The following is a 102500-nucleotide window of genomic DNA, read 5'->3' on the forward strand; positions in this document are numbered from 1 at the left end:
TAAAAAGAAACATCAGAAATACAGAATTTACATAAGTATTCAGACCCTTTGCTATGAGACTCGAAATTGAGCTCAGATGCATCCTGTTTCCATTGATCATCCTTGAGCTGTTCTACAACTTGATTGGAGTCCACCTGTGGTAAATTCAGTTGATTGGACATGATTTGGAAAGGCACACACCTGTCTATATAAGGTCCCACAGTTGACAGTACATGTCAGAGTAGAAACCAAGCAATGAGGTCGAAGGAATTGTCCGTAGGGTATTCGAGAGGACTGTGTCGAGGCACAGATTTAGGGAAGGGTAGCAAAAATTGTATGCAGCATTGAAGGTCTCCAAGAACACAGTGGCCTCCATCATTCTTACATGGAAGAAGTTTGGAACCACCAAGACTCTTCCTAGAGCTGGCCGCCGGGCCAAACTGAGCAATCGGTGGAGAACAGCCTTGGTCAAGAAGGTGACCAAGAACCCGATGGTCACTCTGACAGAACTCTAGAGTTCCTCTGTGGAGATGGGAGAACCTTCTAGAAGGACAACCATCTCTGTAGGACTCCACCAATCAGGCCTTTACGGTAGAATGGCCAGACGGAAGCCACTCCTCAGTAAAAGGCACATGAAAGCCCGCTTGGAGTTTACAAAAAGGCAACTAAAGGACTCTCAGACCATGAGAAACAAGATTATCTGGGTTGATGAAACCAAGACTGAACTCTTTGGCTCGAATGCCAAGCATCACATCTGGAGGAAATAGGCACTGCTCATCACCTGGCCAATACCATCCCTACGGTGAAGCATGGTGATGGCAACATTATGCTTTGGGGATGTTTTTTAGCGGCAGGGACTGGGAGACTAGTCAGGTTTGAAGGAAAGATGAACAGAGATTAGTACAGAGAGCTCCTTGATGAAAACCTGCTCCAGAGCGCTCAGGACCTCAGACTGGAGTGAAGGTTGACCTTCCAACAGGACATCGACACTAAGCACACAGCCAAGACAACGCAGGAGTGGCTTCGGGACAAGTCTCTGAATGTCCATGAATGGCCTACCCAGAGCCCGGACTTGAACCCGATTGAACATCTCTGGAGAGATCTGAAAATAGCTGTGCAGCAACACTCCCCATCCAACCTGACAGAGCTTGAGAGGATCTGCAGAGAAGAATGGGAAAAACTCCCCAAATACAGGTGTGCCAAGCTTCAAAAAAGTACTGAGTAAAGAGTCTGAATAGTTATGTAAATGTGACATTTCAGTTTTGGGGTTTTAATACATTTGCAAACATTAAAAAAATAAAAAAATAAAAAGTTTTTGCTTTGTCATTATGGGGTATTGTGATGTCATTATGGGGTATTGTGATGTCATTATGGGGTATTGTGTGTACATTGGTGAGGGGGGAAAAAATATTTAACACATTTTAGAATAAGGCTGTAACGTGACAAAATGTGGAAAAAGTAAAGGGGTCTGAATATTTCCCAAATACACTGTCCGTATCCATCCACTACAATGGCTGTCAAAGATTCCCCTCAACAACGTAAACTGGGTTTTAGAGTGTCAAAGATTTCCTCAGGACATGAACTATAGACTCATGTCTCACTCATGTCGATTTTAGTAGTTGTTGGGGATTTGTACCTTAGTGATGTATTCAGATGCTACTACAGGGTAACCTGATATACAGTGTGTGTGTGTGTGTGTGTGTGTGTGTGTGTGTGTGTGTGTGTGTGTGTGTGTGTGTGTGTGTGTGTGTGTGTGTGTGTGTGTGTGTGTGTGTGTGTGTGTGTGTGTGTGTGTGTGGGTGCGGGTGTGTGTGTGTGTGTGTGTGTGTGTGTGTGTGTGTGTGTGTGTGTGTGTGTGTGTGTGTGTGTGTGTGTGTGTGTGTGTAACCAACAATAGTCGGTGTCTCATTGTCTTCCTCTCTGAACATCATCACAATCATCATCATCATATTTATCAAACATAACATTACATTATTTTAATTTTATCCCCTGGGACATTTGTCTATATTCAACAAGCTCACACAGTTTAAAGTCAGAATTAATGTTATTCCCTGGGGTAATAGTCCATATTCAACAAGTTCACACAGTTTCAAGTCAGAATTAATTTTATTCCCTGGGTAATAGTCCATATTCAACAAGCTCACACAGTTTAAAGTCAGAATTAATGTTATTCCCTGGGGTAATAGTCCATATTCAACAAGTTCACACAGTTTCAAGTCAGAATTAATTTTATTCCCTGGGTAATAGTCCATATTCAACAAGTTCACACAGTTTCAAGTCAGAATTCATTTTATTCCCTGGGGAATAGTCTATATTCAACAAGCTCACACAGTTTCAAGTCAGAATTCATTTTATTCCCTGGGGAATAGTCTATATTCAACAAGCTCACACAGTTTCAAGTCAGAATTCATTTTATTCCCTGGGGAATAGTCTATATTCAACAAGCTCACACAGTTTCAAGTCAGAATTCATTTTATTCCCTGGGGAATAGTCTATATTCAACAAGTTCATACAGTTTCAAGTCAGAATTCATTTTATTCCCTGGGGAATAGTCTATATTCAACAAGCTCACACAGTTTCAAGTTAGAATGAATGTTATTCCCTGGGGTAATAGTCTATATTCAACAAGCTCACACAGTTTCAAGTCAGAATTAGACATTAATCTGGTTCACAAACATCAAATGTATATGTTGTTCCAAATGTCAAATTTCAAAGTGTTTAAGTTTAGACATTAACTCCGAAATCTTAAGGTTAGACATTAACTCTGAATGGTTAAAATAAGGGTTAAGTTTTGGGATATAGCTTAAAACAAAATCTCAAAAACAACTTTTTATTACCGTTGTGACAACACTGTTCTATAATTTCACCACCCTTTATTTTTAGACAGAGCAGCTGTTAGTGTTCGTGTAAGTCAATTCCACAGTCACAGAATTACGCTATGATTATTTTTAACTTTAAAATGGATGCCAAACCAAAACCACTGATTTCAAAGTTAAACAAGCCATACAACTCTATGCACAAGGACTACTTTGAACAATTTACACAGACATTTTCGGGCTCCTGAGTGGCGCAGCAGTCTAAGGCACTGCATCTCAATGCTAGGGGTGTCACTACAGACCCTAGTTTGATTCCAGGCTGTATCACAACCAGCCGTGACTGGGAGTCCCATAGGGCGGCGCACAATTGGCCCAGTGTCGTCTGGGTTAGAGTTTGGCCTGGGTAGGCCGTCATTGTAAATAAGAATTTGTTCTTAACTGACTTGCCTAGTTAAATAAAAGTTAAATAAAATAACATTAAACTAAAAAAAATCCTCAACACTTCACACATTAACTGAAAGAACTGTGCAAGTGCAAAGCTTGGTAACAGAATTACGGTAAAATCTCTTGTCAGTTTTTTATTTTCCATCAAGTTTTCTAAAAACTATGTTGAATATCTGCTCTGAATTAAAACCCAAAGATGTCTACAGGGAATTGCACATCCAGGTGCAGGACAGAAGAACGTATCGAAGAAGAAAAAAATAATGTCCGCAACTCTGGTCTGCTCCCATGGTGATTTAATCAGACACACAATGAAGACAACGTTTTTCGATGACCTGACGAAGATCCATTGTCTTTATTGTGATTTAAATCACCTAGAGCTGTGGACATTTCTTTTAGCTATAACATGACACCTTGAGTCTGATCTATTTTTATATTTTTATTTGCTTATTGAACTACAGTAGGTGAAGGAATTACGGTAACGGAATTACGGTAACAGAATCACATTATGGGTCCCTGATCTGTACTATAGAGAAATACATAATTATGGATATAAATATAATTCTCTTAATGGTGATGTATGTTAAATAGGTGGTAGATACATACAACGGTAGAAATATGCCCCCCCCCCACCCCCTTGCACACATGTGTCCACACCACGTCTATTTTAACCCTAACCCTAAAGCTAATATTCTTGCAATTCTATACATTTTGCCACGTCTAACGTGCATTCATGTGATATTTGAGTGACTAAAAAAATAACAACAATATCTATGGGCTAAAAAACAGTTGACATGGTCTAGTTGACCTTTCTGACAAGTTATAAATATCTCTCTAAGGTCGACAATGACTGACATGACAAGAGGAACTGATGAAGCACTACTCTAAAAATGGCACCTTGTGCGTTCTACTATTAGATCTTTAACGAGTAAGGTTAAAACCGGACAGAGTTTTAAAAAATTTAAAAAAATAGAAATAATAATAAAATAATTTGAAACTAATCTGATCAGTTAGTTAGATTTATTGCAGCCGTTACGGAGATGGTTGTTCCAGTTTAAATGTTTTAGGTCGTCTCCTTTGTCAGTGTTCCTGACCCTGACAGTCATTCTGAATGTTGCAGGTGAATACAATTTCCAACTGTTGGATCTGTCTGCATAACGTGACTTGCAGGCCTGATGTGGCCTGTAAACCAGGAGATTCCTAACACCACTATGGTAAGAAACTCACTTGGTGAAGTCCACAAGACTGAAAATGAATAAATTCAACAACCATGTCTATGTCACTAACAAATACAGTCATGGGTAGTAACTCTACAATTCACTCAAAAAAAACAAGGCACAATGGGAAATTATATTGGAGGTGAGGCTTGTTGGAGGCGTGACTTTCAATTAGTTATTTTTGGCTCCCCGTGAGTGGAAGTGTTGTACCAGTTTAAGTGGTTATGTTAATTAAAGATTGAGAGTGTCTGCTGCCAGTTCTGATGTTTTTGTAAATGTTCACATAAGAGTATGTGACAATAAAGACTTAAATATAAATATTAGTGTAATGTCTTAACTCAGCACTGAGTGACCTTGTCAAGATATACGGACCTCTTGATGTAGCGATTAAAAATACTATAGGAGGTGTTATTGCATAACACTGACAAAGCGTAACAGCGTCAGCACTAAGCACAGTGTTGAATTAACACTGGAGAATTTGCTGTGCAGAGACAGTAGCTGCCAGCTGACTGAGTCTATCTGTCCCTAGTCATCAGAGACAGTAGCTGCCAGCTGACTGAGTCTATCTGTCCCTAGTCATCAGAGACAGTAGTTCCCAGCTGACTGAGTCTATCTGTCCCTAGTCATCAGAGACAGTAGCTGCCAGCTGACTGAGTCTATCTGTCCCTAGTCATCAGAGACAGTAGTTCCCAGCTGACTGAGTCTATCTGTCCCTAGTCATCAGAGACAGTAGTTCCCAGCTGACTGAGTCTATCTGTCCCTAGTCATCAGAGACAGTAGCTGCCAGCTGACTGAGTCTATCTGTCCCTAGTCATCAGAGACAGTAGTTCCCAGCTGACTGAGTCTATCTGTCCCTAGTCATCAGAGACAGTAGTTCCCAGCTGACTGAGTCTATCTGTCCCTAGTCATCAGAGACAGTAGTTCCCAGCTGACTGAGTCTATCTGTCCCTAGTCATCAGAGACAGTAGTTCCCAGCTGACTGAGTCTATCTGTCCCTAGTCATCAGAGACAGTAGTTCCCAGCTGACTGAGTCTATCTGTCCCTAGTCATCAGAGACAGTAGTTCCCAGCTGACTGAGTCTATCTGTCCCTAGTCATCAGAGACAGTAGTTCCCAGCTGACTGAGTCTATCTGTCCCTAGTCATCAGAGACAGTAGTTCCCAGCTGACTGAGTCTATCTGTCCCTAGTCATCAGAGACAGTAGTTCCCAGCTGACTGAGTCTATCTGTCCCTAGTCATCAGAGACAGTAGTTCCCAGCTGACTGAGTCTATCTGTCCCTAGTCATCAGAGACAGTAGTTCCCAGCTGACTGAGTCTATCTGTCCCTAGTCATCAGAGACAGTAGTTCCCAGCTGACTGAGTCTATCTGTCCCTAGTCATCAGAGACAGTAGTTCCCAGCTGACTGAGTCTATCTGTCCCTAGTCATCAGAGACAGTAGTTCCCAGCTGACTGAGTCTATCTGTCCCTAGTCATCAGAGACAGTAGTTCCCAGCTGACTGAGTCTATCTGTCCCTAGTCATCAGAGACAGTAGTTCCCAGCTGACTGAGTCTATCTGTCCCTAGTCATCAGAGACAGTAGTTCCCAGCTGACTGAGTCTATCTGTCCCTAGTCATCAGAGACAGTAGTTCCCAGCTGACTGAGTCTATCTGTCCCTAGTCATCAGAGACAGTAGTTCCCAGCTGACTGAGTCTATCTGTCCCTAGTCATCAGAGACAGTAGTTCCCAACTGCCTTCTGTCACGTGTGGTGAAATCAACCTATCCTCACACTTTCTTTACAGCACATCACATCGCCGTGCCGACAAACGGTTAAAAACAGCCGTTGGCCACCTGCTTAGTTAGTTACAAACCCATTTTCAGACACAGGGAGGTAATCACCTTACTAAACTATAGTAGTGATGCTGCTCTTCTAAAAAATATATAAAAAATACAGCAAATATTCAAATCATACACATAGGTTGGTCAACCGAGCTGTAATTAAAGAGATCTTAATTAGAAAGTAGGGTAATTGTATTCATTTGGAGTTTTAGCTTACAGCCTTGAACGTAAATCCTTTTGAAGATAATATGTGCACACATACAGAAATTCTACCCCATTTCCTTGGCTGGGTCTTTTTCCGTCTGACTCTTTTTAATCCACGGTAGAATGATAACTATGTCTCCCCCAACCAACGCTGGTATTAACATCAATTTCAGCATTCCTCAGTGAGGGAGGAAACCCAAGCCTGGAATAAAATGCTTACAGAGTCCCGTGTTGTTCAGACAGAGGCTGAAACTTACGTTTCGGTTATTTACCTTTTTTTTTAAAAAGGGGGGAAAACCCTGCTCGTAAATAATACTGTTAATTGTAGATTTTTTTGTTGTATGTGGGGTGCGTAGACCAGGCGTTAATCTGTTATGAACGCCTATCAACGGTTATTTCTTTGTGAATAATACACTGTGTCTGTGGTGCCACAGGTTCTTCTCTAGACAGTTGTGTGTTATCTCAGCAATGATGCTTTTCTTCTGATCTTTCCCTCTCCCTTCCTCAAGATCTTTCTCTCTACGTGCCTCAATATCTTTTTCTCTCCCTTCCTCAAGATCTTTCTCTCTACGTGCCTCAATATCTTTTTCTCTCCCTTCCTCAAGATCTTTCTCTCTCTGTTCCTCAAGATATTTTTCTCTCCCTTCCTCAAGATCTTTCTCTCTCTCTCTTCCTCAAGATCTTTTTCTCTCCCTTCCTCAAGATCTTTCTCTCTCTGTTCCTCAAGATCTTTCTCTCTCTCTTCCTCAAGTTCTTTTTCTCTCTCTGTTCCTCAAGATCTTTCTCTCTCCGTTCCAACCCGTCCCCTTAAGAAAAAAAAGGAAATGAGAACATGCTTCCAAATAAGGAGAGCGGGTGAATATCGCCAGAGTGTCTGTTACGTTCTTAAGAAAGCCTTAGGAGGAGTGAGTGGGGAGGTTCAGACCAGAGAGGGAGGGGTAGAGGGAGGGGGTACTGTGGCTGCTGAGGTTAGCTAGCTAACCAGGCACGGGGGTGGGGGGGTGAAAGGGGGTAGTGGTCTATGTCACTGGGGACTGCATGGGGCTGTCTCTTCAAAACCAGTCAGGTTTAAATCACTTATATCAGCCCTGGTTTCCAGTCTGCATCCTCTGCTCTCTGCTCTCTCTCCTCTCTCTCTCAGCTGGCGTATTGGCTCTGGTGGACTTGGAAACTTAGAAAGGACTAGTCTCTCTCTCTCTCTGTGAGAGGGTTTGCCTTTAAGTGTCTAACTAGACCTCCCTGTCCCAAACTTGAAAAGTTTCCCCAGTTTCTGTAGCCACTGACCCCTAACAACCGTCAACCATGGAGGCCATCAAGAAGAAAATGCAGATGCTGAAGCTGGACAAAGAGAACGCCATCGACCGGGCGGAGCAGGCAGAGACCGACAAGAAATCAGCTGAGGACAAATGCAAACAGGTGAGGGAAGGATATTGAGCGGGGGGAGGAAAGATAAGGTGAGGGAAGGATTGTAAAGAGGGGGGAGGAAAGATAAGGTGAGGGAAGGATTGTAAAGAGGGTAGGGTTGCAAAATTCCTGTAACTTTCCCAAATTCCAAGGTAATCTAGAAATCTCGGATGTAGGATTCCCAGATTTCCTGCTTATTCTCTCCTGATTGCAGGAATATTACAACCAGGATTTCTGGGAAACCTGGGAATTTTGAAAAGCTACTGGAATTTTGCAACTCCAAAAAGGGTAGAGAGGGAAGAGTTGAGGAGGGGGAAAGGGAGAGAGGGAAGTGTTGAGGAGGGGGAAAGGGAGAGAGGGAAGAGCTGAGGAGGGGGAAGAGCTGAGAGGGAAGAGTTGAGGAGGGGGAAGAGCTGAGAGGGAAGAACTGAGGAGGGGGAAAGGGAGATAGGGAAGAGTTGAGGAGGGGGAAAGGGAGAGAGGGAAGAGCTGAGGAGGGGGAAGAGCTGAGAGGGAAGAGCTGAGGAGGGGGAAAGGGAGAGAGGGAAGTGTTGAGGAGGGGGAAAGGGAGAGAGGGAAGAGTTGAGGAGGGGGAAAGGGAGAGATAGAAGAGCTGAGGAGGGGGAAAGGGAGAGATAGAAGAGCTGAGGAGGGGGAAAAGAGAGGGAAGAGCTGAGGGAGGGGGAAAGGGAGAGATAGAAGAGCTGAGGAGGGGGAAAGGGAGAGAGGGAAGTGTTGAGGAGGGGGAAAGGGAGAGATAGAAGAGCTGAGGAGGGGGAGACAGAAAGCAGCTAATGGATACAAGTGATGAATTGTACAGAGTGGTAAAATATACATGGGTACTTTTTAAAAATGTATTGTAATATAGGCTAATGTTGAAGTACTTGATAATGAACGTGATGCTGTTCCTCTTGGGCTGTGTGCTTGAATGTCATATTTATTTTTATTTTATCTTTATTTAACTAGTCAGTTAAGAACAAATTCTTATTTTCAATGACGGCCTAGGAACAGTGGGTTAACTGCCTGTTCAGGGGCAGAACGACAGATTTGTACCTTGTCAGCTCAGGGATTTGAACTTGCAACCTTCCGGTCACTAGTCCAACGCTCTAACCACTAGGCTACCCTGCCGCCCCATATCTCGGATCCAATGTATTAGACCCATGGGTGGAAATGATCATTAGTAAATAGATGTTGTACATATATCATAAATGGCATTTCTGAGGTATAAATAAATGCAGTACTTCTCATGGAAGAAATTTAAGAAACTAGCCCAAGGCAGAGTGTGATGGAATACATTTGTGGATGACCTATACTCCTCACAGAGTTTAAAGTAGTTTATGCAGAGTAAAATTAGTCCGGGGAAAAAGAGCTACTTGAAATTGATTGATTAAAATAAGCTCTGAGACATAGAACAGCTAGCTGATTGTACTGAGGATGGTTCTCCTTTCTTCTGATGGAGAGAGAAGAAGGCCTCAGGGAGAGAGGGATGGAGAGAGAGATGAAGGCCTCAGGGAGAGAGGGATGGAGAGAGAGATGAAGCCCTCAGGGAGAGAGGGATGGAGAGAGAGATGAAGGCCTCAGGGAGAGAGGGATGGAGAGAGAGATGAAGCCCTCAGGGAGAGAGGGATGGAGAGAGAGATGAAGGCCTCAGGGAGAGAGGGATGGAGAGAGAGATGAAGGCCTCAGGGAGAGAGGGATGGAGAGAGAGATGAAGCCCTCAGGGGAGAGGGATGGAGAGAGAGATGAAGGCCTCAGGGAGAGAGGGATGGAGAGAGAGAGACATCAGGGAGAGAGGGATGGAGAGAGGATGAAGGCCTCAGGGAGAGAGGGATGAGACATCAGGGAGAGAGGGATGGAGAGAGAGATGAAGGCCTCAGGGAGAGAGGGATGGAGAGAGAGATGAAGCCCTCAGGGAGAGAGGGATGGAGAGAGGGATGAGTCATCAGGGAGAGAGGGATGGAGAGAGAGATGAAGCCCTCAGGGAGAGAGGGATGAGACATCAGCGAGAGAGGGATGGAGAGAGGGATGAGTAATCAGGGAGAGAGGGATGAGTCATCAGCGAGAGAGGGATGGAGAGAGGGATGAAGTCCTCAGGGAGAGAGGGATGGAGAGAGGGATGATCCATCTGGGAGAGAGGGATGGAGAGAGGGATGAGCCCTCAGGGAGAGAGGGATGGAGAGAGGGATGAGCCCTCAGGGAGAGAGGGATGGAGATAGGGATGAGCCGTCAGGGAGAGAGAAAAGAGCAGTGAATGAGTTCTTCTGCATCCCAAACCCACCCCTTCCCCGTAAACTCCCGGACACTCGTAGACGTGAAAGGAAGAAATATGGCCCAAATTCCACCCAGCTTATCTGTTAATATGGTTGAAAATTCCAATGTGATAACAAATTCCATGCAGCACATCAGAAGGTTTGGTGAATCAATCTATGAATCATTAAAGCTACCAGATGTAATCATTTTGTATCTCCAGGCTAAGGGGATAGGGGTTCCCCTGTCCATTTGGTATCCAGCAGCAGGCTGCATCACGACTGATCATAGATAGATCATAAGAGAGCCATAGAGCTCCAGAAGGATTAGCCCAGCCAATCCCCCCGCGTTGTACAGGAACAACAAGGGGTATCAGGAATAAAAAGCGAGCTATGCCAGCTGTCGCTCTGCTCCTCACTTTGGTGTGTCTTTACATGGCTCTGGGGTGCAGATCCACTCACCAACATTCCTTTGTCTGATCTGTCTAAAGTTTAAGAACATACCAGAGGAGATACTAAGGATATGTCCCAAATGGCAGCCTATTCCCTTTATAGTGCACTACTTTTGACCACAGCCCTGTAGTTATTGATCGAAAGTAGTGCATTATATAGGGAGTAGACTTCCATTTTGGATGTAGTCGAACTAACAGCACAACATTCTTAGAACCGTGTGCGTAAGTGTGTGCACCGTAGTGGCAGGCAGTCGTCAGTAGCACTATCCACAATACCCTCAGCCATTTCAGATATGGAGGGTTCCCGTTTGCCTGAATCATGGTGGATTACACAGACCTCTTTAGACAATTAGGTGGATAGAGTTAAACAGTGATGAGTGTTGATGCTTTCCTCTGGTATTCTATGAATCTCTGGGGCTTTGTCCCAAAGGGTACCATATTACCTGTATAGTGCAGCCTGCGAGGCAAAGGCCAGCGGGGTAATGAACACTTGTACCCTTCTGCCATCTACTGGGATCACACTTCATGGCTATAAAGCACTGCAGGACAAAGTACGGTTGAATCCAACAACAACAACATTCTAGTCTTTGGAACAAGCACCTAAACATTAGCAATATACATGCAATGTTGGAGTCAATTCAATTCTACATTTCTAGCTACAAAATACTGAGTGGTTGGTTATTCTCTCCCTTTGCAGGCCTTTTCTCCTGAGTTCCCCACTGGAGGCACAATGTTGTAGATATACATCTGTTTTATATAGAGCTGACGTGACTCTGTTTTATATAGAGCTGATGTGACTGTTTTATATAGAGCTGACATGACTCTGTTTTATATAGAGCTGACGTGACTCTGTTTTATATAGAGCTGACATGATTCTGTCTTATATAGAGCTGACGTGATTCTGTCTTATATAGAGCTGACATGATTCTGTCTTATATAGAGCTGACGTGATTCTGTCTTATATAGAGCTGACATGATTCTGTCTTATATAGAGCTGACGTGATTCTGTTTTATATAGAGCTGACGTGATTCTGTCTTATATAGAGCTGACGTGATTCTGTCTTATATAGAGCTGACATGATTCTGTCTTATATAGAGCTGACGTGATTCTGTCTTATATAGAGCTGACATGATTCTGTCTTATATAGAGCTGACGTGATTCTGTCTTATATAGAGCTGACATGATTCTGTCTTATATAGAGCTGACGTGATTCTGTTTTATATAGAGCTGACGTGATTCTGTCTTATATAGAGCTGACGTGATTCTGTTTTATATAGAGCTGACGTGATTCTGTCTTATATAGAGCTGACATGATTCTGTCTTATATAGAGCTGACGTGATTCTGTCTTATATAGAGCTGACGTGATTCTGTGTGACAGAACGCATATCTGAACATTTCCTGACTCTGTCACCTAGTCTGTCCTTTCTGTGACAGAAGTACAGGTATGTCTGTTGTATAAAATATTGATATCTGAACATTTCCTGACTCTGTCACCTAGTCTGTCCTTTCTGTGACAGAAGTACAGGTATGTCTGTTGTATAAAATATTGATATCTGAACATTTCCTGACTCTGTCACCTAGTCTGTCCTTTCTGTGACAGAAGCTGAAGGGGACAGAAGATGTCTGTTGTATAAAATATTGATATCTGAAACGCGCAGGAGAAACTGGAGCTGTCAGAGAAGTCTGTCCTTTCTGAGACAGTACAGTACAGGTATGTCTGTCACTGTAACATCAAAAATATTTGATATCTGTTTTAAAACACATCACTTCCCTGATTCTAAAACACCTTCCTTTGACTCTGCATTGCCCCCATGGTTTGGAAGATGAGCTGTTCTGGGTTGCAGACATCTTAACCGTTGGACAACAGACTCTGAAGGGGACAAAAGATGAGTTAAAATTCCTCTTTCCTGAGGCTCTGAAAGACAGGTCAGAAAAGAAACTGGAGCTGTCAGAGAAGAAGGCTACTGACGTGAGTACAGTACAGTACTAGAGATACTGCCAGGGTTGTCACTGTAACACTTTCATCAACAGCACAGCCAACTGCTTTCCCTAGTCAGGGTCTCAACAGCACACAGCCTATTTCAGACACACAGGTCTTTTAAATCAACATCACATCACATCCAGACCACAGCAGGGTTCTTTCAAAACACAGCCTTCCTTTATACTCAAGCATTGCACCAGTACCCTCAGACCACACAGGGTTTATCAACAGCAGAACCTTCAGACCACAGCAGGGTCTCTTTCATCAACAGCACAGCAACTGGTTGTTCAGACCACACATCTCTTTCATCAACAGCACAACAGACTGCTTTCCCTCAGTCAGGGTCTCTTTCATCAAAAGCACAGCCAACTGCTTTTCAGAACAGCAGGGTCTCTTTCATCAACAGCACAGCCAACTGCTTTCCTGATCCACAGCAGGTCTCTTTCATCAAAAATAACTCAGACCACAGCAGGGATAACATCCACTTCCCTCAGACCACAGCAGGGTCTCTTTCATCAACAGCACAGCCAAACTGCTTTCCCTCAGACCACAGCAGGGTCTCTTTCATCAACAGCACAGCCAACTGCTTTCCCTCAGACCACAGCAGGGTCTCTTTCATCAACAGCACAGCCAACTGCTTTCCCTCAGACCACAGCAGGGTCTCTTTCATCAACAGCACAGCCAACTGCTTTCCCTCAGACCACAGCAGGGTCTCTTTCATCAACAGCACAGCCAACTGCTTACCCTCAGACCACAGCAGGGTCTCTTTCATCAACAGCACAGCCAACTGCTTTCTCTCAGACCACAGCAGGGTCTCTTTCATCAACAGCACAGCCAACTGCTTACCCTCAGACCACAGCAGGATCTCTTTCATCAACAGCACAGCCAACTGCTTTCCCTCAGACCACAGCAGGGTCTCTTTCATCAACAGCACAGCCAACTGCTTACCCTCAGACCACAGCAGGGTCTCTTTCATCAACAGCACAGCCAACTGCTTTCTCTCAGACCACAGCAGGGTCTCTTTCATCAACAGCACAGCCAACTGCTTTCCCTCAGACCACAGCAGGGTCTCTTTCATCAACAGCACAACCAACTGCTTACCCTCAGACCACAGCAGGATCTCTTTCATCAACAGCACAGCCAACTGCTTTCCCTCAGACCACAGCAGGGTCTCTTTCATCAACAGCAAACACCCAATAAATCAACGAAGTACAGTCAATGTGACTTTCCAACCTTCACTCCCATCATGTATGAACAAAGTCAACAGTCTCCTCTCTCTCTCTATGAGGTTTTCTCAAAGATAGCATCTACTGAACTGCGTTACGGTCTTCTCCCAGGTCTGAAACAAAGGTTCAGGGGCTGCTATTTCATATATATAGTGCATTACTTTTCACCTAGACCCATAAGGCTCTGGTCAAAAGTAGTGCACTGTATAGGGACTAGGATGCCATTTGGGACACATGCAGAGTCTCAGCTCTCTGCTCCACTACTCCACATATGTAGCAACACAGAAATGTGAGGAATGCAGCTAAAACAAACAGAGAACCTCACACTGCTGTGGCTATTGAAGACTATACTGGAAATGCTTCTGGTAAGGAGACCACAGACACAGTTACAGACACGGCTACAGTTACATGCATAGCTACAGACACAGTTACAGACACGGCTACAGTTACAGGCACAGCCACGGACACAGTTACATGCATAGCTACAGACACAATGGCAGGGACAGCAACAGACACAGACACGGTTACAGACACAGTTACAGAGTCACAGACACGGCTACAGACACAGTTACAGACACAGATACCGACACAGTTACATGCATAGCTACAGACACAATGGCAGGCACAGCAACAGACACAGGCACGGTTACAGACACAGTTACAGAGTCACAGACACGGCTACAGACACAGTTACAGACACAGATACCGACACAATAACAGAGACACAGCTACAGACACAGACACAGTTACAGACACAGATGCAGACACGGTCACAGACACAGTTACAGAGTCACAGACACGGCAACAGACACAGTTACAGACACAGATACCGACACAATAACAGAGACACAGTTACAGACACGGTCACAGACACAACAGAGTCACACAGCTACAGACACAGTTACAGACACAGATACCGACACAATAACAGAGACACAGCTACAGACACAGACACAGTTACAGACATAGATACAGACACAGTCACAGACACAGTTACAGACATAGATACAGACACAGTCGCAGAGACACAGCTACAGACACAGACATGGCTACAGACATAGATACAGACACAGACACAGATACAGACACAGTCACAGACACAGTTACAGAGTCACAGACACAGTTACAGGCACAGTTACAGACACAGATACAGTCACAGGCACAGTTACAGACACAGTTACAGACACAGTTACAGACAGATACAGACACAGACACAGTTACAGACACAGTTACGGACACAGATACAGACACAGTTACAGACACAGTTACAGACACAGATACAGTTACAGACACAGATACAGACACAGTTACAGACACAGTCACAGTTACAGACACAAATACAGATACAGACACAGTCACAGACACCGTCAACATGTTGTGATTCTGGATGGCCAGATTGCTAGAAACTGCCATATGGGAAATAGTAAGTGGCTTGTTTCAGCTCGTTTCACCTTGTTTTTGAGGTGTTTTGACTGAAAATGTCAATGTTAATATTGCCCCTCAGGGGTGCATGCTTAGTCCCCTCCTGTACTCCCTGTTCACCCATGACTGCATGGCCAAGAACGACTCCAACACCATCATTAAGTTTGCCGACGACGCCACAGTGGTAGGCCTGATCACCGACAACGATGAGCCTATAGGGAGGAGGTCAGAGACTTGGCAGTGTCGTGCTAGGATGACAACCTCTCTGTCAACGTGATCAAGACAAAGGAACTGATTGTGGAATACAGGAAAAGGAGGGCCAAGCACACCCCCATTCTCATCGTGGAGCAGGTTGAGAGCTTCAAGTGCCTTGGTGTCCACATCACAATAAACTATCATGGTCCAAACACACCAAGACAGTCGTGAAGAGGGCACAACAATGCCTTATCCCCCTCAGGAGACTGAAAAGATTTGTCATGTTGTAATTCAGCATTTCACGGTAAGGTCTACACCTGTTGTATTCAGCGCATTGATTTGATTTGAATGATTAGAATGATTGATCTTCTTCCTGTGTTCATATTCAACCTTAAATCAGCGTCATCCAACCCCAGAGAAAAGGAGAAAGAAAGACAGCAAACACTAGCCTGTAAAATGTGTTGCTGTCCAGCGGCTGCAGGTTATTTCAGCCAATAAATCAGTTAACATTCCAAACCATTTCTTGGTCCAGTAAACATGTTATAAAGATTGTTTTTACAGATATGAAACCATATTTAGAGGCAAGTTCACCTACTTTATTAAGCACTGATATGAATCTCTCTCTCACACACACACACAGGGCCTCAGGGTTCTATTTTTATAGAAATGAGTGGCTACACTGACAATTAAGCAACACACAGATTGTACAATATTATGAGGCAATATAGATACAGTATATATATATCATGAACTATAGTAGGCTACTAAATAATGTTTTCAGTGGCACACTGACTCACCTAATGATAAAGATGAAGACATAGGCTAATCCCAGTGATGACCGATGAGCTCGTTTCAAGATGAGCTACTTTGAAAAACGGCGCTGCTGTTAGCTACAAATTGGGAGTGAAAATTGTATTTTGAAACCTGCAAAAATGCAAACCAACAGCCTTAACCAACCATAGAAATATAATCCATAGATGGCAGTTCCCATTCAAGTCAGGACTGGCATTCATTACTAGTGTACCGATGAGTTTTAACATTCATATTGCCAGGGTAAGAGGTTACAAGACCCATCTATGGATTATATATCTATGGCCACAATGCAACAAGCTGTAGCCTATACGGTATTTGGTGCAGATGCTGCCCAAACTGCAGCCTTCCAAACAGTAGGAATACCAGTAATTGCCAAAATAAAGGAAACACTGGAGTAAACAAGAAATACAATGTATATGTCATGATGTGGGGTGCGTTTTCCTGGCATGGTTTAGGTCCACTTGTAGAATCTATGCCAAGGAGCATTGAAGCTGTTCTACCAGCTCGTGGTGGCCCAGCACCCAGTTAAGACATTTTATGTTGGTGTTTCCTTTATTTTGGTAGATACTTGTATGTGCTTGTGATAAAACGTAATCCAAAGTCACAATCCATTCACATTTATTTATTATGTATTTATTTTTATTTTTTTATTAATCAGTTACCCAATATTTATTTATTATGTGTTTTTGTATTTTATTTTATTAATCAGTTACTCAATATATTATTTATTATACAGTTGTTTATTATTTAATTTTTTTAATCAGTTATTTAATATATTTCCTTCATCATTTTTGTTTTCTTCTTCTCTTTTTTTTGCTGCCTCTTGGGCCCCCCAAGGGCCTGGGGCCCAGGGGCTTCAGCCCGGTAAGCCCCTGCATTAACCCAGCCCTGCACACACACACACTCTCCCTCTCCCTCTAGCATACTCCATTCAATTCAAGGGCTTTATTGGCATGGGAAACGTGTTAACATTGCCAAAGCAAGTGAAGTAGATAATATACATAAGTGAAATAAACAATAAAAATGAACAGTAAACATTACACTCACAGAAGTTCTAAAGAAGTTCATAGTCTCTCTCTCTGGTACTCGCTCTCTCTCTCTAATCAGTTCAGGGTGTACATAACTGCAGACATAAACCTACACACACCTTGCACTGAAACTGAAGTGAAAGCTAAAAACCATAGACATTAAAACCAGCTATAAATCCACACCCTCTCATGGGAACAAAGATCAAGACCTTCATGCACGAAAACCTCCCTCCCTCTGGTTAATCTAATCATGATGTCATCTGAGACTGCTCAGGATTGGAGGATTTCAGCCATAACTTTCCTCAAACCTCCAGCCCTTTCCCGGTCCTCGACTTCTTAAACGTATTTTACATTTGATATCCAATTTACAGTAGGCTAGATCGATCACTTAGTTCGATAATGACAGGTGGATCATTGGACGCGGTGAAAAGGAAAATCCAGGCGCTTCAACAGCAAGCGGACGATGCAGAAGATCACACGATACTTTTACAGAAACAGTTGGACGATGAACGGGAATTGCGCGAAAACGTGAGAATGTTGTGGCTACAGTTTTATCATTACCTGTTCGCCACGTTTATTTTACTTTTGGTTTTCCTCCGTTCTTCTTTTGCAGAAAACCCATTTAAAGTAGTCTAAAATTATATCGACTAAAAAGTCAGTGCTACTATGCACTACCTTGAAGTTAGGCATGTAATTGAGATCATTCATATTCTGGTTGTAATGTCGACTGGTCATTGGACGTGGAGGTACCTTTTCTATTGAGATGTGAAGAGAAGAGGACAGTCGGGAAACCAAATATTCCCATAGTCAAGTCAAGTGCCATCAAATTTAATTCCCACAAAATCATTCACTTTTGATTACGTTTAATTGTATTGTAGCGACCTTAAAACCCAACACCTAGCAACGGTAAAGGTGTTGGCATGACATTCGATGGACCCGGGTTCGCTACACTGGTGTCAGAGGTGGGATGGCACCCGTGTGGCCATCGGAGAGTTGTGTACACGTGAGGGGGCTTGGTGTAGAGAAGTGTGGGGATCACTCTCCTGAAGGAAGGGTAATGTACCAACCTTAACCCAACACCTAGAGACCTCATCAAGGGGTTCGGCCCTCTTGGCTTGACAGTTGCTGGACCCGGATTTGAGTCCCAGTCGTGGCTAACCCCCTAATTTGCTATAGCATTATATTGAAAAGCTAACAATGATAGGCTTGTCAAATGCCTTGTCTTGAACAAGCAGAGGTTAGTTTTTCCTATTGAATGAAGGGACCAGACAGGAGAGAAGCAGACAAACAGACAGTCAGGGTTATCTTTTACAATGGGCGTCTCACAGGAAGCAGATTGATAAGCAGCCATCCCAGACTGCCAACTATTCACACTGACTGACTGTTTACAGTACATTGTTGAGGAGGGGATGTTGCACTAGCGTGTACAATTTATCAACATTCAACCATTCTCATCACGAGTCCCCCTACTCTTCTGAATGAGTCCTTAATTCTTGGGTAATACACAATGTGGGTTGAGGACTGACTTGAACAGTGACGATACGCTATCTGCAGGCTCCCTGTTTCACCTCATCACCTGTTGTTCTGTACCATTGGGAATATATATTTTTGTCTTGTTTCCTCTGACCTTTATCATGACCTATGACCTGTGCCCCCCTGCAGGCGGAGGGCGACGTGGCGGCTCTGAACCGTAGGATTCAGCTGGTGGAGGAGGAGTTGGACAGGGCTCAGGAGAGGCTGGCCACTGCCCTGCAGAAACTAGAGGAGGCGGAGAAAGCTGCCGACGAGAGTGAGAGGTCAGATCAGGACTACAACAAGTCACCATTTGCTCTGTCATTATATAGATAGGACAGCGCTACAGGGCTTTTCTATGGGTCCATGTTTATCAATGGGTATGGACTGCTATAAGGAGGGATTGTGTTTATTTTTGGACAAAGGGGAAAGTGGCCTCCACACTTTGCAGACTTCCTTTGTATGGAGGTGAGGGGGGGGGGGTTGTAGTTATACACAGTTATTCTTGATATAATGGTAATCAGAGTTAGCTTACAGGTAGATAGTTTACAGAGCTATGTAGCATTTTTCTTAAGTCTTCACATACGGTAGGTTATACTGTAGCTAACCCTGTGTTGCTGTTGCTCCAGAGGCATGAAGGTGATCGAGAACCGAGCCTCCAAGGACGAGGAGAAGATGGAGATCCAGGAGATGCAGCTGAAGGAGGCCAAGCACATCGCTGAGGAGGCCGACAGGAAGTACGAGGAGGTAAGAAGCACAGAATAGTAGGGTGAAGGTGCCCCTAGATGCTGATCTTGGGTCTGTTTTGCATTTTCCCCACTAAATGGAAGCTGATCCTAGACCCAGTGAAAACTTCACCCTGGAGTCACAGCATAGTTTGGGGGATACCTAGTCCGTTGTACAACTGAATGCATTCAACTGAAATGTGTCGTCATTTAACCCATTCCCCTCTGAGTCAGAGAGGTGCAGGGGGCTGCCTTAATCAACAGCCACATCTTGAGCACCTGGGGAATACTGGGTTACCTACCTTGCTCAGGGGCAGAACGACAGCTTTTTACCTTGTCAGCTCAGGGATTTGATCCAGCAACCTTTTGGTTATTGGCCCAACACTCTAACCACGAAGCCAAGAGTTTCCCCTGACCAGGAAAACCTCTGGGTCTATTCCGTAAGGCCCTAGTATAGCTGGTCATAACCAGTATAACCCAGAGTTTTTCTTGGTTAGTTGTTGTGGTCATGAAGACCTCAGGTGCCGTTCATGACATCATACATTTTCAGATGAGTCAATGTAATGAGGCACGATTATTGATTTCATGTTGAATTTAGTCTCCAAGAGATCCCTTCTGACCCATGGTTTGTGTTGTTCTGTTTCAGGTTGCTCGTAAGCTGGTCATCCTAGAAGGGGAACTGGAGAGGGCCGAAGAGCGAGCAGAGATCTCCGAGCTGTAAGTACCAATACTCATCACACTAGATGTGTGTCAACTATGTTAGTCAGACTACAGGGTGGTGTTAGGGGCGGGCCTTAGGGGGCCTGGCCGATCCTAACGTACATCGTTGCGTGTGCAAATCAAATATTAAAATATTGATCATTTATTTGACCGAGATGCGAGCCAACAGAAAGACGCATCAATCTCAAATAAAGCATCGGAGCAAGCAAAACAGCGCCCCCTCTGTCTCGGGAAGGATAGCCCATGTGTCTCATGCTGTCTGGCCATAAATGGTATGGCATGTAAAATGACATGTCTTTACGATAAAACCCATTAAAAAAAATGTGTAGGAGGTCCCGTTGAAAGAAAAAAAACTTGCCCCTTATGGAAATCAAATGCCAACTGATTTGTTCTGGTGCTGGCCCTGGTCAGACTTCTTGTGTTAGAATGCTTTTACTTGCTACTCGCAGGGGTTTGCAACTCCAGTCCTCTGGGGCCTGATTGGTGTCATACTTTTTCCTCCATCCTATCAAACACAGCTGATTAAACAAATTGTGTTCTAAACTGAAGATCATAATTAGTTGATTATTGGAGTCTGGTGTGATAGCTGGGGCAAAACTGTGACACCAATCAGCCCCCCAAATCAACCTTGGGCCAATGTAACGGATGTGAAACGGCTAGCTTAGTTAGCGGTGGTGCGCTCTAAATAGCATTTCAATCTGTGACGTCACTTGCTCTGAGACCTTGAAGTAGTTGTTCCCTTTGCTCTGCAAGGTCCGCAGCCTTTTGTGGAGCGATGGGTAACAATGCTTCGTGGGTGACTGTTGTTGATGTGTGCAGAGCGTCCCTGGTTCGCGCCCAGGTATGGGGCGAGGGGACGGTCCAAAGTTATACTGTTACAACAAGATTGCCTTGTTGATGTAAGTTGATTCCCTCTGTCCTCCTCTACAGTAAATGTGGTGACCTGGAGGAAGAGCTGAAGAATGTAACCAACAACCTCAAGTCCCTAGAGGCTCAGTCTGTTAAGGTGAGTGTCCTCTGCCCCCTATTTTGTTCTGTTTCTCTGTGCCCTTGTCTGAACGATACTTTTGCAAAATATCAGCTCTGAAATCTGCTACTGAATAATAATTAATGACATGTAACATGAGTTCCATTTTAATAAATATGTTTTGTCTCTGCAGTATTCAGAAAAAGAAGACAAGTATGAGGACGAAATCAAAGTGCTGACTGACAAACTGAAAGAGGTGAGGACAGCTGTCTGTCTGTGGTGGCATGTTGCCCTTAAGGCTTCAGCCGAACTCGGCTAAGTGAACCGAACAAGTGTGCTCACATACTCTCTTAAAAGACCATTGTTTGAAAAACGAGAAAAAACTAGTACTGTTTGTCCATCTTGAGACACCGTAGCCAGTATGCACTTCCTTTTAAAATATTCTGAATTAATCGAAGGTAACTCAATAAATCTCTCTTTAATTTTGACGTCTTAGTTGTGCAAATTTACATCGAACTAAGATGTTTGGTACAGTATTTCACAGTGGAAAAAATGTAAATGAAAACAAGTCGTCTGTCGTTGAACGACAACACACACACACTTCATTGAAGAATCCCTACTGTTGACCAATGACCCGACGAATAGGGATAGACTTCGGCTCCCAAACTTTTATTTACATTTTTATTTAACCTTTATTTAACCAGGCAAGTCAGTTAAGAACAAATTCTAATTTACAATGACTGCCTACCCCGGCCAAACCCTCCGCTAACCCAGACGACGCTTTGCCAATTGTGTGGCGCTTGAGATGCAACTCATACAGTAGGAAGGTGTTCCTAATGTTTGTTATACTCCGTGTATATTGGTCCTATTTCACACATATAATGTGTAAGGGGATATCTGTCGTTACTGGCTATAACCGGTCCTCTGTCCCGTCTCTCTAGGCTGAGACTCGTGCTGAGTTTGCAGAGAGATCCGTGGCTAAACTGGAAAAGACGATTGATGACTTAGAAGGTACAGTTCACACACAGTGCATTTCATTACTGTTTATGTCTGTGCACACTGTGGTTCCTCAGAGTCAAACCATCTGGATTCAACACTGATCTCTAGACTGTTTCTCTCTCTACTGCTGTATTATTCTTTGACCCTAATCTCTCAATTTCCCTCTTTCTTTCTCTCTCTCTCCCTCCACCCTCTTTCTCTCTCTCTCTCTCCCTCCACCCTCTCTTTCTCTCTCCCTCCACCCTCTCTTTCTCTCTCTCTCTCCCTCCACCCTCTTTCTCTCTCCCTCCACCCTCTCTTTCTCTCTCTCTCTCTCCCTCCACCCTCTCTTTCTCTCTCTCTCTCTCCCTCCACCCTCTCTTCTCTCTCTCTCTCTCCCTCCACCCTCTCTCTCTCTCCCTCCACCCTCTTTCTCTCTCCCTCCACCCTCTTTCTCTCTCTCTCTCCCTCCACCCCTCCTCTCTCTCTCTCTCCCTCCACCCTCTCTTTCTCTCTCCCTCCACCCTCTCTTTCTTTCTCTCTCCCTCCACCCTCTCTTTCTCTCTCTCTCTCCCTCCACCCTCTCTTTCTCTCTCTCCTCCCTCCTCTCTTTCTCTTTCTCTCTCCCTCCACCCTCTCTTTCTCTCTCTCCCTCCACCCTCTCTTTTCTCTCTCTCTCCCTCCACCCTCTCTTTCTCTCTCTCCCTCCACCCTCTCTTTCTCTCTCTCTCTCCCTCCACCCTCTCTTTCTCTCTCTCTCTCCCTCCACCCTCTCTTTCTCTCTCTCCCTCCACCCTCTCTTTTCTCTCCCTCCACCCTCTCTTTCTCTCTCCCTCCACCCTCTCTTTTCTCTCTCTCTCTCCCTCCACCCTCTCTTTTCTCTCTCTCTCTCTCCCTCCCTCTCTTTCTCTCTTTCTCTCTCCCTCCACCCTCTCTTTCTCTCTCCCTCCACCCTCTTTCTTTCTTTCTCTCTCCCTCCACCCTCTTTCTTTCTCTCTCTCTCTCTCCCTCCACCCTCTTTCTTTCTCTCTCTCTCTCTCTCTCCCTCCCCCTTTCCTCTATGGTCTCTGTGCTGTTCTCTCTGCTCTTCTGACCCTGCTGCATCCTGCCACGCCTGCTCATTTCCCCTGATCTGATGACCTTTGGCTGACCTCTAGATGAACTGTACTCTCAAAAGCTGAAGTACAAGGCCATCAGTGAGGAGCTGGACCATGCCCTCACCGACATGACCGCCATATAGATTACCTTTAACCTTTCACACTTCACTTATAGAAATGGGTCCCATTTCACCAATCGAAATGGGACGCTTTCACCTTTTCTCGTCTCGTCTTTTCTCGTCTTCTCCTCCGTTCCTTTTTCTTCTCTCTTCGCCTCTCTTATCTTCTCCTCTCTTCTATTGCATTCTCTTATTTTATCTTCTCTTCGTGCCTTTTCTGTCTTGTTGTGAGACCTTTTCTGTAAAATCAACATTTCAATAAAATTTGACCTGTTCTATGCACTTCCTCTCCTTGAATCCTTACTTTGTAAATCTGCTACCTCAACTTTACTGCTTTTATCCTCTCCTTTTTCTGCTAATAAATATTTATTTTTTGATTTTTAACATTAGTATAACTATCAACTAAAGAATAACAAAACAGTTTACAGGTGCAGTCATTACACATTTTGTCTTCACAATGTCTGTGTCCCAGCAAATCTCAAAGAGAGATATCAAAGGGGACCGAAATTCTAAAGTTTGAATATTACAACCTTTTATTACAGAACATTTATCCAATGCAAAAGAAGAGAACTTGGATATGCATCAAGTCCTGGACCAAACACTGATAGAGCTGAATAGTTTGTAAAGAAATTCAACATAATTAGAAGCCGAAGAAGAAGAATCAAAGTTCCATGATTTTTTTTATTTTTTATAACGCCACAATTCTAATGACATGTCCAGTTTTCACGTCTCAACCATGAAAAGACGTTGTACTTTCCGACCACTATTTGTAATTCTTGTTTTTCCATTCTCTATTTTAGTATACTACCGGTAGCTTTTATGTTTTGACGTCCTTTCCTACTGTCATGAGTACAGTTTATAAGTACAATGAGCATATACTGACAGCTGTAGCTGGATACCAAAACACTATCAAAGATTCCTCTCTGACTCTATATAGGAATGCTTGTATCAGTTGTATAGCTACCATGGACCAGTTTTTTTTCACAGACATATTCTGCAAACAAACAAACATTTTGGGGGTTGAAATGTCTATGGTTAGCTATAATAATAAAAATGTATAACACAACTTTTAATTTGTGTGTGTGTATGTTTTCCTGTACTGAGTACCAGAAGTCCTCACAAGAATAGTAAGCCAACATAAATTCAGAGAAGTGAGGACATTTTGCTGGGTCTCACTTGTAAAAAGGCTATTTTAGCGTTGGGGTTAGGGAAAATGGGATTTTGAATGGGAATCAATTGTTGGTCCCCAAAGTCCTCACAAGTATAGTAAGACATAGCTGCATGGGTGCTCATGCACATGTTTGTATGCGGACATTTTGTGTAATAAATCCGCAATCGGAAATAATGAACACATATTCAACGTTTTTCATATTTATGTTACATCACAATGTTATGTTTGCTAGTAGGTGTGATAAACGTTGAATTAGTCATTCAATCATAATGATTTATTTAGATGTGTATTTGGATACTGACCTCATAACGTGACAGAAGGGGGCGTCGCCGTCCTGTAACGACGCGGCAGCGCGCAGCTTTTCGCCGGGCGGGATTTCCGCAATATCAAGTATGGCGAAGACGTACGATTATTTGTTTAAGTTACTGCTAATCGGAGACTCCGGTGTCGGGAAGACCTGCGTGCTGTTCAGGTTTTCAGAGGATGCTTTTAACTCGACATTCATCTCCACCATAGGTAGGTGTGACTTTGGTTAGCCACAATGCAATGTTTACAAAACGACAGTCATCCCGACCAGAAAGCAGCGAGCTAACGTTACTAGTATATGCTGTTAACTGTAGCTTATTAGGCGAAATTGATTCAAGTAACTGACTAACTCAAGTTAACTTGCTGATTAGGTGACAAGTAACACTAGGTGACAAGTAACACTAGGTGACAAGTAACAGTGGCATTGGCTGTGTAATAGCTGCATTATAGCAAGCTATATAGGTAATGCTAGCTAACGGTCGGTATATAGAATGCTAGCCTGTTGGCTAACTTCCTGTAGCTTACTAGTAACGTTACTAGCTAACAATTAGCCCCACTAGCTAACAATTAGCCCCACTAGCTAACAATTAGCCCCACTAGCTAACAGTTAGCCCCACTAGCTAACAGTTAGCCCCACTAGCTAACAGTTAGCCCCACTAGCTAACAATTAGCCCTACTAGCTAACAGTTAGCCCCACTAGCTAACAGTTAGCCCCACTAGCTAACAGTTAGCCCCACTAGCTAACAGTTAGCCCCACTAGCTAACAGTTAGCCCCACTAGCTAACAGTTAGCCCCACTAGCTAACAGTTAGCGCCACTAGCTAACAGTTAGCCCCACTAGCTAACAGTTAGCCCCACTAGCTAACAGTTAGCCCTACTAGCTAACGTTGCTTAACTCTAACTCGCAGCTGGAAATCCAAACGATAAAGTGCTACAGTACGTTAACTATGTAACGTTAGCTACCTGCTCTGGTTAACCGTTATGAACGTTAACTAGCCACTAAAGGTTCATAACTGTGTACAACTAACTTAACTAACCTTTTATTTAACGAACTCGCTAGTTAGCTTTAGAGCTTGTTCTCCTTTTACATTTTGTATTGCATTGATTGGAGTATAACTAGAGCTACAGTCATAGCCATAGTGTGTAATGGCTAGGTTGTTTAATTTCATGATTCTTCTCTTCTGTTTCTCCTGTAGGCATTGACTTTAAGATTAGAACGATAGAGCTAGACAACAAGAAGATAAAGTTACAGATATGGTAAGCCCTCCATGTCACCTCGAGCACCACGACTGCTTTTTATACAGGAAAGGAAACGGGTAGGCTTACACCCAACGCGTTTTGCCTTGCAGTTATAGCTGGGTAACTATTCGAAAAGGAAATGTATGACTGTCTATGTACCTAACTAACTGTTGTCCTTGTGTTTTTGCAGGGACACAGCAGGGCAGGAGCGATTTCGAACAATCACAACAGCATACTACAGAGGCGCGATGGTGGGTTAACAACATGCTTGTTACGTTTTCATATTTTGTTATGTGTGTTTTCTTCTTCTTCACAACGTTGAGGTGTTGACTTTCTGGTTGTATTCTTTCATTTTGACGTTTCTCATCACAGGGTATCATGCTAGTTTATGACATCACCAACGAGAAGTCCTTCGAAAACATAAAGAACTGGATACGGAATATAGAGGAGGTATGTTTGCCTAAAGTTCTATTCTGTTCTAAACACGAATACCATACTGACTCGTAAATATTCGGTGTACTCTTGTCAAAGTCGACCGTATGTACAGTGAGGGGAAAAAGTATTTGATCCTCTGCTGATTTTGTATGTTTGCCCACTGACAGAAATGATCCGTCTATAATTTTAATGGTAGGTTTATTTGAACAGTGAGAGAGAATAACAACAACAAAAAAACACATGTCAATAATGTTATAAATTGATTTGCAATTTAATGAGGGAAATAAGTATTTGACCCCTCTGCAAAACATGACTTGGTACTTGGTTGCAAAACCCTTGTTGGCATTCAGAGGTCAGATGTTTCTTGTAGTTGGCCACCAGGTTTACACATCTCAGGAGGGATTTTGTCCCACTCCTCTTTGCAGATCTTCTCCAGTTCAATTAAGGTTTCGAGGCTGACGTTTGGCAACTCAAACCTTCAGCTCCCTCCAGATTGATTTGGATTTGGATTTGGATTTGATTTGATTTTCTATGGGATTAAGGTCTGGAGACTTGCTAGGCCACTCCAGGACCTAAATGTGCTTCTTCTTGAGCCACTCCTTTGTTGCCTTGGCCATGTGTTTTGGGTCATTGTCATGCTGGAATACCCATCCACCACCCATTTTCAATGCCCTGGCTGAGGGAAGGAGGTTCTCACCCAAGATTTGATGATACATGGCCCCGTCCATCGTCCCTTTGATGCGGTGAAGTTGTCCTGTCCCCTTAGCAGAAAAACACCCCGAAAGCATAATGTTTCCACCTCCATGTTTGACGGTGGGGATGGTGTTCATCTGACCACAACACTTTCACCCAGTTGTCCTCTGAATCATTCAGATGTTCATTGGCAAACTTCAGACGGGCATGTATATGTGCTTTCTTGAGCAGGGGGATCTTGCGGGCGCTGCAGGATTTCAGTCCTTCACGGTGTAGTGTGTTACCAATTGTTTTCTTGGTGATTATGGTCCCAGCTGCCTTGGTCATTGACAAGATCCTTCTGGGCTGATTCCTCACCGTTCTCATGATCATTGCAACTCCCCGAGGTGAGATCTTGCACGGAGCCCCAGGCCAAGGGAGATTGAGAGTTCTTTTGTGTTTCTTCCATTTGCGAATAATCGCACCAACTGTTGTCACCTTCTCACCAAGCTGCTTGGCGATGGTCTTGTAGCCCATTCCAGCCTTGTGTAGGTCTACAATCTTGTCCCTGACATCCTTGGGGAGCTCTTTGGTCTTGGCCATGGTGGAGAGTTAGGAATCTGATTGATTGCTTCTGTGGACAGGTGTCTTTTATGCAGGTAACAAACTGAAATTAGGAGCACTCCCTTTAAGAGTGTGCTCCTAATCTCAGCTCGTTACCTGTATAAAAGACACCTGTGAGCCAGAAATCTTTCTGATTGAGAGGGGGTCAAATACTTACTTATTTCCCTCATTAAAATGCAAATCAATTTATAACATTTTTGACAAGGGTTTTTCTGTTTTTTTGTTGTTGTTATTCTGCCTCTCACTGTTCGAATAAACCTACTATTCTAATTATAGACTGATCATTTCTTTGTCAGTGGGCAAACATACAAAATCAGCAGGAGATCAAATATTTTTTCCCCCCACTGTAGTATACTCTACGTATTGTGGTGTTCAACTACTCTTATCTCCTTAGCATGCATCGGCTGATGTTGAAAAGATGGTCCTCGGTAACAAATGTGACATCAATGACAAACGGCAGGTGTCCAAAGACCGGGGAGAGAAAGTGAGTTCTGTGATGAATCACAAGCTCCGTTCTGGTTGTGTACTGTACAACATTAAAGGGCTTGGGATGATATAGAGCACTTTTCAAACTTAAGCCCTGTCATGTTGTCTAGGTCAACAACAACAACAAAGACCTGCTTGAATTACCAAAACCAGATAGAAACTGTGTAGAAATGATGATGATCGTAACAACAGTCAAAGCATTTACTCCCCATTTCTCAGCTGGCGCTGGAGTACGGTATTAAGTTCATGGAGACTAGTGCAAAGGCCAACATCAACGTGGAAAACTCGTTTTTGACACTTGCCAGAGACATCAAATCAAAGATGGACACAAAATTGGTAAATTCAAACTCATTTAGGTTTTAGAAGGAACTTTTTTTTTTTTTAAAGGTCAAAAAATGCTGGACATTTGATTTGAAAAACTGAACTGTCTGTCTTTGTTGCAGGAGGGCAGTAGTCCTCAGGGGAGCAGCCACAAGGTGAAGATCTCTCAGCCCCAGAAGAAGAGCAGCTTCTTCCGCTGTGCCCTACTGTGAGGACCAGACCATGGGTGTATACCAAATGGCCCACTATTCCATATATAGTGTGCTATGTTTGACCAGGGCCTATAGAACTCTAGTCAACAGTAGTGCACTATGTAGGGAATAGGGTGCCATTTGGGATGCATACCAAAGGCCTTACCTACCCTCCGCCTGCCCTGCCTGGGATATGCTGGGGTGCTGGCTGGACACAACTGGACTGTGCTTGCTCCCAGCACCCCCCTCTCCTTCTACCCTATTCCCTTCAGCCAGTCCCAATTCACTCCCCGCCTCTTCCCCTCAGCCCTAACCCTTAGATGTTTGTGTATCTGAAGTGTTTGAATAGATATATGCAGTTGTTTACACCTTGCATATACAGTGAGCTCCAGAAGTATTGGGACAGTGACACATGTTTGGTTGTTTTGGCTCTGTACTCCAGCACTTTGGATATTTGTGCATCTGTCATTTCTTTTCACTCGTCATTATTCACGATACATTCAGGATTATCCGTAACCATGGTAGCATGGTAGCATTTAATGTAGATGTGTTAAGAAACAATTCTATTATTATTTACAATAAAAGTGACTGAAAAATAGCACAATAACAAACAGCAAATGCATCCAACAAATTTGTAGAATCACAAGCTTGACGTAGTCATTGTGTGCTATGACGAAATACTTCACTTTTAATTACGTTAATACATAAGTGAATTTGTCCCAATACTTTAGTTCCCCTAACATGGGGTGGGACTATGTACAAAAAGTGCTGTAATTACCTAAACGGTTCACCCGACATTGAAAATACCCTCAAATTAAAGCTGACAGTCTGCACTGGAGTACCGAACCTAAACAACCAAAAATGTGTCACTGTCCCAATACTTTTGGAGCTCGCTGTTTGTGAACATCGAAGACTTGGGGTAATTGGTAAAGAGATAATTAGGACAAGTTGCCTCTCTTGCGCTCTCTCCCTCACTGTCCACCTCTCCCAACGTCACGCCCTGGGGTAGCTGGAGTACGTACGGTAACCGCGACTCCATCCACAATGGCCCCGTGAGACCTGGTAATGCTGCTGTCCTTCGTGCGGCACACCAACATCCTGTTTTCTCTCACCACGGGTCGGACAGACACACCAACATCCTGTTTTCTCTCACCACGGGTCGGACAGACACACCAACATCCTGTTTTCTTTCGGACAGACACACCAACATCCTGTTTTCTCTCACCACGGGTCGGACAGACACACCAACATCCTGTTTTCTCTCACCACGGGTCAGACAGACACACCAACATCCTGTTTTTCTCGGGTCAGACAGACACACCAACATCCTGTTTTCTCTCACCACGGGTCGGACAGACACACCAACATCCTGTTTTCTCTCACCACGGGTCGGACAGACACACCAACCGGTGGAAACACCACTTGTTTTTTTATTTTTAAAAGAAGGTTCAAATGACATGTCACACAGAAAAGATGGGCTCTTCTTCCCGTTTCACACTAGTCTCTATGTACATACATTCTTCACACGCAGCCACCTGGCTCCACACCTGCCAAAGTTGGAGCCCTGTTTACTTTTCAGTTTGAATCGCTTGAATGACCCAAAGGTTTGGGAACATGATGCGTGGATGTTTAGATACTATTTGTAGGCCTCTCTTCCCCCTAGCCACATTGTTAACATGAGCCAGAGACTGATAAGCTTATTTTTTGATGAAACAAGAGTTTTTAAATGAATATAATATGACTTGAAGATTCACAATCCTTCAGGAAAGATTGATCGCTAATTAATTTAATTACGCAGACTAAAAGAAAATTCAATTTGAACGATAATCCGTTTTGTTTACATTCCAAGATAATAATTTGATGCTATTCTATACATGAGAGGCTTGCAACAGGCCTCTCTTCCTGGACAAAGTTATTGTACTGAAGTGTTTGACCTGTTTACTGCCAGTCCCAGATGTTGTCTTGAGAACAAGCACACAGCCTCTTAACCATAGTGCTGCAGCACCACCTGAAAATATTTAGACTTTTTATATATACATACAGTACCAGTCAAAATTTTGGACACCTACTTATTCAAGGGTTTTTCATTATTTGTGCTATTTCTTTCTACATTGTAGAATAATAGTGAAGACATCAAAATTCCATGTGTTATTTCATAGTTATGTAGTAACCAACAAAATTGTTAAACAGATCAACATATATTTTAGATTCTTCAAAGTAGCAACCCTTTGCCTTGATGACAGCTTTGCACACTGTTGGGATTCTTGAAGGAAAAGTACTAAGCACATGTTGGCTGCTTTCTTTCACTTTGTGGTCCAACTCATCCCAAACCATCTCAATTGGGTTGAGGTCGGGTGATTGTGGAGGCTAGGTCAACTGATGCAGCACTCCATCACTCTCCGTCTTGGTCAAATAGCCCTTACACAGCCTGGAGGGGTGTTGGGTCATTGTCCTGTTGAAAAACAAATTAAAGTCCCACTAAGCCCAATCCAGATGGGATGGTGTATCTCTACAGAATGCTGTGGTAGCCATGCTGGATAAGAGTGCCTTGAATTGTAAATAAATCGCTGACGGTGTCACCAGCAAATCACCATCACACCTCCTCCTCCATGCTTCACGGTGGGAACCACACATGCAGAGATCATCCGTTCACCTACTCTGCATCTCACAAAGACACGTGCAGTTGGAATTAAAAAATCTCACATTTGGACTCATCAGACCAAAGGACAGATTTCCACCAGTCTGATGTCAATTGGTCGTGTTTCTTGGCCCAAGCAAGTCTCTTCTTCTTATTGGTGTCCTTTAGTAGTGGTTTCTTTGCAGAAATTTGACCATGAAGGCCTGATTCTCGCAGTCTACTCTGAACAGTTGATGTTGAGATGTCTTTTAATTGAACTCTGAAGCATTTATTTGGGCTGCAGTCTGGGGTGCAGTTATTCTAATGAACGTATCCTCTGCAGCAGAGGGGAACTCATTTCATTTCCTGTAGCGGTCCTCATGAGAGCCAGTTTCATCGTAGCGCTTGATGGTTTTTACGACTGCACTTGAAGAAACTTTTCTGACTTGACTGACCTTCATGTCTTCAAGTAATGATAGACTGTCGTTTCTCTTTACTTATTTGAGCTGTTCTTGCCATAATAATGACTTTGCCCTATTTGGTAAAAGACCATCTTCTGTATACCACCCCTACCTTGTCATAGGCACAACTGATTGGCGCAAATGCATGAAGAAGGAAATTATTTCCACAGATTAACTTTTAGCAAGGCACACCTGTTAATTGAAGCTGGTTGAGAGAATGCCAAGAGTGTGCAAAGCTGTCATCAAGGCAAAGGGTGGCTACTTTGAAGAATCTCAAATACATTCTGATTTAAGACTTTTTTTGGTTACTACATGATTCCATATGTGCTATTTCATAGTTTTGATGACTTCACTATTATTCTACGATGTAAAAAAAACTAATAATAAGATGAAAAACCCTGGAATAAGTAGGTGTGTCCAAACGTTTGACTGGTTCTGTATGTATGTGTGTATTCACAAGCGTACAGCACTGGGCCTTAAATAGTCTTGTATTAGCTTCCCACGACTATGCTCTTAACACAAGGCCTGAGGCTACTTTTTCTACTCTAGAACATTCTTGTGTGAAATCTGTTGAAATGTGGCCCAATGGAGCAGGGCTATTTAATTCTTACCCTACGAGGTCCGGAGCCCGCTGGTTTTCCGTTCTACCTGATGGTTAATTGCACACACCTGGTGTCCCAGTGACAATGAGAAAATGCAGTGGTACTGGCTTCGAGATCCAGAGTTGAGTTTGAAGCCAATAGAGCGTTGACACGTAGCCAACCTGAGCATTGGTTCCTGGTAGTGGAGAGACGGACTGATTAGTGTCTGAAATGGGACTCCATTCTCTAGTGCACTACTTTTGACCAGAGCCCTATGGGACCTGGTCAAAACGAGTGCACTGTATAGAAATTAGGGTGCCATTTCGAAAGCAGCGATAGTTTTTTTTTTTTTTTTTTCTCTTCGGTCAAGTTACAGCAACAACATCCATTTATAAGCTCATGTTTATTCCCAGCTATATGACGTCTCTGGTAGTTAGCTAGTGAAACACTCAGCTTTTTCACTCTAAACTGGAGTGGCTGTCTGCTAGTACAAACATCCATGTTACAATGTGGACGGACAAACAGATCCAATGCAATCTATCCCTTTGCACTTTACCAGTAAACCTGTGTGTTGTGTGTAGTCTGTGCCAAGTGATAGTTTTGCAATATAGAACAAGCATATTTTTGTCCATTTTAATTGAATGACATGATCTGTTGGGTTTATGGTAATGGTTGGTAGATACTTTGGGCACATTTTAGATTAGTGTTGTTTATTACGCCTGTATTACGCCTTTATAAATGGCTTCCTCTCCTTTGCTACTTCTGATATGACTTGTGTTCTATGGTTCAGGGCCTTTGGTCACAAATGTCTCTGAATATTAATGCTGACCTAGGATAAGGTTGTCTTGTTCGTTATGATTTAAAGACAAAACTGATCCTAGATCAGTATCCTGCTCTGAGACGCTTTAAGAATACAGGCCCTGGTATCAGTTTTTAGTAAAAAGGGGGTTTTAGTTGTATGCTACTGCCCTGACAAATTTGAGTATAATCTAAATGTGACGTTCTCTTGGCTTATGGAGTCAAGCTAAAACTTCATCAAGGTCTTGTGAGTCTTGGTTTCATGTGGTTGTGTCTGTCTTTTTTTGGTCAGTACCTTGTTTGACAGCTAGGTGGCAGCACATCACCACCACCAGCTGTTTATAACATTGGAATAATGTGTTGAAAGAAATGTCCAGAATTATGAATTGAAAAATCCATTGAAAATCAGTGTGATATTCAAAAATATGTTTTGGAATTTCTGGGATAAAATGGTGTGTATATGTGATAGACACACCTAGCATCACTTGTGTCCTACGTTGATACAGTGTTTAACCATTGAGTCCTCTTACTCCCAACACTTCCCAGTTTGTCCCTTCCTGTTCTATTAAATGTTTGTGTTTTGAAGAGTAAAAAAATAGCCTGAGTTCCAGTCTGTTTGTGTTATAATACAAACTCCTTGTCACTCATCGTCATGTTTAGCGTGACAATGAAGTTGGCAGTGGCACAAACAGATCTGGGACCAGGCTAAAACAATGAAAATACATGCACAACATTGACAGGAGGGCTCCTTTAAACTAGCCTTCCCCTTTTTCGATATCTACTGTACTGGGACCTATTGCTGCACCTGCCTCTCAACCACGTCTTAATAATAACTAATACTCTTCCCGGTTTGGACCTAGCCTGGTCCCAGATCTGTTTGTGCTAGTTTTCCATCCAATTGGGGACAGATTTCCATGTGAATATTGTAAAAAAAATCTGCATAAAAACAATACACGCATTTTCCCACCAGAGATGTTTCCGTCAAAAAGTTCCTGATAAAAGACGTAAGTGATGACGTAGTGCACCTAAAAACAATTCAATGTGCCGAATAGGAAAATAAACTCAGCCAAAAAATAAACGTCCTCTCGCAGTCAACTGCGTTTATTTTCAGCAAACTTAACGTGTGTAAATATTTGTATGGACATAACAAGATTCAACAACTGAGACATAAACTGAACAAGTTCCACAGACATGTGACTAACAGAAATTTAATAATGTGTCCCTGAACAAAGCGAGGGTCAAAAGTAACAGTCCGTATCTGGAGTGGCCACCAGCTGCATTAAGTACTGCAGTGCATCTCCTCATGGACTGCACCAGATTTGCCAGTTCTTGCTGTGAGATGTTACCCAATTCTTCCAACAAGGCACCTGCAAGTTCCTGGACATTTCTGGGAGGAATGGCCCTATCCCTCACCCTCCAATACAACAGGTCCCAGACGTGCTCAATGGGATTGAGATCTGGGCTCTTCGCTGGCCGTGGCAGGACATTGACATTCCTGCTTTGCCAGTCCTGTCTGGTCCAGCAACAGTGGGTTTGTGCCCATAGGTGACGTTGTTACCGGTGATGTGTGGTGAGGACCTGCCTTACAACAGGCCTACCAGCCCTCAGTCCAGCCTCTCTCAGCCTATTGCGGACAGTTTGAGCACTGATGGAGGGATTGTGCGTTCCTGGTGTAACTCGGGCAGTTGTTGTTGCCATCCTGTAACTGTCCCGCAGGTGTGATGTTCGGATGTACCGATCCTGTGCAGGTGTTGTTACACTTGGTCTGCCACTGCGAGGATGATCAGCTGTCCGTCCTGTCTCCCTGTAGCGCTGTCTTAGGCGTCTCACAGTACGGACATTGCAATTTATTGCCCTGGGCACATCTGCAGTCCTCATGCCTCCTTGCAGCATGCCTAAGGCACATTCACGCAGATGAGCAGGGACCCTGGACATCTTTCTTTTGGTGTTTTTCAGAGTCAGTAGAAAGGCCTCTTTAGTGTCCTACATTTTCAGAACTGTGACCTTAATTGCCTATCATCTGTAAGCTGTTAGTGCCTTAATGACCTTTCCACAGGTGCATGTTCATTAATTGTTTATGGTTCATTGAACAAGTATGGGAAAACAGTGTTTAAACCCTTTAGAATGAATAGCTGTGAAGTTACTTGGATTTTTACGAATTGTCTTTGAAAGACAGGGTCCTGAAAAGCGGCCATTTCTTTTTTTACAAGTGAAATGTGTTTCCCTTTTCTACTCTGCTGATGGTTTTCTCACCAAAAATGTTGTGTTGTATAGCAAATGCCCACTGGTATTATAACCTGCACTCTAGCCAACAGCTCGCAGATACAGTGCGAGTATAGCCTACAGCATGAGATAATTCTGGACAAAAGACCGAGATTCATTTTGTTTGTCAAATGGCAGCCAAGCATCAGTGGCCGTGTCACCAGAATAAAGCCCTCAGCATTTATTGGAAAGCTCATCACTATACACTATTACCACCCTGTTAAAATCATAATGTATTTCATCTGTAGCCTTATAAACTGCTTGCTTTCTCAAAGACGAGTCATAGTAGGAGGACAAATAGCATGTAATCGCGTGACTCCAAAATGTATATTGATATGATAGTTATTTTATCCATATTTCCTCATAAAAGCTTTTCCACCAACATTTCTCTCATTGCAAAAGGATAGATTTGGAGTTAGATAAACTTGGATTTTAGGCAGGTATGTACAGTTGAAGTCGGAAGTTTACATGCACTTAAGTTGGAGTCATTATCTTGTTTTTCAACCACTCAATACATTTCTTGTTAACAAACTATAGTTTTGGGAAGTCGGTTAGGACATATACTTTGTGCATGACACAAGTTATTTTTCCAACAATTGTTTACAGACAGATTATTTCACTTATAATTCACTGTATCACAATTCCAGTGGGTCAGAAATGTACATACACTAAGTTGACTGTGCCTTTAAACAGCTTGGAAAATTCCAGACAATGATGTCATGGCTTTATAAGCTTCTGATAGGCTAATTGACATCATTTGAGTCAGTTGGAGGTGTACTTGTGGATGTATTTCAAGGCCTACCTTCAAACTCAGTGCCTCTGCTTGACATCATGGCAAAATCAAAAGAAATCAGCCAAGACCTCAGAAAACAATTGTAGACCTCCACAAGTCTGGTTCAACCTTGGGAGCTATTTCCTAACGCCTGAAGGTACCACATTCATCTGTACGAACAACAGTACGCAAGTATAAACACCATGGGACCACGCAGCTGTCATACCGCTCAGGTAGGAGACGCGCTCTGTCTCCTAGAGATGAACGTACTTTGGTGCAAATCAATCCCAGAACAACAGCAAAGGACCTTGTGATGATGCTGGAGGAAACCGGTACAAAACTATCTATATCCACAGTAAAACGAGTCCTATATCGACATAACTTGAAAGGCCGTTCAGCAAGGAAGAAGCCACTGCTCCAAAACTACCATAAAAAAGCCAGACTACCGTTTGCAACTGCACATGGGGACAAAGATTGTACTTTTTGGAGAAATGTCCTCTCATCTGATAAAACAAAAATAGAACTGTTTGGCCATAATGACCATCTTTATGTTTGGAGGAAAAAGGGGGAGGCTTACAAGCTGAAAAACAACATCCCAACTGTGAAGCACGGGGGTGGCAGTATCATGTTGTGGGGGTGCTTTGCTGCAGGAGGGACTGGTGCACTTCACAAAATAGAAGACATCATGAGGAAGAAAAATTATGTGGCTACATTGAAGACATCAGTCAGGAAGTTAAATCTTGGTCACAAGTGGATAATGACCCCAAGCATACTTCCAAAGTTGTGGCAAAATGGCTTAAGGACAACAAAGTCAAGGTATTGGAGTGGTCATCACAAAGCCCTGACCTCATTCCTATAGAAAATGTGTGAGCAGAACTGAAAAAGTGTGTGCGAGCAAAGAGGCCTACAAACCTGACTCAGTTACACCAGCTTTGTCAGGAGGAATGGGCCAAAATGTTAACTTCTGATCCACTGGGAATGTGATGAAAGAAATAAAATCTGAAATAAATCATTCTCTCTACTATTATTCTGACATTTCACATTCTTAAAATAAAGTGGTGATCCTAAATGATCTAAAACAGGGGACTTTTTACTAGGATTAAATGACAGGAATTGTGAAAAACTGAGTTTAAATGTATTTGGCTAAGGTGTATGTAAACTTCCAACTTCAACTGTATGTAGGATGCTACACTCCACAGCATGGCCTTCGCCCCAGATCAAAACTCCAAACCTACAACCTAATTTTGACCAAGATTAACCAAAGAGATTACTGCTGCCAAGGTTTTATTTTTACGGAGGTTGCTCTAGCCAACAAACAGCAGAGTCCCGAGGACGCCATTCCAACCTGGAATTGAGCCAGATACCAATTCAATTAGCACTAAGGTGTGAAGTAAAAGGCCTTTGGGCCCAACAAGTGTCAGGAGTCTTTGAAGCATCCTCAGAAGTCCCCTCCTGCTGTTCAAAGACCAGTCACTGGCATTTTCTACAGGAAATTTGCCTACAGAAATAAAAGCTTCTCCCAAGTGGGTGTGACACCTACTCCCATTGTCTGCTGCACTGCTGCTTGGATTCCACCTGGTGATCTGTTCACCATCTGCCCTGGTCTGTCTCCCCCTGTCTGGTACAGATACCCCCACCACACTCACCCCTCTCTCCCTGGTCTGTCTCCCCTGTCTGGTACAGATACCCCCACCACACTCACCCCTCTCTCCCTGGTCTGTCTCCCCCTGTCTGGTACAGATACCCCCACCACACTCACCCCTCTCTCCCTGGTCTGTCTCCCCCTGTCTGGTACAGATACCCCCACCACACTCACCCCTCTCTCCCTGGTCTGTCTCCCCCTGTCTGGTACAGGTACCCCCACCACACTCACCCCTCTCTCCCTGGTCTGTCTCCCCTGTCTGGTACAGATACCCCCACCACACTCACCCCTCTCTCCCTGGTCTGTCTCCCCTGTCTGGTACAGATACCCCCACCACACTCAGGTACAGATACCCCCACCACACTCACCCCTCTCTCCCTGGTCTGTCTCCCCTGTCTGGTACAGATACCCCCACCACACTCACCCCCCTCCCTGGTCTCCCCCTGTCTGGTACAGGTCCACCACACTCACCCCTCTCTCCCTGGTCTGTCTCCCCCTGTCTGGTACAGATACCCCCACCACACTCACCCCTCTCTCCCTGGTCTGTCTCCCCTGTCTGGTACAGATACCCCCACCACACTCACCCCTCTCTCCCTGGTCTGTCTCCCCCTGTCTGGTACAGATACCCCCACCACACTCACCCCTCTCTCCCTGGTCTGTCTCCCCCTGTCTGGTACAGGTACCCCCAACACACTCACCCCTCTCTCCCTGGTCTGTCTCCCCCTGTCTGGTACAGATACCCCCACCACACTCACCCCTCTCTCCCTGGTCTGTCTCCCCCTGTCTGGTACAGATACCCCCACCACACTCACCCCTCTCTCCCTGGTCTGTCTCCCCCTGTCTGGTACAGATACCCCCACCACACTCACCCCTCTCTCCCTGGTCTGTCTCCCCTGTCTGGTACAGGTACCCCCACCACACTCACCCCTCTCTGTTCACCGTCTGCCCTGGCCTGTCTCCCCCTGTCTGGTACAGGTACCTCCACCACACTCACCCCTCTCTGTTCTCCGTCTGCTCTGGCCTGTCTCCCCCTGTCTGGTACAGGTACCCCCACCACACTCACCCCTCTCTCCCTGGTCTGTCTTCCCCTGTCTGGTACAGGTACCCCCACCACACTCACCCCTCTCTGTTCACCGTCTGCCCTGGCCTGTCTCCCCCTGTCTGGTACAGGTATCTCCACCATACTCCCCTCTCTCCCTGGCCTGTCTCCCCCATCTGGTACAGTTACCTCCACCATACTCACCCCTCTCTGTTCACCGTCTGCCCTGGCCTGTCTCCCCCCATCTGGTACAGTTACCTCCACCATACTCACCCCTCTCTGTTCACCGTCTGCCCTGGCCTGTCTCCCCCTGTCTGGTACAGTTACCTCCACCATACTCCCCCCTCTCTCCCGAGCTTACTCTCGCCTCCAGCACACACGCGTTGTTTGGGTGAGTGACTCTGAACTTACAATGGGTAGCCCCAAGTCGTTATATATATTTTTTTATTATTGTGCATTTTGCTTTTTTGCTATTTACTTCATGACTCCTGAATACTTTGTTGACTACAAACTTTCTTTACCCAACATTGGGACAGACTATGTTTGTTCCCACACTTGGGACTCTGACTCTCTATTGGTTTTGGCCTCCCATCCTATTCTAATCACCTCTCTCCAGCTTTGTATTCATGTTACTTGATGAAATTGCTGTACAATATGATCTTGTTACCATCTGATGTACATTAAGATGTCATAAATCAGCACTGCAGAGCTCTCCCTGCCCTCTGCCGTGCCCTGATTGTATTACTGCTGATGATATCTGGAAATGTGCATGTACACCCTGACCCATCTATTGTTGCTAGCCCCAATTCTTACTTGCGCTCTGAAATCTGCTTCACTGATTTTTGCTCTCGTAAAAGCCTGGTTTTTCTGCACGTTAACAATTGAAGCTTATTACATAAAATGGATCAATTGAAAGTGTGGGTTCATAGCTCCTATCCAGATGTGTTGGTCATTACTGAGACGTGGTTAAGCGTGTTTTGAATACTGATGTTAACCTTTCTGGTTATAACCTTTTTCGGCAAGACAGATCTTCCAAAGGTGGAGGAGTGGCAATCTTTACCAAGGATCACCTTCAGTGCTCAGTTGTCTCCATCAAGTCTGTTCCCAAACAATTTGATTTACTTTTAAGCATTAAACTTTCAAATAGCTCTTTGTTGACTCTTGCTGGGTGCTATCGTCCTCCATTAGCACTGGCCTGTACCCTACATACCCTAAGCTCTCTCCTGGCCCCTTACACTAAGTCGGAATTTGTCCTGCTAGGTGACCTAAACTGGGACATGCTTAAACCACCTAACCAAGTCCTAAAGCAATGGGACTCCCTAAATCTTTCTCAGATTATCACCAATCCCACAAGGTATGACTTCAAACACCCAGAAAAGGCTGCTCTCCTCGATGTTATCCTCACAAATAATCCTGATAGGTATCAGTCTGGTGTTTTCTGTAATGACCTTAGTGATCACTGTTTTACAGCCTGTGTTCGTAATGGCTGCTCAGTGAAACGACCTGTCCTGATTTGTCATAGACGATTAAAAAAATTCATGAGCAAGCCTTCCTTCATGAACTGGCTTGTGTAAATTGGTATAGAATCAGATTGATCCCCTCTGTAGAAGACGCTTGGACTTTCTTTTGGTATATTTTCAGTGGTATTGTTAACAAACACGCCCCCATAAAGAACATGAGAATTAAAAACAGGTTCAGTCCCTGGTTCGACCATGATCTTGCAGAGTTACTCCACCTCAAGAATTGCATTTAGCGAAAGGCTCGGCACACGCATACACAAGCTGACTGGCTATCATTCAAGCAAATGAGAAATAAGAGCACTCAGTCTTTCCGGAAGGCCAAAATTAGTTACTTTAAGGAACAGTTCTCTCTCTGTGGGTCTAACCCCAAGAAGTTCTGGAAAATGGTTAAAGACCTGGAGAATAAACCCTTCTCACAGCTGCCCATGTCCGTTAATGTTGATGATGTGGTTGCTACTGACAAGAAGCACATGGCTGAGCTCTTTAATCACACCTTCATTAAGTCAGGATTCCTATTTGACTCAGCCATGCCTCCTTGCCCGTCCAACATTTCCTCATCTCCCAACCCTTCTAATGTGGCTATCCCCGATGCTTCTCCCTCTTTTTCCCCTGCCCCGCTACAAAGTTTCTCCCTGCAGGCAGTCACTGAGTCCGAGGTGCTAAAGGATCTCCTTAAACTTGACCCCCCCCGAAAAATCTGGGTCAGATGGTTTAAACCCTTTCTTCTTTAGGCTTGGCGATGACGGGTGCAGCAAGCTTATCTCCAACCTTTTTAACCTGTCTCTCCTTTCTGGGAAGGTTCCCATTGCTTGGAAGGCAGCCACAGTTCAACCTTTATTTAAAGGGGGAGATCAAGCTGATCCTAACTGTTAATGGCCTATTTCTATTTTGCCTTGTTTATCAAAAGTGTTGGAAAAACTTGTCAATAATCATCTGACTGGCTTTCTTGATGCCTATAGTATTCTCTATGGTATGCAATCTGGTTTCCCCTCAGGTTATGGATGTGTCACTACAACCTAAAAGGTCCTCAATGATGTCACCATTGCCCTTGATTCTAAGCAAGTGCTGCTTGTGCTGCTATTTTTGTTGACTTGGCCAAAGCTTTTGATACAGTAGACCATTCCATTCTTGTTGGCTGGCTAAAGAGTATTGGTGTCTCTGAGGGGTGTTTGGCCTGGTTTGCTAACTACCTCTCTGAGTGCAGTGTATAAAGTCAGAAAATCTACTGTCTCAGCCACTGCCTGTCACCAAGGGAGTACCCCAAAGCTCAATCCTAGGCCCGACGTTGTTCTCAATTTACATCATTAACGTAGCTCAGGCAGTAGGAACTCTCTCATCAAATTTCTATGCAGATGATACAGTCTTATACTCAGCTGGCCCCTCCCCGGATTTTGCGCTAAATTCTCTACAACAAAGCTGTCCAACAAGCTTTCTCTACCCTTAACCTTGTTCTGAACACCTCCAAAACAAAGGTCATGTGGTTTGGTAAGAAGAATGCCCCTCTTCCCACAGGTGTTATTACTACCTCTGAGGGTTTAGAGCTTGAGGTAGTCACCTCATACAAGTACTTGGGAGTATGGCTAGACGGTGCACTGTCCTTCTCTCAGCACATATCAAAGCTGCAGGCTAAAGTTGAATCTAGACTTGGTTTCCTCTATCGTAATCGCTCCTCTTTCACCCCAGCTGCCAAACTAACCCTGATTCAGATGACCATCCTACCCATGCTAGATTACGGAGACATAATTTATAGATCGACAGGTAAGGGTGCTCTCAAGCGGCTAGATGTTCTTTACTATTCGGCCATGAGATTTGCCACCAATGCTCCTTATAGGACACATCACAGCACTCTATACTCCTTTGTAAACTGGTCATCTCTGTATACCCGTCACAAGACCCACTGGTTGATGCTTATTTATAAAACCCTCTTAGGCCTCACTCCCCCTTATCTGAGATATCTACTGCAGCCCTCATCCTCCACATACAACACCCGTTCTGCCAGTCTGCCATTCTATTAAAGGTCCCCAAAGCACACAGATCCCTGGGTCGCTCCTCTTTTCAGTTCGCTGCAGCTAGCGACTGGAACGAGCTACAACAAACACTCAAACTGGAAAGTTTTATCTCAAGAGCTTCATTTGAAGACTCAATCATGGACACTCTTTCTGACAGTGGTGGTTGCTTCTTGACCTTTGTGCTGTTGACTGTGCCCAATAATGTTTGTACCATGTTTGGTGCTGCTACCATGTTGTTCTTATGTTGTGTTGCTACCATGCTGTGGTATGTGTTGCTGCCTTGCTATGTTGTTGTCTTAGATCTGTCTTTATGTAGTGTTGTCTCTCTTGTTATGATGTGTGTTTTGTCCTATATTTATATTGTATTTTTTTATCCCAAGCCCCCGTCCCCACAGGAGGCCTTTTGCCTTTTGGTAGGCCGTCATTGTAAATAAGAATTTGTTCTTAACTGACTTGCCTAGTTAAATAAAGGTTAAATAAATAATTAAAACATTTTACAGACACACCAAGATCCCACCTTCTCTCTAGCATATTTTTGTTTTGTTGACATTCGGAAAGTTTACTTCAAAATGTTATGTTTCCATTAGGCCTGTCATTACAGTTTTTATCTGACGTTTTCTCGCATAAATATGTGCGATGGAAACATGGTTCTTGTCAAGCTTTTGCAAACTTTTGTCATGACAATTCCAAAAGCAGTTGGTAGGAGAGTAAAAACATAAGTTTGGAGCCATTGCATTATGACATTTGTACCTCCTGCATTTTTATGTATTTGTTTGCTCTCATGTGATATTTTGAGATTAATTTGACGGCACTCTTAAAGAAAGAATATGGGATTTGTTTGTCTTGCATTGAGACAAGAACATTAGTAATTTATAATTATTTTTCAAATGTTGATACTTTCAATGCAATGATATGCCAAGTGTTTGATCCTGAAGATTGGTAGACAGTAGTGTAACCACGCAAAGTACCCCCTGAAAAATAATTTCAATGCAATGATATGCCAAGTGTTTGATCCTGAAGATTGGTAGACAGTAGTGTAACCACGCAAAGTACCCCCTGAAAAATAATTTCAATGCAATGATATGCCAAGTGTTTGATCCTGAAGATTGGTAGACAGTAGTGTAACCACACAAAGTACCCCCTGAAAAATAATTTAAAAAATATATTTCTCTATATTTTTATCTCACAAAATTAGTGCATTGGGCATTTATTAGTGTTAGTGGACGCATATGTGTTGTATGTGTCGAACTGCTTTGCTTTATTCTTGGCCAGGTCGCAGTTGTAAATGAGAACTTGTTCTCAATTAGCCTACCTGGTTAAATAAAGGTGATTTTTTTTTTTTTTATATATTTTATATATATATATATATATATATATATATATATATATATATATATATAGACCACGTGTAACAACAACTGCACAGGATCGGTACATCCGAATATCACACCTGCGGGACAGGTACAGGATGGCAACAACAACTGCCCGAGTTACACCAGGAACGCACAATCCCTCCATCAGTGCTCAGATTGTCCACAACAGGCTGAGAGAGTCTGGACTGAGGGCTTGTAGGCCTGTTGTAAGGCAGGCAACAACGTTGCTTATGGGGACAAACCCACCGTCGCTGGACCAGACAGGACTGGCAAAAAGTGCTCTTCGCTGACGAGTCGCGGTTTTGTCTCATGATGGTCAGACAGTCCTGTACTCTGGAGCGGGATTGATTTGGCGGTGGAGGGTCCGTCATGGTCTGGGGCGGTGTGTCACACCATCATCGGACTGAGCTTGTTGTCATTGCAGGTAATCTCAACGCTGTGCATTACAGGGAAGACATCCTCCTCCCTCATGTGGTACCCTTCCTGCAGGCTCATCCTGACATGACCCTCCAGCATGACAATGCCACCAGCCATACTGCTTGTTCTGTGCGTGATTTCTTGCAAGACAGGAATGTCAGTGTTCTGCCAAGTCCAGCGACGAGCCCGGATCTCAATCCAATTGAGCACGTCTGGTATCTGTTGAATCGGAGGATGAGGGCTAGGGACATTCCCTGCAGAAATTTCCGGGAACTTACAGGTGCCTTGATGGAAGAGTGGGGTAACATCTCACAGCAAGAACTGGCAAATCTGGTGCAGGCCATGAGGAGCAGATGCGCTCCAGTACTTATTGCAGCTGGTGGCCACACCACATAACTGTTACTTTTGATTCTGACCCCCGCTTTGTTCAGGGACACATTATTCTATTTCTGTTTGTCACATGTCTGTGGAACTTATTTAGTTTATGTCTCAGTTTATTGAATCTTATGTTCATTCAAATATTTACATATTAATTTTGCTGAAAATAAACACAGTCGAGAGTGGGGACGTTTCTTTTTTTGCTGAGTGTCGATGTCTGTAGGGCGAGCAAAAGTTATTTTTTGTATCTCATCTTTGGCACAAACAAAAGGTATAAATAAGAACAGTAAGAGCAGTGTCTTTCTGCCCTGTCTCTTTCTCTGTGATGTCATTCTAATGGAATCCAGAAAGAACACAACCCTGTCTCTTTCTCTGTGATGTCATTCTAATGGAATCCAGAAAGAACACAACCCTGTCTCTTTCTCTGTGATGTCATTCTAATGGAATCCAGAAAGAACACAACCCTGTCTCTTTCTCTGTGATGTCATTCTAATGGAATCCAGAAAGAACACAACCCTGTCTCTTTCTCTGTGATGTCATTCTAATGGAATCCAGAAAGAACACAACCCTGTCTCTTTCTCTGTGATGTCATTCTAATGGAATCCAGAAAGAACACAACCCTGTCTCTTTCTCTGTGATGTCATTCTACGGAATCCAGAAAGAACACAACCCTGTCTCTTTCTCTGTGATGTCATTCTAATGGAATCCAGAAAGAACACAACCCTGCCTCTTTCTCTGTGATGTCATTCTAATGGAATCCAGAAAGAACACAACCCTGTCTCTTTCTCTGTGATGTCATTCTAATGGAATCCAGAAAGAACACAACCCTGTCTCTTTCTCTGTGATGTCATTCTAATGGAATCCAGACAGAACACAACCCTGTCTCTTTCTCTGTGATGTCATTCTAATGGAATCCAGAAAGAACACAACCCTGTCTCGTTCTCTGTGATGTCATTCTAATGGAATCCAGAAAGAACAAAACCCTGTCTCTTTCTCTGTGATGTCATTCTAATGGAATCCAGAAAGAACACAACCCTGTCTCTTTCTCTGTGATGTCATTCTCATGGAATCCAGAAAGAACACAACCCTGTCTCTTTCTCTGTGATGTCATTCTAACGGAATCCAGAAAGAACACAACCCTGTCTCTTTCTCTGTGATGTCATTCTAATGGAATCCAGAAATAAATAAACCTGTCCTCAAACATTCACATCAAAAGGTGCAAAGTTATGGACAAAGATAAAAACATAGATTTTTCTTGATCAAATAACATGGAAATCAACCCATTTTTGTGCAGTATTAATTTCCCATCCTTACAAACCACAATGTAAATGTACATTACTGTATTGTACATACAGTAGGCTGATAATCTAGGTTTGTACCTGTAGACTTTCTATCACCATGAAGAAAAACAATGACCACTACAGTAATGTGATGTGATAATGTGGCTCAGTTAGTAGAGCATGTATGGTACTTGTAATGCTAGGGTTGTGGGTTCGATTCCCACAGGGGACCAGTATGAAAATATATACACCCACTACTGTAAATTGCTCTGTTTCAGAGTGTCTACTAAAATAGAAGAGGAATGAATAGACCATTTCAGTTTACACATAGAAATAAGTTTCATTTGCAAAGCATTTGAAGAAACTGGAAAACATATATCAGGCGAGTACTTTTATATTCCACAACTATTATCAGATTAACTGTTTTGTAAAGATAATTATCAGACTGAAGTTACAAATGCTGGTAAACACTCAAATACATTTAGTTTAAAAAAAATTCACAAAGGTAGTGCTCTGGGTCTTTACTAGTCCTGTATTAGTGGACAGATATAGATGTCTTCAATCCCGGCAAAAACTGCAGCACAGCCACCCCCAAACCACTTCCAGTGGCTACGGACAGTAGAGGTGAGCACAAAGGAGACTACTTTTATCTTTTTTATTTTGATAGCTTGACATCTTTACAACAGTGTAGAAAAAGACAGGTGTGTGTCATTTTAGTCAAAACATTTTCTGCCAAAACGACCTCTAAAATGTGTTATCCATCCCTCCTTGTTCTTTCTGTCAGTACGTGGCGAACTTCCACTTGACACCAATGCATGGCTGAGTGGAAATGTAGGTTTAGGAAAAGTCAGAGTTCACCCCCCTAAATGCATGTCACTTACATTGCTTTTTTTTTGACCACATTTTTATTCCATTGTTGATTGTGAGGTACACCATGAGAAAGAAATGACATTTTAAGAAAATATAAAATGCTGTTTTTAATATATCACATTCAAAAGAGAGAAGAGATCTACTGTAATTGTACTGTACTTAATACAATCATATTGAAATTGATCTACAGTTTTGTAGATATTTGCACTTTGATTGAATAAAATATAATAATTTTAAAGAGCTGTGAGTCATCATTTTTTTTCTTCAAAGGGGCAGTCTGGAATTGGTACATACATTTTTGGACTTTAATCTTAATATATAGTCACTGATTCTTGAAGAATAAACATATACATTCCTCATGAGCTTAGTTTGACTGTCTTACCCCATCAGAACCCCAAATACAAGCTTGTTTTACAAAAAAAAAATGTAAACAATATAATTGTAAACAAACACGGTATAGCTTGAAACTATAATTTTGATCTCATGGATGGTCGGTCCTTGCATCCATAGCTTCATCCATGAATTTGAGAGTAGTTACATTTCTACAGCCCCGTCCCTCAGCTGTTTACCAAAGAGGAGTTGGGGTGCACGACCGCTTTGTTGTTGTTTCAACCTCAGATTGCCTCTTTAATTGACATTGTATGAATGTATCCAGAATGATTTAGCACAATTGACTGTTAGCTGAACCCATGATTTTATAATGGAGCGTTAATTCATACATGACACAGATGCCTCACCCTCCACTGCCCCTCCATGGTTCAGTGGAATATGGGGGAAGATGTTTATTTTAAAGCCTGGTGTAACTGAGCCTTCATAGAAGAGAATACAAATCAACTGTTGGCCGTCATAGCTAATGAGCCCTGTCCTGATAGCTACAATAGCTCTATAATAATAGACTATTCAGCTGTCAACAGGTCAGTGGTCTGTCTCCGGCCTACATCAAAGTAAAAAACAACTAGCCTAAGCCTGCATAGTGCACACTTTAAAGGTCCCTATAACATCTTTGGTAGAGAAAATGTTTGGATCCATGGTGGTAGTGTCCATGGCATCTCTTTAGTCTTCATATCCTTATATGGAAGGTGCTGTGGAAGAAAAGTCAACATGTTAGAATTTGTTCTAAATAAGTTATGCTGCATTCAAGAACACTCAGAACTGGGAAACCTCCTACTTCAGTGCGTTCAAGACAGCTCAGAATTGGGAAACCTCCTACTTCAGTGCGTTGACGACAACTCAGAAGTGGGAAAACTCCTACTTCAGTGCGTTCAAGACAACTCAGAACTGCAAAAAATTGTTTTGAAAAGTCATCCAACTCAGAATTACAAGTCGGAAACTCTGACATCATCCTAGAGCTCTGACTTCTCCGACCTAAAGATCACTGATGTCATGATTTTCCCAGTCCAAGATTATTTTTTTCCTGAGTTCCCAGTTGTTTGGCTAAATTAAAGTTAAGAACTGCCCAGGAAAAAAAACACTTGGCCATTGGTTAGGTGACAACTACTGCAGACCTGAGGAAGTCTGGAGCACGGACGATCATGTGCTGGAAGTCCTCCAGTGAGAGACGTCCATCGTTGTCCAGGTCGGCCTCGTCGATCACCTTCTCACATACCATCCTGACCTCGTCCTCAGTTAGCTCATTCCGCGTCAGCTTGTTCAGCGTCTTCTCCAGGTCAGACTTACACAGGAAGTCATCATTGTTGAAGTCTGAGAGGATTGGAGGAGGAACAGAAACAGTAGTAGGATGTCATTATTCAAATGATCAGTTAAAGATTAAAGTTCACATTCCCCTCTTTTAGTTTACAGCTTACTTTGGTCCCTGGTAGTAGCAGTGTACTAAAGGGAAAGAGGGATACCTAGTCAGTTGTACAACTGAAATGTGTCTTCTGCATTTAACCCAACCCCTCTGAATCAGAGAGGTACAGGGGGCTGCCTTAAATCAACATCCATGTCTTCAGCGCCTGTGGAACAGTGGGTTAACTGCCTTGCTCAGGAGCAGAATAACAGATTTTTACCTTGTCAGCTCAGGGATTTGATTCAGCAACCTTTGGTTACTGACCCAACGCTCTGAACACTAGGCTAGGGTGCTTTTCGGGAAGCATAGACTTCCCTTTTTGTCTTGTAACTAAACAATTCCAAACAGAGCCTTCCTTTGCGTTTTATTGACCCATGACCGCGGTCATGTCACTGCATAGCCGCCTGCGGTGAAACGTCATCTGTCATCGCCAGTTAATTAGGGTGACTCTAGCAACACAGACCGTGCAAGGCCTTTTTTTTGTACAGGCCTGCCTTGTCCATAGAGCGTGTTTGGGCCCCTCTATAATGCTCTTATCAATCATTCACAGAGATGGGGCAAAATGAGTGGCTAATAAGTCTGGCTGCACTGCATCTGACTGGCTGACTTACTGCAAATCTTTCATCGAATCAGATGGCATATTTATCACAAAACTATTTGATGTTGCCAATTATTTGAATGATTACTTCATTGGCGAACTTCACAGGAAATGTCAACAACGAACAGTGAGCCATCGTATTCACGCATAAAAAAACTAATAATGAAGGAAAAGCATTGCAAGTTAGAATTTTGTATAGTTAGTGTGGGAGAGGTGGAACAATTATTGTTATCAATCAATAATGACAAACCTCCTGGCATTGAGAACTTAGATGGAAAGCTACTGAGGAGGGTAGCTGACTCTATAGCCACTCCTACTGACTCTATAGCCACTCCTACTGACTCTATAGCCACTCCTACTGACTCTATAGCCACTCCTACTGACTCTATAGCCACTCCTACTGAGGAGGGTAGCTGACTCTATAGCCACTCCTACTGACTCTATAGCCACTCCTACTGAGGAGGGTAGCTGACTCTATAGCCACTCCTACTGACTCTATAGCCACTCCTACTGAGGATGGTAGCTGACTCTATAACCACTCCTACTGAGGAGGGTAGCTGACTCTATAGCCACTCCTACTGAGGAGGGGGCTGACTCTATAGCCAGTCCTCTGACTCTATAGCCACTCCTACTGACTCTATAGCCACTCCTACTGACTCTATAGCCACTCCTACTGAGGAGGGTAGCTGACTCTATAGCCACTCCTACTGAGGAGGGTAGCTGACTCTATAGCCACTCCTACTGACTCTATAGCCACTCCTACTGACTCTATAGCCACTCCTACTGACTCTATAGCCACTCCTACTGACTCTATAGCCACTCCGACTGACTCTATAGCCACTCCTACTGACTCTATAGCCACTCCTACTGACTCTACAGCCACTCCTACTGACTCTATAGCCACTCCTACTGAGGAGGGTAGCTGACTCTATAGTCACTCCTACTGAGGAGGGTAGCTGCTCTATAGCCACTCCTACTGACTCTATAGCCACTCCTACTGACTCTATAGCCACTCCTACTGAGGAGGGTAGCTGACTCTATAGCCACTCCTACTGAGGATGGTAGCTGACTCTATAGCCACTCCTACTGAGGATGGTAGCTGACTCTATAGCCACTTCTACTGAGGATGGTAGCTGACTCTATAGCCACTCCTACTGAGGATGGTAGCTGACTCTATAGCCACTCCTACTGAGGAGGGTAGCTGACTCTATAGCCACTCCTACTGACTCTATAGCCACTCCTACTGACTCTATAGCCACTCCTACTGACTCTATAGCCACTCCTACTGACTCTATAGCCACTCCTACTGACTCTACAGCCACTCCTACTGACTCTATAGCCACTCCTACTGAGGAGGGTAGCTGACTCTATAGTCACTCCTACTGAGGAGGGTAGCTGACTCTATAGCCACTCCTACTGACTCTATAGCCACTCCTACTGAGGAGGGTAGCTGACTCTATAGCCACTCCTACTGAGGAGGGTAGCTGACTCTATAGCCACTCCTACTGAGGATGGTAGCTGACTCTATAGCCACTCCTACTGAGGATGGTAGCTGACTCTATAGCCACTCCTACTGAGGATGGTAGCTGACTCTATAGCCACTCCTACTCAGGAGGGTAGCTGACTCTATAGCCACTCCTACTGAGGATGGTAGCTGACTCTATAGCCACTCCTACTGAGGAGGGTAGCTGACTCTATAGCCACTCCTACTGAGGATGGTAGCTGACTCTATAGCCACTCCTACTGAGGATGGTAGCTGACTCTATAGCCACTCCTACTGAGGAGGGTAGCTGACTCTATAGCCACTCCTACTGAGGATGGTAGCTGACTCTATAGCCACTCCTACTGAGGATGGTAGCTGACTCTATAGCCACTCCTACTGAGGAGGGTAGCTGACTCTATAGCCACTCCTATCTGTCATATCTTTAATCTGAGTCTAGAGGAAAGTCTTTGTCCTCAGGCCTGGAGGGAAGCCAAAGTCATTCCGCTACCCAAGAATGGTAAAGCAACCTTTACTGGTTCTAACATCAGACCTATCAGCTTGCTGCCAGCTCTTAGCAAACTGTTGGAAAAAATTGTGTTTCACCAAATACAATGCTATTTCTCTGTAAACAAATTAACAACAGACTTTAAGCATGCTTATAGAGAAGTGCACTCAACATGTACTGCGCTGACACAAATGACTGATGATTGGTTGAAATAAATTGATAATAAAAGGATTGTGGGAACTGTGCTGTTAGATTTCAGTGCAGCCTTTGATATTATTGACCATAACCTGTTGTTGAAAAAATGTATGTGTTTTGGCTTTTCAGCCTCTGCCATATCATGGATTCAGAGCTATCTATCTAATAGAACTCAAGGGGTTATCTTTAAATGGATGCTTCCCTAATGTCAAACATGTAAAGTGTGGTGTACCGCAGGGCAGCTCTCTAGGCCCTCTACTCTTTTCTATGTTTACCAATGACCTGCCACTGGCATTAAACAAAGCATGTGTGTCCATGTATGCTTATGATTCAACCATATACACATCAGCAACCATAGCTAATGAAATCCCTGAAACCCTTAACAAAGAGTTACAGTCTGTTTTTGGAATGGGTGGCCAGTAATAAACTGATCCTGAACATCTCTAAAACTAAAAGCATTGTATTTGGTACAAATCATTCCCTAAGTTCTAGATCTCAGCAGAATCTGGTAATGAATGGTGTGGCTGTTGAACAAGTTGAGGAGACTAAATGACTTGGCGTTACCTTAGATTGTAAACTGTCATGGTCAAAACATATAGATTCAATGGTTGTAAAGATGGGGAGAGGTCTGTCCGTAATACAGAGATGCTCCGCTTTTTTGACACCACACTCCAGAAATTCTGCAGGCTCTAGTTTTGTCTGATCTTGATTATTGTCCAGTCGTGTGGTCCAGTGCTGCAAGGGAAGACCTAGTGAAGCTGCAGCTGGCCCAGAACAGAGCGGGGCATCTTGCTCTTCATTGTAATCAGAGGGCTGATATAAATACTATGCTGCCAGTCTCTCTTGGCTAAGAGTTGAGGAGAGACTGACTGCATCACTTCTTCTTTCTATTTAGAAACATTGTGTTGAAAATCCCAAATTGTTTGCATAGTCAACTTAGACACAGCTCTGACCAGTGGTGTGCCGTGGGCCTGGGCCTTCAGTGAGGTCCTACACAGTCCCACCCGAATTAATCCACCTCTTATTACCATCATTATGATGCCATGGCTCACCACTGGCTCTGACACACAGGCTTATCCCACCAGACATGCCAACAGGGATCTTTTCACAGTCCCTAAATCCAGAACAAATTCAAGATAGCGTACAGTATTTCATAGAGCCATTTTGTATCAAACTCCGTTCCATCTCATATTGCTCAAATAAACAGCAAACCTGGTTTTTAAAAAACAGATGAAGAAACACCTCACGACACAACGCCTCTCCCCTATTGGACCTAGATATTCTGTGTGTATTAATATGTAGCTATTTATGTAGTTCTGTCCTTGAGCTGTTCTTGTCTATTTAATGTTCTGTATTATATCATGTGTCCTGTTCTGTGTTGGACCCCAGGAAGTGTAGCTGCTGCTTTTGCAACAGCCAATGGGGATCCTAATAAAATACCAACAGCCAATGGGGATCCTAATAAAATACCAAAACTCCAAATACCAAACATCAAGTTTCTGATTATGTTAAAATGATATTATTTCTTGCTGGGCAGATTGTTTCACATAACCAAAACTGTTTTGAGAGCAAACCAGAAGTATTTCTGACCTGCTGAAGGTAGATGTTATTAAAGGCATACACATCTCACACACTAACCGTAGATTTTAAATGCATAGTAGGCTTTCAGATCTCGTGGAGCCATCTCACTCAGCACGGAGAACATATCCAGGAAGTCATCCAGGGTCATGTTTCCCTCTCCGTCCTCCGAGAAAACCTCAGCGATCCTCTGGCGGAACGGGTTGTCCTGAGGAGAGACACATTGACTGCGTTAGCACGCTGAGCTAAAGCTTTGACGTTCCCTTTGGGGGAGCTAACACAATCACAGGGAATAAGCCAGAAGGGACAGGATAGGAAATACAAGAGTACTGCGTCGATATCAGTTGTTTCTGCTGTTGTCGTTGTGAGGAAGTGTGTGTATATGTAAAGAAGCTCATAGTGGACCCAGTCGTACTCAGTGCTCTGTAGGTCGCCCTGGCCTTCTTGTGGTTTATTAGAGTCAGATAACATATAGCCAACCGTTCAGAGTCCTTGGACACGGTGCTATCTAACCTCCAAACGAGCTTCATAGCCATACAACACTCCTTCCGTGGCCTCCAACTGCTCTTAAACGCTAGTAAAACCAAATGCATGCTTTTCAACCGTTCGCTGCCTGCACCCGCACGCCTGACCAGCATCACCACCCTGGATGGTTCCGACCTTGAATATGTGGACATCTATAAGTACCTAGGTGTCTGGCTAGACTGTAAACTCTCCTTCCAGACTCATATCAAACATCTCCAATCGAAAATCAAATCAAGAGTCGGCTTTCTATTCCGCAACAAAGCCTCCTTCACTCACGCCGCCAAACTTACCCTAGTAAAACTGACTATCCTACCGATCCTCGACTTTGGCGATGTCATCTACAAAATTGCTTCCAACACTCTACTCAGCAAACTGGATGCAGTTTATCACAGTGCCATCCGTTTTGTCACTAAAGCACCTTATACCACCCACCACTGCGACTTGTATGCTCTAGTCGGCTGGCCCTCGCTACATATTCGTCGCCAGACCCACTGGCTCCAGGTCATCTACAAGTCCATGCTAGGTAAAGCTCCGCCTTATCTCAGTTCACTGGTCACGATGGCAACACCCATCCGTAGCACGCGCTCCAGCAGGTGCATCTCACTGATCATCCCTAAAGCCAACACCTCATTTGGCCGCCTTTCGTTCCAGTAATCTGCTGCCTGTGACTGGAACGAATTGCAAAAATCGCTGAAGTTGGAGACTTTTATCTCCCTCACCAACTTCAAACATCTGCTATCTGAGCAGCTAACCGATCGCTGCAGCTGTACATAGTCTATTGGTAAACAGCCCACCCATTTTCACCTACCTCATCCCCATACTGTTTTTATTTATTTACTTTTCTGCTCTTTTGCACACCAATATCTCTACCTGTACATGTCCATCTGATCATTTATCACTCCAGTGTTAATCTGCAAAATTGTAATTATTAGCCTACCTCCTCATGTCTTTTGCACACAATGTATATAGACTCCCCTTTTTTTTCTACTGTGTTATTGACTTGTTAATTGTTTACTCCATGTGTAACTCTGTGTTGTCTGTTCACACTGCTATGCTTTATCTTGGCCAGGTCGCAGTTGCAAATGAGAACTTGTTCTCAACTAGCCTACCTGGTTAAATAAAGGTGAAATAAAAAATAAAAAAATAAAAAAGACTACTGTCAATTAGTTGTGTATTAATAATGGATGGACACATTCTAAATTGTACCCTATGCCCTAGATAGCGTTTAGGGTCAAAACAGGTGCAGTAGAAAGGGAACAAGTTGTCATTTGGGACTTATCCACTAATATGTGTGTGCAAACACGGGACAGAGGGTATACCTTCAGTTCTGGCATGCTGCCAATGAGCTCGTATGGTAGCCTCACATCTGGCTGGTCTGTGTAGTCGAGAGGAACGAGCTGTGGTGCCAAGTCTCGATAACGGTCGAATAGTCTAGGAGGGGGGAAAGAAAGTTGAACCTGAAGTATATCAGATGTGCAGACTGGATAATATCCACTTTCTATATCAAATCAAATAATAAGAGATTTCAAAGAATAGCAGGTCAATTTGTGAAGTGAACAAATATAAATGTACTGTTAAATTCTAGTAAACAACTTTGTTGAAACTGCAGTAGATACAGTATATTCAACCTAAGCAATGTGTAAAGCAGAAGCGTTGGTCTCAGGCTTTTGTTTTGACATGTGAGCTCAGATAACAATACAGTATGTATGTCCCAGTATCTTTGGTCTACTGTTACATGTGTGTGTGTGTGTGTGTGTACAGAATAACTTTCATCCTAGTGAAAGGTTTCACGATGCAGAACTGAACAAAATCCAAGCAGCTACATTTGAAAGTGGTTAAGAACTTATCAGTGGTTAAGTGTCATATTCTGCCTAGGCTTAGTTAGTTATACTGAATAGTTAACTAGTTCAAATCATCATGTAGGAGCTTCCTCTCACCTTAGAATTTCCTTCCTTGTGAAGAATGTGCAGTCCTGCAAATGCAACATTTTTTTAAATGTATGTTATTTCATCGTTATTGTAGTAGGCAAGCCAGTTAAGAGGACATTGTTATTAACAATGATGGCCTATCCCGGCCGAACCCTACACCGGCCGAACCCTACCCCGGCCAAACCCTACCCTGGAATCGAACCAGTGTCTGTAGTGATGCCTCTAGCACTGAGATGTAGTGCCTTAGACCGCTGCGCCACTCAGGAGTCCCAAAACACTATTTTTTTAAAATTATGATTCACAGCTGCAACAATTCAAGAGGTTCCTTTTTCATTTTAAGAAAGTGACTTGTGGCTCAGATTAAACATTGAGCTGTGGTTGTCTCACTAGCTTTGGTTTGTCAGACCTGAATAAGACCACACAGCTGTGGTCCATAACATCACATTAGGCACTTGACCATTTCTCTGTGTCTGTTGCTGTGTCTGTTTTCTCAGCTCACAGCTGCAAAGGAAGTGTGCCAAGACCTGTGTTTTGTATCAATGCACTCCATTCACTAATTACAGTACCCCATCCACTAATTACAGTACCCCATCCACTAATTACAGTACCCCCATCCACTAATTACAGTACACCCATCCACTAATTACAGTACCCCCATCCACTAATTCCACTAATTACAGTACCCCCATTCACTAATTACAGTACCCCATCCACTAATTACAGTACCCCCATCCACTAATTACAGTACCCCCCCATCCACTAATTACAGTACCCCCATCCACTAATTACAGTACCCCATCCCCATTCACTAATTACAGTACCCCATCCACTAATTACAGTACCCCCATCCACTAATTACAGTACCCCCATCCACTAATTACAGTACCCCCATCCACTAATTACAGTATCCACTAATTACCCCCATCCACTAATTACAGTACTCCCATTCACTAATTACAGTACCCCATCCACTAATTACAGTACCCCCATCCACTAATTACAGTACCCCCCCCCATTCACTAATTACAGTACCCCCATCCACTAATTACAGTACCCCATCCACTAATTACAGTACCCCATCCACTAATTACAGTACCCCCATCCCTAATCACTAATTACAGTACCCCCATCCACTAATTACAGTACCCAATCCACTAATTACAGTACCCCCCAATCACAAATAACAATACAGTACCCCTTCCACTTATTACAGTACCCCCCAATTCACTAATTACAGTACCCCAATCACAAATAACAATACCCCCATTCACTAATTACAGTACCCCCTTCCACTAATTACAGTATCCCAATCACAAATTACAATACCCCCTTCACTAATTACAGTACCCCAATCACAAATTACAATACCCCCATTCACTAATTACAGTACCCACATGAAAGCAACACCAAGCTAGACGGGTGAAGCAATTTGTCTCAATCAACAAGCTATCTGAAGAAAGTTAGTCATCACCACACTGAGGGGGTTAAATAAATACACACACACACACACACACACACACTCAAACACAAACACACACACACCGACCTGATACGCATCAAGCTGCTGCGCCGTGAAGATTGTCTGCTTATTCCCCATTTCTCAGCCCACCACCCTGGTGCCTCTGTGCCATGGCACGTATCAGTATGAAGGCAGGCCTGTGGTGTGGTGGACTGTGGATATGTCAGATATGAAATGGCGGCATGGGGGGACAAAGGGAGGCCAGGTTGCCAGGTTAGATCGGGTGTCTCCTGCCACCGAGCCCTTTGGTTCTCTTTATAATGGCAGCATTTCATCATTCCCCCCCCCACCACCACCACCGCCACCACCGCCACCACCACCACCACCACCACCACCACCACCATCTGAATGGCAGCCGCTTTGACAGCAGAGAATAAGGGCTGTCTTCCAGCATGCCTTCAGTGTTGTATCAGCCTTTAGTGCTGCTCTGTGGCTGACTGATGCCTCACACTGCTCTCAGGTTACACTGCATGTGTCCCAAAATGGAACCCTATTCCCTATATATTGGACTACACTTGACCGGAGCCCCTGGTTAAAAGTAGGGGCTGTGGTCAAAAGTAGTACACCATACAGGGAAATAGGGTGCCATTGTCTTTTACAACTGGGGCTTGGGAGTGGGCATGCAAGACTTTTTTGAGGGATTATGAGGAATGTATGTTTTATTTATGTATAACTCTGAGAATTGTATATCTACACGTTTACTGGCTATATTGACATAGTTTTTTTCCCAATGTTAATTGAAACATGATTATTGACACAACCAATATGTTGAGAAATGATATCCATCTCAGCACACCGTGGGTGAACTCTTGGATAAGGCCAGTGTTCTGGTATTTAGGGTCACTGCACATGCCCTCTCTTCTTGGCAGTGGCACATTGATGAGAACACCACCTGTTAGGGCCTGCATTCAACTGCCGGCACAATAGGTTGTATCCAACTTAACTATTGAGGAGTAGAATCATAAATTAATTTGAATTGGCATTAAAGTACACTGCATCGTTTAAAAGGTTTAAGTAGGCCCTATATTTTCACAGAAATAATGAGAGCCCAATATACACTCACCGGACTGTTTATTGGGTATACCCATTTAGTACCAGATTCATGAACCTTGTTTCCCTGGCTACATATGTTAATGTGGGATATTTATTGGGGACTCTATATTGGTTTTATTGGTATTTATTTGTATAGTGCAGGGTGAGCTGCACACAGTGGTCTTTCTACTAAGGCACAGTATAGCTCAGGTTCATGGGCGCATGATTGCTGACAATACCTGTTGGATTGACAGAGGCATTCAGGAGAGATAGAGGAGCATAAATTAGATTACTTACATTATGACTTTCAACGTCCCTGGGACAATGTACATTTGCAGCAACACTACAACAATTCAGTAGCACAATGATAGGGAGCATGGCTCGGGTCCATAATAAGTCATTGTCTCAACGCGGCCTTGAAATATGAGGACAAAGTCCACGCAACAAGATCATTTGGATGGATTCCGTCATTCCTGTAGACTAGAGCATCCTCTGTTTCCAAAATGTGTCAAAGATATCTATACAAATTATGCCAACAGAGCTACAGTAGTATTTTAGCCGGATGTGTAAAGCCAGTAGCCTGTTGCCCAGCAATGATATAGGGCTTGAAATAATCGGACGATTTTGGAGTCTTTCAGAGTTAGAATCAGTTCTTTCAAATCCAGTTTCAGCAGTTTCGAGTTAGCCCTCCTAATGTCATTTGACCCCACATGTACTAAGACAGCACGGTAGAAAGCAGCCCTCCTCCTCCAGCCCACCCAGCCCTACAGGGGTTCAGGGGGGTGACATGGTGCCCGTTGTGGGCTCCTCCAGCCCACCCAGCCCTACAGGGGTTCAGGGGGGTGACATGGTGCCCGTTGTGGGCTCCTCCAGCCCACCCAGCCCTACAGGGGTTCAGGGGGGTGACATGGTGCCCGTTGTGGGCTCCTCCAGCCCACCCAGCCCTACAGGGGTTCAGGGGGGTGACATGGTGCCCGTTGTGGGCTCCTCCAGTAGGGTGAATGCCCTAGGTCTAGTGGTCTTCTCTATCGGCTTTGGTCTGGTCTGGTCCTGAGAGAGTTGAAGACCTCTGAAGGACTTCTTTGACTGCCTGAACGAAGCCATCATGTGCCAGGTTACTTACCATCATCTGGTAAGTAAACAAAACATTAATAGTGGGCTGGACCATCTTGCTATGTATATATATTTTTTAAATAATAACAATAACAATAATAACTATATAAATAATTTTAGAACGCAATTGCTAACGAAGGCATTTGATAACATTCTGCCTGTGTATATTCTGGGTGGCCCTAAAGCTGTGTTCATGCTCTCTAAGAGGTTTCCCTGTGGGATTTTTTCTTTCTTTCCAATGTTCAGTGGTGCACATAAATGCAACACACCTCTGCTTTGTCTCCGTCCATCAGGTACGCCCCAGTGAGGATCCTGTCCTTGACAGCAGGGAAGATCTTGGAGAGGTGGGTGGATGTCAGCTGCACACTCTGTGTGTGATAACAGGCCAGCTGGTTCACAGTCTGGTTACACTGCCTCTACTTTACCTCACCATGACACATGGGAACCCTCTACTTGTTAATAGGCCTGCTGCAAGCACTACTCACAGCCCTGGGAACCTCATCTAGGTGAGGCTACTCATAAGAAATACTGTACACACTGGATATTTGGTTTGACTTCAGGAAGTGGTTTTAAGGGAAACGTTATTGTTTGTTATTATACCGAATAACATAAATGAAGGAACTCAGGGTCCTGAGGAAGGTCTTATGATTGAAACTGTCATTCATCCAGGGGCCTCCCGGGTGGCGCACTGGTTAAGGGCGCTGTACTGCAGCGCCAGCTGTGCCACCAGAGACTCTGGGTTCGTGCCCAGGCTCTGTCGTAACTGGCCGCGACCGGGAGGTCCGTGGGGCAATGCACAATTGGCCTAGCTTCGTCCGGGTTAGGGAGGGCTTGTCCGGTAGGGAAATCCTTGTCTCATCGTGCACCAGCATCTCCTGTGGTGGGCCGGGCGCAGTGCGCGCTAACCAAGGTTGCCAGGTACACAGTGTTTCCTCCGACACATTGGTGCGGCTGGCTTCTGGGTTGGATGCACGCTGTGTTAAGAAGCAGTGCGGCTTGGTTGGGTTGTGTATCGGAGGGCGCATGACTTTCAACCTTCGTCTCTCCCGAGCCTGTACGGGAGTTGTAGCGATGAGACAAGATAGTAGCTACTAAAACAATTGGATACCATGAAATTGGGGGAAAAAAAGAAACTGTCATTCATCCATCCACACACTCACCCATTCCTCCATCCCATTCATTGATCCATCCAGCCACACAATCCTCCATCCACCTACTTATCCATCCATTCATTCATTCATCTATCCTATTCAAATGTACTTATTTTCTTCCGAATCATTCCCTCAGCTCTGCCACACTGCCCAACACCTTCCCTTGTCTGGAAGAGACCAATGGCGAGGACAAGAGGGTTTGCCTTCCCGTGAGCTCCACCATCAACATGGACAGGACAGCGCTCTACAAGGCTGTGGCAGCAATCTTCATCGCCCAGGTTAACGACATGGACCTCACCATCGGGTAGATAGTCACCATTGGGTAGACAGTCACCATTGGGTAGACAGTCACCATTGGGTAGATAGTCACCATCAGGTAGATAGTCACCATCGGGTAAACAGTCACCATCGGGTAGACAGTCACCATCGGGTAGACAGTCACCATCGGGTAGACAGTCACCATCGGGTAGATAGTCACCATTGGGTAGATAGTCACCATTGGGGTACACTCCCCATAGGGACAATCCTTTGAATAACCCTTTTTGGATTCAGGTAAAAAGTATTTGGGGTCTCAAAAGGGTTCTACCTATAACCAAAAAGAGTTCTACCTGGAACCAAAAAGAGTTCTACCTGGAACCAAAAAGAACCTAGAACCAAAAAGGGTTCTACCTAGAACCAAAAAGGCTTCTACCTGGAACCAAAAAGAGTTCTACCTGGAACCAAAAAGGGTTCTCCTATGGGACAGTCGAAGAACCCTTTTGGAACCCTGTTTCCTGTCACCAGTACCATATTCTACTTTATATTTACTTGTCCTGTTTTCTGTCACAAGTATTATATTAGTGTTTTTTTTATCGATGTCATTGGTTATAAAATTGCAGTTTGTTGAATGTTGTTCAGATGTTTTGTGTGTTTTCAAGTTATTTTTAAGAGTAATATCAAATATGTTTTACATTATATGTTTTTGTTGTTGCACTTTTAAGTGAACTCATTATCGAAATCATTATAATGAGCTAATTATCACTGAGACTCTTTGTGTAAAATAACAAATTAACACTATCACTTCTTATCGTTATCTACAAAACAATTTTAATGTAACAGTGACAGTGAAAAACATGATGCAAATCACAAAATATATAATACAATTGATTATATGAGAAAAACAAGGATGTATGACAAAAAATATATATTAGATAAGAATACTGTCTGATTGTTTAGTTTACACAGTAAAAAACTTTCACAATATAAGTAACCCTACAACTGACTGTTTCGTGTGGGTTGTGTCAAACTTAACTAAATCACAATACTCCAAATATAAAAACATGGAAATATTTTTTGAAGGCAAAGAATCCTTTGTCATTGCAATGTCCTCTTTCTTTCTCAGAAGAAAGAAAACTTCCATGAATGAGTCTCAAGTATATTAGTGATTGTACAGCCTCATGTTGTTAAAGTAGCTTCCAAGACATTACCAGAGACAACCCAATAAAAACTGTTATGTACATCTCATTATCGTTAATTTGATTTAGTCTCGTGTTGTTAAAAGTGCCATTCGCTTCAAGGTCCTTCTTCTGCTGAATGCCGCTCCTTATCATAAGACATACAGATATTTATACAGTTGTCCTAGCAGTGAGTCTGATGAGGCCTAGACTCCTCCCCGTCTGACAGGCTAGACTCCTCCCCATCTGACAGGCTAGACTCCTCCCCGTCTGACTGGCTAGACTCCTCCCCGTCTGACAGGCTAGACTCCTCCCCGTCTGACTGGCTAGACTCCTCCCCGTCTGTCAGGCTAGACTCCTCCCCGTCTGACTGGCTACACTCCTCCCCGTCTGACAAGCTAGAATCCTCCTTGTCTGACTGGCTAGACTCCTCCCCGTCTGACAGGCTAGACTTCTCCCCGTCTGACAAGCTAGACTCCTCCTTGTCTAACTGGCTAGACTCCTCCCTGTCTGACAGGCTAGACTCCTCCCTGTCTGACAGGCTAGACTCCTAACTGTCTGATTTGCTAGACTCCTTCCCCTCTACATGATTACACACAAAGCAGAAGGCCTCAACAGAGGTAAGGTACCCTCGCTCCAGCGTCTCTTGACCTGGAAGTCTTTGTGACACTCAGCGCTGTACCCCACCGCCTCCACTTTCTTCCTCTTATGGATACGGTGCAGCAGGATCCTATAGGCCCCCGTCACAGGGCTCCTCAAGTCATGGCAGGCATTGTTCACCAGGTGGCTCTCTGTTATCCCCAGGTCCGCCAGAGCTGCCTTGACATCCAGCTCATCTGTACCCAGGACCCTGGAGGGCTCCACCAGGTGGGCTGGGGTCGGGTGGGAGGAGGGGTACGCCTGGGGGTAATCAATGCCCTTCAGCCAGGTGTAGGTCATGATATGAGCCACGGAGAGACGGTCGGCGGGCACGGGCCTCAGGATGTCCTGGATGACCTGGTGGCAGGGGTCGGGCACGTAGGCTGGGATGGTGAAGGAGCCCTGAAGGATGCAGACCTTCAGCCGGCTGAGGTTGGCAGCGTTGAAGGGTAACATGGCTGTAGTCATGAAGTAGAGTAGTACACCCAGGGCCCAGACGTCAGCGGACTGGCCCACGTAGCCTTTGTCCTTGAAGAGCTCTGGGGCGACGTAGGGCGTGGAGCCGCAGAAGCTGGTGAGGACGTCATCGGGGCGCGAGGAGGTGCTGAAGCCGAAGTCGCCTACCTTGACGCAGTATGTGGTGGTGTAGAAAACGTTCTCTGCCTTCAGGTCCCGGTGGACTATGTTGTTATCATGCTGGAAGACGACAAGAAGAAGATACTTTAAACATAAAGCAAGATTTGTACACAGAGACTGAGTGAGGCACGTTAGGGCCCTAAGGATACATGGATGTATCACACAACACTTATTTAAAATGGCGTCCTCCGTGTGCCATTGTTGTTTAGACAGACTTACAGCGCTATGCCACTGTAGTAGCTAGAGTCAATGCAAGACTATATTGTTGCTAACTCACCATGTGTTTGACTGCAGCCAGAATTTGGGAAAAGATGAGTTTGCTTTCCAGGTTTGAGAGTCTACCCCTGGTGGTAATGCGTGAGAACAGATCTCCTCCACTGGCGTACTCCATCACTAGGTACAGCCGCTTAAACGTCTCCACCACCTCGTACAGACGCACTATGTTGGGGTGGGACAGCCTCTCCATGCACCCGATCTCTGAGGCAAACAGCACGTGGGACCTCTTGTCCAGTTTGACTTTATCCAGGATCTTAACTGCCACTCTCTCTGGGTGTTGGAATCCAAGATGGAGGAAGAGAGAGAAAGGGACAGGACAGGGAGAGAGTTAGAGACATGCTATCACATTTAGAATTCACTAAGCTATCCTCTCTCTTTATCTCTCTTCAGCTTGTCTGGCTATGGCTATTGTCCTCAATACTTTACTCAATACATAAGCTTGTGAATGAGTCTGAGACACGTGCAAGTGGCTGAAGACAATCCCACAGGGATTAGTGAAAGTTTAATGAGATTATAGCCATCGGCTTTTTCTCACATGTTGGATTAGCCTAGTTTGTTCTCCTCCAGACTTAGTGTGGCAACACAGGCAAGGCAACACTAGCAATACCGGCAAGGCAACACAGGCAAGGCAACACTGGCAAGGAAACACTGGCAACATTGGCAAGGCAACACTGGCAAGGTGGCTGGCAAGTTGCAGGTCTACCAGCTAGAGAGTCTGGTAGAGTCCACATGAAAAAAGTGCTCTTGAGATCGAGACTGTGAAGATAAAACGGGCTAGTGATGTAATCTAGCCATATTAACACGTCGTGTCCCCCCAGGGAAGTACATACTCTGGGGGGTCCATGAATTCAAACCTTATCCCAGTCATGTTGATATGAAATATATCATCACTTGACATTATATATAGATGGGTAATCTTCCAAGGAAACTACAAGAGGTACTTGTGTGATTTGTATAATTGTTTTATTTATCTTTTATTTAACAAGTGAGCGCTGTATCGGTGGCAGGGATGTAAAGTAGTTAACTACAAATACTTTCAAGTACTATATAAGTACGTTTTTGGCGTATCTGTACTTTACTTTACTATTTATATTTTTGACAACTTTTACTTCATTTCATTCCTAAAGAAAATAATGTACTTTTTACTCCATACATTTCCCTGACACCAAAAGTACATGTTACATGTTGAATGCTTAGCAGGAAAGGAACATGGTCTAAATTCACACACTTTTATCTTGAGAACATCCCCGGTCATCCCTTCTGCCTCTGATCTGGCAGAATCACTAAACACACATGCTTCATTCGTAAATTATGTGTTGGAACATGCCCCTGGCTATCCGTAAAATAACATTTTAAAAAACAAGGAAATTAGGCTGTCTGGTTTGCTTCACTTTTACTCAAGCATGACAATTTGGTACTTTTTCTACCACCGATAGGTGGCTCCATGTTCCAGGCCTGTGTCTCACCTTTAGTTAGGTCATGAAAGCCCAGTTTCACCTGGGAGAAGTTTCCACAGCCGATCTCCCCTCTCAGCTCGTAGAAGGCTACCCTCCTTCCGAACGTCAGGTCATTCATCACCCTCTCCGTGTGGGCCAGGTCATAGACAGCTTTATCGAACACACTCTGCCTCTCCGGCTTCACCTCTTCAACGTCCTCCACCGCATCCCCACGAAACCTCAGCTGGTTCTCCTTGTTCTCCTTGACGTTCTCCTCCTTCCCTCCCTCTTTCGGGTCTCCACATCGCTGAGCTATCGTCTGCTGAGCTTTGTTCCCTGCACCAGAGAAACACAGGAAGAGGAAGAGAACATAAACGACACTACATAGACCTCACAGTATTTCAAAACAACTGAAACACCTCCAAACCTCTGACACCAATGGCTTGTCGTGGTTCATCACACTTCCAACGTTATCGATGGTAAAGTGTCCATTGGGTAGCTTGTGTGTTTAGTGAGTCCGCCAGATTGGATGCAGTAGGGATGACCAGTGATGTTCTCATGGGGATGTTCTCGTGATAAGTGTGTGAATTACACCATTTTCCTGTCCTGCTAAGCATTCAAAATGTAACAAGTACTTTTGGGTGTCGCAGAAAATGTATGGAGTAAAATGTATATTATTTTCTTTAGGAATGTAGTGAAGTAAAAGTAAAAGTTGTCGAAAATATAAATAGTAAAGTACAGATACCCCAAAATATGAGTTAGCCACTTGGAGTGTGATAGTCTATTAGCAACCTGTGATAATCAGAAAAATGGAACCTTTATTGAACTAGGCAAGTCAGTTAAGAACAAATTCTTATTTACAATGACGGCCTAAGCATATAAATATGACATTACATCACCCTCTACAACCTCTGCGATTATTATTTGACCCTGCTGGTCATCTATGAACATTTGAACATCTTGAAGAACAATCTGGCCTTCATGGCCATGTACTGTTATAATCTCCACCCGGCACAGCCAGAAGAGGACTGGCCACCCCTCAGAGCCTGGTTCTTCTCTAGGTTTCTAATCTCCACCCGGCACAGCCAGAAGAGGACAGGTCACCCCTCAGAGCCTGGTTCTTCTCTAGGTTTCTAATCTCCACCCGGCACAGCCAGAAGAGGACAGGTCACCCCTCAGAGCCTGGTTCTTCTCTAGGTTTCTAATCTCCACCTGGCACAGCCAGAAGAGGACAGGTCACCCCTCAGAGCCTGGTTCTTCTCTAGGTTTCTAATCTCCACCCGGCACAGCCAGAAGAGGACAGGTCACCCCTCAGAGCCTGGTTCCTCTCTAGGTTTCTAATCTCCACCTGGCACAGCCAGAAGAGGACAGGTCACCCCTCAGAGCCTGGTTCCTCTCTAGGTTTCTAATCTTCACCTGGCACAGCCAGAAGAGGACAGGTCACCCCTCAGAGCCTGGTTCCTCTCTAGGTTTCCAATCTCCACCTGGCACAGCCAGAAGAGGACAGGTCACCCTCAGAGCCTGGTTCCTCTCTAGGTTTCTAATCACTACCTGGCACAGCCAGAAGAGGACAGGTCACCCCTCAGAGCCTGGTTCTTCTCTAGGTTTCTAATCCCAGCTGGCACAGCCAGAAGAGGACTGGCCACCCCTCGGAGACTTGTTCCTCTCTAGGTTTCTAATCTTCACCTGGCACAGCCAGAAGAGGACAGGTCACCCCTCAGAGCCTGGTTCCTCTCTAGGTTTCCAATCTCCACCTGGCACAGCCAGAAGAGGACTGACCTCCCCTCAGAGCCTGGTTCCTCTCTAGGTTTCTTCCTAGGTTCCTGCCTTTCTAGGGAGTTTATCCTAGCCACCGTGCTTCTACATCTGCATTGCTTTGCTGTTTAGGATTTTAGGCTGGGTTTCTGTACAGCACTTTGTGACATCTGCTGACGTAAAAAGGGCTTTATAAATACATTTGATTGATTGCAATAAGAATTAATCAACAAAAGCCACTATTACTCACAAAGGACCTTCTCTTTAGCCTCTGTCTTGTTGCTCCTCACAGCTTTGACGCTTTTCCTCTGCTTCTGAAACATGGCTGATGGTCAGGGTGGGCTGACAGTGTTCCTGGTAGTCCTTGGATAGTTCTCCAAGCTCTCAAAGAATGTAGTAATTGTCCTAGTAGTTGGGCTCAGTCAGTGCTGGTGTTTGAGGACTCGAGAAATCCACTTAACAAACAGGTAGAATGCAACAGGAACATGGATTCATCAAATACGTGTATATTGCTATTACGTTCATAAACTGTCACAAAAATGAAGAAAACAAGTATCTCTGATGTTTGGGATAGATCTACTGTCCTTTGTGGAATGTTGTGACAAATCACAACCTCTCCTACAGAGCACCTAGTTTCTCTCTTTTTCTCTCTCTACCTGTTCCTTTCTCTTTCTCTCCTTCCCTCTCTCTGTGTGTCTGTCCTGTTAGAACTGTCAGTGAGATGTTGCCACTCTGCAATGTCAATACCCATAATCCCCTCTGTGTCTGGCTCCTCCCACACAGACAGAACATTCTACACAGGCTATTCAAACCCCTAGACTGGACCCGTCTTATGACTGTCTGTCTGACCCAACCATGACCCAGTCACAGACCAAACAGACAGACATGTGACATTATATAAGAGTTCAATTGAAAGCATCACAGTGGTCGGGAGAGTTTGGGTTCTGGGAAATGTCAATTACAAATGATCTCACACTCCTGGTAAGGGAAATAAACATTTATCAAATGAAGGACCAAAAGGTGGGAGTCTGCGTGGTGACAAACTGTTATACCACATACATATGACAAATCACTAATTGACCTAAACATAACAACCTAACTCTTATTTCACCCCACATATCAAAGGGGTATACAGGGAATGGACCTAAAGCCACAGTCTTCCATTCCAACTTCTTATAAGGCTAGGGGTCACTGAGGGAGATGACATAGACGAATCATGATATACAGGGCCTTCGGAAGGTATTCAGACACATTGACTTTTTCCACATTTTGTTACATTATAGCGGCAGGGTAGAGTGTAGAGGCGGCAAGGTAGCCTAGTGGTTAGAGTGTAGAGGCGGCAGGGTAGCCTAGTGGTTAGAGTGTAGAGGCGGCAGGGTAGCCTAGTGGTTAGAGTGTAGAGGCGGCAGGGTAGCCTAGTGGTTAGAGTGTAGAGGAGGCAGGGTAGCCTAGTGGTTAGAGTGTAGAGTCGGCATGGTAGCCTAGTGGTTAGAGTGTAGAGTCGGCAGGTAGCCTAGTGGTTAGCGTGTTGGACTAGAAACAGGAAGGTTGCAAGTTCAAACCCCCCGAGCTGACAAGGTACAAATCTGTCGTTCTGCCCCTGAACAGGCAGTTAACCCACTGTTCCTAGGCCGTCATTGAAAATAAGAATTTGTTCTTAACTGACTTGCCTAGTTTTAAAAAAATAGCCTTATTCTAAAATGGATATAAAATACATCCTCTGTAATCTACACACAATACCCCATAATGACAAAGTAAAAACTGGTTTTTGGACATTTTTGCAAATTTATAAAAAATAAAAAACAGAAATACCTATTCACACCATTTGCTATGAGACTCGAAATTGAGCTCAGGTGCATCCTGTTTCCATTGATCATCCTTGATATGTTTCTACAACTTGATTGGAGTCCACCTGTGGTAAATTCAATTGATTGGACATGATTTGGGAAGGCACACACCTGTCTATATAAGGTCCCACAGTTGACAGTGCATGTCAGACCAAACCAAGCCATGATGTTGATGGAATTGTCCGTAGAGCTCTGAGACAGGATTGTTTTCGAGGCACAGATTTGGGGAAGGGTACCAACATATTTCTTCAATACGAAGATCCCCTAAGAACACAGTTAGCCTCCATCATTCTTAAATGGAAGAAGTTTGGAACAACCAAGACTCTTCCTAGAACTGGCTGCCCGGCCAAACTGAGCAATTGGTGTAAAGGGCCTTGGTCAGGGAGGTTACCAAGAGCCCGATGGTCACCCTGACAGAGCTCTAGAGTTCCTCTGTGGAGATAGGAGAACCTTCCAGAAGGACAACCATCTCTGCAGCACTTCACCAATCAGGCCTCTATGGTAGAGTGGCCAGACGGAAGCCACTCCTCAGTGAAAGGCACATGACATCCCTCTTGGAGTTTGCAGAAAGGCACCTAAAAGACTCTCAGACCATGAGAAACAAGATTCTCTGTTCTGATGAAAACAAGATTGAACTTTTTGGCCTGAATGCCAAATGTCATGACTGGAGGAAACCTGGCACCATCCCTACGGTTAAGCATGGTGGTGGCAGCATCATGCTGTGGGGATGTTTTTCAGAGGCAGGGACTGGGAGACTAGTCAGGATCGAGGCAAAGATGAATGGAGCAAAATACAGAGAAATCCTTGATGAAAACCTGCTCCAGAGCACTCAAGGACCTCAGACTGTGGCAACAAGACAACGACCCTAATCACACAGCCAAGACAAAACAGGAGTGGCTTTGGGACAAGTCTCTGAATGTCCTTGAGTGGCCAAACCAGAGCCTGGACTTGAACCCAATCGAGCACCTTTTGAAGAGACCTGAAAATGGATGTGCAGCAATGCTCCCCATCCAACCTGACAGAACTTTAGAGGATTTGCAGATGAGAATGGGAGAAACTCCCCAAATACAGGTGTGCCAAACTTGTAACGTCATACCCAAGAAGACTTATGGCCATAATCGCTGCCAAAGGTGCTTTAACAAAGTCCTGAGTAAAGGGTTTGAATACATATGTAAATGTGATATTTCCAGATTTTAAAAAAAAAATGTAAATTTGTTATTTATTTTCAAAAAACCTGTTTCTGCTTTGTCATTATGGTGTATTGTGTGTAAATTGATGAGGGGGAGAAGAAAAAAACGATTGAATCAATTTTAGAATAAGGCTGTAACGTAACAAAATGTGGAAAAAGTCAAGGGGTCTGAATACTTTCCAAAGGGTATTGTATACAGTATGTCATAACTGAGGCAATGTGACAGGCAGGGCACAGACCTGTTCAGACTTGTTAGTCTACTCTCCACTGGTATACATGTGCGACCTCTACTACATCAGCCATACAGGCTGTATGAATCAGATATGTACAGATGTAGGATCTTACTTTGAACCCATTCGCTACAGTTGGAAAATAATTCTGATGCAACAGGAAATTTGGATTTATCATGTGAATTATAAGGAGTGACACTAATGCCCCATGTATACAGACTCATTGAACGCTGATGACCATCTATTGTTTATACACTGTTGTCTACTGACTGTGTATGGATAAACTGTATTCTCCACATAGCTCATCCTAATATACCTAATACATACCATTTTATTTTCCAATCGATATACTGTCTATACACACCACACGTTTATATTCTGGATTGTCACACGGCTCACTGTAATACGTGTATTTTTGGATAGTTATTTTTTGGTTTGTTTTTTGTTGAATTATTTGTGTGTTAGTATTGTATTTGGGAGACATTCTACTGCCCTGTTGGAGCTGGCAACATACGCATTTTGCTGCACCTGCTACAACACCTGCAGATATCTGCGTACACAACCAATAAACTTTGATTTGATTAATGGACATTTTGTAGAGATTGATACAATCAAGTCTGAAATTTCAAAAGGGGAAATTACTAACTTCAGAAGCCTTTTTAAACCTCAAAAACACAACAAGTTTAAAATGTCCTGCATTGCAGGAAAGTTATCCTGCGACAGGGTGATCAAATTAAGATCCTGCATTTGTATCTGTTATGATGACTGAGGCCTGTGACAGGGCCAGACCTTTCCAGAGGTGTTCTGCTAAATTATCCACACAGGTTTTGTGAATCATAGACATAACATCCAGAAGTGGTGTGTGGGTGAAATCACTGAGGAAACCAAGCCTGTGTTGTGACAATTACGTCGTTTGCTCTATAACCTGTTAGTTCATATGCCTTGACACCATGAACCTGTATATAGGCCTGAAGGCAGAGGCCGATAAGAACACACAGCGGCAGAATAAATTCAACCACACCTTTGTTTTATCACAAAACCGGAGAGCAACCTCCGCCTGGTGAAGTCCACAAATCATATTGAACAGTTACATGACCTACAGCATGGTCAAGCAAGTTAATGTTTCTGAAATATTCAGGAGCTGCCTCCACTATTCCAGCAACATTTCAACTTCAGCATTATCAAATCACCTATGCTTAGTCTAATACAGTGACAACTAAAAGTTACCAAAAATGATTTGTCCAATCAACGTAAACTAAATATGATGTGGTTGTCCACGGTTATGATTTCTCTCCCTCTCTCTGTGTGTGTGCGTGCGTGCGTGCAAGTAGAAAAAACATGTTGACTCACCCTACTGGTAGAGAAACACCAGTGCCATCCTCATGTTGACTCACCCTACTGGTAGAGAAACACCAGTGCCATCCTCATGTTGACGAAACGGTCTATAACATACAGTACACTTTAGTTTTGTCATGGGTTACCTGGCTAAAATGCTTGCTCGCTAGCCTAACTTCCTTTCATGGGCAACGATGACCCAGCTAGTTAACATTAGCCTTCTACATCTAGCTACACATCCTCTCAGGCCAGGGACACAAAGTATGAATTTAAGGTTGGATCAGAATCGCCATTATAAGCATTGGGCAGTACGGAGAATTAGGTCAAACCCACAAGTTCAAATCCCTAGCTCAAAAAATTGTTAATTTAGCAAAGGGACAATTTTAGCTAGCTAGCTAGCCACCAGAGGACAACAACAAAACAATGTTTTTTCTGTCATGTGTCTTTTTTCTTTTTATGTGATGTGATTGGTGTGAAGCCAAATCCAAGCTGGCTTCCCTTGACACTTTCTTTTGGTGCAGCAGGACCAATCACAGTTGAACTCGCTCAGTTTAGATCAACACCATGATTTGCAATTATTTTCTACATTTTTTTGTCAAGGGAGGCTGGGATGCTTTCTCCAGTGCGAGACATTCAGTCTCTTGTGAATTGAAGGAACATTATGAAACTCAGAGAGATGAAAGATACATTATTTTATTTTTCTTAGTACATTTTTTGGAGGAAGCCTGTGTCCAGTGGGAGAGCTGTCCAGTGAGGACTGCCCTCATCAGATATGGGCTGCCCACACTGGGCCACACTGGCCCACACTGGGCCACACTGGCCCACACTGGTCCACACTGGGCCACACTGGGCCACACTGGGCCACACTGATCCACACTGGGCCACACTGGGCCACACTGGGCCACACTGGGCCACACTGGTCCACACTGGGCCACACTGGGCCACACTGGGCCACACTGGGCCACACTGGTCCACACTGGTCCACACTGGTCCACACTGGCCCACACTGGGCCACACTGGTCCATACTGGTCCATACTGGCCCACACTGGGCCACACTGGTCCACACTGGGCCACACTGGGCCATAATGGGGAAATGCCTTGAAGGCCAATGTGGAGCCAATGAGCAAAGGTGCATTGGCCTAATGTGGGCAACCAATATTTTAGCCTGCATTGGGCCCACATAATGTCAATGTGGACATGTTTGCTGGTCTAGCACTACTGACCCAGTTTGGCTAGCAGAGGTCAGTCACTGCATGTTGGTGAGCAACGCTTATGAATTAGCTCTGTCATGTGACGTGTTAGGTCTCAAGTCCAGAGAGCTTATTCAGCAGCCTTCAGCTGGCTCAGTAGTCACTCAGTAGTCACTCAGTAGTCACTCAGTCATCACTCAGTAGTCACTCAGTCATCACTCAGCCATCACTCCGTCATCACTCAGTAGTCACTCAGTCATCACTCAGTAGTCACTCGGTAGTCACTCGGTAGTCACTCAGTCATCACTTGGTAGTCACTCAGTAGTCACTCAGTAGACACTCAGTAGTCACGCAGTCATCACTCAGTAGTCACTCAGTAGTCACTCAGTAGACACTCAGTAGTCACTCAGTCATCGCTCAGTAGTCACTCAGTCATCACTCAGTAGTCACTCCATAGTCACTCCGTAGTCACTCAGTCATCACTAAATAGTCACTCTGTAGTCACTCAGTCATCACTCAGTAGTCACTCAGTAGTCACTCAGTAGTCACTCAGTAGTCACTCAGTAGTCACTCAGTCATCACTCAGTCATCACTCAGTAGTCACTCAGTCATCACTAAATAGTCACTCGGTAGTCACTCAGTCATCACTCGGTAGTCACTCAATAGTCACTCAGTCGTCCCTCAATAGTCGCTCGGTAGTCACTCAGTCATCATTCAATAGTCCCTCAGTCATCACTCAGTCATCATTAAGTTGTCACTCAGTAGTCTCTCAGTAGTCACTCAGTAGCCACTCAGTCATCACTCAGTAGTCACTCAGTAGTCACTCAGTCATCACTCAGTAGTCACTCAGAAGACACTCAGTAGACACTCAGTAGTCACTCATTCATCACTCAGTAGTCACTCAGTCATCACTCAGTAGTCACTCAGTAGACACTCAGTAGTCACTCAGTCATCACTCAGTAGTCACTCAGTAGACACTCAGTAGTCACTCTGTAGTCACTCAGTCATAACTCAGTAGTCACTCAGTCATCACTCAGTAGTCACTCAGTAGTCACTCAGTAGTCACTCAGTTATCACTCAGTCATCACTAAATAGTCACTCGGTAGTCACTCAGTCATCACTCGGTAGTCACTCAATAGTCACTCAGTCGTCCCTCAATAGTCGCTCGGTAGTCACTCAGTCATCATTCAATAGTCCCTCAATAGTCACTCAGTCATCACTCAGTCGTCATTAAGTTGTCACTCAGTAGTCTCTCAGTAGTCACTCAGTAGCCACTCAGGTATCACTCAGTAGTCCCTCAATAGTCACTCATTCATCACTCAGTAGTCACTCAGTCATCACTCAGTAGTCACTCTGTAGTCACTCTGTAGTCACTCAGAGGACCACCATGTGGGTAGTGGACAAGTGCACACTTCAGGAAAAAGTGTAGAGTATTAAAAAGCATAGCCAGCAGGGGGGATCCCACCCTCCAAGAGCCCAAACATTTAAACAAAACATAGACCTCTAGTCTTCACTCAGCGGCCACTCAGTAGTCACATACAGTAGATGAGCTTCATGGATTCATACTGTGCACTGCAGAGGCTCAGTGATAATCCTGAATATGTCAACAGAGTTAATCCCAGGGCCAGTGGTATACTGAGCCATCCAACACGTGCAGTAGAGTTATAGAGAAGCAGGCACGCATACAGGCCAGGCCAAATTCATCATCAGTGTAATCTCATTCTCGGACACAACACTCACTTGATGAATGACTAAGAGGCTTAATTAAATTGTGTTTAACAAGATGAAGACCATATGTGGGATTATTTTGAGGTAAGGAGATCTTAACTGTGAATTTCTACGATAATAACTGTAGCTCCCTTCAGTAACCACGAGCACAACCGTTCCTTGATTTTAACTGGCGGCTTTATTCTGTAGTTTTAGTCAGAATTATCACCTTCCGTGAGAACTATAAAGTAAATGAAAATACAGTTAAGCACACTCTTACAACCTTATTTTACGAGTGACTTATTAGCTTGGTATAACTCTGAAGTGCTTACATACATAACAGTTTAACCGGCGTTATAACGGGTTCAGATTAAACACATGAATAAAGGAAAAAATACCTCATTGGCTGCTGATTACAGAAGGGAGGAAATCAAACTTCACACTTATTATTCCTGGCATGAATTCACACTTCATCCTAACATACACTCTTCAACCTTTATGAACTACACCCGATGACATGAAAACTTAGCTAACGCAGCCCAGGATTGCCTTCTCTCCAAAAGTGTGTTGCTACAATAAGGATCCCCGTTACAACAGTATTAGCTACGTAGTTCCGATTGTATTATCATTTCCCCCGCACAGCGGATAGGTAAACAATTCAAACAAAAGACAACGACATAACCTGTAAGTCTAACTGTCAGTTACACTCCCACCAATCACCGGTGATTTCTGTGAAAGGGGTCTGCAGGTTTCTTGATCGGCTTCCAGGAGGGTGACTGTCTTATGGATGGGCCTCTCCAGATAGGTGGGTTTGGTGATGCGTTTACCTCTCTCATCTAGGGTTGAGTCGCTGATCAGTAACTTGAATCTTCTCACCCGGCCATCCTGTCCCGGGTACACTTCTGTAACCTTTGCCAATTTCCACTGGTTGCGTGTTGCAGTATCATCTTGCAAAATGACAATGTCATTAATCCTTGCGTTTCTTCTGTCTTTACTCCATTTCTGTCTGTGTTGGAGGTTTAGGAGGTACTCTTTCTTCCACCTTGTCCAGAATTCATTGGCTAAGAATTGTACTCTGCGCCATCTCTTGCGGAGATAAAGATCTTCCTTGATGAACTGTCCAGGTGGCGGTAAGATAACTGTGGACTTCATTGTTAAGATGTGATTTGGCGTGAGAGGTTCTGGACCTAATGGATCATTCAGATATTCCGTAGTTAGGGGCCTACTATTTAAAATCGCCATGACTTCATAGAGAAAGGTACGCAGAGAAGCGGTGTCGAGTCTTCCGTCTGACTGATCAAGAGTGGATGTTAAGATACTTCATATTGTGCGGATTTGCCTTTCCCAAACACCACCCATGTGACTTGAAGATGGGGTGTTCATGATAAACTCGCATCCAAGTTCCTTCAGTCGTGTTTGATCCATTTCTTTCAGGGCGTCCACAAACTCGCGTCTTGCGCCAATGAAGTTGCTGCCTTGATCACATCTGATTTGACGAACATTACCACGTATGGCAATGAATGAACGCAGGGAATTGATAAAAGCGTCGGTGGTTAAGTCGTCAAGCATTTCAATGTGAACTGCTCGGGAGCCCATGCAAGTGAGTAGGAGCCCATAACGCTTTAACTCTCTTCTTCCGTCCTTGGCATAGAAAGGTCCAAAGCAGTCCATCCCGCAGTATGTGAAGGGAGGTGCGGTCTCCATGCGTTCCTTCGGAAGATCTGCCATCCTTTGCCCTTCTGTACATCTTCTGAATTTCCTGCATTTCACACATTTGTAGATGTGAGAGGAAACTGCATTGCTGCATCCTAGGATCCATATACCGTTGGATCGCAGCTCATTGATCGTCATTCCACGTCCTTGGTGTCATACTCTTTCATGATAGTGCTTGACGAGCAGCACTGACAAGTGGCTATCTCTTGGCAGGATTGCGGGATGCTTCACATGGGAATGAAGAGTTGCATGAGCCAAGCGACATCCCACCCTGAGGATACCTTGCTCATCCAGAAATGGACTCAATTTATGCAACTTGCTTGCTTTATCTTTGGTCTTGATGTCTTTCTGGTGCCTAAGGTTGTGTATCTCATGGGAGAAGGCTGCTTCTTGAACCATCTTTATAATGGTGAGCTCTGCCTCTCTCCTTTCTTCTATGCTTGTAGCTTCACTGGACCTCAGTTTTAAGCCTATGGCTTCCTTGACACGTCGTTTGAGCCTGGCAATAGCTTTTACCACTCTTGCCCAGTCTGAGAACTTATGAAGGTGATCTAGTAATGATCTTTCTTCCTTTGCCTGGGTATCATGGACCAGGGATTTCAGCTCTGGATCATTGTCTGAGAACTCTTCCCCCTTGACTTGTCCTTTGGGAAGTTCTTCATGCCAAAGAAAGTCTGGACCTGTGAACCAGTTGGAAGCCATGAGCTGTTCTGATGTGAGACCTCTGGAAGCATGATCCCCAGGATTCTCTACAGAGGTCACATATCTCTATTGTTCGGGATCTGTGCTTTGCTTAATGCGTTGAATACAGTTAGCTACAAAAGACGTGGAATCTTCTGGCTTCATTGTTGATGTAGCCAAGAACTACCTTCGAGTCTGTCCAGAAGTATTCCTGTAGACCTTGTATCTCTAGCTCCTTTTTGAGCATGTCACTTGTTCGAACAGCTACCACCGCTGCTGAAAGTTCCAGTCGTGGTATGGTCGTAACCTTGGAAGGGGCGACTCTCGACTTCCCCATAACTAGGGAGCAATGAACTTCTCCTGCGGTGCTGATTGTTCTGAGGTATGAGCACTCTCCATAACCTGAGGTACTAGCGTCGGAGAAGTGATGGAGCTCATAACTCTGCACCTCCTTGAAACTTGATGGCAAGTAGCTTCGTTGGATCCTTACTTCAGACAAGTTTTGTAGACCTTGGAGCCAGAATTCCCACTGGGAACGTAGGTCATCGGGAAGGGGGTCATCCCAGTCGATTTTGTCACGACACATCCGCTGCAAGATCTGCTTCCCCGCCAGGACAAAGGGTGCCACAAACCCAAGCGGATCATATACAGAGGCTACTGTAGACAACACTCCTCTTCTTGTGAGTGGGCGTTCCTTGACAACTACTCTAAACTGGAACTCGTCTGATGCGACACACCACAGTACACCAAGCGCTCTCTCCATGTGTGGTTCACCCAGAGTCATATCCAGGTCTTTGGCACCCTCGGCACGTTCTTCCTTGGGAATTGTGGCTATAACTTCCTTGCTGTTAGAGATAAACTTGTGCAACTGAAGTTTGTCGATGCTGCAAAGCTCTCTTGCTTCTTTCACCAGCTGGGCCGCTTCAGCTTCAGACGATACGCTCGTCAGCCCATCATCAACATAAAAGTTCCTTTCTATGAACTGGATAGACTTCTCGCTGAAGCTTCCTCGTCCTTCGGCAGCAAGATGTTTGAGACCATAGTTGGCGCAACCAGGAGATGAAGCTGCGCCGAACAAGTGGACCTTCATACGATACACTGAGGGTTGAGACTCTAGATCTCCGTTCTCCCACCAAAGGAACCATAGATAATCTTGGTCTTCTGCTTTCACATGAAACTGGTGGAACATGCGCTCTACATCACACATGATTGCAACTGGACCCTTACGAAAACGACAAAGGACGCCCAGCAATGTGTTTGTCAACTCTGGACCGGTAAGGAGATGATCATTCAAGGACGTCTCTCGAAACTTAGCTGAGCAGTCAAAGACGACTCGTATCTTCCCAGGCTTTTGTGGGTGATAAACCCCATGGTGCGGGATGTAGCATGCTGGATGCTTGTTCATTTCCTCTTTAGAGACCTTCTCAGCATCTCCACAAGCTATAGTCTCTTCCATGAATGCTGTGTAGTCCTTGTAGTACTGCTTGTCTCTCCTTAGCCTCCTTTCCAGGCACTTGAGTCGGTGAACTGCACATGTTTTATTGTTCGGCAGATTGGGTCTTTCTTCCTTGAACGGCAGCGGCATCTCATAATGTCCATTGTCCTTACGTCTGATGCCCTCTTTCATTTTCTTCAGGAACCGGATATCCTCTTGAGATATGAGGTCCTCTTCTGCAGCTCTCTCGTTGAAGTCAGATTCAAGCGTCTTGATAATGTCCAGTGTTGTGATTACCTCTCTTACACGTGTTCTACAAACATAGTGTACTTGATTTGTGAGGTTGGAAGAAGATTGAAGGCTTGGCATCACCTGTCTAACGATAACCCGATGACTCACTCCAATAGGGTCGCCATAGTCGATACATGGATTTCCATAGCCGACTATGCTCCAGCCAAGATCTGTTCTCTGAGCAAAAGGCTGATTTCCCTTACCAGACACAATTTCTCTTGGAAGGAGAGCCTGGGAGCAGTTGTAGCCAATTAAGAGACCGACATCACAGCTCTGTTGAGGAGCAATCTCCTCTGCAATGTGTTCAAGATGAGACCATGCTCTTGCAGTCTCTGGAGTAGGAATATGATCTCTGTTTGCAGGAATAAACTCTCTCGAGTAGGTCGTTGGCAGAGGGATTTTCTTCTCCAAGTAAAGCCCTCTAACCTGCAAACCAGACAGCTTCTGGCAGGGCACAATGGTATTCCTTGAAGCCATTGTAGAGAGTTTCAATTGGACTGGCTCCTTCCTTGTATTGAGAGCCTTTGTTGTCTCTTCAAGGATAAAGGTGGTGTCGCTCTGGGTGTCAAGAAGTGCATACACGAGAACTTCACGATCTGGCTCACTTGTGGTTGACACCCATACTGGAATGATTGTGGAGGTGTGAGTGTTGTTAATGTCCCTTACGACTCTGTTAGATATGGCCTCACTTGACGCTCTTGTCCCCTTATCTTGTGGGGTCTTCCTATCCCTTAACCTTTCTTTAGTACGATCTTCGTGCAGGCAGGATGGATGCCTCCTCTGACACGTGTCGCAGGTGTTCCTGTTATCACAATCTTTTGAGCGATGCCCAGGCCTTAAACAGCCAAAGCACAATTTATTATCTTGAACAAAACTTCTTCTTTTTTTAACTAACATTGAGTTTTTAACCAATGAAAATAATTTATTTTGCCAAAATAAAGATGGGTATAAAGTGGTCATTTAAATACCCTGCCCATCTGGGGACATGGAGGACTGGCCTGGGACAGAGTCAAATCCCTGGGAGGACCCTGCCCATCTGGGGACATGGAGGACTGGCCTGGGACAGAGTCAAACCCCTGGGAGGACCCTGCCCATCTGGGGACATGGAGGACTGGCCTGGGACAGAGTCAAATCCCTGGGAGGACCCTGCCCATCTGGGGACATGGAGGACTGGCCTGGGACAGAGTCAAACCCCTGGGAGGACCCTGCCCATCTGGGGACATGGAGGACGGGCCTGGGACAGAGTCAAACCGAGTCAAACCCCTGGGAGGTCCCTGCCCATCTGGGGACATGGAGGGCTACCTACTGTAGTGGATCTACTGCAGCGCTACCTATTGTAGTGGATCGACTGTAGTGCAACCTACTGCGTGTGGTCCCTGCCCATCTGGGGACATGGAGGGCTACCTACTGTAGTGGATCTACTGCAGCGCTACCTACTGTAGTGGATATACTGCAGCGCTACCTATTGTAGCGCAACCTACTGCGTGTTCTCAGCCTAGCCTGTAAGTACGGCTGTTTGTTGTTGGCTCAGTGATAATGGCTACTGACTGATGTGACTTCCATCAACAGAGATACTTCATCATCTCAGAAGAACACAGGCACTGAGTGTTAAACTGAGGACAGCAGTGTGACATGCTGATGGGGATCTGATTCTGCCTAATGACTTACTGTTCAAACCTATTTACTTTGTGAATTTTATTTATCCGTTATTTTACCAGGTAAATTGACACGTTCTCATTTGCAGCAACAACCTGGGGAATAGTAACAGGGGAGAGGGGGGATGAATGAGCCAATTGTAAACTGGGGATTATTAGGTGACAGTCAGATTGGGAATTTAGCCAGGACACCAGGGTTAACACCCCTACAATACGTGCCATGGGATCTTTAATGACCTCAGAAAGTCAGGACACCCATTTAAAAGACTGCACCCTACACAGGGCCCTGGGGAATTGGGATATTTTTTAAGACCAGAGGAAAGAGTGCCTCCTACAGGACCTCCAACACCACTTCCAGCAGCATCTGGTCTCCCATCCAGAGACTGACCAGGACCAACCCTGCTTAGCTTCAGAAGCAAGCCAGCAGTGGTATGCAGGGTGGTGTGCTGCTGGCTGAATACCTGCTATGAATGACCATACTGTACATCACTTCATAATTCAGCCATGTCTTGGAACTAGCCAGAACAACTAAGAGCTGAGTCTGCATGTAGAAATGCTGATCTAGGATCAGGTTCAATGGTTATAACCTAAAAGGCAAAACTGATCCTAGATCAGCACTCCTACTCTGAGACACTTTATCAGGCCTGGTGTTACTTTGCCAAGGACTCAGAGCTCTGGCAGTTAGTTGAGGAATGTTTAGGAATGTTGAGGAATGTTTAGGAATGTTGAAGAACGTTGGAATTTTGAGGAATGCTGAGGAGCGTTGAGGAATGCTGTTGTAAGCTTGGGCAACTCTTTGTAGCTACAAGGTGTTGACATGTGTGTTTCTGTTTTCCAGCGGCAGCAGTGTTGGACAAACGTGTGGATCACAGGAACCTGTTTGCACAGAGAGCCTGCTGCAAGAGTCACTTTGTTAACAACGGCCATGGTAAAGTAACTGTAAAGGTATCCAAGAGATTAAGAGCGATGGGACAGCAACTAAAGGGTTGCTAGTTCGAATCCCTGAGCTGACGAGGTGAAAAATCTGTCTGTGACCTTAATTAAGGCACTAAACCCTAATTTCTCGTGGAAGTTGTTCTGGATAAGTGTCTGCTAAAGATTTCAAATGTAAAATGTAAAGCTGTAATGGGGACAGAGTAATGGGGACAGCAGATAAGGGGACAGAATAATGGGGACAGAATAATGGGGACAGGAGTAATGGGGACAGGAGTAATGGGGACATCAGTAATGGGGACAGCAATAATGAGGACAACAGTAATGGGGACAGCAGTAATGGGGACAGCAGTAACACTATAGCATCATGCGAGGGCAGCAGTGTCCCTTGAATGCCATTACCCTTGTTTTATTATATTCAATATTAATATATATAATTATATAATAACTACATTTGTCAGTTGAATGGTTAATGAAACGCTATATAGAATGAAACACGATATAGAATGAAACACGATATAGAATGAAACTCTATATAGAATGAAACACTATAACTTTATGTGTTCCAGCAGGACATCACACGAGGCTGGAAGATCACAGCAGACCAAACACTCCTCCATACTGGAATACCTCAGGAGTAAGAAGGTATGTGAGCAGTTCCTAAAACGACCACAAGAGAGCGCTCCAAATTCATCACTGTCAGTAAAGAATAAAGCCCTACTAAATTGGGAATTTTATGAATAAATAACAAATACATTTGCTATTACATTCGGAAACATACATATTCGTTCTAGATCTATATATAAATATCAAACTAGTCCCAGAATAACGACATCGCTTGTCTTTGTTTCTTTTTTAAAAAGTGAGGGTGTGCGAAACCTTCCATTCCAACCAGTGCCGAGACTTCTGGCCAGTTTCCAACCTGCGGGTTGAACCGTAACTGTGAGCCGACCGGGGTGAGGGGGGACAGGGTGCTGCTGTTCCAGGGTCCCCTGGGGGTGGAGGTCATAGAGGAATGTCATTGTGAAAACAGACGGACACAATGTGTCTGGGTTCGCGTGCTTAATTACGTACTTCTTTGAGACGCCATACGAGACGGTCATTGATGTGGGAAGCTGTTCCTGTTCGAAAGGTTCGCCAGGTGTGTATCCTTCCCAAAACATTTGGGAAGAGTGTACAAAAACATTCAATTTGTTTAAACGTGCACTGATGTCAATGGGAGATTTGAGTAAAAAGGTTAAATTCGTAAAACATTTGTGCGCACAAAAGTGTCACAATTTTCATGCATTTACCTGTAGCCTGAAGCTGAACATTTTATTATCATTTATATTTTATGTGTTATACATTTGTTATAAATTGCTATTTTATTTATGTCATATAACTTATTGCAGTCTCAACAATCGTTCATTGAGTTAATGTCAATCAATCATTATTCACATCTCAAATTAGTGTGCACACTGATAATTAAATGGTAGCCACAGAGGCTATAGGGCCCAATAGAAAATATTGTCTTGTCATGTGAATGACCTCAAAGTGCACGAAACAGGCCAACTGAGTATCATGATACATTATCATGTTCAGAATGTCACATAAGCAGCCATAAAGTCACTGGTCATAAGCAACCTGTCACGACTTCCACCGAAGTCGGTCCCTCTCCTTGTTCGGGCGGCGGTCAACGTCACTAGCCTTCTAGCCATCGCTGATCCACTTTTCATTTTCCATTTGTTTTGTCTTTGTCTTACACACCTAGTTTCAAACCCCCAATTACTTGTTCATTATTTAACCCTCTCCTCCCCCATGTTTGTTTGTGAGTAATTGTTTGTATGTAATATGGTTCGTTATGTGGGCTCGCTTTATTGTATTGTATTTAGTCTATTTTTGAGTAAATTACTTTTATTTACTCATATCTGCTGTCCTGCGCCTGACTCCTCTACACAAGCTATACACAGACCTCCTTACACAACCATAATGTCACTGGTCATAAGCAGCCATAATGTCACTGGTTATAATCAGCCATAATAATGTAATAATGAATAACATCCTAATTGAATACATAATTCCCCAGCACCACCATATGTAAAATGTATGCATGCATGACAGCAAGTCGCTTTGGATAAAAGCGTCTGCCAAAAGTGCAGATATGATATATTGTTATATTATAATGTATTTTTCTCAGATGGGTTCTCCTGCGTGCCCACTGAGTTTGACTCTGCCCTTAGTGGAGACCCCTAACAAGGTAGACCTGGTCCAGACAGTGGAGACTTGTGAGCTGAAGGAGAGGTCCTTCAGAGTTCCTTACATAGAGTTCTACTATAAAATAGTCTACGGTGACGACGGAGTCAAAGAGGAGAAACTCATGGTGAGCTCACGTTGCAGACGGTGTCCTGTGTTTCTACCTCTCTGAATCTTGGATCATTTTAATAATGATCTCCAAAAATAGCAAAGAGAAAACCCAGTAAAACCGCCACTATTTTCTCTTATCCGTTGCCTCCCTGAGAACATTTTTTTTTCTCTGTACTTTGCCCTAATTTGAATAAGAAACTTTAAAGACCTGGGCTAAAGGACTATAATTAGCTCTAGGGCTGAATTGAATCAGTAGCTCAAAAGATCAGCATTACATGTAAAGACAATGTTTCCACGTTCGGGGAGGTTTGGGGAGGATCCGTTCAGGGAGGTTTGGGGAGGATCCGTTCGGGGAGGTTTGGGGAGGATCCGTTCGGGGAGGTTCGGGGAGGATCCGTTCGGGAAGTTCGGGAGGATCCGTTCGGGAGGTTCGGGAGGATCCGTTCGGGAGGTTCGGGAGGATCCGTTCGGGAGGTTTGGGGAGGATCCGTTCGGGAGGTTTGGGGAGGATCCGTTCGGGAAGTTTGGGGAGGATCCGTTTGGGGAGGTTTGGGGAGGATCCGTTTGGGGAGGTTCGGGAGGATCCGTTCGGGAGGTTTGGGGAGGATCCATTCGTGGTAAACGCTATCTATGTCAGCTCAATTGGAAATCACCTTTAAATTTCAAGCGCTCTACAATTGCAGATCTTCGGGCGCTACGGTTCAATCCAGCCCCTAGCCTGATCTAATTCATATGAGTGATAAGAAAGTAGAGGAAGTTAGAGATTCCATCTGGAAGTCAAAGCTTATAGATCCATTTCCCCTGCACATCCAATCCAATCCACTCCCCACTGTTTGGCACCACACAGACAGAGAGATACAGCAGGCGTGAAACGCTGTAGGTTGACAAGGTTAGGTGTTCTGTTATCTTTGTGCACATAAACCAGCACAGGATGAACTGAATGTTGGAATGGCTTTATCACACGGTCTTCTTGGCAGGGAGATATTGTATATACTGGCCATGACTTCAGTGAGTTTGGTTGAATATAGAAATTATTGTAATCACTGTCTTTATGATGTCCGACTGGAGGGATTTAAACAGACTATGTCTTGGTTTAGGAGAAAATGAAATAAAAACATTACTCATGGTTACACATATCGGCAAGCTTACGAAGGGATGAAAGAGAACAAGAGTGTTAAACCTACAACTTGTTGAAATAAAATGTAATATTCCTTTCTATAGATTTTACGCTGGAAGACCCTAAAAATGGTCAAAGACTCCAACCACCCTAGTCATAGACTGTTCTCTCTGCTACCGCAGAGCAAGCAGGACCAGAACCACCCTAGTCATAGACTGTTCTCTCTGCTACCGCACAGCAAGCAGGACCAGAACGCCAAGTCTAGGTCCAAGAGGCTTCTGAACAGCTTCTACCCCCCCCAACCAGAAGACTCCTGAACAGCTAATCAAATAGAAACCTAGACTATTTGCATTGACCCCACCCCCTCTTTTACACTGCTGCTATGTCTGTTTATTATCTATGCATAGTCACTTTACCTCTACCTGCATGTACATATTACCTCAACTAACCTGTTTATTATCTATGCATAGTCACTTTACCTCTACCTACATGTACAAATTACCTCAACTAACCTGTTTATTATCTATGCATAGTCACTTTACCTCTACCTACATGTACAAATTACCTCAACTAACCTATTTATTATCTATGCATAGTCACTTTACCTCTACCTGCATGTACATATTACCTCAACTACCCTGTTTATTATCTATGCATAGTCACTTTACCTCTACCTACATGTACATATTACCTCAATTACCTCAACTAACCCTGTCCCACCTCACATTGACTCAGTACTGGTACCCCCTGTATATAGACTCCACATTGACTCTATACCGGTACCCCCTGTATATAGCCTCCACATTGACTCTGTACCGGTACCCCCCTGTATATAGCCTCCACATTGACTCTATACCGGTACCCCCTGTATATAGCCTCCACATTGACTCTGTACCGGTACCCCCTGTATATAGCCTCCACATTGACTCTATACCGGTACCCCCTGTATATAGCCTCCACAGTGACTCTGTACCGGTACCCCCTGTATATAGCCTCCACATTGACTCTGTACCGGTACCCCCTGTATATAGCCTCCACATTGACTCTGTACCGGTACCACCTGTATATAGCCTTAACATTGACTCTGTACCAGTACCCCCTGTATGTAGCCTCCACAGTGACTCTGTACCGGTACCCCCTGTATATAGCCTCCACATTGACTCTGTACTGGTACCCCCTGTATATAGCCTCCACATTGACTCTGTACCAGTACCACCTGTATATAGCCTCCACATTGACTCTGTACCAGTACCACCTGTATATAGCCTCCACATTGACTCTGTACCAGTACCACCTGTATATAGCCTCCACATTGACTCTATACCAGTACCCCCTGTATATAACCTCCACATTGACTCTATACCGATACCCCCTGTATATAGCCTCCACATTGACTCTGTACCGGTACCCCCTGTATATAGCCTCCACATTGACTCTGTACCGGTACCCCCTGTATTTAGCCTCCACATTGACTCTGTACCGGTACCCCCTGTATGTAGCCTTCACATTGACTCTGTACCGGTACCCCCTGTATATAGCCTCCACATTGACTCTGTACCGGTACCCCCTGTATATAGCCTCCACATTGACTCTGTACCGGTACCCCCTGTATATAGCATCCACATTGACTCTGTACCGGTACCCCCTGTATATAGCCTCCACATTGACTCTGTACCAGTACACCCTGTATATAGCCTCCACATTGACTCTGTACCGGTACCCCCTCTATATAGCCTTCACATTGACTCTCTACCGGTACCCCCTGTATATAGCCTCCACATTGTCTCTGTACCGGTACCCCCTGTATATAGCCTTCACATTGACTCTGTACCTGTACCCCCTGTATTTAGCCTCCACATTGACCCTGTACCGGTACCCCCTGTATATAGCCTCCACATTGACTCTGTACCGGTACCCCCTGTATATAGCCTCCACATTGACTCTGTACCGGTACCCGCTGTATATAGCCTCCACATTGACTCTGTACCGGTACCCCCTGTATATAACCTCCACATTGACTCTGTACCGTTACCCCCTGTATATAGCCTCCACATTGACTCTGTACCGGTACCCCCTGTATATAGCCTCCACATTGACTCTGTACCGGTACCCCCTGTATATAGCATCCACATTGACTCTGTACCGGTACCCCCTGTATATAGCCTCCACATTGACTCTGTACCAGTACACCCTGTATATAGCCTCCACATTAACTCTGTACCGGTACCCCCTGTATATAGCCTCCACATTAACTCTGTACCGGTACCCCCTTGTAAATAACCTCCACATTGACTCTGTACCGGTACACCCTTGTATATAGCCTCCACATTGACTCTGTACCGGTACCCCCTTGTATATAACCTCGCTACTGTTATTTTACTGCTGCTCTTTAACTATTTATTATTGACATTTTTTATCTATTTTTTACCGAACACTTATTTTTCATAACTGCATTGTTCGTTATTGGTTTGTAAGTAAGCATTTCACTGTCACCTGTTTTATTCTGCGCATGTGACAAATACAATTTGAGGGCTCCGGAGTGGCGCAGCAGTCTAAAGGCACTACATCTCAGTGCAAGAGGCGGCACTACAGTCCCTGGTTTGAATCCAGGCTGTATCACATCTGGCCGTGATTGGGAGTCCCATAGGGCGGTGCAGAATTGGCCCAGCGTCGTCCGGGTTTGAACGAGGTAGGCCACCATTGTAAATAAGAATTTGTTCTTAGTTCTTAACTGACTTGCCTAGTTAAATAAAGGTTAAAATAACTAAAATAAATATATATATTTTTGTTAAATGTGAACGTAGAAAGAGAAGAAAGACAGCCACATGTCGTTAGAGTACCGAGTATTTAACTCCTCTAACTCCTGTGTCTGTCTGAGTGTTTAAGCATATAAAGCTGTCTGCCACCCACTCTCACAAAGGTGTGAGGAGAGCAAACACAAATGGACCCTGTAGGTGTCAAATCACGTTTAGTAGATCTCCCTGCTGGTGGGCCGGCCTGTGGTGAGCTGATTGCTGATGGACTTTTCAATTCAATTCAAGGGGCTTTATTGGCATGGAAAACATTTGTTAACATTTCCAAAGCAAGTGAAGTAGATAATAGATGGCCTTTTCTCTGTGTTGCTAATGTCTCAACAGGAAATAGATGTGGGCAGATGTTTGGGAGGCTGCACCGCAGGATACCGCTGTCTTCTCAGGTCAACTAGAACACAGCTGCTCCCTCCCACCCTTCCTCCTTACAGTACCCCAGCTCTCCTCCTCCTCTTCCTCCCTTCAGCACCCCAGCTCTCCTCTCCTCCTCTTCCTCCCTGCAGCACCCTAGCTCTCCTCTCCTCCTCCTCCTCTTCCTCCCTTCAGTACCCCAGTTCTCCTCTCCTCCTCCTCTTCCTCCCTGCAGTTCCCCAGCTCTCCTTCTCCTCTTCCTCCCTGCAGTTCCCCAGCTCGCCTCCTCCTGCCTCGCATCTCCTCTCTCATACCAACTGCCTGCTAGCTGTTAGCTCTAACACTTTGCTACACCCATAAAGTTAGGCTGTTGTTGTTTAAATACCACTTGTTTGGTTTGGTTTCTTCTTCACACTCCCTCCAAGTTTCCTCAGTTTGTGATTGTTGCATATATTGTAGTGATAGGCTTATATTGCGTAGAAACCTATATTTTTTTCTGGTGAACAGGTTTGATGTGAAAGTGTATGTTTGAGAAATGTGTTTACTCTTGGATATTGTGCCGCAAAACACAGACCTAGATGTCTCTGGGATATATTTGGTTATGGATTGAATGCATGGTTTTTCACAACAGCACTTCACCTTCTTATAACCTTGTCTCACTCTGTATTGCAGGAGCCCCTCTGATTCAGAAGTATGCCATCTGTGGGCTGAGAGACCCACTAAATCTTGTGTCCCTCTGGGCTACGACAGCCACATATTCCTCAACCAGCATGGCAAGATTAGCACAGTCTTCTCCAGCTCCTCCTGTCTCTGCCAGTCCTGAACCAGTCCTCTACTAGAGAATACACACACCACCATCCCCAGTCCTCTACTAGAGAATACACTCACCACCATCCCCAGTCCTGTACTAGAGAATACACTCACCACCATCCCCAGTCCTGTACTAGAGAATACACTCACCACCATCCCCAGTCCTGTACTAGAGAATACACTCACCACCATCCCCAGTCCTCTACTAGAGAATACACTCACCACCATCCCCAGTCCTGTACTAGAGAATACACTCACCACCATCCCCAGTCCTCTACTAGAGAATACACACACCACCATCCCCAGTCCTCTACTAGAGAGAATACACACACCACCATCCCCAGTCCTCTACTAGAGAATACACACACCACCATCCCCAGTCCTCTACTAGAGAATACACTCACCACCATCCCCAGTCCTCTACTAGAGAATACACACACCACCATCCCCAGTCCTGTACTAGAGAATACACTCACCACCATCCCCAGCCCTCTACTAGAGAATACACACACCACCATCCCCAGTCCTCTACTAGAGAATACACTCACCACCATCCCCAGTCCTGTACTAGAGAATACACTCACCACCATCCCCAGTCCTCTAATAGAGAATACACACACCACCATCCCCAGTCCTCTACTAGAGAATACACTCACCACCATCCCCAGTCCTCTACTAGAGAATACACTCACCACCATCCCCAGTCCTCTACTAGAGAATACACACACCACCACCCCCAGCCCTCTACTAGAGAATACACACACCACCATCCCCAGTCCTCTACTAGAGAATACACTCACCACCATCCCCAGTCCTCTACTAGAGAATACACACACCACCATCCCCAGTCCTCTACTAGAGAATACACACACCACCATCCCCAGTCCTCTACTAGAGAATACACACACCACCATCCCCAGTCCTCTACTAGAGAATACACATACCACCATCCCCAGTCCTCTACTAGAGAATACACACACCACCATCCCCAGTCCTCTACTAGAGAATACACTCACCACCATCCCCAGCCCTCTACCAGAGAATACACACACCACCATCCCCAGTCCTCTACTAGAGAATACACACACCACCATCCCCAGTCCTCTACTAGAGAATACACACACCACCATCCCCAGTCCTCTACTAGAGAATACACACACCACCATCCCCAGTCCTCTACTAGAGAATACACACACCACCATCCCCAGTCCTCTACTAGAGAATACACTCACCACCATCCCCAGTCCTCTACTAGAGAATACACTCACCACCATCCCCAGTCCTCTACTAGAGAATACACACACCACCATCCCCAGTCCTCTACTAGAGAATACACTCACCACCATCCCCAGCCCTCTACTAGAGAATACACACACCACCATCCCCAGTCCTCTACTAGAGAATACACACACCACCATCCCCAGTCCTCTACTAGAGAATACACACACCACCATCCCCAGTCCTCTACTAGAGAATACACACACCACCATCCCCAGTCCTCTACTAGAGAATACACACACCACCATCCCCAGTCCTCTACTAGAGAATACACTCACCACCATCCCCAGTCCTCTACTAGAGAATACACACACCACCATCCCCAGTCCTCTACTAGAGAATACACACACCACCATCCCCAGTCCTCTACTAGAGAATACACACACCACCACCCCCAGCCCTCTACTAGAGAATACACACACCACCATCCCCAGTCCTCTACTAGAGAATACACACACCACCACCCCCAGCCCTCTACTAGAGAATACACACACCACCATCCCCAGTCCTCTACTAGAGAATACACACACCACCATCCCCAGTCCTCTACTAGAGAATACACACACCACCACCCCCAGCCCTCTACTAGAGAATACACACACCACCATCCCCAGTCCTCTACTAGAGAATACACTCACCACCATCCCCAGTCCTCTACTAGAGAATACACACACCACCACCCCCAGTCCTCTACTAGAGAATACACACACCACCATCCCCAGTCCTCTACTAGAGAATACACACACCACCATCCCCAGTCCTCTACTAGAGAATACACACACCACCACCCCCAGTCCTCTACTAGAGAATACACACACCACCATCCCCAGTCCTCTACTAGAGAATACACACACCACCACCCCCAGCCCTCTACTAGAGAATACACACACCACCATCCCCAGTCCTCTACTAGAGAATACACTCACCACCATCCCCAGCCCTCTACTAGAGAATACACACACCACCATCCCCAGTCCTCTACTAGAGAATACACACACCACCATCCCCAGTCCTCTACTAGAGAATACACACACCACCACCCCCAGCCCTCTACTAGAGAATACACACACCACCACCCCCAGCCCTCTACTAGAGAATACACACACCACCATCCCCAGTCCTCTACTAGAGAATACACACACCACCACCCCCAGCCCTCTACTAGAGAATACACACACCACCATCCCCAGTCCTCTACTAGAGAATACACACACCACCATCCCCAGTCCTCTACTAGAGAATACACACACCACCACCCCCAGCCCTCTACTAGAGAATACACACACCACCATCCCCAGTCCTCTACTAGAGAATACACACACCACCATCCCCAGTCCTCTACTAGAGAATACACACACCACCATCCCCAGTCCTCTACTAGAGAATACACACACCACCATCCCCAGTCCTCTACTAGAGAATACACACACCACCATCCCCAGTCCTCTACTAGAGAATACACACACCACCATCCCCAGTCCTCTACTAGAGAATACACACACCACCATCCCCAGTCCTCTACTAGAGAATACACACACCACCACCCCCAGTCCTCTACTAGAGAATACACACACCACCATCCCCAGTCCTCTACTAGAGAATACACACCACCATCCCCAGCCCTCTACTAGAGAATACACACACCACCATCCCCAGTCCTCTACTAGAGAATACACACACCACCATCCCCAGCCCTCTACTAGAGAATACACACACCACCATCCCCAGTCCTCTACTAGAGAATACACACACCACCATCCCCAGTCCTCTACTAGAGAATACACACACCACCATCCCCAGTCCTCTACTAGAGAATACACACACCACCATCCCCAGTCCTCTACTAGAGAATACACACACCACCATCCCCAGTCCTCTACTAGAGAATACACACACCACCACCCCCAGCCCTCTACTAGAGAATACACACACCACCACCCCCTATGACTCTCTTGCAGAAGTCTGTAACATCCGGTTCAGAAACAACCCCCGTAGAAATGTATTTATATGGCTGCAGTACCACTTTGATGAGCTAAATGGAGTTTTACCATCTGGACTTATACATATACCAGTCCTGTCTGATATACATGGAGTATATTTGTGGTTAAGATCTTCGACTTGTTTTAGGACCTTCAGCTCAACCTGTTTCTAAGCTTCAGTCTAGGCCTATGTTGAGTCAATTGTTGTTACTATACTTCCACAGCTACCAGATGTCTCTGAATGCAACACTTTGCTGATGCTATTGTTGTGTTATATGTCAAAAATTATTTTGTAGATAAAATGTATTCCAAAACCATGAATCAACTGGATATCAGGCATCAGTGTGTCGAACTGCTTTGCACTTTATCTTGGCCAGGTCGCAGTTGTAAATGAGAACTTGTTCTCAACTGGCCTACCTGGATAAATAAAGGTGATTTTTTTTTAATTATTTTAAAACCCGGAAAATCAATGAAGAATCAATGACACTAACTACTTATCTCTTCAACAAATGCTTGACTGTACTAACTTACAATTCACATTGCTCATTGTCATGCCTATGGAATCCATATTGTGCAGCATGCCAAATGCTAATTTAGAACTTTTAAATGACAATAGTTAGGGATTAAACATAATATAACAAAATTGTAATCGAGCCATTTAAATAGTGATCTGAGGGAAACATTCGGACAATATCTGTTTGAAGGGGCACACGTGTGTAAATAGTTGCGTAAAACAACGGTTTCAGTTTGTAACATGGGCTCTCTGTTTTTCCTCAAGAAATGTTATGGCTTTAGGGATTACGTGTCATATGTAGTAAATAAGCGATAGAACATATTTTTTGAAGGGCTTCTCTTTAGAGAGTGCAAGTTACGAGTGTCTTGAAAGGTATTTTGTTGTTTGCTACCACCCAAGTGGTTACAAATTCTTCATCTTAAAAGGACTGTGACTTTCTCACAATTTACTAAAAAGCCACGCGTAATGAAATGAAAGACACCTAAGATGCACAAAGTCGTTGATGCGTAAATATTCACATTGTAGCTTCTTATATCCTAACTCTCATTCGTGATAAATTATAAATACGTTACGTAGGCAATACATTGATAATACTATATATTAATTGTGCTGTTTGTATGAAGGTGTGTTGCGTAAATAGAGCATATGTATAAAAAAGAGAGGGTTTGAAAAGTTGATAAAGGCTGAACATGTGAGACTACATGATTGCAACACAACTCATTCGATTGCCACACAAGATTGGCAATCGAAAAAAAGTGAATTCAAGATATTTTACAAGAATGCTCCAGGTCGGATATAAAAACGCGTAATTGCATGTTAGAATGAAAACAATACACTGTAATGTATCCCTTAAATCCACGAGAGTACACCTAAGCCTCATTTTATCCACACCAATTAAATGACACATTTGTATATTTCGAGATGGGTTCAATGATTGTAACTGGAGTATAGGGACCATAACAGTTGGGGCTGTATTTGACCAGGTGTGATGAAGCCTAGATATGATTCAAATGGGAACATCCCCAACTAGGAAGACTTCCCTTTCTGTTCATAGAAGTAGGTGTCGTTGCCAAATTACCCATTTGTCGAAATGAATGGATCCATTATAAGGCGGTTAACCTCCTACGGTGAGCAAACATCCTTGGCTGTGCTGTCCTCAGAGAGGTTTGACAATTTTCTCGATATTTTCTATACGATTGAAAGCTTTAATTTGTCCCTAAATACCATGAAAATATTTTGTAGTGATATTATATATCTAATATATTAGTCACGAGTTATTATCCAAAGGAAAAGTTGTTTAATTGCAATTTTCTCGTTAGATGTTGAGAATACCGTTTCAATTAAATCTACAATCTGTTCACACCTTGTTAACCATACCATTAGCCTTGCTTTACATTCGCTGATTGTTGATTTACATTTGCGACTAAATAGCATCTTTTATGGCTGTTGTCCGAGGGTTTAGGGACACCGTAGCCAATGCTGTAGCATTTGATATAAAACCTGAAGCTTCCAAAGCTCTCCAGTCACTCCAACTTCGGACTTCTACTGCATGCTAGAGAACAAGACATAGATGCTCCAAGGACCCACAACAAGACGCATGTACCATTACTTTATCTCTGAGATGTTACCTGTTGCTATGATCATTGCCATTGCCACGTTAGTGAGCATGGCTACTGCAAGATCATCACTAAATGATTTGGAAAGCCACTTTTCCATGGAGAACGAGTCTGAAGAAGTGCGTTCTGCAGCTATCAGGAGGCTGCTGGAGGTGTTTGGGATGGAGGGTGCTCCTCTCCTCCGGGGCGACAAGCAGCCGCCTCAGTACATGGTCGACCTGTACAACACTGTCGCAGATGTGGACGGAGTTACCAAGGACCCCTACATTCTGGAGGGGAATACAGTACGCAGCTTCTTCGACAAACGTAATATTTAGATATTTTAACCTCGACCCTGTCGATAGATCAGTTATTTTAGGTTAGACCTATACCTGTATCGCTATTGCACCCGCCACAGTCCTATGATTCACCTTATGCAATGTTTACAAATAATCAGTATTTTAAGCATGATATTACGCACGTATTAGGCTTACATTTGAAGTCTTATCGGGGCACTTTTGCGTACTTATTTTGACAATAAGTATTATCCTTCCCGCACACAGTGCACAGTGAACAAATTGAGTTCCTGTTCAACTTGTCCATGGTGGCCAGTAGTGAGAAGGTTCTAACCGCGGAACTCCATCTCTTCAAGCTGCGGCCTCAGGTTTCTGCAACATTCAATAGATATCACTTCTGTCAGGTATAAAACTCAATGTGACCCATTTATATATATAGGCAGACATGCAGAGGCTCAACTGTCTTTTAACTCCTCAAAGGTAAGCTACTCAAAGCTAATGATGAATCCATTCATTCCCTATAGGTCAGTGTCTACCAGCTTCTGGATAGCAGCAAAATGAACATTACTCAGGGGAAGAAGCTGCTGTCTTCCAGACTGATCCCTGTCCCCTCCACTGGCTGGGAAGTGTTCACCATTACACAAGCTGTAAGGATGTCATCCATCCATTCATCCATCCACCATCCATCCATCCATCCATCCATCCATCCATCCATCCATCCATCCATCCACCCCTAACCCAAAATAACTCTCTCCCTATAAAGGTGCGTTCCTGGATGGCTGTTGAGGGCAATAACCTGGGTCTTCTGGTCACAGTGCAGACCCTGGGAGGAAGCCAGATGGATGAGAAGGTGGTGCGTTTTTCTTCAGGCCGTAACCACCATAAAAGCAAGCAGCCCATGCTGGTGCTGTTCACTGACGATGGCCGCCGTGCAGCCGCTCTGGATAATACAGTCAAAGGTAGCCTAACACACAATCGAGTTATTATTAATGTGTTATTACTGTATTACTGGTGTATTAACACAACATGGTGGTCTCTGTCATAATACATCATCGTTTATTTGTACTTTTATCAGTATTGCTACTCTATTTGTTTCTGTTGAACCTAATAGTATCAATCATCTTAATTGAGTGTGTATTCAGTTCAAACGGAACCACATTTCCCAAACCGACTCTACATTTTCCCTATCCAGATCCCAATGAGACCCCAGCTGTCCCTGGCCTGTCCAACCTCCCCAACACCCCAGGCTTCCACCGTAGCGCCCGCTCCCTGGACTATGACGAGGACGTAGAGAAGATGACGTGCCAGCGCCTGCCACTCTACGTGGACTTCGAGGAGATCGGCTGGTCCGGGTGGATCGTGTCGCCTCGGGGGTACAATGCCTACCACTGTAAGGGCTCCTGCCCCTTCCCCCTGGGCCAGAACATGAGACCCACTAACCACGCCACCGTCCAGTCTATCATCAACGCTCTGAAGCTGACTAAAGGCATTGAAACGCCGTGCTGCGCGCCAGACAAGCTCTTCTCCATCAACCTGCTGTATTTTGATGATGACGAGAATGTGGTGCTGAAGCAGTATGATGACATGGTGGCAGGAAGCTGCGGCTGCCATTGAGCTGGACAGACGGACGGACGGGGGTGGGGGGGGGGGTGACTGCGCTAAACCAAGATGGCTGACACGGAGCAGCAGTGTATCTCATTCAGGAGGGCACAACGTTGCAAACCTCACAGATAGAAATGTCTTGTATAGAGCTCACACCCTTCTACATGACAGAGAATGATGTTTGTGATATACTTCTATCTGATTGTTCTGTAATCTTGCGCCCAACTGAATGCGACTGTGCTCTGTGTGGATGGATGACTGCCACAGGGCTGGTGCTGTACAACGCTGACCAAGGTGTATTGTGTCAAAGCAAAGGAGGACAAATATTAAAATCAGATTTCAGTCTAGGTGTTGGTATAAAACCGCCTCTTACACTCAGCGATGAAGATGAAGATGAAGCAGTATGCAGGCAGAGTCCTATGTGTAACATATGTAAATAGGTAGAAATTATAATATATGACAGGGCATGACTTGGATTTCCTGTGACAGATGTAAATGTGTATATTAAATGATTGATGATTGTGAACTATTATAACATTTTAATAAATTGTGCGAAAAAATAAATAAATTGTTTGACAGAATGAGTATACTGAGAAACATTAACTGCTAACCACTAATATCAAGAAGGGGGGCCTTCTATATTTAGAAAACCTTTCTAGCTATATCCATAGCTTGCCTGATGAAGACAGCATACTGTTGCGGACCTATCTATCCTACATGCCGGTGTAGTCGTACAGATGATGGCCTGGCACCTTGCTGGAGAACAGAAAGCAACACACAAAGTTGTCTTCATTACAGGTTAGATGAAGACTTAGGTTAGATGAAGCCTTGAATGGAGAAAAAACAGTGACCTAAACTGGGGCAGGTCTGCTCTGTTCTGAGTGTGAATGGGACATTCCTTTATACCAAATTCACTGTCAGACTGATTCAGTGATTAGTAATGAAATATGTTCATCAATATACAGGAATATATAATGCTATATGCTATAATTATATAATCTATGATATACACTATATATACAAATGTATGTGGACAGCCCTTCAAATTAGTGAATTTGGCTATTTCAGCCACACCCATTGCTGACAGGTGTATAAAAGCGAGCACACAGCCATGCAATCTCCATAGACAAACACTGGCAATAGAATGGCCTTACTGAAGAGCTCAGTTACTTTCAACATGGCACCGTCATAGGATGCCACCTTTCCAACAAGTCAGTTCGTCAAATTTCTGCCCTGCTAGACCTGCCCCAGTCAACTGTAAGTGCTGTTATTGTGAAGTGGAAACGTCTAGGAGCAACAACGGCTCAGCCACGAAGTGGTAGGCCACACAAGCTCACAGAACATGACCGCCAAGTGCTGAAGTGTGTAAAAATCGTCTGTCCTCGGTTGCAACACTGACTACCGAGTTCCAAGGTCAGCACAATAACTCTTCGTCAGGAGCTTCATGAAATGTGTTTCAATGGCCGAGCAGCCGCACTCAAGCCTAAGATCATGGGCAATGCCAAGCGTCGGCTGGAGTTGTGTGAAGCGCGGCCCCATTGGACTCTGGAGCAGTGGAAATGCATTCTCTGGATTGACAAATCACGCTTCACCATCTGGCAGTCCAACGGCCGAATCTGGGTTTGGTGAATGCCAAGAGAATGCTGCCTGCCCCAATGTATAGTGGCAACTGTAACGTTTGGTGGAGAAGGAATAATTGTCTGGTGGCTGTTTTTTGTCGTTCGATAAGCAGGTGTCTAGATAGTCCATCTGTAGATGCTCTACAAATGGTCACACTATCAGAAAACTATCTGTTGATAAGCAACTGATTGCTAAGGGTAGGTTTAGAATAAAGGGTAAGGGTTAAGTTTAAGTTTAGGATAAGGGTTAGAGTTAGGGTTAGGGTTAGTAGATAGTTGAAATGTTACTGATAGTCTACAGACTATCCAAATAAAGTGTTTCTGATATATATACAGTGCCTTGCGAAAGTATTCGGCCCCCTTGAACTTTGCGACCTTTTGCCACATTTCAGGCTTCAAACATAAAGATATAAAACTGTATTTTTTTGTGAAGAATCAACTGGTCAGGTCTGCAAAAGACCTGAGATTGGGACGGAGATTTGTCTTCCAACAAGACAATGATCCAAAACATAAAGCAAAATCTACAATGGAATGGTTCAAAAATAAACATATCCAGGTGTTAGAATGGCCAAGTCAAAGTCCAGACCTGAATCCAATTGAGAATCTGTGGAAAGAACTGAAAACTGCTGTTCACAAATGCTCTCCATCCAACCTTACTGAGCTCGAGCTGTTTTGCAAGGAGGAATGGGAAAACATGTCAGTCTCTCGGTGTGCAAAACTGATAGAGACATACCCCAAGCGACTTACAGCTGTAATCGCAGCAAAAGGTGGCGCTACAAAGTATTAACTTAAGGGGGCTGAATAATTTTGCACGCCCAATTTTTCAGTTTTTGATTTGTTAAAAAAGTTTGAAATATCCAATAAATGTTGTTCCACTTCATGATTGTGTCCCACTTGTTGTTGATTCTTCACAAAAAAATACAGTTTTATATCTTTATGTTTGAAGCCTGAAATGTGGCAAAAGGTCGCAAAGTTCAAGGGGGCCGAATACTTTCGCAAGGCACTGTATATATATTATACTGTATCAGTAACATATATATATATATATATATATATATATATATATATATATATCACACATTATGCTACAATATTATGCAATAATGCTATAGATATTACACATTATGCTATAATATAATTATTATAATTAGCATTATATGCTATAATGCATCTGTATAGGTGTGTACTGTAGCAGTGTACACATACGGCGATGCACAGACACACTATCTGATCATTAGCGAGTGCACAGGAAGAATTCACTTTTCACAGACTGACTGTCCTGCTTTTCAAACTGTATGTAAAATACAATTAAATAGGCAGGTAAAAGACAATTAAATAGGCAGGTAAAAGACTATTAAATAGGCAGGTAAAAGACAATTAAATAGGCAGGTAAAAGACAATTAAATAGGCAGGTAAAAGACAATTAAATAGGCAGGTAAAAGACAATTAAATAGGCAGGTAAAAGACAATTAAATAGGCAGGTAAAAGACAATTAAATAGGCAGGTAAAAGACAATTAAATAGGCAGGTAAAAGACAATTAAATAGGCAGGTAAAAGACAATTAAATAGGCAGGTAAAAGACAATTAAATAGGCAGGTAAAAGACAATTAAATAGGCAGGTAAAAGACAATTAAATAGGCAGGTAAAAGACAATTAAATAGGTCAAATTAAATGAAATAGGCAGGTGACAACAAATATACTTTTTAATATTCACTGTCAAGTTTATCATCATTCACGGAAGTAGGGAATGAAGATGAGTTGCTTTTGTTGGTCTGCAGATCGACATAGGGCATTAACCTACTGTACATTGTGTTTTGTCATTTGGGTGAACCATCCCATTAACTTACATTGTGTTATTGATTGGGTACTATTGCTTCTCTACATTCACATCATCATGTGATAATGTATGTCAACAATATACATGGATCACCCGGTACTACTTACTTGCCTACTTAATTTAGGAAATATTCTAACCATGTCATAAATGATCATACCATAACCATCAATGACATCAACAAGTAGGCCTAACTCATGTGAGAGCAATATTAGCACCCCGCATCTTGGACCAATGCAGTCTCAGTCCAAAATGCATTATTTCTTAATCCGACGACTCAGGTCCACATTTTAGCAGATGCTTTTAGCCAGAGCGACTTACAGGAGCAAATATGATCAAGTGCATTGCTCAAGGGCACATTGGCAGATTTTCCACATAGTCGACTCAGGGATTCAAACCAGCAACCTTACAGTTACTGGGCCAATGCTCTTAACCGCCAGGTTACCTGCTGCCCAGTAGTAAAGAGTTGAATTCACCTGAAGTTATTTCAGTCTTGAGGCACGATTGGAAACAGTCAATCATCGAGTCAGCCAGCCAGGTCCTAAACTATGACATGACTCACAGTTAGATGCTATCAGAAACACCATGACTGGCTCTTTCTGTTACACATCATGAAGGAAGACCAAGAACCCATGAAGATGGAAAAAGATCAAATGTGCATCCTAAATGGTACCCTATTCCCTTTATAGTGCACTACTTTTCACCAGGACCCATAGAGTTCTGGTCAAAAGTAGTGCACTATATAGGGAATAGGTTGCCATTTTGGACAAATACCTGACTTTACACATCACCGCTGGTTAGAGAATAAGAGATCACAACACAGGATGGGAATGGACATGCATCAGAACTGTGAGAAAACAATCTAGTATCTTTGAGTTAATGCCGCACCATACAAGTGATAAATCTCACTTGACTTGGTTAACTATGACATCGTAAATCACTCTCACGAGGCTTCAGTATTCACCAGTATTGCAACATACATGTGATCAATCAGTCTTGCGACGAAAATCAAATCAAATCAAATCAAATCATTTTTGTCACATTGCGCCGAATACAACAGATGTAGACCTTACAGTGAAATTCTTTACTTACAAGACTTTAACCAACAATGCAGTTTTATGAAAATACCTCAAATAAATAAGAAATAAAAGTAAAAAATAATTAAAGAGCAGCAGTAAAATAACAATAGCAAGGCTAAATACAGGGGGTACCGGTACAGAGTCAATGTGCGGGGGCACCGATTAGTCAAGGTAATTGAGGTAACGTACATGTAGGTAAAGTTATTAAAGTGACTATGCATAGATAATAACAGAGAGTTGCAGCAGCGTAATGGGCCGTGCAAAAGTCTGAGTAGCCATTTGATTAGATGTTCAGGAGTCTTATGGCTTGGGGGTAGAAGCTGTTCAGAAGCCTCTGGGACCTAGACTTGGTAATCCGGTACTGCTTGCCGTGCGGTAGCAGAGAGAACAGTCTATGACTAGGGTGGCTGGAGTCGTTGACCATTTTTAGGGCCTTCCTCTGACACCGCCTGGTATAGAGGTCCTGGATGGCAGGAAGCTTGGCCCCAGTGGTGTACTGGGCCGTACGCACTACCCTCTGTAGTGCCTTGCTGTCGGAGGCCAAGCAGTTGCCATTACCAGGCAGTGATGCAACCAGTCAGGATGCTCTCAATGGTGCAGCTGTAGAATCTTTTGAGGATCTGAGGACCCATGCCAAATCTTTTCAGTCTCCTGAGGGGGAATAGGTTTTGTTGTGCCCTCTTCATGATTGTCTTGGTGTTTGGACAATGTTAGTTTGTAGGAGATGTGGACGCCAAGGAACTTGAAGCTCTCAACCTGCTCCACTGCAGCCAAGTTGATGAGAATGGGGGCATGCTCTGTCTTCTTTTTCCTACAGTCCACAATCATCTCCTTTGTCTTGATCACGTTGAGGGAGGGGTTGTTGTCCTTGCACCACATGGTCAAGTCTCTGACCTCCTCCCTACAGGTTGTCGCATCGTTGTCGGTGATCAGGCCTACCACTGTTGTGGCATCGGCAAACTTAATGATGGTGTTGGAGTCGTGCAGGGCCGTGCAGTCATGAGTAAACAGGGAGTACAGGAGGAGGCTGAGCACGCACCCCTGAGGGGCCCCTGTGTTGAGGATCAGCCTGGCGGATGTGTTGTTACCTACCCTTACCACCTGTGGGAGGCCTGTCAGGAAGTCCAGGATCCAGTTGCAGAGGAAGGTGTTTAGAGCGTGATCACACAGTCTTCCAGAACAGATGGTGTTCTTATGCATGTTTTAGTGTTATTTGTGTCGAAGTGAGCATAGAAATAGTTTAGCTCTTCTGGTAGGCTTGTGTCAAGAGGATAGAATTATGGTCAGATTTGCCAAATGGAGGGCGAGGGAGAGCTATGTGTGTGGAGTAAAGGTGGTCCAGTGTTTTTTTTTCCCTCTGGCTGCACATTTAGCATGCTGATAGAAATTTGGTCAAACGGATTTAAGTTTCCCTGCATTAAAGTCCCCGGCTACTAGGAGCGCCTCCTCAGGGTGAGCATTTTCTTGTTTGCTTATGGCGGAATACAGCTCATTCAGTGCACGTACATCATAGATTTACTTACACGTAAATCATAGATTTTTTTTCTCCAAAGATTGCACGCTTGCTAGCAGAATGGAAGGAAGTGGGGTTTATTCGATCGCCTACAAATTCTCAGAAGGCAGCACGCCCTTCGGTCCCTTTTTCTCCGCCAGCGAATCACGGGGATCTGGGCCAGATCCCAAGCAAGCAGTATATCCTTCGCGTCGGGCTCATCGGAGTCGTGAAAGGAAAAAATTATATTCTGCTAGTCCGTGGTGAGTAATCTCAGTCCTGATGTCTAGAAGTTATTTTTGGTTTTAAGATATGGTAGCGGCAACATTATGTACAAAATAATTTTAAAAATAAGTTACAAACAATGCAAATAAACTAACAAAAAGGCAGCCATCCTCTCCGGCAGCCATCCTCTCCGGCAGCCATCCTCTTCTATTTTGTACTGTGAAAAACATTTTCTGGCACTTATGAAAAACACTGAAAGGTAGATGGGAATATAGCCTTTCCTACTTGGATATTCTGGCTAAAATAACAAATTAGCCATATCACCTGGAAGCTTCAACAAAAACATCTGTGGTAATGCTATACTGATAGGGTTATTTCTGTATCTGGTCTATTTCTTCTTTTCATTCAGTCCACATATCTTCCTTATCGTATCAATTGTGTATTTGATACCACTACGTCATGTGATAAATGCAACACCTTAGCCGGTATTAGAGTGTTGGACTAGTAACCACATGGTTGCAAGATCAAATCCACCAAGCTGACAAGTTTAGGTAAAAAAATCTGTCGTTCTGCCCCTGAACAAGGCCGTTAACCCACTGATCCTAGGCTGTCATTATAAATAAGAATTTGTTCTTAACTGACTTGCCTGGTTAAATAATGGTACAAATAAAAAGAAAATGACTGTTTCAAAGGGTTGGTGAAAGAACAAAGTGTCCAATGTGTTTTATTGTATTGTCCTTGAACCGCGTGACAATAAAGATGTCAAAGGTTATGCAACACAAAGGCTCTTGGGTTTGACAGTAAAAGTGAAAGTATAAAGGTCTGTAGTGACGTCTATCGACCCAGAACCATAAAAGGGACAGAGAGAAATATTTAACAGCTGTAATAAACACATCTCGATGGGAATATTAGGGACATTACTGTGCATTGTCAG

General features: G+C 44.1%; 5 protein-coding genes and 1 pseudogene across 13 annotated transcripts; 4 read left to right on the forward strand and 2 right to left on the reverse strand.

The window, feature by feature from the left end:
• The first annotated feature begins 7528 nt into the window (after positions 1-7528).
• Positions 7529-24427, forward strand: LOC112260901 (tropomyosin alpha-1 chain). Of its 4 annotated transcripts, none has more exons than XM_042329109.1 (9): positions 7529-7890; positions 12407-12547; positions 18906-19039; positions 19385-19502; positions 20127-20197; positions 21131-21206; positions 21361-21423; positions 22109-22178; positions 23904-24427. In XM_042329109.1, the coding sequence occupies exons 1-9, from the start codon at positions 7777-7779 to the stop codon at positions 23984-23986; spliced, it is 870 nt and encodes a 289-aa protein (XP_042185043.1). In that variant the 5' UTR covers positions 7529-7776; the 3' UTR covers positions 23987-24427. The 4 variants fall into 4 exon arrangements, with proteins under 4 accessions (XP_042185043.1, XP_042185041.1, XP_042185042.1 ...); XM_042329107.1 differs by lacking the exon at positions 12407-12547 and adding an exon at positions 17742-17771 and having other exon boundaries at positions 7531-7890; XM_042329108.1 differs by lacking the exon at positions 23904-24427 and adding an exon at positions 23303-23643 and having other exon boundaries at positions 7532-7890.
• Positions 24428-24874: 447 nt separating this feature from the next.
• On the forward strand, positions 24875-29418 carry LOC112260902 (ras-related protein Rab-8A). 2 transcript variants are annotated; one of them, XM_024436273.2, is made up of 7 exons: positions 24876-25048; positions 26034-26094; positions 26267-26327; positions 26449-26526; positions 28202-28291; positions 28513-28629; positions 28737-29418. In XM_024436273.2, the coding sequence occupies exons 1-7, from the start codon at positions 24925-24927 to the stop codon at positions 28824-28826; spliced, it is 621 nt and encodes a 206-aa protein (XP_024292041.1). In that variant the 5' UTR covers positions 24876-24924; the 3' UTR covers positions 28827-29418. The 2 variants fall into 2 exon arrangements, with proteins under 2 accessions (XP_042185044.1, XP_024292041.1); XM_042329110.1 differs by lacking the exon at positions 28202-28291 and having other exon boundaries at positions 24875-25048.
• Positions 29419-47323: 17905 nt separating this feature from the next.
• cib3 (calcium and integrin binding family member 3) lies at positions 47324-57149 on the reverse strand. Its single transcript, XM_042329563.1, has 6 exons — positions 56972-57149; positions 55435-55469; positions 54817-54928; positions 53033-53180; positions 48330-48525; positions 47324-47906 (listed from the first exon to the last, which is right to left on the reverse strand). Exons 1-6 carry the CDS (start codon positions 57020-57022, stop codon positions 47885-47887), a joined length of 564 nt encoding a protein of 187 aa, XP_042185497.1. The 5' UTR covers positions 57023-57149; the 3' UTR covers positions 47324-47884.
• A 4166-nt stretch (positions 57150-61315) lies between these two features.
• Positions 61316-67111, reverse strand: LOC112259661 (serine/threonine-protein kinase NIM1-like). The gene is made up of 4 exons (XM_042329111.1): positions 66666-67111; positions 64691-64996; positions 63226-63494; positions 61316-63008 (listed from the first exon to the last, which is right to left on the reverse strand). Exons 1-4 carry the CDS (start codon positions 66736-66738, stop codon positions 62256-62258), a joined length of 1401 nt encoding a protein of 466 aa, XP_042185045.1. The 5' UTR covers positions 66739-67111; the 3' UTR covers positions 61316-62255.
• An 11967-nt stretch (positions 67112-79078) lies between these two features.
• On the forward strand, positions 79079-88358 carry LOC112259662 (annotated as a pseudogene).
• Positions 88359-92745: 4387 nt separating this feature from the next.
• Positions 92746-95899, forward strand: LOC112261158 (anti-dorsalizing morphogenic protein). Of its 5 annotated transcripts, none has more exons than XM_042329114.1 (6): positions 92746-93423; positions 93573-93724; positions 93983-94083; positions 94240-94362; positions 94479-94674; positions 94908-95899. In XM_042329114.1, exons 1-6 carry the CDS (start codon positions 93395-93397, stop codon positions 95327-95329), a joined length of 1023 nt encoding a protein of 340 aa, XP_042185048.1. In that variant the 5' UTR covers positions 92746-93394; the 3' UTR covers positions 95330-95899. The 5 variants fall into 5 exon arrangements, with proteins under 5 accessions (XP_042185048.1, XP_024292258.1, XP_024292257.1 ...); XM_042329112.1 differs by having other exon boundaries at positions 92748-93423; positions 93983-94119; positions 94908-95898; XM_042329113.1 differs by having other exon boundaries at positions 92751-93423; positions 93573-93746; positions 93983-94119; positions 94908-95898.
• The last annotated feature ends 6601 nt before the right edge of the window (positions 95900-102500 follow it).

This window comes from Oncorhynchus tshawytscha, linkage group LG10, assembly GCF_018296145.1.
Source record: "Oncorhynchus tshawytscha isolate Ot180627B linkage group LG10, Otsh_v2.0, whole genome shotgun sequence".
In the NCBI taxonomy this organism is placed as follows: Eukaryota; Metazoa; Chordata; class Actinopteri; order Salmoniformes; family Salmonidae; genus Oncorhynchus; species Oncorhynchus tshawytscha.

Bases quoted from the DNA above. Each gene is read 5' to 3' on its own strand.
- LOC112260901 (XM_042329109.1), top strand. From the start codon at position 7,777: ATGGAGGCCATCAAGAAGAAAATGCAGATGCTGAAGCTGGACAAAGAG. The intron at 12,548-18,905 runs GTGAGTACAGTA...GCCCCCCTGCAG, and splicing joins CAGAGAAGAAGGCTACTGAC to GCGGAGGGCGACGTGGCGGC. The intron at 20,198-21,130 runs GTAAGTACCAAT...CCTCCTCTACAG, and splicing joins CGAGCAGAGATCTCCGAGCT to TAAATGTGGTGACCTGGAGG.
- LOC112260902 (XM_024436273.2), top strand. From the start codon at position 24,925: ATGGCGAAGACGTACGATTATTTGTTTAAGTTACTGCTAATCGGAGAC. The intron at 26,095-26,266 runs GTAAGCCCTCCA...GTGTTTTTGCAG, and splicing joins AAGATAAAGTTACAGATATG to GGACACAGCAGGGCAGGAGC. The intron at 28,292-28,512 runs GTGAGTTCTGTG...CCCATTTCTCAG, and splicing joins CCAAAGACCGGGGAGAGAAA to CTGGCGCTGGAGTACGGTAT.
- cib3 (XM_042329563.1), bottom strand. From the start codon at position 57,022: ATGGGGAATAAGCAGACAATCTTCACGGCGCAGCAGCTTGATGCGTAT. The intron at 55,470-56,971 runs GTCGGTGTGTGT...TTGCATTTGCAG, and splicing joins AGCAGCTTGATGCGTATCAG to GACTGCACATTCTTCACAAG. The intron at 53,181-54,816 runs GTATACCCTCTG...GTCTCTCCTCAG, and splicing joins GCAGCATGCCAGAACTGAAG to GACAACCCGTTCCGCCAGAG.
- LOC112259661 (XM_042329111.1), bottom strand. From the start codon at position 66,738: ATGTTTCAGAAGCAGAGGAAAAGCGTCAAAGCTGTGAGGAGCAACAAG. The intron at 64,997-66,665 runs GTGAGTAATAGT...TCTCTGGTGCAG, and splicing joins GGCTAAAGAGAAGGTCCTTT to GGAACAAAGCTCAGCAGACG. The intron at 63,009-63,225 runs GTGAGTTAGCAA...GTCGTCTTCCAG, and splicing joins TGGCTGCAGTCAAACACATG to CATGATAACAACATAGTCCA.
- LOC112261158 (XM_024436489.2), top strand. From the start codon at position 93,395: ATGCTCCAAGGACCCACAACAAGACGCATGTACCATTACTTTATCTCT. The intron at 93,747-93,982 runs GTAATATTTAGA...TCCCGCACACAG, and splicing joins ACGCAGCTTCTTCGACAAAC to TGCACAGTGAACAAATTGAG. The intron at 94,120-94,239 runs GTATAAAACTCA...CATTCCCTATAG, and splicing joins ATAGATATCACTTCTGTCAG to GTCAGTGTCTACCAGCTTCT.